Source organism: Aulonocara sp. 'chitande type north' Nkhata Bay, linkage group LG6 (assembly GCF_057382095.1).
Source record: "Aulonocara sp. 'chitande type north' Nkhata Bay isolate Kocher_YH1m ecotype deep benthic linkage group LG6, A_spYH_male_GT1.1, whole genome shotgun sequence".
Lineage (NCBI taxonomy): Eukaryota > Metazoa > Chordata > Actinopteri > Cichliformes > Cichlidae > Aulonocara > Aulonocara sp. 'chitande type north' Nkhata Bay.
In genome coordinates this window covers 34,669,137-34,799,435 of record NC_141349.1, presented here as the reverse complement: position 1 = coordinate 34,799,435, position 130,299 = coordinate 34,669,137, and the positions used below count along the sequence as shown (strand labels likewise).

The window sequence follows — 130,299 nt, the reverse complement described above, 5'->3', positions numbered from 1 at the left end:
CCATCTCTCTGGCTTTCCTGGTGGGGAAGAACCAGGCGCTCTGTGTGGTTCGAAGGGCCTTTTGGGGACCCCTTTTTGCCCTCTGCTTTTCCAGCTTACTGGTGCAGGGTGTGAGGCTCAGGAGGCTGGTAGCTGGAAAGGCAAGCCCATCTGGCAGCTCCCTTGCAGCACTCGGTCTGGCCTTGGCCTTGGTTCAGGGGATAATCTCTGCCGAATGGGTGCTGCTGACTGTAGTTAGGGAGGGTCACCCAGCCTGTGAATATCCACCTTTAGACTTTGCCCTTACCTGCAGTTACACTTTGGGGCTTCTTCTCATAGCCATGGGTCTCTCTCTTGGGGTGGTGCTGTGTGGTGGAGAGCTGGCAGTAGATGGAGGAAGTGGCAATGACGAAGACAGAGAAGGAGATAGTGAAAGACGGAAATGGAAGTGTAACGCAATCTGGCTCGTCCTGTCCAGTCTCGCATCAGCATTACTATGGGTGGCCTGGCTGGGGTTTTACCTTTACGGCAGCCAGACGTTAAGGGGAAGGGGGAACAGAGAGAAGGGAGGGGGGAATAAGGATGCAAAAGTGTTCGATGAGCCTGCACTGGCTGTCGCCCTGGTTATTCAGGGATGGCTTCTGCTCCTGTTCCACGCTGTCCCAGAGACTCACCTGTGTCTCCTGAAAACTTCACAATCCGACACGCAAGACTTCTTTGACACCAGTCACACGTCTCCTCCTTCACATTACGGAGATGAGCTCCCTGCACATTCGCACCGATCCTTCCAAGAGAACCAGGCCTTTTCAATGGAGGAACACAGTGCAAGTAAGCCTATGTGACGTGTGTGCATGTCTATACCTGAGTGACAGAGATAACTAATCTAACAAAAAAGGGAACTTATTAGGTCATAGTTTCAATATGTTAGGTTGAGAGCAAAATACGTTTAGCATTTGAGTGTTTTACAGTAAATTATGAGACCACTGTTGCTAGGCAACTGGCAACAAAAATGGGGACCGTGACAACCTTATGAAGAGAAATGAAAAAGGAGAAAACAACAAAAGTAATTCATGTGGTTTGTCTTTTTAAAATCTCAGACATGTTACATAAAATTGAAATAAATCGTTTTAATTGATTGAATACATTTAATGTTACAGTTCCAAATTAGTTTTATTAATAATTTATAAAAGAATATTAATTAAAATAAAATTATGTTAGATCAATCTGAATATCAATTAGATATAAAAATTGGTATCTTACAACCACATTTACATTTTTCCCATTAAAACTCTTTGAGCCTCTCACGAGTTCATGAAAACACAAGGTTAACCAAAATATTTCAAGTCAAGCGGAGACTGAAAATGAAAAATCTGATGGGTACATGGTTATGGTGCATGACACACTACTGCCTTCTTTGCTGCTTGTCAATCCTCTGCTTTTAATCACCTTCTTTTTTTTTTACAGTAATAACTGAACTAATCCTACTTTGAATTGCAGGCCAGTTTTCCATTCATCATACATGAAAAAAACTACATCACCATCCAACCATGAATGGCAAGTAGTCTTATTTACAGACAGGGAAGCTCATTTCTAGGTACTGTATGGGAAGAATCCAATTAAACCTCAGAAAATGTCTGATTTTTCAACAGGCTTTTACTGCAGTACAGTTATGAGTCATCTCACTTTGATTGCTCGCTATATTTATTTGAAGCGAGATGCACAGATGAAGAGCTAAGCCTCGATAAGCCAGGATAAACAAAGAGTGAAGGGAATAGAAAGGCACATGCAGTCTCCAGCATGATGATGATATTTGGTGATCCTTTTAGACTTCTTAATAGGCAGTCAGATCTAGAAGAAAGAGAAATTTAAAAGAGAATTTAATTTGTGGTTGAAAGTAAAAGGTAAAGGTTTCTCTTAGTTATATAACTGATAATGTAGTCTAAGCTATGTTTTAAAAACCGTGAGTTTGTAAGGGCAGCTGGTGAGTGTGTGTAATACCTAAAAATTATCCACTTCTCAGTTTATGAAAAAAAAAACAACAGAAACCCCATACAAACAAAAGAACCAAACAACAATAAAAATACTGCTTGTGTCTCATTCCCATTCGCTGCTCCATATTAAGTCATGTTATGTAGACGAGTGTGAACTGAGCTCAGTCGCAAAATGGAAAAAAGAAAAACACCACCAACAGCAAACACTCTTGGACACTAATGGTGTGACTTTCTAAGTGCCAATTTATTGCATAATTGCTAATGCATCATTTAAATGAAAGATCAAAATCAGCAAAATAAATAAATACTGCTAAGCATTTTTGTGATTAAGACATAATATACTGAGCAATACTAACAAATCCTTTCAAGACAGTTTAAGTTACAGCACTGCTCTCATTTTTCTTTTGATGCAGTATTTGATAGTATGCGAGGGCTGGATGGTGACCTTCCGTTGTACAGTTTCTTGTGAGGCACTGTGGGATACGTGTACCTTTGAACTGGGGCACATGGGAAATACAGTTCAGAAGAATTTTGCTAAAAAAAAATCTCAGTCAAATGAGAAGTTTGAGTCTCATTCTATTGTTACATGTTTTATCATTCACTATTAAGGTTAGTATATGTAGTGAATCATTCTGGAATTTCTGACACAGTCATAACATTTATTAAAAAATGATTCACAGTTTAGCAGGTCTTTACTCTCCATCCAGGTCTCCATAGACAAACTCTGTGCACCTACACATGTAACCAAATGACTTTTCAAAGTAGTATTACTAAATCTCTAGGTTAAACTATTGGTTTTGAGTTTAATTTATTTCCCCTAACATAAATGAAACAAATAAAAAACAAAAGACAATTCAAACGTGTAAAAATGGAACATACTGTAGACTAAGAAAAACTTAGATTCTTCTTGAATTGTTGCACTTAAATAAACAGTAAATACAACATAGCACAGATATTTAACACAAACAAGTTGTGCATTATCTTATTGTGCCATAAAAATGATAACACAGATCTTACATTGCTGGGAAATGGGAAATGTTTTGTCATCTTTTTGTTTCAGTGTCTGTAATGTGGAATGTATTCATGAAGAGAGAAAAACATGGGATTCCACTTACTCTCTACAAACCCAACCAAAATGCAGATCTGCACATTTTATGGCTTATAAATAATACATAAGGACTAAACTAATGAGGTCACATTCCATGAGGAAAAGCTAAGTAGGAAGTGATTCAGTCATAACCATACAGGTGTTTTTATATACTCCAATCAGACCACTGCTCAGGTGAAACTGTAAAAATGAATGCAGACAGTCTAAACAATGGAAATAAAGAAAGAATGCAATGTTTGCAAAACATGCTGAAACTGAGAATTTAAAAAAAGTACATGCTCATTTTTGATTTGATATTAGCTACGCCTTTCAAAAACACTGGAAAGGGGCTTGTTTATCAAACCGTTCTTCATCAAGCACATGTCTTTTAAGTCGATACACGATACAGACACAAGACAGTGCAGACACAACACTGTATCTCCAAAAGTTGATTCTGTTCATCTGGACGTAGCGTTTTGTGGGAGAAACGCTTCGTCACTCATCCAAATGACTTCTTCAGTCTCAGCTGACTGCAGGTTTCCCCAATCTTATAACCAGTACATTTGCATAATGACTGAAACCAGCCCAGTGAAGGAACAATGGGCTGGGAGGTCAGTTCCTTAATCTTAATTGTGCAAATTCTCATGACCATTGATCAACAGCCACTGACCAAAGCCCACTGACCAAAGCCCACTGATCAATGGCCATGAGTACCATTCACACAGAGTTGGGGAATGGCTGCAATCACAGCATTGTAAGGTGGTGACAGATGTACCCTTAGGCCCCTCCTCGATTCAGAGATGGTCTTTCCCTTTTCACGTAAATGGCCTCCTTGACTCCGCGCTCAAACCAGCGTTCCTCCCTGTCCAGGATGTGTACATCCTCATCCTTGAAAGAGTGTCCACTGGCTGTAGGTGTAAATAGACTGCAGAGTCCTGGCCTGATGAGGTAGAGCCACCTCGTCAGGCCAGGACTCCGCAGTGAAAAGGGAAAGACCATCTCTGAATCGAGGAGGGGCCTAAGGGTACATCTGTCACCACCTTACAATGCTGTGATTGCAGCCATTCCCCAACTCTGTGTGAATGGTCCTCATGGCCATTGATCAGTGGGCTTTGATCAGTGGCTGTTGATCAATGGTCATGAGAATTTGCACAATTAAGATTAAATTAAATTAATTTAAATTAATTAAATTAAGAAGTCACTTGGATGAGTGACGAAGCGTTTCTCCCACAAAACGCTACGTCCAGATGAACAGAACCAACTTTTGGAGATTTACTTACCTGGATGACTGAGCATGCATCAAGACACAACACTGTACTTGTAGTGACTTCAGAAAGTTGCTAAGAGACTGAGGTTGGGCTGCTAACATGTCTGACTTACTAAAAAAATTCAAAACATGAGATCCTGCATTGCACAGTGAGAGATGTTAAAGTTGGCTGTTGTAATGGTCTCGCAACCAAAGATAGCCTGGGACAAAATTCTGACAGTGTTAGAAATCAAGGATAACTATCTCACAATTTCACGGTAGCTGTGACCTACTTCAATTAAATAACCAGCCAACCAGGAATGCAGCTGAAATGACGCACTAATCAACTCAACACCAGCAGTACCTTTTTTTTTAAATACAGCATGTCAACAGCTGCCTTTGTGAAAGCAACTAAGGGAATGTAGTGGAAACAAATAGCAAAGCGTCATAGCTCGTGACAGAGCAGTTTTCATTAAGCACAGAGTCTACATGAACCAAACTTGATTTCCAGCCCAGGTATATTAAATCCATGTCACATAGTGCGGCATGAAATGAACTTATACAAATCAGAACGCCAGCAAATTTAAAGTGTTCAGTCTTTGCAGGAGACTTAATATGAACGCTAACAAGAAGAAACCTTGGACGTCACTAGACTGAGTATGAGCAGTCATCTGCCTCAATCTGTCTATAAAAGCAGAGTGAAACAAAGGGCACTGAGCAACAGCAACAGTATGTACTGAGCAGGTTTGTAAGTTACTGCAAATCAGAAACATGCAGGAAACAGAGATGCCTGTAGAAAAGAACAGAGGCAGAAAGGACAAAGACAGAATCAGTAGGCATGAAGTAACTGAGAAAACAAGTGTGGGAAATAAATGCATGACATGAAAAGAGAACAGAACAAAGAAGGCAACAAAACAAGTGTTCAATTAATTCAAATGAGTCAAAATGTAGAACTGAATTCATCTTCACTTTAATTTTGTCTGTCCGAACGATATTATTCTGACAGCCCTTCTAAACAAGCCATACTTCTTGTCTTTTTTAACTGTGCTGTCAAGAATTTAAATATTTTGCAAGTTAACTGAGTGTTGTAGAGTCTGAGATGCAGCTGTTTGTTATTTTTTCCTCTAAGCACTACACGGCCTTACCTTGGGGTGAATTTACTGGGATGTTTGCTGGGAAGATTGTGGCACCTGAATGCTTCAGATCAACAAACCACCAACCCATGTGGTTGGTGCCACACGAACCAGTGATCAACAAATCAAGTGCATTTGATTAGCAGCAACTGGATGCCACTTACCCTTTTAATTCTTATGGAAGCAGTAAGGGTGTACTTAGTGGCTGACACAATGCAGAGCCCTCTGACAAGTTTCTCTTTCACATGGCTGTAGTTTATTCATCCAAATAAAGATCACAAAAAGGTATATGATCAGTATGAAAGTTATACTTAAAGTCAGCTGCTTGGACTTTCAAGGTTATGTAATAATTATAATCAGATGACACATTGGTTATTCTTAGTACCAAATGCATCTTTTGTGTGTGTGCGTGCCAGCTCTCCGAAGCGGAACATACCACGGTAGCCATGGAAGTATGCGTCCTGGTATCGCCTTCAGAGGGCATGTCTACCAACCTACCGAGATGGCTCTAGTGATGAACGGTGGTACAGTAAGTATGCCATAAACACAAACTGCGTTTTTGCCTCTAAATCACTCTGGAATAACATGACTGTACAGTAGATTAGATACAGTAGAATGCTGTACTTTCTCACTACTTGTTCGTGTCTTATAGATGCCCACAGCCCCAGTTAACTACACTGGACGACGGTTATGGTAATATACGGGGCAAATGTTGAAGAGGACACACTTCAGTCACATTTTTGAGGGAAGAAGTATTAAAGACGGTACATATCACAAAGAAGCGACTTCATAAGAGATAGCTATGTTTACTGTGTTTGTGTTTTTTGCCACACATGTGCAGATTTGGCATTTTAAAAAGAAACTAGTGGTATTTTTGCCTACATTTTCCCGAAGGCTTTTTTGATGGATGTAAAGGAACAAGAGAGGGAAGAGAAAGCGACATCTCTCAGTAAAGTGATATTTTTCGATGATGCATTTTTCGATGAACACGTGTAATCTGAATTATAATACATACACACAAGAACAAGAAGTCTATTAGCACAACTAAATGTTATATTTAAAGTGTTTTTTTTAAATTATATTATATTAAAAGAGACATATTGAATGACCTGTTGTTAAACCATGACAGAGTTGAGCTTAGAGGAAGACTTGAATGTGTTGAGGTAAACTCTTTTGCCTGAGCAGCACCAAACCAGTGCTGCAACATTCTAACTTTTGTTTATCAACCATGCTTACTTCATAAAAATGCACTTTGTATGTCATTTATTATTATTATTATTTTTTTGTTTGCATTCAAGCTACAACTACAAATAAGCTGTTAGGATAGGTATGTAAAATACCTGCTTACACCCACAATGCTTGCACAGCCTCTGTTTTTCATCCTGGAAAGTCCCAAAGGATTCGCATAGTGATTTTCTCTCTATCCCTCGCCTTTCCAATATAAGTACTGTTGGGCAGTTTGCCACATTCACAGTGTTTACTCATAAAGGCTTTGTATTCAGCAGATCTCGTGCAGGGCTGTGGAGGACTATCAAATAGATTTTAAAAGGTGAATAAAAACTCTACAGCTTGTGGATTGTTTTTTTTTAAACAAGGTTAATTTTTAATAAGCCTATGATAAAAAGCCATTTAATACTGCAGCACTAATCCTGCAGTATTAGTAAATAGGGTTTACTGTTAGTGGCTGTAATTTTGCACTTTATCAGCACTGATTACATCTGGGAATTGTGATATTTGACATTACTGGACATGCATGTAAAAGCACAGTTTAAAGGTAATGTATTTTGTCAAAACATAAGTGTTTTGTTTTCTAGAATTTTAATAACTGTATACTAAAGAAAATGACCAGTTGTTTGTGTTTCTAATAAATTGGCATTGGAGAGATCATTGACAAAACAGTCTCACCCCTCTAAGCCAATAAGTCAGAAAATTTACATTTAAAAATAAAACAATTTCTGGACAATCAAGCAAATCCCGTTGCTGAGGAAGGCCAGGTATGTGTAAACCTAAAAGAAACAGGTAACCGTTTCTGTGGTCAGACTGTTTTGTCTTGCAGAGTTTATTGTGCATTATCAACATTTTTTAGATGTATGATAAAATCTTAAAAATGGCAGAAAAAGTAAACCCTTTGGAATTAAAAATCTAAATTTTTTTATTGGGTTTTTATCCATTAACTGGTGGTGAGAAATAAACAGCTGTCATTAGTCTTCATTAAACATAGTGAATATATATATTGACAAAGGAAAAATGATGAACCTTGGATCTTATACCTCCCTAAACTGTCATATAACGATGCTCCTGGGTTCATTTTAGGATTATATTTCACTGAAATCATTCTGTAGTACACTGGTTAATAAATTCATTCCAGAAAGCCATAAAATGTATATAAAAGATGGCTGTAGCTTCTGAGTCTGATAAGTAAAGCTAGTGCCAAAGTGCCTTAAACATGGGTTCTTTCTAACGGTCAGCAGGGGCCCTTGATGTTGCAAAAAGAAGTCAAAATTTATAAAAGTCTGGGCTCCCTTGATTCCCACCTTTGTAAGAACTTCCCCTATGAGTTTAAGGTCTTAATCGGTTGTTTCACATTTTTTGACTACAACAAAACATTAATTTTGTGTATTATGGTCCCACCTCAGTCAAAATGACAACAAAGCAGGCTTTATGGTATGTTGGCAAGACAGAGATGATGATTTTACTTCAGGTTAGGCTTATTGTTCTCATTATTACCTTCTTACCTAACCTCTACTAGACTTCAGGTTAATACCACCCATCCTTACATTATACTGAAGCTTAATGGTGGTGATCACTTGGTGGAGTCCCAGGCGCAACAGAAACAAAAGTGGCCCAAAATGATAACACTATGTGGGATATCACATGTAAGTTTACATGTAGGGTTATTTTGATAATTCCAAAGGGTTTTCTTGCATTTTCTTCCCACTTTACAGTTAAACTTTAAATTCCATGAAACAAAATGAAAAGATTTGGCATAACTGTAAATTTAACTGGAAACCTTTGATATTTTGGGCCAGATTTGCTGACGTATTGCACAAGCAGAAATTGGGTTTTGGTGTGAAAAAAAAGTAACATCAGTATTAACAAAGACATTGCAGTAACAAGATTGCATGTCAGAGGTGGGATTTCAGAGATTTTTGTGACCGATCTAGTCGTGATATTTTACACTGAAAAACAGCATATCACATTTTTTGCAATTGATATTATAATGAACTGAAAGTGGGTGTGTTTAGATAACTAACCACACCTGTAAGTGCTATTTGGGGATCGTGCTCACGCACTATTTTGTCCTGTTTAGTAAATCAAGCCCATTTAATTACAATGCTGAAAAGTTTGTGTTGAATTTAACCTATTAAGACTCAGTTAACTTTGAGACTGAATTCTGAATCCAATCCTGAACAAGTTAGTAAAATGAGGTTGAAAAGCAGGTCTCACAATGTTCTTCTCTAATCTTGAGACCATTTCTTCTTACTATAACACTAAACAACTAAACTGTGAGTGATTTTACTTTTGTGTAAAGCCTTGTGTTCTAATATAGTACAATGAAAATATGATCATTGTAGGATTTTTTTTAATGTATTAAGCCTATATAACTGATTTTTAAACATGTACTGTAGTTGTTCCAAATGTGAAAAAGCACTGGTATTTCTTTTTTGAGATCCTCTTATAATGATAGCTCTGTCACTGTTTTATGGCAGCATAACATGAATGTCTGTAATGTGATTTGCACAAAGTGACTAATACATCAGTGCACCTATTCTGTTAAATATACCCTGGTGTTGTTGTTTTTATTGTTGGGATAACTATAAAGTCAGGTACTACTACATCTAGTTCAGATGTATCGTCGTCAAGTGTTCAGTGCACTGTAACTGAATCACAAATAAAGAAAGAAATGGTGCAACTGTTTTAACACCAAACTGGTTTCCAAGCAACACTTCAAGCATATAAATGTATGTTTCCTGAAAAGATTATCCTTAAAATTGGTCCACATATTAGTCCACACATTCTCCTTAACAATCCTGATCTAGAGTGTATTTTAAAACTTAATATATATGCAAATCTGCTTATGATACTTAAGCTATATCATTAGCTTTGAGTGTTATTTAGTAGGACTGAAACTACTGATATGAAGGCACACACATCCCCCTTCTCTGTGTTATGTTAAATCACGAGCCAAGTCATATCACATAAATAGCCAAAAATCCTCACTGCATGTGGGAGTCTTCTAAAAATAAGTAAGCTTTCAGTAGTAAGAACGTCAGGGACCTGCAAAAGCATGGCCTGCTGGATGATGGAGATGGAGGAGGATTGCAGCTAGCTACTAGGAGCAGAGCTGGATTCGGATGCGGCTTCTTAAACGTCCATTTCCAAAATGAAAGCTGGGTGACAGAAAACTGTATGCTTGGTCAAAATGACTGTCATGCACATGGAAGAGTATAAAGCTAATGGCTGGATCTGCAATGGCTGGCTACAAGAGGTTGCAGGGGGAGGGTTACATGTTAATAAAGGCATCGGAGACCTGTCGCTGGCTTCTGGCTTTGTTTAGACTAAAGGGGATGTCGGGGGGGGGGGGGGGGGGGGGGGTGAGCCTATGTTTAGAAAGGCTTGTAAGAATGCTGGACACAAAACATGAATAATTAAGTGGCTTGATTTTATCATGCGTTAAAGAGATGTAAATTACTAATTTACTTAAGGTGCCACATCATTTCAGACCATTTTAATCCCTGGTTGTAACAGAAGTCAGCAGGGTGAATTCACTGTTAAAGTAACAGGGATTTCGCTGCCAAACTCCCAAAATTTCTCCTCAAACTATGTGTTTAAGTTGTGGATCCTGCTTTGAAAGATACCTGTTTTTTCGACACAAACCCAGCCTCAGGGATCACAAGCCTGAATAAATGGGAGGGTTACATTAGGAAGGACATCTGGTGTAAAATGCATCCTTCCCCTGTGGTAAGTAAGTGGCTTGGAATAATTGAGCTGTTATTTGTGTCATGAACAAAGTGCATTTGAAGCTCAATGATATTATCTGCTGTCACAAGTGTATTGTCAATACTGGAATGTCACCCAAAAAGGGGGAAGTACAACTTTGACAGGGGCACATTAGGCTCATCTCACTCCCCTTGCCATTTCATAAGAAATTCTGCCACCTGCACAAGAAATTCAGCACACACAACCATATCTAAAATCCCACTATAAAAAGTATGCATAATAACCTTAAATACACAGCATTGTTATTTATTTTGCAAGTTTCAAGTGAGATCATGCTTTAAAGTCAGCCTCAAATCACAAGACATGTTTCAAAGAGACGTCTGTTAGGCGTTGCTGACTTGCATCGTCACTTTTCCTCAATGACACTGACAGTAATAACTTGAGGGTATTTAACATTATCATAAGCAAATCATACATCTAACTACATACGTCTGTTTAAATAAAGACAAAGTAATTATGAGTTCTGAATTTGGTCCTACTTGGGTTACAATTGAAAATTGTGCATATTTTAGTTAATATTTTTTAATCGTTTTAATGTTGATGGTTAACACAAACAAAAACAGTGAAAATTAAAAATTAAACAACTGTCAAACTGTTTAGCAGCTCACTTACGTGCACGCTCGCCTCCGTTGCTACGGACTCCTTTCTCGTCTCTAGCAGGAAGAGAAAAATCTACTTCCGGGTCGCGAACGTAAAACGCTACCCACGTGAATTGTAAAAGTGTGCAAAGTAAGTAAATCGCTTTTGAAGTTTGTATTTTACAATATCCGATGCGCTTGTGCCAAAATAGTGTAATTGTCTGACTAATTAAACTGTTCAGTTCTGGATCGGATTAACTTTTTTTTTACTGTAAGCTCCCGTTGGCTAATAAGCTAGCGTGGCCAGTTACCTGTAGCGTTTTGTGCATAAACCTGGTCTTCTTATCTTGAATCAAATCGCTTAGTTTTGTTATATATTATATATATTATTTTGCCTTTAACGTGCATATTCAAACACAACACCTGGTGTTTTAGTAAAGCTTTAACTTCATTTTTTTTCTAAATATTTGAGACCATGGACCGGTTAGCTTAGAGATGTGTCTGAATGGATGCTGATATTTCCCTTTTATGTTTCAGACGGATTCCGATGAGGACGTAGTTTTTGTTTCTGAAAGGTCCTGTCACAAGCCCATTGAAATCACAATTGATCAGGTACTGATTATCCAACCTAATCGGAATATCTTATTCTGACTTCTTAACGCTACAAGGCGACAAAGTAATCCAGACTTGCTAACCAATACACAAAACAGTGTTGCGGTGGGGTTGTCCATTTTTATTACAAATATTTATGTCCAGTTCTGATTGGTTCTCTTCAGGCAAAGCGACTGGCCCTCCAAAGAGAAATTGATCAGCAGTCCCGACCCAAAGAGCCAGCCAAACCTTTGGTTAGTGTTTACTGCTCTGTCATTCACTGTTCCACAAACACAGAATAGAAACTTGAAGTAACAGTGAACTTTCTCTCACCAGTCAAGCAAGAGACCTGTAGCTGAGGAGAGGCACTCAGAAATCATGAAAATGAAGATGGAGGAAGAGAAGAGTGAGGAAAATAATATAAAGAAAGAGAAGAAACACAAAAAAGGAAAAGCTGATGATTCCAGCCTAAAAGAGGTGAGAAAAGAACAGAAGAAAGGCAAAATGGCTGATGCTGTGGGGATCGAAGACGGGTCTTGGGACGGAAATGGTGAGAAGGAAAAAAATAAGAAAAAGAAGGAGAGGAAAACAGATTCTCTGGATGATGTCAATGACTCTGAGGTCACTGATGGACAAGATGTCACCAAAAAGAAGAAGAGGCTGCTGGCAGATGGTGAGAGTCTAGGAGAAATTACACAGAGTTTAGTAAAAGAGAAGGAAGTGGAAAAGAAAGAGAAGAAGACAAAAGGAAAAAATAAGTCTACACAAATTAAACAAGAAAACATGGTGAAAGAGGAAGAGGAGCAAGTGGGAAAAGATAATCTGCCCAAAAAAGTCAAGAAAGGGAAAAAACAGGTTTTAGATATGAGCACAGAGGAGACTGAGGTGAAAAGCAAAGAAAAGAAGAAGAAAAATAAGGTGTTGGCTGATGGCGAGGCTTATGTAGAAACTGCAGATACTTTAGTAAAAGAGCAGGAAGTGGATAAGAAACAGAAGAAGAACGTAAAGAATAAGTCTACACAAATAAAACGAGAAAATATGGTAAAAGAAGAGGAGGAAGAAAAGCAAGTGGAACAAGACAGTCTGCCCAAGAAAGTGAAAGATAAGCAACATGCTTTAGATATGAGCACAGAGGCGACCGAAGGGCAAAGAAAAGAAAAGAAGAAAAAACAAAAATGCCCTTTAACTGTGGAAGGAGCAACAATAAAGAAAGCTAAAGCAGCTGAAAATGGCATAAAGTTAGAAAAAATCGAACACGAGGACGTAAAAATAAAAAAGAAGAAAAAGAAAGAAACTGAGACTAAAGAAGAAAATGGAGTAGAAACAACAGAGGTTAAAGGCAAAAACAAAAAGAGCAACGCAGCATCAGACAAAGTTAGAAAAAGTGAAAAGCAAGAGAAATCAACAAACAGTGTTATTGTTACTACTGATGATGAAGTAACGACAGAATTTAAGAAAAAGGTAAAAAAGGGTAAATGTAAAATAGCTACTGTGGAGTCTACCAATGCAGAGGAAGAAGAGCCAAAGAAGAAGAAAAGAAAAAAGGTAAAATGTGAAGAGGAAGAAGACAAACAGGAGGTTCAGGGGGATGAGCAGAGTGGCGAAGCTGGTGACAAGAAGAAGAGCAAAAAGAAAAAGAGCTCTGCTAAGGTGCAACGCACGAGCAACTCTGGAGTTGAACCTGTTGCTAAAAAGAAGAAAAACATCAAACAAGAACGGGAAGACCCAGAGGTGAGTGCGCTTCTCTCAGGTTGTTAGCCGTGTGCCTGGATGCTTTTTATTTGGTATGAACAGTGTATGAGCTTTTTATGAACTGTAGTTTCAGGAGTCTCCCCAAGTCGACGTGGTTTTCCTGTCAGAGAGGAGTGGAAACACTGATGAGATCACCATCAATCAGGTCAACAGAGCTCTCGTTATCTCTCCGTAGATTGATGTGTGAAACTTATTGCCATAATCAGGAATTGGCATGTTTCAAAATGCACGTAGTCCTTCAGAAATTTAGGAAACACTGTTCTTCTACAGGCCACTTTTATATTAGCAGCCCTTGTCACATCAACCATTCCCTGAGGGACATTATTATGTACTATGAGCAAGATGTGACATATATCACGTAAGGTCCAAGGAAACACATTCATTCAAGTTGTTAAACTGTAGTTTCTGTCTGACGTCACTGACCACTGAGTCAGTGGGTCATTACTTTCGCGTCAGCTGCACCCCTGTCCTGGCCTCGCTGCACAGGCTGCCTGTGTCTTTTAGAGTTCATTTTAAAATTCTTACGTTTGTTTTTAAATCCTTTCACAATCTTGCCCCACCTTCCCTCTCTGCACTTCCTGATCCCTGCACACCCTGTCAGTGTCTCAGGTCAGCTGACCAAGATCCAGTAGGAAGCGCAGAAGCGACTAGGCTTTTTCTATCGTGCCCAGTCGCCTCTGCAGGTGGAGAGGCCCCTTCACTGTCTACTTTTAAAACTCGTTTTAAAACACTTTTTCCTTTTTTTTCTTTTCTTTTTTTAGCTTTTGTTTTAGTTATTTGAGCTTTTTTAAATGTGTTTTTTATTTAAATCTTATGTATTTTTATTATTTATTTCCAATGTACAGCTATAGGTGTCTGTTTTTAAGCGTGTCCACAGTAAAAATAAATTACAAAAATAGGAAGTTTTCTGGGAATCAACAAAAAAAAAAATCCACTTTATAATTACAGGAGCAGCATTTTTTTTATCATCTTGAAAAGCGGAGACAATGTTTAAATTACTCTTCTTCCTCATATATTGAGATATCTCAGAGATTAAATGTGCAGTTAAATACCTTTACACTGTCAGAAAGGGTATTTTAACTTAAGCTCAAAGTGGGTTGTATGTGGCCCACGATGTAAAATGAGTTTACCAGAGCTAAGCAAATCAGAATGCTTTTTGTGTTTTATGCAGTGTAGTTTGATGATTGTTTTGTTTTGTTTGTTTTTGTCTTAAAGGAAAGAAGACAGGCTTTACAAATGGAGATCGACAAGGCCTCTCAACCTGACAAAACAGTCAAACCTACAGTCGGTATTAGTGTTGTTTGTTTGTTTTGTTTTTACAAAGAATACCACTATGCAAACTCCCCGTGTCTTAAATGCCTTTAAATGAAGGAGCACTTGTTTGTCACAGCACGTAGCTCAGCATGTTTGATCTGGCAGAGTTTTTATGTCAGATGCCCTTCCTTGTGCAACACCAATGCATTTTAATGAATTAACATGGCAGATAGACTCAAAAAAAGGGAATGGTAAACAGAGATGAGACATACGGGGTTATCTAAGGAAGACACTGTTGTGGGTGAAGATAAAAATAAAACAAAAAACTTCTCACAATGCTCACATACGTCTTTAAGATCAGTTCTACCTGCCAAATGCCCCCATCTTTTAAAACAAATAATCCCAAGTTTCTAAGGCTACGTCCACACTAGCCCGGATAGATTTGAAAACGGCGTTTTCGTCTGAAAACCCTGCGCGTCCACACTGGCGTTTTTAGCCGTTTTCACAGAGTTGTGCATCCACATTGAAACGGCTGAAAACGGTTATGTTCCGGTACTGCGCATGCGTGAAACGCAAGACGATTCGACCTGCCTCATTTCTGTCTGCCGCTTATTTACTTTCCAGCTCTTTGAAACGTGGCGGCAAAATGTTGAGGAAAAGCACTGAGTTTTTTAAATGGACTAACAATGAGGTGGAGTTGTTGCTGCGAGTAACACAAAAGTACAAAGTTGCAAAAGCGAGAGAGAGTTAAAGAATTTGAAGAAAAGCTATCTGGAGCATGCACAGACTGATATTAATCTTTAATAGGGCTGTCAAAACTGAGAGCAAACAAAACAACTGCTGTATAATGCCCTCCGCTGTCTTTGTTTAATTGGTCACATGACTGCATCACATGACTAACATGCGTCATCGTTTTAGAAAGTCTCCGCTTTTGCTGTCCACACTGCGACGTGAAAGCACCTTTATCAGATGCATGCGTTTTTAAAATGTTGCGTTTTCCATCAGCGAAAACGCCGTCTCGGTGTGGACGGGAGAGAAAACGATGCGTTTAGTGTGGCTGTAGCTACAGAATTATAGTCTTCAAGCAGAAGAAGGTTCTTAAATGTGGAAACTTTACTCCTGAATGCATTTCTAATGTTTATGAACTTTTGTTTCTGTTCTGCAGGGTTTGGGCCAGTGGAGCACGGCGCAGTTCAACAGCTCTGAACAACAGCAGAAGTTCCTCCGGTTGATGGGGGGCTTTAAAAAGGGTTTCCAGCCGGCGGCGACGAGCACTGGTGGAGCAAATATGGCACTAGGGAAGGACGCGCAGCAGCAGTTGCAGCAAGGCCTTCTGGGGGAGTTTGAACGAGCCCACTCGCGCAGAATGGACTTTAATAACAGGGGGGCGGGACTTGGGTTTACTGCACCGTCCAATAAGAAATTTTCAATTGATATCAATACATGTCGATCAGTTCGCTTTGATGATTGACGAGTGAAGATTTGGTTTTACAAAGCTTTTGTACATAGTGTTTTAATTGGCACACTTTTTTGTTTAATCAGCTTTACTGTAGAATTGATCCTGCAGAAAGTCAAATGTACACTGGTGAAAAAAAGAAAAACACATCGTTAGTTGTATATACTGTATATTAAACATTTCTCCAACAGCTGGAAAACAAGCGGCTGGTTTAATGTGTGGGCAGCTCATTATTTTATAACAGTTTGTGGGATTTTATATAGATTAAGGATTACTGTTTACTTTGTAAAATAGTGAAACATATACGTTTGGGGAAAGATCACAATGAGACATCTACACTTACTGATTACTTTGTTAGATACACTTGACTGTTAATGCAACTATATCTAATCAGCAGATCACATGGAAACGACTCAACGCATTTATGCATGTAAACATGGTCAAGGCACCTGCTGAAGTTCAAACAGCGCATCAGAATGAGGAAGGAGGGTGATTCAAGTGATGTTGAGTGACGTGATTGTTTATGGGAATTTTCCTGCATAACATTTCCTGCATCTCTTCAGATTTACAGAGAATGGTGCAGAAAAACAGAAGTATTCAGTGAGTGGCAGATCTAGGTGAAAATGTTTTGTTGGTTCTTGCTGCAGGCAGCAGTAACTCAAATAACCAATTGTTACAACTGAGGTATATATAAGAGCATTTAAATCCACAAGATGTTGAATCCTACCCAGGCAGTCAGTCACTACCAGGTCAGAATCTGGAGTAAACCACATGAAAGCAGAGATCCATCCTCTTGTATCAGTGGCTCAGGTTGAATGTGACGGTGAAACAGTGTGGGGAAATAATTTCTTGGCACATTTTGGGCCTCTTAGTACCAACTGAGTATTGTTGAACATGTCCAACCCTTTATGATCAGAGTGTACAAAGATAACAGCAGGCTAACACACCATTTCCAGAACTCAATCCAAAAGAGCACCTTTGGGATGACACGGAATACGGGATTCACCATCATGGATGTGCAGCAGAGAAATCTGAAGAAATTTCGTGATGATGTCATGTTAACATTAACCAAACTCTGAGGAACGGTTTGAACACCTTGTAGATTCTATGTGAAAAGGAATTAAAGCACTTGAGAAGCCAAAAGGGTTGATGAACCCAGTGCCAGCATGGTGCACCTGAGAAAGAGTTCGGTTAGAATATATTGAGTTAAATGTGTTAACGGTCTGTTTACAAAAGCATGGGCCACAAAATTGTAAAACACAGAATATAATAATTGTCAAATGATTTTAATTTGCAAAGCAATGTGGAAGTAATCAAAATTCTCATTGTGATCTTATGAATGTGTGTAAAGAGGAAACCTTGCACAGATGGTTTGGATAGTCGTTTTATTTCATTCTTGCACATCTTCTGTACAGTAAAGAAAGAATAAGAGAAGTCCAGTATATATCAAAGAAAATGTTAGTATTACTGCTTTCTTGTATTTCGCTTATAATCTTTGAGTTAATATGCTGGAAATCAAAAATATCTGACTATCGTATGCAGTACTTCAGTATTCCATTCTTTTAATCACATTTATTTTACTAGAAACTGAAAAGTTTTAAAGGAACAAAAAAAAAAAAAAAAAAAAAAAAAAAAGAGCTCAGTCTTTTCAGCTCAAAGTCTTTCACTTTTATGAACGTGGCCAATCAGGTTAGTTGCATGGATATCTCAGCAGAAAAACTACATTGCTACCTATGTAGTATTTCTGGTTGGATCAGGGTCACTTTTCTCACCTCTCCAGATATAAAATGGATATAAAAGAGTCCAGTTTTGTCTTTATGTCAAAGATCCATCCATTTATCGACTAACCAACCCGATGACCTGCCACATTTCTAACTGTAATACTTAACAGTAAAACTAAGTGACTCCTGCATTTGGCTAGTTGCTCAATTTTCAGTTTTCAGGTTTGTGACAGTTTGGCAGCTGCAATGCAACACGTTGAGTGAACTGATACAGTTCTAATATGATTGCTGTCAGAAAATTTAAAGGCAATTTTTCACACCCACATTTCTGGCATGTGGATTTAACAACACCTGCTATTGTTTGGAATTTAACCACTTTTTTCTAAATTGTTCTGTTCAGTGGTTTTAATCCAACACAATGAAAAGATGACTAAATAAACAGCATGGACAGATGAAAGACAGCTTTCTGCAAAACACTTAAGACACGCGAAACCAGAAGTAATCTGTGAATCATTACTCAGATAGCATCGAAAAACAGAGCTGGGAAGCTACTTGACAGGAGTGACTGAAGGACAGACGGGCGGGGTTGTGCGTTCCTTGTGATAGGAAGGAATTTCCAGACTCATGCTTGTAGGTACTCGGGTTGCACTCGCGCTACTTTACGGAACTCTTTGGCGTGCGTAAGTGGGCACTGCATCTCACACCAGCTGATGGGAACCATCTGAGCACCTGGGATACAGAAAAACAGAGTGAAAAAAAAAAAAATACATCAAGATTACATTATTAACCAACAATAAATTACTTCACAGCTAACAGATTAGTGAATCAGACATTTTGATACTTAGGCACAATTATAATTCTGCAAAAAGCAGTGGTAGTTTAAAAGAAGACTGATACATGTTTCTCACATGTGTTGTCACAGTCTTCAAGTGGCAATAACAAACCTAACAAATGCTTTTCTGTAGAAAGATAATCCATCAGATAGCACCACCTTGTGGTCCAACAGGGTGCTAGTATTCTGTGCAGCACGGTGCTGGAATTCTCCAGCGCTTCAAGGCCAATGGCCATATTATGCATTTGATATTTACCTGCTTCACTGTGTGCAACGACCACTCCCAGTTCATTTTCTGCTGTTGTCAACAGGTAGTTAGACTGAACATCACCAAGAGAAATCTGACACAGTCACGTCAAGGTTTATCAATGGATACAAATCAGGATTTAAAAAATTCTTATTCCAGAAATGGAAAGGTGAATTTGTAAAGGCAGATGATGAAACGTTTACATGTTACACATCACGTTTTGTTTTTGTTTTTTAAGCCGTGTCTTGGTGACCTGATGTGTTTCCAGGAAGAAATAAAAGTTACATATGACCTGCATACTTTCCAGTCATTCATCGTTCACTCTTATTAACATTTTTGGCACAGGGGTTATTTTGACTGTGACAAATATTCTCCCTCAAGCACATTTTGAAATGAAAAAAGGAAAACTTGTTGTTGACAGTCTCAGCCTGGGGAATGAATTCAGAGTCCACAATTATGTAAATGTTGAAAAAAAGAAAAAGAAATGACAAGCATGCGCTGGTTCAAAACCACCAGTGACGGCATAATAATGTGAAGGATACAACTTTTGCCAAGACGATGTCACCGGGTCTGAAGCTTTTGTATGTCTCTACCTGTAACAAGGAAGAAAAACGGTTACAAATAAACATGTCACCTTATTTTAATAAAAATTATTATATGCAGAAGAAACTAATGAAAGATGTGAGTGGAAAACAGGAATTCAAACAGACCTTGTCTTTTTCTGTTGCACGCACATCTTCTTTTCTGTAGAGAAACAGAGAGTGAGTTTGTGTTTAGGCCAGAATATTATGTCCATAAAACCCTGCCTCACGCTGGAGTTAGATCTGTACGGTAGCGGCTATGAGCATTTTCTACAACCACCTCCTTAACCCTCTCGAGGCAGGCGTTGCCGATTTGCAACAGTTAAAAACTAACAACCTGATTACCCCACATACATATTTTATGAGTTTTTTTTACTCAGAAGTACCACTGCAGGACTTGGTTGTGCATTAGCAACAAAAAGTTTAATTTGAGCCTGAGAGGGTTAAAACAGGTCCTGCTTTTGGCCGCCTCAGGCCCATCTCACATGATTAGCAGTCTGAAAGTTTGGCATACATATATTGGAGTTTAAGTAGAGACTTTAATGAGTTTATTTCGTTGTTTTTAAATCAACTCATCGGTTTGAATTTGAATAAGACTAGCTGGGCAAGTACTGGTGAGAATTACAATGAGATGAATTTTTATTTTGGAAAAAAAAAAAACAGTAGAAAAAAATGTGTTTTTGAATTCATCTTAAAATCTGGAGGCAGTAATTACTATTTTTATGTATGTTTAAGTCCAATCATAGGATAGCAGCAACTTTAAAAAGGCTTCTTCATTCTTACCTACCTGGTATTTCTAACAGTTTCTTTACAGAATTAGCTTTAGTGAAGGTTACAATTGAGCTTCTTATGGCCTCTGACAGTGGACACATCTCTGTGACCACAACATTTTTTACAGCAGTTAGAGCATGCTGTAGGTATTAAAGGTCCTGCGCTGCAGCGGTTTGAATCGTATCTAAAAGACTGCAATTTGTTCATGTAAATGAGAGTCCTCTTCAGATAGGAAGAATAACTATGGCGTTCCACAGGGTTCCATTCTAGAATTCTGTTCACATTATACATGCTTCCCGTAGGCAGTATCATTAGAAGACATAGCATACATTTCCGCTGTTATACAGATGACACTAGACTTTATCTATTCATTCATTTATCTATTAAGCCAGATAGCGCACACCAATTTGTTAAACTATGAGAATGTCTTAAAGACGTCATTTTTGACCAGGATATGTCCTTCAATGAACATATTAAACAAAAATGTAAGATGTCTTTCTTCCATTTCCAAAATGAGAAAGATCCTGTTTCAGACTGATGCTGAAAAACTAGTTCATGCATTTATTACTTCTAGGCTGGACGACTGTAATTCATGATTATCAGGATTTCCTAAAAACTTACTGAAAAGCCTTCAGTTAATACAAAATGCTGCAGCAAGAGTACTGGCACGGACTAGAAAGAGAGATCAGATTTCTCGTATATTGGCTTCTCTTCATTGGCTCCTTGTTAAATCCAGAATTGAATTCAAAATCCTGCTCCTCACATACAAGGTCTGGAATAATCAGTCCCCATCTTATCCTATTGGCCACCCTTCCTGAGCCTAGTTTTGCTGGAGGTTTCTTCCTGTTAAAGGGGAGTTTTTCTTTCCCCACTATCGCTAACGTGCTTGCTCATAGGGAATCATATGATTGTTGGGTTTTCTCTGTTTTCTTTGTGTTATTGTAGGGTCTTTACCTTACAATATAAAGTACCTTGAGGCAACTGTTATTGTGATTTGACTCTGTATAAATAAAACTGAATTGTACTGAACAGTCTCCAGTATAATATTAGACAAAAACTGGCTCAGTTTTTGTGGTTACCTGATAGTGCCTCTAAAGCGGTCCTTCAGCGGTGTGGAACCTACATAAAGGATGTGGACTTTGGCAAATCTGGGATTGATGCTGGTTACCTGTTAAATGAAAAATAAATAAAACAGATTGTAAACTGTGCACGAATATTTACTCAGAACATCCAGCGGTAGTAACAGTTTCTTATTCTATTGCATACCTTACAGGTGACTATTGCGCCTACATCTGGCAGCAGTTGTGTTTCTGTTTCCCTCACGACTGAAATCACTGGTAACTAAGGAGACAAAATAATCCCAGTAGAAGTTATCCATATGATGTACAAATCACTTAAGACATTAACAAAACTAGTTCAGCTCACTCACGTCAACAGACATTGCAAAAATACCTTTAGTCTGGCATTTGTACTTGTCTCACTGCTGAACAAACTTTCCCCTCCCCTGTCTTACCCACACCCCTTACCTCCTCTCCCTCATTCTTCCTGAGCACATAGCCTGCTAGTGACGAGTATATGTAGCCATGTCGCAGGTATACTCCTGTGCCAGGAATACAGTCTTCCGCGCTGCATAGTTTGTCACCTAAGTACAAACAAAAAGACATAGATGTTGTGTTAGTGTTTGGGTTCTGGAGATGCACTGTTCCTTCTAAAAAAATGAATTAAAATAAAAACATTGTTGCATGAGTCATCACCAAAAATAATCTTTATCTTATGCTTGGCTCCATATCTGAACCCAGCCTTTTCACATCTCCATCAACCATCTTTATCTGACATCTTTATCAGACAGATTGAACATCCTCCCTCTCTTGAGGACAAAACAAAGATCCAGAAGTACCGTAGAATAAAAACTGAAAATGAGCTACTGGCTTACAGGGATGATCTGTACATATCATTATTTAAAACTTTGTCCATGTTTAATATAAGCATCCAGCATTGTAACAGAATATTTTGTTACAATTGTCAACATAGACTATATAATATATAACTAAAGAATAATAACAATAATAATAGTTTCCCTTATTTTGGTTATCATCTGCTAACTGAAACTGAGAGGCTAACTGAGGATGCTTTGATGTAACAGCATTGTGGGACTAACAATGTATCTGCAACCCTTAAGCACAAAACACATCATGGACAATAAGATTAAAACACAAAACATAATTTATGTCATGTGACACATTACTACCCTTCATTTTTCTTGCACTACAATTAATTATCTTGCTACTTTGCGCTTTTTCAACCGTAATTAGAATGAAATTAAATGCTACTCCTGCTGACAACTCATTTAAGGTTCACTACTGCCATGCGCCGGATAGACATGCAGCTTTCCCACGGGTGTGACAAAACAAAGCTTAGGAATGCGTTATCTTGCCCGAGGAGATGGGCAGGGCTGCGGATCGGGTCTCATCAGCAGTGGAAAGCCAAAGTCAATAACTCACAGCCCTGCAAATACGGTAAAAGACCATGATACGGTAGAGCTGAAAACCCCGACTCCATCTGACAGTCAGCTGATCCAACAGGTGATTGATTATAAAATAAGTTACTACAGCGTTACAAGTACGGGAAGCCAAAGCCTACTCCACGCATGGCAGCTGGAAATAATGACCAGGGTTTCACACGCTCGGAATGCCGTTTAACTTCCTTTTCTAATAGAAAATGACGCTAAAGCTGTTAAATCTGTTTACATATCCCAAAATACAATCTACACACCGGTATATTTAGTTTTTAAGCGCTTTTAGAGACAAAATTACGGGACTTACCGGGAACGCACAGCTTCATCGGCGACATGTTTTCGAGAGGTGAACGTAGGCAGCCTATTGGTTAGGACGAAGGGCTTGGGAAGATTTTGATTGGTCAGAGTCACTAGCGTCAGCGGAACAAAATGCGTTGATCCGCCATGATTGTTGAGCCACACATGGGCGGGTACATGATTGAAATACGTCAGTGAGATACTGCAGATTTTGGTAGCAATCTGATGCTAAAGTATCTGACACCAGTACCAGCATTCTTATTGATACGATCGATATTGGTATCAATCTACCCACCTCTATTATGAAAGTTAGCTACTTACAGTATTGGGATGTACTAGGTTTATTACTTCCCTACAATGTAAATTTAATTGTAGATTATTTTATTGAAAATCTCTTTATCTGAGCATGGTTTTAAAAACATCATATAATCGGAAAATTGCCACCAAGGAGCCATTTCTTCAAAATAATCATGTTTATGATAGTCCTCTGTTACGGTGCATCTCAAACCTTCGAGAAAAAAAAAAACTTGCCCCCCCAATCCCACAAACTAAAACAATCTCTCACATTTTCGATTGGTTGCAGTTTACAAAACTCGTTATCAGAGTCTCGTGTGAAACGTGTTGATCTATGGATGCATACAAGAAATACAAATGTGTTTAACCAACAGAACAGCTGCTGAAGTAGCAGTTACTGTGACAGAAAAGTGTGAATACAAGGACTATCACATAAGGCAATTAAAACAAACTTTTCATTTCTGCTAATTGCATTTACTTAGTGAGGGAACTGGATAAAGTGCATTTGAATATTTGCCTTTTACTGAGACAAATTTCTCAGTTACCATATAAAAAAAAAAAAAAGGTGCAGTTGTCCTGGAAAAAAAAAAAGACATCACACACAGTACACTGCATAATGACTCACAACATTTATTAATTTTTAAGCACAATGCCACAGCAAACAATATTCAGCAGTCTAGAGCAAGTCTGCTCACACTTTAACATAGCCAGTGTAACTGTAGGTTTTTCCGCTGCGCTTCATCTACATGGATTGTAAATTGGAAAGAATACTTGGAACTCTGCTGGGGTAGTGCGTTTGCTGGTCCCTAATTTATATTTGGTCAGTGCTTAAACCACATTACAACTTATATCCACAGTCTAATAATGAAATGTGTGTTTCAGTATGTAACAAAGTAAAGAGCAGTCAAATTAAACATCAGATTGTACATTTTTGTGAAAAATGGGTGGTATTAAGATAAAGTGCACATTGTGTGTCTACCTGTGCTCAAGTCTGCGATGACATAAACAGTAAATGACCCTTTCAAAACTGGATGGGGAAAGAAAAAGAAAAAAAAAGCAGATGATTGATCTTTACTCCCAAAGGAAGGACAAGTCTATTTCTTGGCTTTGCCCTGAGCAGCTACAGCTTCCATGGCTTTCTTTACAGTCTCCTCATCTCCCAGGAACTGCATGGGTCCAATAGGCTTCAGGTTCTTGTCCAGCTCATACACGATGGGGATGCCTGTTGGCAGGTTCAGCTCCATGATGGCCTCCTCTGACATACCTATGAAACAATGACAGACACAAAGCTGTAACTCATTTCAATTTTTAGTAGATGCCTCTATGGTATAATTTCAAAAAACAACACTGTGTAACTCTCAAGTTATCACAGTCATAAACTTGGGTGTCTGCACTATTAGGAATGTGGCCACCTAGACCAATAACAATCTGCTAGTTAACCCACTGCAACAGCTAATAACTCTACACTCTTGTCTATAAGTTAATTTCTGACTTCCCTAAAACCCAAATGGATGGATCAAATATTGGCCTTTATGAAGGTTTAGCAGGTAACTCAATTCATTGTTGACTCATAGTAAGTGAAATAACACTGAAAGGTGTTTTTAGTGCTGAGAAATGTTTCACAAGTTTCTCCTCTACTCCTTACCCTCCAGGTGCTTGACAATGCCACGGAGACTGTTGCCATGGGCAGCAATCAGCACCCTCTTTCCTTCTTTGATCTGTGGCACGATCTCCTCGTTCCAGAAAGGAAGTGCCCGAGCAATGGTGTCCTTAAGACTCTCACAGCTAGGGAGCTGGTCCTCTGTCAGGTCAGCATAACGTCGGTCCTACAGGGAAAAAGAAGAAGTCGGTGTTGTCAAAATAGTTTCAGCAACGCAGGGTTACATTGAAGCAATAACGAAAAGAGTCAACTTGTCATAATTTCCCCGAGCGGTTACCTTGCTTATGGTCTGATAATAGTCATGTCCCTCATCCATAGGTGGGGGAGGAATGTCAAAAGAACGCCTCCAGATCTTGACCTGGGCTTCCCCGTGTTTGGCTGCCGTTTCAGCCTTGTTCAGCCCAGTCAGACCACCATAGTGACGCTCGTTGAGGCGCCAGGTCCGGTGGACGGGCAGCCACATCTGGTCGATGCTATCCAGGACAAACCACAGAGTGCGGATGGCCCTCTTTAGGACAGATGTGTAGCAAATGTCAAACTCATAGCCAGCATCTGAGGGGAAATAGAGATGACATTTTGAGACGTGTATTTCAAAACAGTTTGTCATATTTTTCATGAAGGAATACTACTGCAGCTACCATTCACAGGATCAAATAATAGATACCTTCATGTTTTATTGCCCTTCTTTTATCAGTTGCATGTGATTTTTCTTGGTCAGGGGCCGCAAGGCACTGGCAGACTTAACACTGCAAGATGTGCCTGTTTGGGATTTTTAGGTCATAAAAAAAACAGCAGGAGTGTGTGTGTGTGTGTGTGTGTGTGTGTGTGTGTGTGTGTGTGTGTGTGTGTGAATCCAGCATGATGACTCAGCAAACAGTAATATTCTGCCCTCTGGAAACAAAAGCATCTTTGGCCTGGTTATATGCTCCAGTTTTAATTCATATGCTCATTTCTAAAAGCTATGGATTTTTATTATTATTTTTGATAAATACAAATACACTTAAGATCGTCAAAGACTAAATTAATTATATTATGACTCTCCAAAATACTTCTGTGGTTAAAGAACACCACAAATAAGAATTGCTTTCTTTGAATGAAAATTAGAGGCTATGTTGCTGCACCAGGAGGCGCCAAACCGTCTGCCCCGGTGGGAGAGAAGCTAATGGAAAAAAACTCCAGTAGCATTTAATTTGAAGCAGTGACCGTGTGGCCCAGCAGACTGCGGGACAACCCGTGAAATGACTCCATCCCTTCTGCCGCACTGGGCCTACCACCGGTTTCCCCATTCAACAAAGTTGCGTAAGCACCGGCTTGCTGTGGCTTAATCCAGTGACCGAGAGAAAGCCCGATTAGGCCTTGACATTTTCTGATACCGTACCTTTCAAGGCCTGTCCTCCCCTCTTTGCCTCCTGCTCCCCGGTCTCGCTCAGGTCCGCGTCGAACCAGCCGCAGAAGCGGTTCTCCTGGTTCCAGCAGCTCTCTCCATGGCGGATCAGGACAATCTTGTACGCAGCCATCCTCACACCAATGTCCTCTACGCTGTATTTCCGGGAACTTCGGGGAAAGTGACTCCTCCTAAAAGGCAGCAGAAGCAACGGTCTCAGATTTAGCCGGGCTTCACCGAAACCCCAAACGTTCCTACAAAGCAACAGGCGGGTGATTGCTAAATGTGAGCTCGTGTGATGGAAGGTTAGCGAGTAGCCCAGTTTGACAGCTCTCAAGATTTGAGTCCTCTTCCTCTCTTCCTGCTAGTTTCCACCAATCAGAAGGCGTGCTGCGTTCAATGGAGGAGGGGAGGCAGGAAGATGCGCACAGCGGCACGTCCACACCGATGTTTGTGCATCATGTTAGCACGTGCCTGTAAAAAAATCACGAATGATCATTTTAATCGTTGAAAAAAAAAAGTCATATATCGCATATCCTCACTAAGTTAGAAACATATATTCAATTCAGTTTAATGAGTGGCAAGAGAAGAGAGCAGAGGGAGACACATGGGAGAGAGACGAAGTTTCAAATTTGTTACTGTTGATTAAATCCAGTTACTGGTTATTGAATTTACTACTCTGTGGTGTATAAATACACGGAGAGCGAAAGATTGATCATATTTAAGATAGAACCATTAGTCAATGGTAGCATCTGTGAAACATGATCCAAACATAAGACTGTGCCATAATCTCAAAGCTAGTCTACATAGTTTCTGTTGCCACTGTCAAAAATGCGATAATCGGTTACTTTCATAATTCTTTAGGTCACTGTAGACAATTTACTTAAATGCATTATATTCAAAGATGTTATAGATATTTGTGCACTTTATTAACATGAAGGAGACAATTTTAGAAACACCACTAAAGCACCACTAGTATCATATTAATAATAAACACTATAGCCTCATCACATATTTAGACACATATAGATTACCAGTAAAAGTAAAAAATGACAGCAGAACTATTGTGTAAAATCTAAAACACCTGTTGGGTTATAAAAACCAATCACTGATACAAAAGGTGAGTCAGTTTTGTCACTTTTTTTTTTCTCTTTTAACTCCCAGACTCCCATTTGACAAATAAATTATTTATATGTGATTACATGATTTATTATTTATCATTAATATTTTAAAATTAATATAAAATCGTTTTAAACTGAGTATATTTAAATAAGGAATCCTTTATGGTTAGAAACCCTGAGATGTGAGTTGGGTTTTCCTGTTACTCATTGGAATTTTCAGACATTCATCACACTGAGACGTGGTAGTCGTGTGATGAGTATGCACTTAGCGTACCCGCATTTAAACCACACTTTGTCTTCAAATGTTCAGTGTGACTCTAAATTCAGAAAGGTTCAGATTTTAACACCCCCTACTCAAGATATTAAGCCTTCTTCTTATAATGGATAGCATCCATTCTAACAACAGGAGCAAAGGGTGAGAAGTGGCAAATGAGTGCACATATACCAGCAGATTCACATCACTTTTAATGGAAACTATACCATCTACAGGTAAAAGACATCCCCCACTAAAAATTTAGAGCATATACATTTGTCTTTTCCAATAAAGCACGGAGAAGGCATCTCCCTGTCACCCCTGTAGGGGGTGCTATGTGTCTCTTTCTCAAGCCTCTTGGCCTGAGCGTTTGAAGACTGTTGTATCTCAGCAGTTCTGAGACAGGACAGAGACCTCTGATAGAATCTGTTAGAGATGCTCTTCCAGCTTGGAGTTTGCTCCAAATGCCTTTATTCTATTCTATCACTCGAACCACTTTGGACTTCCACGTCTGTTCTAGTTTTCCTTTAGCCCATGGTGCTTCTTTCTTTTCTTGTGCTCCTTTTTCTTGATGTTACTTTCAACCGAGATTGCCACATCTGTCACAGCTGCAGTCTTCTGTTCCTTGTCAACCATCACTATGTGTGTTTGGTTGACCAGCAGCTGTTTATTTGTCTGGAACTTGAAGTCCTACAGTACCTTAGCGCTGGTGTCCCCAACCACCTTCAGTGTCATCTCCCATCAGGAGTTGAAGACTTCTAATTCACATGTTTCACACATTTTCCTGTACACTATCCGTCTCAGTGTATACCATCTCAGCTTGCACATTACATCGTGCTATATGCTGTTGGATAGTCTCCAGGGCACCTTTGCACAGGCTAAAACTTGGGTCTTCTTGGCTGTGGTAGACTCCTGCTTCCATGGATCTTGGTTCTGATGATGGCATGATCAGACCCTCTGTGCTGTCCTTTAAGTCAGCCTTTAAGCCACTGGTAGGATTTCATGATGTTACCAACTTCCTCTATCTGTCCATGGTACATCCCACAAAGAGGTTGGTCATCCATGATAGTTCCTCATCACCATTTATCATCCGCTGCCTAAGGCATTCTGATGTTATATGACTCAACAAGGACTGAGAACACTCCTACACACATGTTCTCAGTATAGATATGATGGCTAACCAACCAGACAGAGTAGCGGTGGCACAGTGATAAATGTAGCTATACCAAAGGAATCCCAGATCTTAGTCCAGGAAGGTGCAGTCCTAGGAAAAGCAAAGATACTGCACGGGACCCTCAAAGACCACCTGCAGGGTGAATGGGGAATCTGTGTTTGTGCATGCATGTTTAATTGACTGGGGACAGGGCATTCTTTTTAGTTTTTTTTAATATACCACAAGTATGAAAATAATTTATTTTATCATTGATGGGAACGGGAAACATGTCTACATGTAAAAGCTAGGTACGTCAGCCCGATGTCACCCAGAAATGTCTCTAAGTGTAAACCAGAAAAAAATACAAAATAATGATAATGATGCTTTGTATAGCTGAATCCTTAATTGCAAGAGGTTGCACAGGATATGGAACTGTATATTCTCATTTGAAACAGATTTTTCCTCCGGATGCCCTGCCATCGGGTCTTCTGTGTGTTAGGTGAAGATGTTAACGAACTCTAGACAAACAAGACAGTAAATCATACATGTGCATGATAGTATAAAATAAAAAGAATTAAGAATAAATTGTTTTAAAATAGTTTTAAAAATTCAATAGAGTCTAGTTTTGTTATGTTTCAGTATCTTGAACTGTGACCCATTGCCTGATTGTTAAATGTTTTTTTTTTTTTACATTTAAAAATATCACCAGAAATCATTAGAAATGACACGTCCAATTCCAACTTTCCATGACTCAACTTCAGTTTCCATAATTATATTATGACACTGATTTATCTAATTCTCCTAATTAAATTGAAAGCGCTTTCATGCAGTACTTGAATCTAAATATAAGTCCTTTTTTATCAGCCTGGCAGAATTTACCGACATCTACAAGTAAAACTGTTATAACCCAGTCTGATAACATCCTAAAAAGGCCCCGTGATAAAAACACAGGACGTGTTTATCAAAGGCTTTTTTGTGGGGTTAATTGATTGGGTTAACTTTTCTCTCACGTGCTTTCCGTGGGCGGAACTATTCTGTCCAATCACTGCAACAGATTAGCTTGCTGAAGTGGCTATTTGCACGCTGATTGGTTACAGATCAAAACACTTCACGGGTCCCGCCTCTTCCCGGAAGCTGACGGTCATCTGATTTTTTTTTTTCTTGTTCCTTGTTAGCAAGCGTCAGTGCTAGCTAACAAAACATCGATTCCACTTTCTTTTCGGTCTTCTATTTCCTCTCTGCATCCATTATTAGGAGTTAAAGGAACTTCTCGTCTACCTCCCAAGTCATGGACGAGACGAGTCCGCTTGTCTCTCCGCTCCGGGACTCGGGTGATTTCACCTACTGCCCCACGGAGCCCACCAGCCCCCGGGGCGCGTTTGGAAGCACGCCGGGCTCCGTGGTGCGCATCACGGCCGGCAGTCCGGGGCGCAATCGAGAGAGACAGCCGCTTCTGGATCGAGACCGTGGAAACACGCCACGGGAGGCGCACAGGAATGAATTCCCAGAAGATCCCGAGTTCAGGGAGATCATCCGAAAGGCCGAACGAGCTATAGAGGAGGGGATCTACCCCGAGAGGATCTATCAGGGTTCCAGTGGGAGCTATTTTGTCAAAGATTCACAGGGGGTAAGAAGACTTGCTAACTTAAATCTGCCTCTTAACTGACCGGTCATTTGAGGGATTTGTGAAACCCGAGAGGTTGTTGGTGTTGTCTGAAAACACTTAAGGGTGTTTTGAGAAGTGTTACTTGGTCCCAGGAAAGGCCTCGTGATGACTTTGCAGATACACTGTAAGTCTAGATAAACTAATTATCATCCAATCGAATAGCCAGATACTGAAGAGAATTGGAGGTTGGTATATGAATAATACAATGCAACAGAGAAAGTTTAAATAAAACATAGCCCGAGATTCCATAAGAGGGGCTTTAGGGTTTTTTCCTTCCTTCTCAGCTCAGGTTTTCTTCTCAGATATTTATTTTCTCTAAGTACTTTACCTCTATTTCACCTCCACTACCAATTTGTAATCACCTAATGTGCTGTGACAGAAGGGTGAGGTGTCCACAGGAAACCCAGGCACAGTGACAACATGCGAACATGCAACCCCAGCTGAAGTTGGAACTTTGAATTGGTAACCAGTGCACCACTGTCCGTGCCAGTGTAGACTTAGTTCTGACTTAATTACTCATAATCACAGATGTCAGTGGTTCCAACACTAGGTCCAGTAATGCCAGGACTCTTTATGCACCAAATCAGTGAAAAATAGGTTAATTAAAAAACACACACAGACACAACCCAAATGGACCTGGGGTATTCTTTTTATTTTACTGGCCACACTGATGCTGTTTTTTAGCTTATGCATTGCACATCAGCGCACCCTAAATAAGACACACACTGCAGGCCGCTTCCAACAAATATATCTGTCTTCAACCAAAATTATGAATGTTATATACCAATTGCAAAACTCCTATAACAAATTACTTGCTTTCTTCTAAAATGCTTTCATCACCATTGTTACTGTAAGTGTGTTGACACATGTTCATTATCTACATCCCAGCTAGTGTAAGTAATCTGTTAGCGACTCTGTATCTGACCAGCTGTCCCGGTGACAGCAACACATATTCAAATAACATACATGATTTTTAGGCTTCTTTTTTTTTTTCAGATGATACTCTAAAGTTTCATGATTGGAGCCAGCTTGAGCAGCTCACTGACACCTTCCTCCCAGTTTCTCCCAGTGTGTTAAGTTGTTTAAGAAAAGAGAAGTGTGCCTCAAGGCATCTGAGATGGATCCACACAAATGCATTTTCCGTCTAATCACACCAGCTTTATTGTGCTGCTTGTTAAGGCTGAATGTGTGAGGTTTTTATCCAGTGACCTGCTGCTCCCATTCACCTCCCATTCTCCACCTCTCCAGTTTCCTTAGTCACTACCGTGATTAGTAGTCATGTGCTTGCTCCCTGTGAGGATATAACTCTTCAGTGACCAAGGTTTATGTTGTAATTGCCGCATGAGATACACTATACGCACCATGTAATGTAACATGTGACTTCTATAAAGAATTATAACCACCATACCAAAAATCTGCCTTTTGCCTATCCTGTGAAACTGTCATCCTGTGTAGCTTTTAAAATAAGTTTAAAGGTTCTAGTTTCATTTCAGCCATAATATGGTTTCAGTATACAATTTCAGTTCATGTTGTTAATGGCTTTTATTATTTAAACTACAGGATAATTCTGCTTTCTGTTATTCTCTATTCTGTGTTGGTGTCAGATTTAAAAAACAAAACAAAAAAGAAACACATTGTCTTTGAATTTTACTGTTTGTCTCATACATATATGTAAACCTGCCCTTCTTACTCTATCTTCTCTGCATGGGCCACTTTATCTGCAATTTATTTTATTTTTCTTCCATTCTGTCTCCCTTTGCAGAAGATAATTGGTGTGTTCAAACCTAAAAATGAAGAGCCCTATGGGCAGCTGAATCCCAAGTGGACCAAGTGGCTCCAGAAACTGTGTTGTCCGTGCTGTTTTGGCCGTGACTGTTTGGTCCTGAACCAGGGCTACCTCTCAGAAGCTGGGGCCAGTCTGGTTGATCAGAAACTGGAGCTCAATATTGTTCCCAGGACCAAGGTATAAACTCTCAGGGCAGTGTCTTCACATTACAAAGGTCAGTAAAGAAAAAATTTCCCTCTTTTTAATCAGAATTTCTACTTTTAGGTGGTGTATTTGGCAAGTGAAACATTCAACTATAGTGCCATAGACAGGGTCAAGTCTCGAGGAAAAAGGCTAGCTTTGGAGAAGGTGCCTAAAGTGGGCCAGCGCTTTCACAGGATTGGACTGCCACCCAAGGTAATCTGGTACATTGGTTTTATGCAAGTCATTTTATTCAGTTATTAATTTGTTTATTATTCTACAAATATTCTTAAATGTATTCTTACATTTCTATGAAATGTTCAGTTTCTCTCATCAAGAGATTTAAGCTTGTTTCTCATGAAATAATCATGTTCATCATTATTGATTAGCTTATAAAATCAAATGCCGTTTTAGCTGTAGTGGACACAATATCTATGTTTGGTCATCAACCCACATAAATATTAAAAAAAACTCCCAGGGATAAAATACCATTTTAGGTCATTTCAGATGAAGAGTTGTAGGCTTTTTAACTTTCTTGGGAAAATGATTTCGAAATCTATCAGAAAATCTCTAATTTGCAGTACTTTTTCTGCTTCAACAGGTCGGTTCTTTTCAGCTCTTTGTTGAGGGATACAAGGATGCAGATTTCTGGCTGCGAAGGTTTGAAGCAGAGCCTTTGCCCGAAAACACCAACCGGCAGCTCCAGCTGCAGTTTGAGCGGCTCGTAGTCCTCGATTATATTATCAGGAATACAGGTACGTACTCACAACCGTAAGTAAACGAAGCAGAGTGAACTCATTTATGACTGTTGAAAACATTTATTGTGCTCATTGCAGAGCGTGTAGTGCTGCTTTGGTTAGGATTGGGTTTATCTGAATTTGAATATTTTTTGCATCCCAGACCGGGGAAATGACAACTGGTTGCTGAAGTACGACTGTCCCATGGACACTGTTGGAAACCGGGTGAGAAACACACACACGAAAGCTTAAGTGCAAATACATTTAGAGTTGTAATATTAATTTTCAGAAATGCTAATTAAAATATAACTGTCAGGAAAAGCACAGGTAGCGATTTACATTTTTCCTGTAGGCAAAACATGTTTCCCACACAAACATCAACCAACCAGCTGATCTGAGCATCTTTTTATTCTTTTTATAAAATAAAAGACAATAACCTACTGCTCAGTCTAAACTACAGTGAGGCTGAGAACATGAATGTAGTAGTACAGGATGTGGTCTTAGTATTGTTTCATGTTGTAGCATGCAGATGGAGAAAGGCAGATGTCTCTTAAAGTGCTGTTTGATTATTGCAGTTGGATGCTACAACATTGTTGTAGTCAGGCAGACTTGCTGCTAACCTAAAAACAATATTATTTTTTAACTGCAGTTTCATTATCTTAGTAAGGACACATAAATAACTAAACATAACAGATTTTATGGAAATCTGTCTATGTTTCATGTATCTGAAAGGAAATAAAAATTATCGATGTTGATATAGATTACCGATCTATCCGATTTTTAAATCACCAAAAATCAGTATCAGTATTAGCAGATGAGCTAGCATTAGCTTACATTAGCAAGAAAAAAGACGTCTCACTTTTGAGCAACAAAATCAAGTGAAGGTCCCTCAGTGAATCAACCCTGTTAGAATTAAATGAGAATCTGTTCATATATTTGCAATAAATAAATGAATCGTTAACATATGAAGAATGAGAGTGGCATGCTGTTGCCTCACAGTAATAAGGTCCTGGGTTCCAAACCATTAACCAGCTGTGGACCAGCCTGTTTATTGTCCCCGTGCCTGCTTTAATCTTCTTGGGTTCTCTGGCTACGGTCCAAAGATGTTTATGTCAGGTTAAGTGGTTATCCTAAATCAGCCGTAGGTGTTAATGCAACAGTCAGTGGTTGCCCCTCTCTTTTAGCCCTGCAATAGACTGGCGATGCATTCGGGCTGTACTTTGCCTTGTGCCCAGTGACAGCTGGAAGAGTTACAACCCATGTCTCAACAGTGAATTAGATAAGTGGATGAAAATGGATGGATGGATACGTGAAAAATGCTAAACATTGCAATTTTAATATTGTTAATTTTTTTTTTTGTTATTGTTTTTGCTCATTCTGCATTGTGAAGGCCAAATGCTTTCTCCCGAAAAGGTCAGTAGTTAAATATGTATTTGTTATATTTATGTTTTTATCTGTCCAGGACACAGACTGGGTGGTAGTAAAGGATCCTATCATCAAGTTGGCAGCCATAGACAACGGCCTAGCATTCCCCCTGAAACACCCTGACTCCTGGAGAGCTTGTAAGCACCGTTTAAACCACTCATTGTTCAACTTAAGAACATTATTCTTCCCTTGAGAAAAAGAAAGAGCTTTTTATTTTTCCTTTTTATAAGTACGTACATTTCATATACATTGACTGTATCTTTGCTTGTTTCATTAGGTTTTAATTAATTTTCTCTTCGTTTTGATTTCACAAATAATTGCTGAGCTCTTTACAAGCAATATATTCAATTAGAATGTTTCCTTGTCCAATCACAGACCCCTTTTACTGGGCGTGGCTTCCCCAGGCCAAAGTTCCTTTCTCTCAGGAAATCAGAGAGATAGTGCTTCCTAAACTCAGTGACCCAAATTTCATCAAAGACCTAGAAGAGGACCTCTATGAACTCTTTAAGGCAAGTCATCATTAATTTTTGTGGCATAGACTGATGTAAGTGAGAGAAGTTTGAAGTGAAAACAAGGATGGAGAGGATGGCTATGGTATATACATGTTATCTAATGTGCCTCACAGAAAGATCCTGGTTTTGACAGAGGACAGTTTCACAGACAAGTAGCTGTTATGAGGGGACAGGTGAGTTGTCGTTTCTGAAATTGTCTGTCTAGACAGCAAAACCTAATGGTGAGGACAAAAAGTGGGAAATGATTCTTAATATATGTATGAGTTTAAGATGTGACAAACCTCTCAATTTGCATCCCAAGATCTTGAACCTGTGCCAAGCCCTGAAAGATGGTAAAACACCCCTCCAGTTGGTCCAGATGCCTCCAGTAATTGTTGAAACAGCCAGAGCTCCTCAGAGAGCAAACAGTGAGTCTTACACGCAGAGTTTCCAGAGCAGGAGACCCTTCTTCACCTGGTGGTAGAAAAGAAGCAGAAGAAGAGAAACAACAAGGAGCTGGAGCGAGAAAAGCAATTGAGAACATTAGTGTTTGGATGAAGGACACTACAGAACCTGAGGGCACAGGTTTTAATTTTTTTTTTTTTTTTCCTTGAAATGGAATTAGTCCTCACATCTCCCATCCTTTCCTTATGGATAATTCAGTAGCAGAGTGTGAGTTGGTGAATGTTAAGAAGAGGCCAAAAGAGGAAGAATTTCATAACGTATCTTCCCTGTTTTACTTATGTGCCTTTTGTGGAGGTCAGCTTAAAAACTGATGATGTGATGAAGATTTTGTACCTTCTTGTGAAAGATTTCAGTGAGGTGACTGTTCTGTTGGAATCCTGGGTGCACACAATGTTTGTTCACGCACACTCGTCAGAAGCCTCTCATGTTGTTGTTTTTTTATGGGAAGTGTTGAAGTCCATGTTTTGTTTTGTTTGCTTTTTTCCATATCTCTCATCCTTCAATATCCACATGCATATTCCCTCCCACAAAGTTCAAAACCCCGGGTTGGTGAAAGCAGTTGTGCCACTAAATCGTTATTTTATTTTACTTTATTTTTTAACAAATAAGAGAAGTGTTCATTGTGACCAAGTATGACAGATTCAGGAAACAGGCACTCAGTGGTGTGCATGCCTTTACACAATGAACATCGACCATGTGAACTGGTTTCACATGGTTCCTCCTAAGATCAGGATCTGCAAGTCATCTTGGTTGATGTAGAAAAGCTGAGGTACTTTTGGTTTAAGAACTTAACTGTTTGTTAAGTTAAGGTAAGTGTGAGTTTGAGTGGCTCGTCTAATGTGTCTACTCCCTCTGAGGAATTGAGTCTTTGGTGAAGAAAACAAAATTACTGCATCTGCAACTAAACAAAGGGGAGTGGTGGTTGCTCGTCCATCAGCTCCTTTTGTTTTGGACTCTTGGTTTGAGTTGATTTTCTGTCTCCAAGGTGGACCTAAGTAAACAAAGAAGTAACTTTCTGCTGTATTGAACTGACATGAAATGTAATGCACTGTATAATTTGTATGTAATATTTAATGACAGATTATAATTAAAACATATTCCATTAATACAGGCGATTTGTGCGTTTGTGACTGTTGATTATAATTGATTTTATTACAATACAAAAGAATAGAACAGCCCTTTATTGTCATTGTACATGTACAATCAAAAAATAAGAAGTGCAAGAATAATTTGCTCATGTTCAAGCAGAACTAAAGTTTGTTAGTTTTTCAAAACTATACTTTCAGTTTATGGCTTTTTTTCTTTCTTTTTTTTTTAATGGATAGAAAATTTTTTTTAATCATGACTGAGTCATGAACAAATAATAAACTTTATTATTCTGTTGGATTTGCACTGAATTTTTTAACTGAACAACCTTTAACACCGGACTAGCACACTTTAATCTGACAACAGTTATTCATGCGTATCGAGTTGCATGGAGAGGGAACCACAGGCAGCACTTTTGAAGTCTATTTTGCATTTTGGCCTTGTCTTTAAAATTGTTCCACTCTTAATTAAGACTCAGTGCTATGCTCAGTATCCTTTTCTGTTGACAGTTGATATAAAATCAGGACCACTTCACTGTTGAACTGTTTTTTAATGCAAATAACTAATTATCCAATCGCAGGCAAGCAACTCATCGTGCATGTAAACATAGAACAGACGACCTGCTGAAGTCCAAACTGAGCATCAGAATGGGGGATAAAGGTTATTTTAAGTAATTTTGAACGTAGCATGGTTGTTGGTGCCAGATTTTTTTTTTTCCACACAATCATCTGGGTTTACAGAGCATGGCAGTGAGCGGCATTTCTCTGGGCGAAAATGCCTTGCTGGTGCCAGAGGTCAGAGGAGAATGGCCAGACTGCTGACTGCTGAATCTTGAAGCCGATGGGCTAGAGCAGCAGAAGACCGAACCACATGCCACTGCTTCAAAGAAGAGGAAACTGAGAGAGACAGGAGAAGATTGGAAAAGTATTGCCTGGTTTGATGAGTTGCTTTTTCTGATGCAACATTTGGATAGTGGGGTCAGAATTTGGCGACTCAAACTTGGTGGTGTAATGGAGTGGGGGATCTTTTGGGGAATCAGCCTACCTGAGTAGTGTACCCATCTTCTGTTGGCTGCTTCCAGCAAGACAACATCCCATGTAATGAAGTTAAGATAATCTCAAACAGGTTTATTGAACATGCCAATGAATTCACTGTACTCTAATATCCTCCACGGTCACCAGTTCTCCAACAAGCAACCTCTGCATTGCAGTAGAATGGAAAATTCACATTATGAATGTGCATGCAAAGCCACAGCAACTGTGTGATGCTATCATGTCAATACTGACCAAAATCTCTGAGGAATATTTCCAGCACCTTGTTGAATCTATTTCACGAAGAATTAAAGCAGTTCTGTAATCAGGTTCCAACCCTGGTGTGCATCGTGGGTTTGTCACACGTAGTGACAAACCCACAGTAACCACCCAACTTTCTTCAGCTTGTTGATTTATTCATTGTTTTCACTGCCAGTTTTAATGATTTGGTTCATTCTCCTTTGTCCCCTTATTCTCTGGGTTAGCATCGCACTTGTTTGCAGAAAAGAGCACTGATCAACCCACAGTACACTCTCTCCACCACCCATCGACAAACACAATTAGCACCCAGCTGGTAAATATATTGGGGAATTTAGCAACTAAGATTTAGCAACCAGATAGAGAATGTTGTATTTAAATTTACCAGATGGCTAGAACTAACTGTAAATTCATGCTAGTGTGTTGTAAATAGGCAACTTTACAATATGGTACCTTTTTTTTCTGTTGCTGAAAAGCTAATCCAGGGTTTGAAATGAATGTGAGTGAATTGTTTTATTATTTATATGTACATTTCAGACATGCAGTTTGTGGGGGTAGGTTAATTGATCAATCTAAATTGCCCATAGGTGTGAATGCAGGAGTGAATGTGAGTGCGAATGGTTGTCTGTCCCTGTGTGTTGGCCCTGTGACAGACTGGCGACCTGTCCAGGGTGTACCCCACCTCTCACCCTATGACAGCTGGGATAGGCCCCAGCGCCCCCCACGACCCTGAAAAGGATACGTGGAAGCGAATGGATGGATGTACATTTCACCGCTAACTATTTATTTTAAATTTATGATTGCTTTGATATTCTGTGACACATTGAAATATCCATATAAAAGTATTTCCCTCTGTTTATTCAAAAATATTTCACTCTGTGTATAAGAATTGTAGTGTACAGAACAGCTCATTAAAAAACCACAACAACAACAATAAAACTGTTCATTCTAGCCTCTTTCCAACAACTCTCTTTGTGAGTAGACACACATTTGAATTTCCTATAATAGATTGTCCTTTAATTTGCATGCAGATTTACCACAGTTCATAAAGTTGTGCTAGTGTCTAACACGTATAGTGCATGATAGCAGAAGCGCGTACTTCTAAACAAAATCAGCCTTCAGTTTTGTTGCATCTTCATCCAAAATCTAGTTTTTAATAGAGGATGCGATGAAGGTAACGTTCAGAGTCTCTGGCGTCCTCAAGCCTTGTCACCCCCAACCTCCATGATGAAGGTTTGAAGGGATTTTGACTATCTGAGATGTCTTCCTCAGTTGGCAACAGAAATTCTCCTGCACTTGGAGCTTTAGTGGTTTCTTCATCATCAGCACTAAAGTCAGATAATGGCTCCTTAATCCTGGAACAAAGATAAATAACTCTTGGTTAGGCAGTTAAATACACTGTCACAAAGACACATTATAATTTGAGGATCTGAACATTTCATTTGCTGTTTATATTCTAAAATTCTAATTCCTTTGCAGTTGGCCTGATGGTTTGATACTAATGTGTATGGTACTCTAAAGCAGAAATATAGCCACAGACGAGCTACAATGAGAGAACAGCCATAAAGAAAATTTGTAGGTTGCCACATGGAAAAGAAGTTAAATTACAACGTAACAAGTAAAAATGTTATTGACAATTACTTTTACTTTATGGTTGTAGAACAGAATAAAGTTACAATGTCTCTTTATTTCTCCAGAAATAGAAAAAAAGCCTTTCAGCAAGTGAAATGAATATGTCATTTGTGGCATACAAAAAAGTGTCAAAAATAAATTGTCACATTAGACATTTAGCATGAGAAAACAAGCTGAACTATACAGTCAAACAGAGTCTCACAACTTTAGCTCACAGCGTTGTCAAAGAAGTAACACTGAGTAATTCTGTTAATACTGCACCACTCTGTCGCCGACCTTCACCACGCTGTGAGACTTTATTATTACTCTAAGAACTCTTATTTCATCTCAGTGAGGAATGTAGAAACAGATGTATGACTGTGTGTGTGTGTGTGTGACAGAATGCAGGGGAACACACAGTCATGTGAGGTTAAAATGAGTTTGTTAGACACATGACAATTGTTTGCTGCATTTAGGCAGGAGCTTGTGTAACCCAAAGTTTAACTGGTGACAGTATTACTGATACGAGGGGGAAACAATTTTCTACAAATAAAATCTAAAATCATTATCTTCACACATCCTGTCTTTTCTTATTTTGTGTAGGAAAAGACAAAACAGACACAAACCTGAGATATCCCAGTGCTCTGTTCCACTTGTGATCTTTCCGTCCCTCGACTCTGATTCCTGCTTTATTCCTTGCTCGGACTCTCAGTCCTACCAAGGCCTCGGCCAGCCCTGTTTCTTCCCCTTCTTTCTCATCCTTTTCTTCATTTGCTCCTGGCATATCGTCATCTATCCCCTGCCACACCAGCTTCGCCCGATGCTCAGCATTTCTCTCCCCTGACATTCTGAACAGCCTGTGTAGCTGATGCATGTTCAAGCCTGTAAAAATGTTAGAGCATCCAGATTTTCGGCTGCGTCGACTGGAAATGTTCCACTGCATAAGGAGACTTTCCTCACTGGAGCTGGATTCCAGGGAATCTGCCATGTCACACGGTTGGAGAATTTCTGGGTTGTTATATAAGGGCACGAGGATGATGATGTGAACCCAATGTACGGGCACTGCTGAGAGTCTGGAAGATAAGGTAAAAGAGAGAGAATTAAAAGGAGAGAGACTAACCTGGTCAAACTAAGGATAAGGATAAGGATAAAGAGATCACGACCACAAGCTTTTATCCAGCAGACAATTTCCATGACTGGAGCCAAAAAAACTATTTACCAACACCATCCTTGTCTGACAAACTCTTATCTCATTACTCATGGGTATTGGGTTAAGTACAGTATGTAGGGAGTTTGTTGGGCACATTACAACTTACACATTGTACAAACTCATGTACTTGCACACATCCATGTGAAAACACTTATGTGGGACTGCAAATAAGCAAATTTCTCTTACCAATATATTTTTTCAGTGACTTAACTGGGCCATAAAAAGTCAGATTTTCTAATTGTTTAATTGTATTAAGTAAAACCTGAAAAAGAATAAATCTGAGAAGACGAAAACGACAGAATTTTGTATTTTTTGCTAAATCATGACAACATGTGTTCAAGCCCCCTGTAGGCTTTCAAAAAACATGCATGTGTATCTTTAAAAAAAAAACATTAACAAAACACCACCTCATGTTTGAAGTGGGTGACTTCAGGTCTTTTTGCTGTTTCAGGAGAAACTGGTATTTTTAAGATTAGGCTAGCTTTTTGCTTTTTTGCTTTTGTTTTGGCTGATGAGAACTGATAAGGAAATTGGAAGTTTCATAGGCTATTCACAGCCTAATAGTTCTATGCGTCACATTGTTGTGACAGCCAGTCTCCATGTCATATCTAAAGCATCAAAAGCCCCAAATCTACATCAAATAATTCTCCATTATCATCTTGACAGTGTATCCCAAATATAACTGTAAACTACAAATGCAATAATAAGGGTGCTTACCTTCAGTCTGAGTGAGACAACTGTATGCACTAGGCCAGTAGACAGACAACCTGATTAATGAACCGGCATCCAAAGTGTAACCTTCACACCGGCTAATGCCCAGCCGACCCACTTCACAGGCGCGCGTCAGTGGCACGCGGTGTCACGAGGAACGTAAAGGAATAATCAAAGAGTAGGCTAATCCATTAGTGACGTTAGTGTTTGTGCGCTCACCTCACAGCAAGAGTCCGCCTGTAGCATTCAAAAAGAAAAACAATAACCAACAGAGCAAACATTAACCCCACCACATGGATTTGTGCTTTTAATCTCGCACAAATCCATGTGGCGAGATTAAAAGCGGGGTTATTTTGTCTTAAAATTCTAAATAGCCGTCTAATTAACCTTACAGGTATCTATGCATGAGAGCTGAACATGAGTGCATTGCTTGAGCATGAGCTTCAGGATCTCCTGAAGAATATTGAATAGATCAAAATGGTCTGAGGCATCATAACTGTCTTATTTGATAAGTTTATTTCAAGCCTCTTTTATGCATTTCTCCCATTTCTTCCGTCAACGAAATTTCAGTGGTACTTCTATCTATACCTTCCTGTTATTAATGAGATTAATAAAGTGAAGTCGTTAATAAAACCCACGCAAAGCAATTTTACCTGTAAAAAAAGTGAGTGCGCCATTATTAACTTATTTTAGACAAGCTGAACTAAAGCTAATACCTCCTACGATTAAAGCCACTGAAATTACTGCCGTTATCCAGTCTCTGTTCAGACGTTCAACATCATTTAATAGCACATACCACGTGACCCATTGTTCCTACCATTCGGCAAGAAGCCTGGTGGAAAGGTAGCAATTAGCAATGGCTGGTTTAGAGGTAATGTAAAGTTTTTTATTCATATACTCTCATACGGCCCTGACTTATATAAACTCATAACGCTCCATCTTTTTATTTATTTATTTATTTATTTTTTTTTACCGTGTAGGAGGTTGATTGTAATTTAAATAAAACAGAAGTACATCAAACTGTATATGCTTATAAACACTGATAAAAGGAAGCACTGTGACTGTGGAAGACCCAAACCCTGAATTTAGAGTTTAATGTGATTGTCAACAGGAAAAGGACAGATTTTAAAAGTTAACCATTTACTTAAGATAACGAGCATTTAGTAGATCCAAGATTCTAGCTTAACTTGCTCGAAATACCTTAACTATTTACTTTCAGGATGTCGCTGACGTTAAAAAACAAAGCTCGTTTTCTACAGCAGGTGTAGAGCACCTAATTAAGACCAATTAGCAGGCGTGTGAGGAGATCTCTTTAAAAACTCATAAAACGCCTGGTGGTTATTTCTCTTGCGTGTGACCAGCGTTTCCTTTCAAGACCAAACATGCGTGGGCTTTTTGCTGGATTAAAAGCTGGCCGGGTTCTTATACCCGGGTCAGGTATTCAACAAAGAGCAACTTACATCCATGGCAAACCGCCCAAAGATAAAATAGGCGCTGTCGTAAGTAGACGCTAATTCCATGTCTGTTGAATATGTTACAAATTTTGACTGGTGGTAACAGAAGTAACATGTTGTTGTTCTGCAGCAATCTGCCTTTGTCTTGATGGTGATGTCTCTGGCCATCCTAGGGCCTTCTGGTTGGATTCTTTCCCGCCTAGACCATTACAAAACCCGTGACTGATGGAAGACGTCCCAGGAGCAGTCGTTACACCTGTGCTTGCCCTTAAAAGAGCATAATTTCAGATATTTCAGTCGTTGCTGAGATAATAAATTTAGGTTTCTCAGTTGTACTTTGTCCTTTTTTTCTTTTTTACCAACAAAGTGATGCACTTCGCCGTTTGGACCACTAGTTGGCACATAAGCAATTGTTGGCGGAAGTAAAACCTCTCACTTTGCTTATAAACGAGCTCCATCAGCACAAGGGGTCCATTATTGGGGAAATCACGTGCTCATCAGGGGTTTTAATATTAAGTCATTGCACAGCGTTAGTGGGTCGTTAAACGCACCATGAAGCCGCAGCTGTTTGGGACCAAAGAGCGACCGTGCGTAACAAACAAAACCAGCGCGGACGCTGCGCTGTCCTTTCAAGAGGAGCTTGTAGCTGCCATACACGGAGCATTTGAAGTGGCCGTGGAGATCGCGGTTCGCGAGGTGAAAAAGCTTGTGGCAGGTCAGGTGACGAGCGACATCTATGAAGAGATACGACGAGAAAACGAGTCCCTCAAACAAAGGCTGCAGAGAGCCGAAGCTAAGCTGGACTCTGCGCGCAGAGAGGAGAACTGTGGAAGCCCTCTTACTACAAATCAGCTCTTCGGTGCCATAAAATACACCGATCAACCGCCACACCCCAACTGCAGTCAAATAAGCACAAGTGCTGTGGGCAGTGTGCTCAGCCGCACAGAGGTCAGAGGTGACACTACCCCTGCGGGTCACAGCGGAGCGCATCAGCCTCGTGACACCCACGATCTACATTTGAGAAGACCCGACGAGCGCAGATCGCGCGAGGAAGAGAGAATAAATGACGCAGCTTCAGATCCAGAAAATGAGGCGAACGATGGATGCACTAGAGGTACTTGTGAGACTTGTTCTCTTTCATTACTGCCCCAGTAGATCACGATGTGTGCACAGAAACTAACAGCTAAACTGTTAATGCATGGGGATGGACATTTTTCACACGTTTTGTAGACAAGTGTGAAACCAGTGATGCACAGTTGCCAGTTTTAACAACAGAATGTTTTACTAGCAGGATTGCTGAAGTGCAAACAGTCACCTTTTTGCTATTTTAATTTTTATTTATTTATTTTAACACAGTTAAGATTGCGGCCAATGCAAAGACTTAAACAATATACCTGTTGGTTTGTGTGTGAATCCACCAAGTGCAAAGATCAAAAATACACAACACATCATCCAAGAATCATTAAAAGGTCTTTAGCTTGTCTTGATGCGCTCATATAACTTACAAGTGTTTCAAAAATAAAAATGGTGACGTATGCCACCCAGGTTATGCATTGATGGGGTTGCAATATCTTGTTCCAAAAAGTGTATATTCAGCATTAATGGTGTCTTCACAGATTTGCAGGTTACCCATGCTTTGTGCACCAATTTGTTGCCACACCAGATGTTTGTGCACAGCAAAATCTCCAGTGCTGATTTTCTAACACTGGGATATTTTCCAGTGTTAGAAAATCAGCACTGCTCAGTGTTAGCCATTGTTAATCTTCAAAACTGACTAGGTTACTTTTAAACATATAACACTGTCAAAAGTGTTAATTTAACACTCAACAGTGTTGTATTTAACACTCAGAGGTGTGGACCCATATAGACACTCTCTAGCGTTAATTTAACACTGGAGATTTTGCTGTGTGGGATTATGATACGAAGGGCACCTCGGTGTGAACCATATATATATTTAATTTTGTGTAATATACTGGGATAATTATAATAAGAGCTATGTTGTTATATTTGTAACATATGGTATTATTTCATTTAGTAAGAACAGTAACAAAATAAACTATCTTGGAGCAACTGTGACCACATAATTTCCTCTGGGATTAAAGTATTCTGATTCTGGCTTTTGACCTGTGCCCTGATTACATGCCTGATGGTTTCAGACTAGAGAGAAAAGAGGCTAACGCTGTAATGATTTCCAAACATAAAGTTCTGGATCCTCACATCTGTTTTGAGTTCTGTTTTTAAAGTAACTGTTTTTGGAAACAGTTGCAAAGGTACTGTGCTCAAGCTCCATAGAAGGCTGACTTTAAATTTATTTTATAATGTATGGAAAAATTGTCTTAGTTTTCTAATTTAAAAGAAATCATTAAATGCTTGCATCTCTTTATTTGCAGAGGTAACTGAAGAGATTTCTCGCGTTTGTATGGTGAAGATCGAACGTATGAACCCAGTATGTCCAAACCAAGCAGCTCAAGATGGCATCTCACCACCACTTCCCAGCGTTCTTGGCAAATCCACTCGAGAGCTGGTTACTCAGGTTACTGTAAAGCAGGAGAAGCCAGAAGAGGAAACGCATGGTTCCTCTTGCTGTTTGGATTCCTTTAAAGTGGAGGATTTTAGCCTGGAGAGTATATCTGGAGTCCAGTCCAAAATGTTGGAGGAGTGGAAACCAGAAGTGCAGGATATTCAGAGCCAAGATTCAAACTCTCAGCTGTCCAGCGATGGGCTCGATCAGGGTAAGAGCGAAAACTGCCACAAAGTATTCCCTCTGTTACAACAAATAAGGTTGAAATTAAGATCAGATTTGCAATATCTAACAATGACATACTCACCTAAAGTGGAAAAGTCTTTGAAACTGCATTTACCTCATGGGAGGGTAAAATGTTTGAGATTCAAGAGGGCTTAAAAAAACCCAGGCCTGTAAACACAGTTAACACATTGCAGAGCCTTCTCTCATGAATTGTTTAGTTTTACAAATGTACTGCACTGACATTTCCAATATTCAGATTTAGAAATGTGGAATCAACAAGAGTAAATAGACATTTTTCCTTGTGATCAAGTTGCTGAAAGATCATCCAGGGAAATTTTTGTCATTTTTGGAGCTGCAGGCCAGTCACATTTGCAGCTAGATTTGATCATTATGGGAAATTATTGTCTGTTTCCGAAATTACTATTAAAACTGGTAGATGGACTATATGCCAACTCACCATGTGCTATTTCACTGGGTGCAAAATGATTAGCTGTTCATTTTACTTAGCATTAACAAGCATTAAAGTTGTGCTTAAATTATATGTGTAAGTCCACTTACGATGTAATTAAAATAGTTTAATCTCAAATGAAGCAATTGTAATGCAAATTAGATGGTAAATGGCCTGTATTTATATAGCACTTTACTAGTCCCTAAAGCGCTTTACATATCCAGTCATCCACCCATTCACACACAGGTGATGGCAAGCTACATTGTAGCCACAGCCACCCTGGGGCGCACTGACAGAGGCGATGCTGCCGGACACTGGCGCCACCGGGCCCTCTGACCACCACCAGTAGGTAACGGGTGAAGTGTCTTGCCCAAGGACACAACGACCAAGACTGTCCAAGCCGGGGCTCGAACCGGCAACCTTCCGATTACAAGGCGAACTCCCAACTCTTGAGCCACGATCGCCCCTAAGGTTAATTAATGTGGTATGTTTGAGCCATAGATGCAATTATGCCATCACTGAGCCAATCTATAGTATTTCTGAGTACTTGTGTACACATATTTTGTTAAATCCACAGCATAGAAAAATGTTGTTAAAGGTCTTTGACAGTAAATATCTTACATTGCTATTGTCTTTTCTGTTTATTCATTTGAATAGGCTGTGAATAACTAAAATACAGACAGACTTGCTGAGGATTTGGTAGAGCTGTGTGATCACACCTCTCTATGTTAGTATCCAGCAGACAAACACAACTATATCTCTGTGCAAGAGACTGGATCAAGGTGACAAGGAAAAGTTGGTTTAAGCTCTAAACAAATGGCAGGTGCAGAGAGCATGACTTGTAGTGTGAGTTTGGGACCTGTAGTGTCCTGGCTACTTCCAGATAGTGGAAAACATATAAGACTCTTTTCTTCCCACCGCCACAAAAAGGAGGATTGAACCAAGTTGGTCCTAAATTCTGAGGGATTGTTGTGAGATTTAGCATTTGGAACTCTTAGGTGATGAAGGGAGCAGACATTCAGCTGATGGAAATAAACCAGAACATGCTTGTCTAATGGTATAACATGTAGAAGAGGCAGGAACTCTTAGTGCTGCTTCAGAGTCCTGTGCTGCTTGCAGCTTGCCCCGAGTCTGACAAGCATCTACAGGAGTAAGCAGTGCTCAAGCCATGCCAGCACAACAGGAGCATCACTGGCAGCTGCTAGAGATGACAGCAGATCAGACGCAACAGAGGGAGATGACTTCTAGTCACCTCCCACATCCCATCATGTCAAAGCAATCAGTGAAGAGAAAGACCTACCAGCATTCTTTCTGACACCTCAGATCATCGCACCAGCAGGACAAGCAGTACTTTCTGTGCCAGCAGTTAACTTCACCAGCCCACAGTCCATTCTGACTGCCACCATAGTGGAAGCTGGACAAGCTCCAAGGAAGCTGTATAGGGAATTGTGAAAGTGAGAACAAATGTTTGGCCAGTTCTGCCCTTCTGGGACTGAGCACAGCCAACACGATGACAGAATACGGGCTTAGTGAAAGATTATTTTTTATAATTTTATCTCCTGAGTTTGTATAATTAAATTAGACATCATAGTCATACAAGAACAACAGCAGTTTCCTGTTTGTGTTCAGGTAGATAGAAATACTTTCATTCATGACCCAGAGTAGTTTTTGTTTTTCGGTTGGCATTGTTACTTTACATTACAAAGATTCTGGGTTTGAAATTTTTGGGATGTTTTTAGTGTTCTGGCACCGATACAGCAGTTTCTTCACGTGGTTCAAATACATACATGTTCAGTTAACTAGCGATGCTGGATTGAGTTTATCTGTGCATGTGAGATAAACAAAAAGTTGGCGGTGCAGGGAAATGAATGGGTTTATTGGCTTGCAATGTAAAATGATCTAAGTTGCTAGTGGGACAAAAGTTCTATATAAGTAACAGACAATTTCTCATTATCAATAATATTGATTGGTTGTACACCCAGTATGCAATAGAAAATTTGCCTCATACCCATGTGCCAGTCAAACAGCACAACATTTATGCTTTCCTACTGTCTAGTGATGCAAAATTTTAACATCTGGACTTCCAGTCAGGCAGCTAAATGTCAGATTATTCCTCAGATTATTCTAAAGGATTCAAAAAATGTTTGCTCTATATAAAAACAATGGTCAATCTACTGACTTAAAACACTTATTTGTTTACATGTATTATGTATGTACTACATGAATTCTGATCTTTAAGGCTAATGAAGGTTGTGTAATTGAAAAATATATTTTTTAAATAATTATTCTACAGTGTAATTAACTCTGCATGTTATGTCTTTCAGCAGCTCATCCTTCAAACCCAGCCTCCACCCTTCAACCGCCCACAGATCTTCCATCCCTCCCTGCAGAGTTCTCCAGTATCTTCCAGCTGTCCGAACCAGCTCCTGTGTCAGAGGCCGCTCCACAGGTTTACCCAGTCAATGTTCGAACCAGTCATAAACTCAACCACCCCGTAGCTACCCTCTATGCCTGTAAGTCCTGTGGTCAGACTTTCCATCTGCCCAGCTTGTTGCGCCGACACACTGGCCAGTGCCAGCTAAGGTTCCAGCAACGCTGTCAGCAACCTGTGGCAGGAAGCAAGAGGGCCAGATTGCAGCTTTACCCACCGGGTTGCAGCCCCTTCCGCTGCACAGTGTGCAACCGAGAGTTCAATCGCATGGAGAATCTCAAGACCCACCTTCGAATCCACACAGGAGAGAGGCCATATACCTGCTCAGTCTGCTCAAAGTGTTTCCGTCATTCTGGTGCTTTAACCAGGCACTTCCGCATCCACACTGGAGAGAAGCCTTACATCTGTGGACAGTGTGGAAAGTCTTTTAGAAACTGTGGTGGGCTCAAATTCCACCAGCGCTCTCATAGCAAGCAGCTACAGTAGTGTGGTTCTTGAGATTGGAATTTTGTTATGCAATATGCATAAAAGTTGATTTTATGCAAGGCTTAATATGTTTAAATTTTATTTTTATGTTAGCAGCCACCTATCAGTCCTGCCTCTGCTGAGTAAAATGTCAAAGAAAGACGTTTAATATTTTCCCATGCACACGTGATATACAGGCACAGCACGCTCAGAAGAGTCATGTCTAAAAACAAGCAACATTCACAATACAGGACGCAAATATTTACGTTTCTGAGGTGCGCCATGCTCAGTGGCCATAATCAGTCCCTACTGTATATTGATATAACCCGAAATGACTCACCAGTATGAGGTCTCTCTGTGCAATCCACTTTTTTTTTTTTTTTTTTTTTTTTAAGACCAGGTTTTCCCTTTGAGACTGTGTTGTTTCAAAAGAAATCTTACAAAGCAGTATCTCAAGTTATAGATACTGCAACGAGCATCTTAGGTCACCTGTCAAAAACTAAAACTATCTAACTCTCAGACAAATTTAAATACTTTTATGATTACATGGTGAAAAGAAAATAAGCTCCAGGAACTGTAGCTCAGTGATCACTGAGGTCAACATTTAAATGCATACGGTATATGTCAGGTCAGTAGTAAGTGCTGAAAACTAAGTGTGTGGAGCCTTTCAGTGTAATTCCAAGTGCCATTTTAATTATGTTCGTGGTATTGAAGAAACTACTGGTTGAGCCAGTATGTGTTTATGCCAATCCCGTTTTTATAATTGTCTGTGACTCACATATGTACTACTGTATGTCTCTTATTTCGACTACACTATGTAAAATAATGTATATGGACTAATAAAAGTAGTATTTAAAAGTAGAAAGTCACAAAGTGGATCCTTTTTTTTTTTTTTTTTTTTTTTTTTTTTTTTTTTTAAATCAGTCACCTGATCTTAACCCAGTAGAGGAGTTTTTCAGTTAACAACGGGGAACTGTACGAAAACAATTTCCTAAACAATGAATGAATTAAAGTTGAAACTTGTTATTTATTTATCATCTATTTTTTTTTTTTTTTTTTTTTTTTTTTTTTTTTTTTTTTTTTTTTTTTTTTTTTAAGCTAAGGTAACTAATGTTTAAGGTTAACAAAAGAAATAATGTGTCATTCAAGTCTCTCCCAGACTAAACTAGCAGCATTCAGTTATTCACCGGTTAGGTCGCCGGTTCGATCCCTGGGCTCTCTGTCCTGGTCGTTGTGTCCTTGGGCAAGACACTTTACCCTACTTGCCTACTGGTGTTGGCCAGAGGGGCCGATGGCGCGATATGGCAGCCTCGCTTCTGTCAGTCTGCCCCAGGGCAGCTGTGGCTACAACTGTAGCTGCCTCCACCAGTGTGTGAATGTGAGAGTGAATGAATAGTGGTATTGTAAAGCGCTTTGAGGGTCTCGAAAAGCGCTATATAAATCCAATCCATTATTATTATTATTATTATTATTATTATTATTATTATTTAGTGTTTCATTTGATTGTTATTAACTGCTCCACTTGTCTTGCTGACACTTTTATATCATCTTCCTCTTTTTTCTTCTTTCTTTGCTCATTTGCAGAAGGATACTCCTTCATTTTTGCTGAATAGCTTTGCAAAATTGCAAAACCTTAACTTAAGCTTCCTCTGTTATTTCTATTACATTCTGCCTGTGTGTTGGGATTTAAAGCAACAGTCTAAATTCCACAGCTGCTATTTAATCTTCATCAACTGCTGTACAGTAAATGTGTGGTCAAGGACTGACTGAAGCTCTTTAAACCAGGTGAGTTTTACTTTGTCATGACTTCAACTTCAACATGACTTCAACTTGTGTAGTTCCATCAGTGTATTTTGTTTAACTGTTTTACTTTCACTAATAATCAACAAAAACCTATTTCCACATCTACTGGAGCCCCCCCCTTCCAAAAACAAAAAAGCAAAATCATCCTTTAATTAGATGTTTTGGTATGAAAACTATTCTGATAAATCATAACAGTCAAAACTCTGACAGTCTGAATAATTTCTGCTTTAAAGGTCACAAAGAGACATTATTATTATCATCATTACTCACAAAATTACTTTCAATATAAAATTGAAATGTATGGAAAGATTGTCCAAGAGCGCAGATGGTGGTAAAATTAACAAATATAATTGTTTTTTTAAAAAAAAAAAAACCCTAATAAAAGAATGTTTATTATGTTCTTGTTTTACAAAGGAGTATTCTTAATTTAAAAAAAAAAAAAAGTGGGGGGGGGGACTTGACTGATCAGTCTCTCTGCGATCGACTGGTTTGGACACCTGCCATTGACCATTTTCTGTTATCAATTATCAGGCCTGGATTAAACGAGGAAGCAGACGCTCTCGCAGCTGAACAGAGCTAGCAAGGCAAAGGTAGCAGGTCCAAAAAAGCAAAATAGCGGGTTGACTCTCTATGCCGACACGCTGACAGTTTCAGAAATCGCCTCGTTGTTCCAGGTTTGTGCTCATGCAGGAGGACAACCGGAGCCATGTTGACTGAGCTGCTTGAATTTGGAGGCTCTTTCTTCCTCCAGGCTGAAGATGATGGTATCGGTGGGACTCGCTAGTTTCGCCTGAGCTCCTTTCAGCACCGCCGCCGCCTCATAAGTTGGTTGTTGTTGGAAACCGAGCTCGAGGTAAATGATCTCCTTCGTATTTAGTAGCTAGTGTTAGCAAGGCTGACATGCCGGTGTCGTGCTGCTATTGTACAGCACAGCGCTCTCCCACCGGCACAGGACTTGAGTTAACTTTCCGGTTTGACCGCATCTCGCAGGCCACAGCAGTTAGCCCGGATTTCCCTCCTTATGGTCACGATAAAGAAATCGATTTTAATAGATTAATCAGAAATAAGTAGTCCTCATGAAAGCTACCAACATATCGTAACCCTTGGAAGGAATCCACCTGAACGCTAGGTTTGTTCATTCATCAACTCGCATAAAGGAGTTGAGACTGTAAGCGTGGGTTATGGGAGATCCTCCATATAACTAAAGCGCACAAGAATAGGTTAGTGGAGAAATTCGCTCTTTCCAATAACGCTTGGATGATGGGTTTCTCTCACAGGTCTCAGGAACAGACCCCGGAAAAGCCAACAAAAGCGTCTCTGAAAACGTGGTTGGTCATAACGAGGCAGACTATCTACAAATTGAACAAATCAAGCACTGGTGTTAATCTCACTAAAGCAGTTAATTTTCTCAAGGGGGTCATAGAAGAAACAGGGACTGCTGTGGAGGGTTACACTAATACGCTTATTGAGAGATACAATTAATATTGCGCAAAACTGAGTTCAGCTTGATGAACTCAACAAAGAGTAAAAATCTCTCCAAGTATCAGAATTTTTGTTCATTCAAAACACCAAATAAGAGTAGTATTAATGGAAGGAAGCATTTTAGTGTGTTTCAGGTTTGCAATGACTTCTGAGATTATGTTTTGTGGACAGATGACAAAGAAGTCCATTTTTCTATTTAAAACACACAACTCTGTATTTGTGAATTTTAGAACAGTACTGTCTACCAGCTCTAAAACTGAAAGAGTGGTGGACGGATTGTGGTTTGGGGCTGCTTTGCTATCTCAGGAGTAGAGTGCCACAACTACAAAGTGACCAAAGTGCACAAGTAAATCGACAACACGATAGTTTAAAAAGAAAAAAAATTCATGTTTTTGGAATAGTCATGTCAGAGTCCTAACCTTAACACAACTGCTTAAGGTTGATGCATGATGGAAAATGTTGAAAATCCTCTATAAAGCCTAAAAAGATCTGATGTACGTTTTTGCTAAAAGAGATTCTAAGATATAGGAAACTCGAGGCCTGTTACTTTTCTCAGCTTGGACTTTTTGTAAGATGTTTTTTTTTTTTTTGTGTTATCAGTTTATGTTTGTCTTTATTTGTAAGAAGATGAAATTTCAGTAATTCAAAAGGGTTTACAAACTTTCTGTTGCTGAAGCTCTAGACAGTTGGTAATATTATCACAGCAGATGCATTTTTGCTTTCGAAGTTACTCAACACCTGAATCCTGCTTGTCGTCTGTCCCTCATTCTGTCCAGGGATGGCTTTGCACAGTACTGGATCATTCCAAGACCCCTCACAGGGCACAGGGGATCGGGGGGAGCTGGTGCACACATTGTCTAAAGAAGCCCCTGGGTCTTCAGATGCCTCTGAGTTGGGAAGCCCTCGCAGTACACCAAACTTTGACCTCCTCAACATGGTTTTGTCCTATAAGAGGATGGCTCTATATCTAGAACCGGTTACAGATACAGTGGAGCTCATTCGCTTCCTGCTCGGGTGTGTATTTGTGCTTTCTGTACCCTGTATGAATATCACATAACTGCTTTTTCATAGTAATCACAGAGCTACATATTTATATTGCAGTATTCATTATGATCTTTTTTTTAATCTCTCAGGTGGAAGATGCCACTGTGTTCTCTGCTTGTTTGTATTTTCCTCAATGTCTTCTTCTGCACAGTTAATGAAGGTAGGAGGAACCATTACACAGCCTTATTCAGCCTTATTGTTGCCCTTTGAATAATTTACTATGTTGTTTTTTTCTGTCTCCCTCTTCTGACATCAGTTGGTTGGTTCACTGTGAGTTTAGCAGCAGTATCTTTGCCGGCTGCCCTGGGTTACCTGCAGGACAGGTGTAGGGGCAGAGCCTCAGACGATGAGCTTCAGAAGCGTCGCTTTCATGCTGTGTATCGCAGAGACTTGCAGATCATTCATCTCACCAAACAGGAGGCCATGTTGGAAGTCAAAGACCTGTAAGGCAAATTATGCATTTAATGTCTTAAACTATTAGCATGTAGCGTCCAATCTAAAAAATGAAGTCAGTGTGGAGCTGCTTTAAACCTGCTTTCGTTTAAAAGGCCAGCAGAGACAACCTGTGGTTGTCAAAAACAAAGTCCAGAGCCCTCAGCTCACTTGATCCATGCCCATAGTATACTTGTTACTAGTATGTTTAGAGTCTGAGACACTTCTTTCAGGTTTTACTGAATCCAACATTATGTTCATTTTGTAAATTATGGTCCCCCGTAATGTGCAGAAAGAAGTTAAGCAGAGTATGCTTTCAATGTTTGATGCACTCTATACTTATAAACTCTGGTTTCAAAAAGCTAAGGTCCCAATTGGAAGGTTTAGAGACCTTTAGGTGACCCCCTGGCAACCACTGGTCGCTAGGGGGGAAAAAAAGTATATTCCCTTGCTGATTTGTGAGCAATTGCTTGAGGTTGCTGGCAGTCACTAGGTGAAATTGGTTGTAGAGAGGTTTACAGCGATGCATCAAAAACCTCTTTTCAATTGCTTTGGTTATTAGCAGGTTGCCATGGTTGCCTGTAGTTGACATGGAAGATGTCAGCAAACACTTGGCTCGTGTTTGGAGGAAAAACCTTTGAGGAAATGCTTAGTTGTCCTGTAGAGTTGTTAACTTTACATTTATAAAATGTAATGCATCCCACAATTGTTGATCGGAGTGAAACTGTCATTATTTCCAAACTATTATAAACTTGAATGTGTCTCTCATCACACAATATTGACTTAGAGTCCTACCTGCTACCGGCATATTCATTGTTTCATACGATTTTAAAATATCCAATTTAAAGATTAAGTTTCAGGCAAACACTGATAAAGAAGATGGAGGAAGTCAGTTTCTTCTTCCTTTTTTATTTTTATTTTTTAAGCAGTTTATAAACTGTAGCTATCGGTGCATTTCTGAGTATTTGTTCATGGTATGTATTTGCAAATCGATTGAAATGTATTTGTTCACCCTTTATTTGTGGGTCTCATTTGCCTTCACCAGGTTGAAGCAGCTGGATGACATGCTGTCCTCTGCCTGTCAGTCAGCAGAAGCTGCTTATAAAGTCTTGTACTGGGATAATCACACCAAGTCATCAAGGTCTGCATCTGTGGTCTCTCTCTTTTACACACACGCACATTCTTTTTGCTTATAGCTGAGTCATTATTGCTCAACAGCCGGCGCTCATGATAACATCAGTTCAGCTCATGCATGTGAATGAAATGTATATGTTTTAACAAGCTCTACTGTACTGATCTCTTCTGTTGTTGCCGATAGTAACAAGATATTCAGATGTGTGTCAGTAGTCACGGTTTAAAATGTCAAATGTGAACTTAACAAAGAATTCTGTTGCTGATCAATCGCTCACATAGTTTTAATGTGACTTCTCAAAATGTTCCACCTCCAGGTTCTATGGAGGGATATTAATCGTGGTGTGTCTACTCTATGTTGCTCCGGTGGCCTGGGTGCTAGCTGGACTCAACAGTGTCATGTTTCTGTGGAACAGAGACTTCTGCAGAGGTTAGTTTGGAAAAGGCTGAAAAATAAAACTAACACTGAAGCGTTAAAAACTGCAGATCTTCAAACGGCCTCTAGAGCCTGGCTCTAAAAACAGTAATAAAATACAATAGTAGTACATGGTCATTCCATACAATACATTCTCATTTAATTATGGTTAAAAAGTAAGATGGTGACTGAATTTGAGACTTTAAAAAGGGTAGTCCACAATCCAGTGAACGACCTTTAGGTGGCTACATCCATCTTTATAAATGCAGTCGATGGTCTGTTAATCTGTTTCAGTTTTATTGGAGCTTAAGAAACTGTTCCACATGAGCAAGACACAGACTTCAGAAGGGGCGTGTGAAGAACAAGAACAAGGCAATTTATTGGAGAGGACCCCCACACCAACCAGTCTAGAGGTGAGAGACAGAAGCACGGAGGACAAAAGTTTATACGGTCTGATACGACTTACACTGAAGGATTATTTGCTGTGATTTATACTAAAACCAAATACAGCTGAAAGCTTCTTACACTGAGAGCATGGGATAAACAGTCCATCCATCATTTTCCTTTCATGCCCTCTGTGTCTTTCTGTGTTAGGATTTTTACTCCAGCAAAGTCACGGACTGGGGATCACATTGATCTGTGGAATTCCAGAGTGAAAACTTCACCCGTTACATTCATGTGTGATCCCGATTTCAGATCTCTTGACCATACCACAGTTTAACAGCTGTCCTGGGTGCTCACTCTGGGATCAGCTGTGTTTCAGGAGTTAAGTAAACAAGTGCTCAGATGTTGTTTTGTGTTTTGTCACAACAGGATCTGTCCCCTGGCAGTGTAGAAGAAGCTGAGGAAGCTGAGCCTGATGATGAATTTAAAGATGCCATTGAGGTAAACGGAACACTTACACTTTAGGATGTTCTTTTAAATTACATTTGTATGTTACTTCTATGCAGTTGTAATTCTCAGATGTCTGCAGTATTATAACTTCTTCCTTATAATGTCTAATGTGATGTCCAATTTCATAAATCTTTCTAGTTTAAGTAATCATAAAATATGTTTCTGTAGTATTTTAATTTGTTTTCTTGCCAAAGTTATACTAGAAAAAATGGTTACTGCCATTTATTGTCTGGCCAAGTTGGAAGCAGTGAATTTATGGTAAATGGCCTGTATTTATATAGCGCTTTACTAGTCCCTAAGGACCCCAAAGCGCTTTACATATCCAGTCATCCACCCATTCACGCACACATTCACACACTGGTGATGGCAAGCTACATTGTAGCCACAGCCACCCTGGGGCGCACTGACAGAGGCGAGGCTGCCGGACACTGGCGCCACCGGGCCCTCTGACCACCACCAGTAAGCAACGGGTGAAGTGTCTTGCCCAAGGACACAACGACCAAGACTGTCCAAGCCGGGGCTCGAACCGGCAACCTTCCGATTACAAGGCGAACTCCCAATTCTTGTAGCTGATTTGACCCAGATTTACACTCATAGGTGGAGCAAAAAGGCCAAGTGTGTTCCACTTGGTTCACCCTGACAGCAACAGAAATGGTGTAAAGAATGGGAGAAGTTTTATCTTTCATTCCTTTCTTCTTTTGCTGAGATAAGTAATTTCTACTGAAATCTTCAGTAAACTGGAGTCATTCATTAGCTTAACTTTTCATGTAATATATAGATGTAGGGGGAAACAAATTTGCATGGTGAATTCTATAAATTTTTGTCTTGCAAAATAATAAAAAAATTAAGAAGTTCAGTTTGAGCTTGCCGGTAACTGTTAGGGAGGAGGAAGCCTTTGTTGCTGACATACCTCCTGTATTTATTAGTTTTTTTTCCCTCTGCTATCCTCCTAACTCAGGAAAATTCCGTTTCAACACAGGTAAGTGTTCTCTCCTTTGTTGAGAGGAGGCTAGTTCGTCATGGCTTTTTCTTTAGTTCTTGCTTTGCTTTTTGAAGTGCAGTTTTAGGTGTGGTCACGGATAGTAACACTGAATATTAGTACTTTTAGGTAACGTTTTTCTCATCTCTTGTTTTGTTGCCTGACAAGGAAACCCCATTGGTTTTGGTGGTAAGTGATTTCACTGTTCATCCCTACTGCCAGTCCATCCATCCATCCATCCATTCACCTTGGCAGGAGTTGTGTGGCAGCAATAATGCTATAAATAACATGCCCATAATTGTTGCCTCCAGTGGTTCCATTACACAGAATATTTGTATCATTATTATTCAGCATGATCACCATCATGCTTTACGCAACAAACAAATCTTTACTATATTAAATCCCCAGACTGAACGAATTCTATCAACAGAATGTGAATAATTGCCTGTGACTTTCTGTCCAAAATATTTTAAGAGAAATCAGCTGAACACTAGCTCCAGGGTGTTCTTTTGTGTAACACCAGTCTGCACGACAAGACTCAGTCAAGAATGAGTAGCGACGAACCTTTTATTTTAAAAACACACATTGTTATTCATAATAGGGGAAATGGGGTTAGAGCTAAAAAGAAATGTCTTTTAAAACGTTTAAAGAACAGAAGCAAAGACCCAAAAACGTTTCAGGACTGGTAAAATGCTGCCCCCTTGTGGTGAGGGATTTAGTTAAACACCAAAAGTGCGTTTAAAATCTATTAGCTCTTGTGACATAAAACTTTAAATAAAAAAAATATGTTGTCAAATTTAGTGGCCAATATTAGTCAACAAGGTCCATTACACCTGACTTATCTGTACATGAATTTGTTCATCAAATAAATGGATACACTTATTTGCTAAAATCCTAAACTGTTCCATTAACTGCAGGGAAGAAAGAAGTTATCCTCCTCTCTCCAAGTCTTTATTTTTTGCTGAAGTTGGATACGTGTTATTCTTATTAAAGAATAGTTTTATATTCTTTAACAAGAAAAGCTTTTAACACATGACAACTAATATCTTCATTCTGTTTGTCCTCCTACACTCTGTTCATTTGGTTCTGTGTCATTGCTGTCACTCAGTGTAGTGGATCACATTTGTAGTGGAGTAGGTTGTGCTAACCTTACTTGGTAGCCCTTGGTTCACAGACAGTTGGTACCTTTATCACATCCTAGTTATATTGAATATTAAGAGTTAAGAGAGATTAACAACATTTAATTTCTTTAATATTTCTGCTTTTGCTCTTATGGAGGTTGCGGTCCTCATGTTTGGCAGATAAATTAAGTACAGCAAGTGCGTGAATGCATGTTCTTTGAAATGTATTCTCCACCTTCATAATCATCCTAGTAGTCGTAGTTGTTGTGATCATCATGCTTAGCTTATTCATCAAACAGCTATTAGTCAGACTACCTGATTTATTTTTAATTCTAGTTTCTCCTCTGTTAATGTTTAATTTGTTTCCTGGCTTCTTTACACTTCAAAAGCTTAGACGTTATATTAAAAAAAACTATTTGTTTTTTCTATGTATCTCACTCCTCTTCGTCTCCCTAAGGAGGATGATGATGGATCCCTTGGAGCTCCCGAGTATGACACTATCTCTGAAAATGGTCTTCTAAGCCGAAATGAACCAATACGCAGCAAAGTGTCTAAACTGACAGAGAAACTGCGTAAACGCTATCCCGCAACCGTCACAGGTCAGCGAATCCTCCACTGATTTCAACCCTCTTATTTATAGCTCGGTGATGACACGGTAGATTTTCTAAGACTTACAGCTCTATTCTTGGCTGTTTCTTTCTGTCTCCAAAGGCAACTGTTCGAGCTGCAATGCCGTCTTCTCAGTTCTGAAGAAAAGGGTGAGACTGAAACCTTGTGGCAAGAATTTGGGATATATTTAGGCATCACGTCGTCATCATGGTTAATTTTATCCTATTTTTCTGTTGGGATGAGCTCTAACCCACTGTCTGTTTTTATTGCAGAGAAACTGCAGTAACTGTGGCAACAGCTTCTGCTCTCGATGCTGTTCCTTTAAGGTGCTGAAATCTGTTATGGGGGCAACAGGTGAGAAGTAGTATCGTTAAAATATTTGCATCATATCACACAATTCTGTTTCTGTTAGTTTTATTCATCTGTTCTTTGAGTTAAAGCCGCTGTCTTTTATTATTTCATCCTCAGCTCCAGAAGCACAGAGAGAGACAGTGTTTGTTTGTGCTGCCTGTAATTCCACTCTCATCAAACCACAGTGAGATGGCATGTTGGTTATATCTCCCAACGGTCAGCAAGTGTTCTCTCACTGTTTGGCCCTGAGCCCTATATTGGACCCTGACGTACATGCCTTTGTGTTCATGTTAAGGCTCTTCTGTCAAGAAACATCCCATGTGGAGCTCCTACACTCCTTTGCCTTTATCAGTTCCTCGTTAGCTTCTCTTGTTGCTTATGGGATTTCTACTATTCCTGTTGTTGGATTTTTCTTTTTTTGTGCTATCAGTGAAGGACTGGATCTTATCACTCAATGAGACTCAGCACAGTACACAGTGGCTCTAAAATCAAAGGACCTATTTACAGTCTTTCTGAGAAGGACCAATATATGCACAGTGATAACCACGACTCAGCTAGTAGTGATTGGTGGTTAAAATAAGTGAACAGGGTTACAGCGGTTTTGCTTTACAATCTTTGCCTCACAATAACGGTGATGGCTCGTGAATTTTGATATCTTAAGGACTGTTTGGCAGATTAATGACAATGTAATGCTGAAGGACCTTTCTGTAAGAACATAAGGCATCAAATCTGCCGTTCAGACTGATGAATATGATGTGGGAAAATGCTTAAGTTGTGCTTAAGCTTGTTCAAAAGTACAAGATAATGCTGAAGGACCTTGACATCCATCTGTCACCAATATGATATGATGAATTGTGGGTTTGTCCGAGATTCTGAAGGGAAGTTTGAGTTCTGAGTCACACCGGGCCACAGCCACAGTAAGCCACCTCTGGCCCCAAGAGAATGTGCGTTCCCCGACTGTTTGTGAAGAGTTGCTGGAGGTTTCTGGCTCTTGTTAAGTAAAGTTGCAAAGAGAGCATTGCAAAAAAAACTTGTGATTGCTTCTGTTGCGGGCAGATTGCTGCGGGCACTAGTAGTGTGCGAGGAAGATGCCAACTTGTTTGGAGACATTTATCATTTTAGTCTCTGAGCTGTAGTAAAAGTTGAAAAAGAACAGTGCAAACTGGAAAAAGAGAACATTTGCCTTCATAGTACAAGTTGTGCCTTACTGGAACAAACACATTTTAAAAGGGTCACCTTTCACTTTGAAGCCGAATGTTCTCCATCTCCGGTTTCTGTCACACCTTTACAGTTTTGCTGCTGTTGGCGAGTAGTTTGCGATTGTTTTCACTCCAGTCTCCTATCAACCAGTCATCTCACAGAGCTTTGACTGTTCATCATGTCTGAGTGAATAGGGCTTTAGCAGTCAATATCAGAGTGTCTGCCAGCACCTGCTTACTAACTGATTGGCACATGCACGACAGATAGTTTGCTCACATAAGATCATTTTTGAGCAAATGCTATCCTGGTAATCCTGGTCTGGAAAACTCACTGTGATTAGATTTGTCTTTTTCAGTTGATTTTCCTACCAGAGGAAGCAGATGCAGAAAAGCATAAAAAACTGAAAATGCAAAGCAAAGTCTCACACAGCGTGGTTTTGTTGAAGGCAGGGTCTGAGCCGTTTTCGAAGTTGAGCAGACCAGTTCACTCTTGTAATAATCTAATTGCTGCTGCATTTCAGTTGTCATGGTTTCCTACGTGGGCGTGTCAAACAAGCTTTATTGTATTACAGCAGCACGTCCAAAGGTCCTTTGAGTCCATGTTTTTCGTCTGACTGGATCGAGTCGACCCAACTGGATAAAAATAATTTGAGTGGACCGAAGAACCCACTAAAACTGTTACCAGAACTTCACACTCTTGCAAGCAGGACTTGACTTGAAGAACTCATGTGAGGCACTGAAACCCAATATGTGGATCCTGGTGGCAACATTGTTTTAATCATGTTTCAGACACAGATGATTGTAACTGTTTGCTTTGCTTTTACTGTAATCATATATAAGCGTACTGTAAATAGTTCTAATTGTTCTATGTATGATATATTTAATTTAAAACTCCTGAAAGTGCGAGTTATTATTTGACCGAATGATTAATTATGTATATACTGCCCAGGATTTTAAAGATTAAATTATGCCGTTATTAAAATAAACAATGTAAAGATTTACAGCTGTGGTCAGTTTACATACACTCATTGTGAGCTTGCATGTCATAGTAACTTTTGAATTTTCACAATTTCTTTGAACTGTTCTTATCCCTTTTCTGACACGTTTAATTTTATTTTGAATTTTCTCTAATCCACACAGGGTCAAAATTTTATGCAAGGGCTCAAATATATGCACACGCTCCGTTAAATGTTTCAATAAATGGTGCTGAAGGTTCTACAGTGTGGTGGCGAGGCCAAGGTCTCTTAATTTCTCAAGAGTGATTGTGAATGACTACAGCTGCTAGCTTCTCTTTGCTGCCATGGTGGAGTGACCAATACTGCAATTGGAAAGTGCAAGAAACTCAGTGAAGCCTTAAATTAGAACTGGAGATTTACACAAACTGGAAAGGCCTCTTGGAGCCGTTTCTAAACAGCTGTATTCAAAGATAATCAGTTCAAACAAACTTAACAATTGGACGTATCACTACTTTTCCAAGGTCTACAAGAGACCAAAATAGTCACCCTCAGGTGAGAGAAAATTGGTTAGAATTGCTGTTAACTGGAAACTGGTGGAACACCAGAGCCACTGTCCACAGTGAAGCAACTTCTACAATGGACTGAGAATGTACCAAAAGCCCTGGTCTAAAATTATAACTTTTAAGCTCGACTGGAATTTTCACCTGCCCACAGTGACAAGCCAGATGCCTTCTGGAGAAAAGTAATATGATCAGATGAGACAAAGATTGAGGTATTTGCTTATTTATAAGGGGCATGTTTAAAGGAGCAGAAAGGTGAGGCTTTCATCCCAAAGAACACAATGCCACCTCTCAAGCACGCTTGTGGAAGCATCATTGTCTGTTTTGATGCTAATGGCATTGATGCATTGCACAAGATTGATGGAGTAATGAAAGAGAAGGACTACCTCCAAATTCTTCAACTTGACCTCACATCAACAGCTAAAGGGTTGAAAATTGTACACAGTCAAATATTCCAACAGGACAATGATCCCAATCAAAGCCCTGAACTCAACCTTACTGAAAATATGTAGACTATGCTTAAAAGCCGAGTTGGTGCCAGAAAATCAACCAATTTAAATGATCTCTACCAATTCTGCCAAGAACTATCCAGCCAAGATTATGCCAGAAGAATAAAAGCACCTTCTCGAGGTGCAACTTGCTAAGAGACATTTAGCCAAATAAAAATGTGGGTCTATGTGTATATTTGTGGCTACATGTATCACTTTGACCCTGTGCAGATGAGAGAAAATCAAAAATAAATTAGGACTTGTTTTTACAAGTTGTTGAAGATGTATGCTGTATGATCATTCCACTCTGGAAAAAAGAATAGTTCGGTCATTGAAATCAATTAAAAGCTCAAAATGAGCATGGCACTCGTGGCCATGATGAGCGTAACCACAGCAGCAATTAAAGTGACAGGTGGTAAGTATGTTCCTTTTGGCATGGGAATCATTTTATTAGCAACTAAAAGGCATTGTCATTTCAAAGCACAGTTGTACCACACTTTAAAAAAAGCATCAGAAATTTTTTTTTTTTTTCAAAACAGCTTCATTTGATTGATTTATTCCATTTAGAAATAAAAGTTTGAATTCCTTCATTTAAAATTTGGTGTTTAACTTTTAACTAATTTATTCAAGTATCAACATTTTCAGTGATATGCTGGTGATAGATCCTCAAAGTTGGTTTTACAAATATTTGTCTGAACTAGTGGATTAAATTATGATGTGTAAAGTGAAATGGGTCACTCCCACTGATAAACTCATAATGTTTATGCCAGAGGAAGGTTAAACAAGAAAGCTCTACTGTAAAGGGTGCAGATATGGGAAAGAAAATACAAATAACGACACTTCAAGTAAGACCTTGAAGTGACATTTGAAGTTTTAAAAACTAATTGCCATTTAGACTCATTTCGATTGTTTTTAAAGGAGAGAAAAATTAGTTGTTAAATCACAAAATGGAGCTGTAATAAATTTTATTTGAAAATTTAGGATGAATGATGCTGCTTTCTTTAACATATAGCTTATAGTATAGGCTACTACTAATAATCAAGACTGCAATCTGTTTCAAACAAGCTCTCATTTCCTGAACATAAAACCAAAAAGCTCTTGTCACAGAAATTTATATTTTAGATATAGTTTTGTAAGGAAAAACTTATTTCATGAAGCCTTTTTAACACATATTATGAAATTTACATGGAGATTTTGTAAAACAAATAAAATAAAAGCAAACACCTAATTATCAATAAATGCAGTTCCTCTAATAGCCTCTTGAGGTTGCTTCCAAAGGCAAAAGCAGGCTAGAAAAGACCAAACCCAGCAATCAAAACAACATGTTTACAGTTTGTTTGAGTTTTTTTTAATTCACCTTTTTGGATTGTGTTATGCTTTAAAGTAGTTTCGACCTTCCAGAAATACGGTGGTGGCCACAATTCTAACTCTAAGGGTTCTGGATGTGGAGATGGTTGCCAGATGTCCTCTAAACTTGTATGATTGCTGTCTTATTGATTTGACTCTATATTATCATATGTCCAAAATGGCAGACAAGTTAATGTCACTTGGTTAACAGTCACATGGCTTCAAAACCTCAATTTCACTCCAAATAGTGGATGAGGACCTGCAGCATCCTATGTCAGAACACCTGTCAATCAAGCAGCCACGCCCCTGATTCAATTATCAGGTGAATGAGTTATAAAAACTTTGAACTGCTGTGAGGAGGGACACTATTGCCTCTATCCCAATGCTGGTATAAGTATCGCAATACTAGCGCAATAGTATTGATATTTCTAATTCTATCCTCCAACTTCAGTATTTAGACCTCAAACATACACTGTGAAAAATGTCTGAACCTTTTTGTGTTAAATGTACATGTACAAGCTGACCCAAAGTGTATTAAAGACAGGCACATTGACATTCCAGGTCTCCAAAAAAGAAACCTAACCCCTTAAACCCTTTATAAGTTGCCTTTATAGGTTAAACATATCAGTATCGGTATTAGTATCGGCAATATTTAGTTCATATCTGATCGATACCAAAATGTGCAGCATGGCAGATAACTAGCTGACTCCCTTTCAGAGACCGCCTCAAGTGGCCAGCAGAGGAACTGCAGTTTTTGACACTTCCACATTCTCCGCTCTGGCTGCATTTTTCAGGTTTGGAGGTCGTCTCCCCCACCCCGACGTCCTGCAAAGTCAAGTTGAGACTGAAGAAAAAGCCGAACACTCTACTACATTAAGCCCCGCCCCCTCAGGATTACAAGCCTCTCCTCCTCTCCCCACCCTCCCCCCTTCCGTGTCCCACTAAGCGGTTTCAGAGCGTGAAGGGACTCGTCCCTACAGCCACGGATGCACGGTGCAACATGGCGACAGAGGTAAGACACTCGCTCGGTTTAATTTCCAGCTCGGGTCCGGTTACCGGCACGAACAGTGACATGAAGGTTTAAACGAAACAGGCGCGGCTCCAGTTAACACGGACGTTGAGGGCATGGAGGCTGCACACGGTTAACCTGTGCGGATCACTTGTATCTGGAGTGACCACTGTGTCCTACATTATCACGCCAGTTTCGCCAGAGGATTTGGTCGTTTTCATTTCTGTCTTTTTTTTTTTTTTTTTTTACCACATAAACGCGTTCTAGTATTTTGTTTAAAGAGAAAAAAAAAGGGAGGGAGGCATTTTTGAAAGTCAGCTGAGCTATAAGAAAAAAGGATCAGTGCAGCCCCCTCCGTCCCTGCCATGTTAAGCTGTTTTGGTGAAAGCAGATCTGTTTTTGTGTATTGAGAAGCCACGTTAATCCGGTGACAAGCAACTGTGTTTGACTACACACACATACCCACTCACACACACACGGAGGACAGCCGTTCAGCACCATGGACAGAAGCCACTCCACCCCGACCTTCCTCCGTGCTTTGCCTGACTCCCTTTTCCTCCATCTGTGCTTTCATGTAACCAAAAATAATGGTGACGCACAAAACTGATTATATCAAGCATAAACAAGCTTGTATGTAATACTTGTTTGGCCTCTAAAAGTCTGCTTCAGCTTGTTCCGTGTAATCGATCCGTGTTTAGCCGTAGTGAAATGTTGTCCCGTCTCCCTGCTTTCCTGAAAGACCAAGAGAAAGTGTGTGTGTGTGTGTGTGTGTGTGTGTAAAAGATCGTATGTCTGATGCTGGGCTTTGCTCCAGCAGTCAACAAGGCAGAAAAGCGTGCAGACACTGAGCCAACGAGTGATCGATCACATCTACTCCATCACCCTGTTCCTCTAAATCAGCTGCTGTTTGTACACATTACAGGTGAACAGGTGCTCAGGGATGCACATAGAGGGATACATAGCTCTCTTTTGGGACTCATTAAAGAGATACTATATTAACCCTTACTGTATTACTCTCTCTCTCTGTGTTATTTGATTCCCACAGTTTCATAACCTGCAGGAGTTGAGGCACAGTGCATCTCTGGCCAACAAAGTATTCATTCAGAGAGACTACAGTGAAGGAACCACCTGCAAGTTTCAGACCAAGTTCCCCTCTGAGTTGGAGAGCAGGGTAAGGAAACTGGAGGAGTTACAGTGTAATGTGATTTAATTCTAGGTTTTATATTGTGTTTTAATAGGTGCAGATCATACAAGCATTTAGATCTTTGTTAGCATCATGGTCTGAAAAGAAAAAGTCTGTTAAAAGGCATTATCATGACATTCATATGCTTGATAATAATAAAAATAATATAAATAATATAATAAATATAAACGCATATACAGTAACAAAGTTTCATTTCAGTACCGAGTAAAGCAAAACACACAAATCACTCCACATTCTCTGTTGTTCACTGGTTTCAGCGTATTTGAATGCTTCTTCCCACTTCTTTTTAAACATGTTATTTATTGAGGATCATGTTCCCTATTTTTGGCATCATTTTAACACGTATAGAATAAAGCCTTATGTCATCATATCATATGTGTGTAGAGTTCATTTGGGGTGGACAAAAAGTGAATCTTTCAGCATCAGACACTTAATTCCCTTTATTTTATTGATTTTTAATGTAGCAATATAAGGGTTTCATGACTCAGATCGGTTCTTTCACATGTAGATAAAGCAAACAAAATTCCTGATTGCTAGATAAAATTGTTATGCTGTGTAGAATGATATACGCACAAAGCTCTGTGATTTGGTCAGTCATTACCTCGCTAGCTTTTATCACTGTGGAGTAAAAAGTATGAGGTGTAAGTCGTCCATTAAGAGGGTTGCTGACCCACTATTGATTATGTGCCTCATCACATGAGCCAAGGTGGGAAAAAGGGTGTGGGTCATTATAACCAGAGGTGTGGGTGAAACCATTGTGAGACCTTGCCTCACCCTATTATATGACCTATTGAGATCAACTGACGCATGATGTGAGTGGGCGTTAAGGCATCTGTGCAGGGATTTCAAAACTGCACTGTAGGTGGCAGACAGTTGGTGTTGTAAGCCACACCCTCTGTTCAGAGTGGACATAGATGGCCTCTTAGACTCGTCTTTCAAGACGAGTGACCTTTGTCCTTTAGATGCAGATGTACAGCTGAGTCTTGTCCTGTCAAGGTGGCTCTTTTATGTTGTGCCAAGTGTTTACGGAGTGGCTGCTTGGTTTCTCCAATGGAGCCCTCCTCGCTGCACTGTACTGCATACACTACATTGTTTAGTTTGTGTTTGGAGGTTTTTTCCTTGGGATCAACCAGCTTTTGTCTAAATGTGTGTGGCTGTGTCTGAACTACACTGGGATGTCCTGCTTGGAGAAGACTCTCCTGAGTTTCTTTGATAAACTGGCTACATAAGATATGACGTTTGTCCTTCTGATTCTCCCTAGTTGGTGTCTGACCTTATTTTCTGTGCATCCTTGCTGATTTGATGAAAGCTCAATTGGGAAATCCACATGTTTTAAGAGCTTTATTTACATGTGTGTGTTCCCTTTCTTTTCCTTCTGGCTTAAAGGGAACAGTTTCTGTGTTGTAGGGTCCTGATTACTCCAAGTTTGTGTTCCAGAGGGTGGTGGGAGTCAAAGAGTAGGTACTGGTCTGTGTGTGTAGGCTTCCAGAAATGACAAACTGTTATACTTTGTATCTTTCCTGGTAAACTATCATTCTATCCACTGAGTCGATGTGAACAGTGAAGGCTTCTACTTCTTGGGTTTTGATTTCAGAGTTTAGATGTGATGATGTGTGTTCCCCACAAGGGAGCTAGGATGGTTGCAAGGTGCTTGGAAATTTTGTAGGTGGCTGAGTTGATACTGCTTGGGACTCCTTTGTGGATCTTTGGAAGTCCATATATACAGGGTATAGCATTTCCTGGGTACAGGAAGTGTAGTCAGTGGCTTCATCCATTTCAAGTTGTTGTAGGCAACTGATGACTTTCTTTTCATAGTTGCTTGTGGGGTCTCGTCTTAAAGCTTCATAGGTATTGTTGTAAATGTGGAGGAATAAACACAGCTGGTCACTGGGTCATAGCTGGAGTCCCAGGTCTCATCAGCACTGACGATTCTTGAAATGAAGGTCAGTTTCACACGTTAGCTGATGTTTGAGGTTTGTGCTGAAATCTCGCAAGTGCATGGGCAATAAAACACTCGCAGCGTCTTCCATGGAAGTGACTTCAAAGGGGAAATTAAAATCATGCAATATTTTTTCCCTTCTCCAGCTCAGTAAGTTACTTTATTAAACATAGTATTTGCTGTTGCTACTCACTGACCCCATTTCTGCTCTTTTGTCTGTCTCCAGATCGAGCGAACACTGTTTGAGGACACTGTGAAGACGCTGAATAACTATTATGCAGAGGCGGAAAAGATTGGAGGACAGTCCTACTTGGAAGGGTGTCTGGCCTGCGCTACAGCATATCTCATTTTCCTCTGCATGGAGACACGTTATGAGAAGGTCAGAATCCAATACATTTTGATGTTCTGGGACAAATTAACATGTAGTTTGGATTTTATATTGCTTCTCATTTTTCCTCTTCCGTCTGTGTGTCAGGTGCTGAAGAAGATTGCCAAGTACATTCAGGAGCAGAATGAGAAGATTTATGCTCCCAGAGGTCTCCTTATCACAGATCCCATAGAAAGGGGAATGCGTGTTGTATCCTTATTCTGAATTTTGGGTGTATTGCAAAAAAAAGCAAAACAAAACCACATTTCTGTAAAATATTTGTGCAATTTATTATAAACCACAGATCATTTTTGTTCCTTAACAACTTTTAACAGATAGAGATCTCCATCTATGAAGATCGGGGCTCCAGTGGCTCCAGCTCAGGGAGCAGCTCTGTGTCCGGCAGCACTGCTCGATGACTGGATGCTTCCTAAACCTGCGTCCACCTGATCACTCACAACCATGAAGGAAAACCTAGGATGTAATACGACTCCTCTTCCAACACCAACCACCCCCTCAGCTACGCTCACACAAAGTATTCACCAGTTTTTTTCCCCATCATGTCCCTAACTTGTTCAGAGTAGACACTTGAAACACGCACTTTAGTGGTTTATTACGAAAGAAATGTGCAGGTGCTGATGCACTTTTGCTAAGATGTAATGTCTCAATGAAAAGGATGAAAAGATGCAGCTAGTGATGCTTTGTGTGATCCCACCATTTCTCTCCTTCCTGTCTGATTTCAAGATAAAAGGGACGAAGTGCCTCATCTGCTGTCATTGTACCACGTAGGCCAGATCAACCTGGGCTGCACCCCAAACACTGGACCAAACACAAGACTAGACCCCAAATTCAGCACCTCTTCCAAATCGGCTCTAAATCATGCTGTCTGGCAGCAGATGAATGCCATTTAAGTCATCCATAATGTAGCAGATCCTCCATATTTATGATGAAGCTTGTATTTCCTTTTTTAAAGTCATAGCCACAAATCCAAGTACTAACCTCTTGGTTTCATTGAGCGAGAGCAACTCTTCCTAAATTTAGATTATGCAAAGACTCGTTGTGCGTGAAGCGCAGCAGTAAGTAAAGAAGGGATGGGTCAGAAATGTCTTCCTAAATTATACCTGTAAGTGTTTATGAAAATACACCAACCCTTCCCTGCTTTATGAACAGACTTCCAAAGAAAAATAACTGCCAAAAAACAAACTGGCTCACAAATGTGAATGTTTCTTTTATTTTGGTGACATTTTGTGCAAGAACAAGTTTTCATACTGCTTATTGTTTTAATACACATGGTAGAAATGACTGGCGTCAAATAAACAGTTTCATCACAGCCCCATCGAGCTCATTGTTCTTGTATTATACAAATATATGAAATCAGTGTTACTCATATTAAGCATTTTAAATGATTACAAACATAAGAAAAGGCTCAGTACTCAATCTGAGCTGCTTGTTGGACATAAACCAGAAACCAAGTTTCATGTAAACAAGCAAGTGCAACGCTATAAATACCTCCCAGGCATCCATATTTCCCTCCCTTTATCTGTTGTTGCCAATTTTTCTCTCTGCCTTAGAGTGTCATCATTTAGATTGGGTATAAAAATCTTTCTAGTTGAACCTGCCCCATTCAGACAACACTACCATCCTCGGCATCAAATCAAATGTGATGGAAGGAAGGACACAGATTATCTAAGCAGGAATATAGAAGAGCAGCTGCTAAATGGAAGTTTGCAAATATCAAAAGCAGCACTGGTTAACATTTCTGCATTAATACTCTCAGCATGGAAGGTGAAGAGGATTGCTCATAGCAACGCCTACGGATGACATACTGGTCGTGTAGTTCCTCTGAGCTCCACAGTTTTCAGTACTTGATCAAATTGTTAGTCTAAAATCCAAGTGCTTTGTTTCAGTGTCAAAGCTCTCACTGAGTTATCAATAATGCATTAAAGATACAGTAAGCAAACAGCCCAAATCAGTGATAATGTAGCTGCTGGATTTGTCACTTAAACTCAAAGGCAATGTTGTGTACACTTTGTTTGACATGTCAGTAAGCTTAGAGTTTATTACCAAAATATTTGGTTTAATTCTTTAGCTTGACAGTAACATGATCCGTAAATCAGTGTAAAAGACAACAATATTAAACATCATTAAATCTTAAATTTACTGGAGACGGACACCATTTCCAAAAAAACCAAAGATGTATAATTTTATGCAGCCCTTTTTTTCTAAAGGCATTTTGTCTTCACAGCAGACAAAGCTGACAAAGTGGTAAAGAAATTAACAAATTGATAATGTCCACTCAGGGCCGTGGTATTGTGGACACTGCTAGCAGTCACCGATACCTAAGTAGCACAGAGGTAACAAAAAAAACCTGCCTTAAAAAATTACTTAACAATTTAAGCGTATTGCTTATTTTGTTACAAATTCCTCATGCCTGCATGCACTAACTGGTTATTTGGCACTACAGCTTCCACATGCAGCCAGCTCATCAAAACAAACAAGCAAAGTTCAGGATGGACATGCTCCATGCATGTCACAGTAATTTGTTCTAGCAGGTGTTAGATCCAGGTGACCAGCGCTGGATAGAGGTTGTCTTTTCCCTGAAGACTAGTCTCACTTCATTTCTGATACTGCAGACAGGAATAAAACACACTGTAATAAAACTGTCTTAAACCAGGAGGCTTCAAACATGGAGACCGAAGATCGAACACCATCATAAAATGGAGCCAATGCTGCATGGGTGGAGAGAACAGAGGAGAGTAACAGTGAGGGAGGACGAGACAGACAAGCAGACATCAGATTAATACTAAACAAACAGAATGACTAAAAATGAAGACTTGGTCATCCACGTGTGAAGACGAGGACAGGTACAAGTGGGGAAAATTGGGGAACTCAGGGTAACCTTTGTGGTTTGCACTAAATACTTTCAGTTACTCTGTGTCAGCCACAGTTCGTGTGTCTTGTTCTGTTTCAGCACGTTTTTAGTGCAAATTCAGCATCTCTTAAGTCACGCAGGAAACACTTCCTTGCATTTGTTACTCTCAGGGTAGCAGGGGTAATGCTGAGACTGGAGGATTAAAATGTGAGTACTAGAACAGTTAAGACTGACTTTTGAGCTATGAAATAATTTGAAAGAGCCGGTGTATTGATAGGAACAAGTTTATTCACTTCATTTAAAGCCATAAAAGAGAAAAGAAATCTTAAAAAAAGGAAAATGAAATAAATCTGCTCACAGAGTAAAGAAAAACAACCAGCTCTCCCTTTTAAAAACCAAAGCAAAAGACATTTTTTTTCTGTAACATTATTGTAAACCACAAAAATCCTTTATTGCATTTCATGTGATTCTCTTTAAAGACCTGTAGAAAAATAAACATTCAATTAAAAATAAAATAATATCTGGTTTTGGATTATTTTATGAATCTTTAAGACTTGCTCACCTGCACAGTGTCCATTCCTGACAGTAAAGCCGTTACCACACTAAAAAGAAAAGAAAAAAAATAGAGGAAAAGGTTTTTATCCAAACCAAATAAGCTGATTCTGAGACGTTTTAAAAACAATTTACTTTTATTTTTTGAAAGGTAGGAGTAAAATATCTTATAATTAAACTAACCAGAGAGAGAGAGAGATTAAGGCTTTGGTGTTGTTCAATTCACTGCTCCACTAACAGAAAAAAAGGCGTGTTCATAATTCATGCTGGGAATTCGAGCTGTGTACCTGCGTGTCATTGGCAAGCTCAGTGGTTTCCCCTTCTTTGGGATAGGTGACTTCCAACACAGAGTTCATTTCACCAGCCTGAAGAGCTCGAGTAAAACTAGTGCTGTCTGGCCAGGAGACCTCGAGCACCTTCACCTCATCATTTCCTGGGAGTCATGAGTACAAGACACAATACTACGTTACATTTTACAAGTACAAATTTGTATTTTGGGATTAGATTTAAAAATATCTGCTGGGATGCTACCTGCCTCCTGACTATCAAACTATGTTTTACAGACTGATGTGAGAGCATCTCATCTTAATTTTAGCAAGAAAGGACATTAGCTTATATCCCAAAATTTGTAAACTTTTACCAGCCATTAGTTATAACACCAGTATCTGGTTTAAAGTAAAAAAATATCAGGGATACTATTGTTTAGCTGAGATGTCTAAAAACACCAATGACAAAGGCACACATACTGAGTTCTAGTGTTTGACAGGATAGATGCACGATCACAAAAAAAAAAAGCTGTTTGGCCAACAATCTGCTCTAGTGTTTACTTGTGAGGTGTCTGCTGTTTTTTCAGTGTCTACAACATTTAAAAGGAAATCACCTAAACCAAAGTGGGCGACTGGCTCCATCTCACATAGATATCCAGAGCCTCCATCAATGATGCGCGTGTGAGCTCCACTCTGACTGGTGAAGACTGTCACCTTGGCACCCCGGGCGAAAGAACCAAACTGGGTGCGAGGAATGACCCGCAGCCAGTTATTGGATGATCCCTAGCAACAAGGATGTTCATGGATTATTATTCGCTAACTAATAATAAGAAGACCAGTTAGTAGGTATATCATTAGGCTGTTAGTAAAAAGAAAAACAAACAAACTCCACCCGACAAATACACACACGCACACCCACCTGCGTGACCTTAAAGACAGAGATTGGCTGCTGGGCGCTCTCCCCGTGTGCCAACAGCAGGTCCAGCTGTCCATCCCCATCCAAGTCAGTCACAGTACCACCTGTCCAGAACACACAGAGTGCTTTCACTGAACTGACCTACACATCAATGTCAATGGGGAGTCTCCCTGACAGTTATATTTCTGAGGCTCATCCAAACACAGAGGCAGTTCAGGCAACCTCAATATATTTTAACCGGCTAGGATGTTCTCTAATATTTTCACATATTGATTATTGTTTTGTTACCAGGTGAAACAACACTTCAATAGAGTCACTTTTCAAGAAAGCCATAAAAATCATTCTCAATTGATTGTAATATTTTAGAAAAAAAACATCTGTATATCACTATTTTGTGTCTGTATTGCCTGGGACTACACATCTAAAAGAATTGGCAACTTAATATATGTTAGATTTTTAAACGGATATCCATTAAGATGTACCGTGCCGGTTAAATGCATAGGAAAAACAGCACAAAATGTGCTCTGATATTAAGAGTTTACAGACCTGTTCCTCTCCCTTGTGGCTCTTCAGCATCTCCCACATTAAGTTCCTGGATCAAAGGGTCTGCATTAGTCCTCCTTGAGACCCTGCAAAAAAGGAAACAGCCAAAAAAATAAATAAATCTAGTAACAGTTATTTTTTAATTAACAAAGACATTTCATTGGAAATTTAACAAATACATGAAATCTAACCTGAACAGCCTATTGGGAGCATTTCCTCTGTAGGCAATATTGTTAAAGAACACCTCCAACTCCTTGTCATTATCAAAGTCAGCAGCAATGACTGTGCGAATAGGTGAGGCTTCAGCAAATCTTCCAGTAGCAATATTCTGCAAAGAAAATTGTACTTCTCTCAAGATACACTTTATTAAAACCTTTTGTTTTTGCCAATTTTGTCACTCCTCTCTTACCTGGAAACTGGAATCGCTGCGCTGCAGGAAAAGTCTGTGTGGGCCGTTCCAGTTGCCATAAACAATGTCTGTCTTTCCATCTCCATTGAAGTCAGCCAGTGCTACTCCTCTGCCATGCTGGTATTGGTCCTCCACACCTGTTTGCATGGGCACAGTGTTAAAAGCAACTAATCCAATTTTGTACAATAAAACAAACTAAGTAAAAGTGATCAGAGGACCTTCATATGTCTCTTATATTTAGTGCTACATCCAGGAGACTGCTAGATTAGTTTAGCATAAGGACTGGATTCTGGGGGGATAAATCAGCCTGGCTCAATAACAGTAAGACGCTCCACATACCTGAATGTCTTAAACTCACCAGTTAGCATTTTCACTTGTGTTTGATTAATATTCACATGACAGGCTGTGTTACTTCATGAGGTGTTATCCTTATGAGCCTACCAGACAGCCAGCAAATGTTATACTAAGCTAAGCAAATAGACTGATTAAAATCAAACAGGACATCACCTGCTACAACCTGTTGTGGTAAGGAGAGAGCTGAGTGTAAAAGCGAAGCTGTCAATTTACCAGTCAATCTAAATTTCTACATACCTGGTAGAAGTGGCCAGGTGGAAATCTGGGCTTCTCTACTTAGACTGCTACCCCTATGACCCAAACCCAGATAAGCAGTAGAGGATTGATGGATAAATAAACAGTCAAACATAAAAGCCTCCAAATATTTCTAATCTCTTGGTAACTCTACAAATCATATATAAATCACATCATATCAATAAAGATGTAGTTTGATGACTATATCGATTGTGGTTGGCAGTTCGTCTTGTAACCGGAAGGTTGCCGGTTCGAGCCCCGGCTTGGACAGTCTCGGTCGTTGTGTCCTTGGGCAAGACACTTCACCTGCTGCCTACTGGTAATGGTCAGAGGGGCCGATGGCGCAATATGGCAGCCTCGCTTCTGTCAGTCTGCCCCAGGGCAGCTGTGGCTACAACTGTAGCTTGCCTCCACCAGTGTGTGAATGTGAGAGTGAATGAATAGTGGAATTGTAAAGCGCTTTGAGGGCCCCGAAAAGCGCTAAATAAATGCAATCCATTATTATTATTATTATTATTATAATTTCTGGTTTTTTCCAAAGGTTGCTGCATAAACAGAGACCACCCCCACTAACTTCTGATGCACACTCAGGCATTTTGTTCTATAAGCTGGCCTGAAATATGACACAAGCCATTCAGTTCAGAAAAGCGAAACAAAGGTTCCTCCTAGCTGGCATTCACAGGGTAAATGAATAATATAATATATAATAATAATATAATAATAAAAAAGTAAATAAATTTAAAATTAGAAACCAAATAATGGAAGAGTGAGATGAGACAAAGAATACCTGATATGAAACCATAAGTTGAAGGACAGACTGCAGAAAGTACTACTGAGTTAGGCTTCATGTTCCCTTACCACTTCATTCTCACCTGCCTGTGTTGCCATGTCAACAAAAGCCCCATTTCCATTATTCTTGAACAGGAAGTTAGGTCCATTTTCATTGTCACAGAACACATCAGACCTCGACTCGCTCAGGATTGGTCCAACGACCACACCGCGACCACCTGACCAACGAGCCAACAGTGAAGCTTTCAGTTGTTTTTGACAACTTCAAAAAAAAAAATCAAAAAAAAAAAATCCCATGTTTCAGGTAAACACTGTGACATCTCACCTGTGTACCTGTTGACTCCGGCCTCAGCAGCTACGTCAGACAGCGCGATGATGCCCTTGCTCACATCACTGGCAGCCTCGTCCATTTCTAAGAGAGCGTGGGGGCCAACATTTCCACTGGCGTAGTTCGCCACGTAGACTGAGTAACGGCCTGTTCCCTGCACAGAAACATCGGTAACTTAGAATAACGTATAATGTACTCAAATGCAATGAGATAGAAGAAATAGGTGGGTTCACTCACCTTTCTATCAACACATGCGACTGAACGTCCCGCCATCCGATTAGCAACACCACGACGTACATTCAGCTCATCGTTGAGCAGATCTTCAAAGCGGCCATTACGAAACTTGAAGAGCTTGTCAGTGTATGTTGCTCGTCCTTGACAGAGAAAGAAAAATTATTTGGTTCCCTCAAATTACTTTGATGACACTTTAATTTCAGGATGACTTTGCAATATCATATTTACCAGAGTAGGCATTGTTTGTATTAAGAAAATAGATTTCTTCTCGTCCATCTCCATCCACATCGCAGGCAGCAACTCCAATAGCATTTCCTGCCTGGTCTCTCAGAGCATAGTATGGAGAGTTACTGTCATCAACAGCAATGTTTACCAGCTTTTTCTGAGTCCTGTCATACTTCAGCACCAGGTTGGGCCCATTGTACCTGAGAGAAAACGTGATTTTGATTTATTTTTTTTATCACAAATTTCTGCATAAAAATCCTCACACATGGTAATACACTAACACTCACACTTACCCTGCCACCACCACTTCCAGGTCACCATCACCATCCACATCTGTCACAGCCATCCCATAGTTGAGTTGTGTGGGATTGTGCAGATTGTCAGGGGGAAGCATGGTCTGTGTAACAACCTGAAGCATGGGATTCAGGTTTTGGGCATGGGAGTGATGCCAGAGTGTCACTAGTAGGAGCAGCAGACCCGAACCCCACATTATTCCAACCTGGCGAGACACGGAAGTCAGGAAGATATCTTGTTTTGAACAAAACTTGCAAGAAACATCTGAAACTGAGAATTATAATACAAAACAAAACAACATTTCTTAACAATTGAAACTAAATATGAAAATAGAATTATCCGAATTGATCGAAAGCGATCAAATAAGTACGTTAAAAGAAAGAAGAAAAACAAAAACATAACCACCAGACATTGTTTTAAACGTGGAGTGTTTCTGTCTAAATCTACCAACCAAAAGCCTTTAAATCCTTTAAGAAAGCTATAAAATTTCAAGACGTTAAAAAACACAAAACGCAAAAACTACTAATATGTTATTAATGCTCTCCAGCAAATACATTTTCTGTATTTCTGACTTGTTTTTCCTCCAGCGTAATGACATGCAATTCACTGATTTTAATAAAAACATGGATGAAGCCTTTTCCCCATTTTGTGCAAAGCAGAGGCGTGAGCAAGAATTCATTCCCTTCATTATGGCAATACCGTCTTACCGTATCAAGGTGTGGAGGAGAAAATGCGTCTCCTGCAGTGAAGATGATGTGTTTATAGTTGTGAAGCGAGCTTGTCAACGCCTCTATTACACAAATAAGTTTCATAAATTACAAATTTACGAAACACCTTGTGTAACGCGGAGAATACTGTCCAATCAGCGAAGAACTATCTGACCGATGAAGATGGTGACCAATGGCTGAGCTGAATTTCTGTGCACGTGTCTCTTGCACCCAAGGGTTTGGTTTGTTTGTAGTTTATGTTAAACGATGGCACAGAAAAGATGGATTCGGTAGATAGTATATTTACCATTTCTTTTGGGGAAACTCGTTGAACTACAAAGGAAAAGAAAATTCGTTGGGAAAAGGAACTAATAACCTGGCAGTTATTCCGGATTTCGGAGCGGCAGTGCTGTAGAAGAACACAATTTCCCACTACGCTTTGCGCTAGGATTTGCTTGCGTCAAGTGTGCGACGAAAGTCTGTTGTTAAACAAATCATAAACGGGTAAGCCGACAGAGTAAATTTATTTGATTTAATTACAGATTAAATATTCTGAGTGAAAATAAATGAACATGAATGAATGTAACATTAACCGCTATTTATTTTATATTTATTTCTTCATTTAAAAATATCTTTACAAGCTACACGGGAGGAAGTTTAGTTAGCTAACTGAAGCTAGTTATTCAAATCCTGTTTATTTAGAACAGTTTGCCGCGTACCTGGCTGCTTCATTCCTTAATAAAGTCTTTAAAGTAAATTTAGAGTGTTTTGAAAATCTGCGAAGGTCTGACAATGTTCATGTTCTCGTTCCTCCGTGATCCAGATACTTTAACATCATTTAACCATGGAGGATGTGCAGCTTAAAGAAGACTGTGGTCCAACTCAACCAACACCTACACCTCCCTCTCAATCAAAGAGGCCAAGTCAGCCTCTGTACGTCCCCAAACAACGACTTCATGCCTCGAAAGAGAAAGCTCAGACTCAGGGAGAAGTTAAACCAAAAACCAGGCCTCGCTACACAGACAAAGCACGAAAGAACGCCAAGAACAAGAAGGACAAAGCTGGAGGAGCGAATAAACCATCGCCCGCTGGGGGAGAAGGAGATGGAGGTGAAGCGCAAAACAACGACGTTAAGCCAGATGTGAAGGAGGACCGATTACAGGGTTTAGATGCTGAGGCTAATGGGGAGTCTTCCGCCAAAGTGGAGGCAGGCGATACTGCAGAGCAGGAAGAGGAGAGCTGGGACACCTTGTTCAACGATGATGGAGACTGTCTGGATCCACATCTGCTTGAAGAGGTGAGAGCTTGATTTAGGTTTTGATAATCAAAACCCAAGACAGTCCAATCCAACTTTATTTATACAGCACTTTAAAAACAACAAAGTTGACCAAAGTGCTTTCCAATAATAAAACAGAGATAACAGTTAAAAACCATACATTAAGCAGACAAAGAAATAAATATAAATACCAATAAAATAAATAAATGGAAAAAGAAGATAAAAAAATCAGTATATTAAATATTAAAACATGAGTAAAATAGACAATAAAATATACAATGAATAAAATTAACAAAATATAAAAGATTAAGAGTGACCAACAGCTGACTAAAACTGACTACAAGCAGACTCTGGTACTACTCCTAAAAAGCCTTCGAAAAAAAGTGTGTTTTTAAAAGTGACAAGCAGAATAATGTCCACCCAGATTCACATACACATTGCTGATAATTAACCTAAAAAATCCTATTTAATATGATGCAAAACAGATCTTTTTCTCTTCTCATCATTGTCTTCTCTCCTGCCTGCCTTGAATGCACAGCTGGCTTTGAAGGAAGGAAAAAAGAAGGAGTCAATCCAAGAGCCTAGGTTTGATTACTACAACATGGACAGAGCCAGTTATGATGATGATGATGATGATGATGACATTGACCTCACAGAGGATGAACTATCTCATATTGTAGAGATCTACGATTTCCCTACAGAGTTCAAAACAGAAGACCTTCTTAAGCTGTTTCAGTGCTACCAGTAAGTCTCTAACCATGTTAGAATTGTACAAACTTTGTTTTTGCCTTATATACTGTATGTCCTTTTATATTTGCAGAGATGTCAGTAAACCTCTGCATCTATTTGCATGATTCACAGTTTGAAATAATCCTTTTTTTTATCGTATACTGAGCCTTGGTGCAGCCCTGAGTTCAGCATTGTCTGAAACCAGCTGCTGCAGCTCTTTTTTTTTGTCTTGGTGCTAGCTGTGTTCTTCTAATTGGGTGGGACTGCAGGTGAGAGGGGCTTCTGTGCTCACTCCAAGATCACTGTTCCACCAGGCTGTTCTTGACATCATGCAGATGAAGTAGAAGAAACTTTTTTAATAGAGCATTTGGATGAGTACCATTGTAACAGTATATGTTAGAAAATAAGGAAAGGATAATAGGTTTACTTTAAGACAAAAAAAGTTGTGAAATCTATGAAAGAGCACAAGTATATGATTTTTACATCTTTAGGGAGCACTGTCTTCCTTTTAGAGCTAATGCTCTGAGGGCATGTTGTGAAATATTCTTACTACCTTGTGTGATTTCTGACTGTCTTTTCAGAAAGAGAGGATTTGACATTAAATGGATTGATGACACACATGCCCTCGGCCTTTTCTCAAGCCCCATAGCAGGTAAGTAAAGCTCTGCCTCACATTTAAGGCAATTACAGTTCATTATGCTGTTCATTAAGTGTCATTGCTATGACTCATCATCTTGCTACGATGTTGTAAGTAGAATTGTTTTAGTAAAGAAAATCCTGTCCAACAATCTTAATGCTGTTTGCTCCTGAGCTTTTTGAGATTGTGTCTCTGTTACTTGGGCCATCGTTTTTCTGACTTCAGGTTAGAAAAACACATTTTTCAGTTGTAAGGAGATATTAAACTCACCGACTATTACATTTTGTTCATTTTCCCTTTTAAGCTCGTGAAGCTCTGAGATCCAAGAATCCACTGATGAAGTTGCGACCACTTTCCAAATCTTCCTCTGCAACAAAGGCCAAAGCCCGTAGCTGCTCAGGTGCGATTGCACATATCTGTGTTTGTCATTTTTCATAATTTTGTGTTTGTATAATAATAAAGCAAATCCATATTTGTTGAGAAAACCCTTTAGCTTCATATCCAATTCTCCAGTACACTACCATTTAGTCTTTCAAGATCCTCTGCATTCTTGACTGTGGGTTTGGTTTGTGTCTGTCGCTTCCTCAAACTGAAACTGAATTTCTACTTTGAATTGAATCTCACCTATGGTGCAGCCTACACAAATAGCTGATGTTGTTGCCAGCGTTTATACTTATGCCTGGTTTGCCTGCTTTACTCCTCAGTTTCTCCACTGAAATACCAATTGGTGGTCCAGTTTCTCTCTTTGAGATGATCCGTACTCTTCCAGTCAGCTAAAGAAAATGACAGCAGAAGAAGAAATGAATGGAAATATGTAGAATGAGCCAGTTACATATGTTACAGGCTTAATTAAGATGACGTGGTTTTGGGGTTATTGTGATGTTTGTAAAGTGTATTTTGGTGCCATCCAGGTTGTATTACACCACAAATTAAACATTTAAAGCGCTTAAAAACTGTTCTGTATCTCCCACATTTATATGTATCCTCCTTTCCTCTTGCCCCCAGACTACCTCCTGCCTGCTAAAGAGAGACCTCAGACGAGTGCAGCACTGGCTCGGAAGCTTGTGATCGGTGCCCTCGGTGTAAAGAGCAACCTCACAAAGGAGCAGCGTGAGGCAGAGAGGAAGAAACTCCAGGAAGCAAGAGGTACGTTGTACTTCTTTAGGTCTCCACTTACTCTTTGGGCTGAAGTCTCATCTTGGATGGGCGGTTGCTAAACTAATTATGGATTCGGTAGCTTATGTGTGAGGGTCATACAGGGTGCTCAGTTAAACTGAGACGTAAGTACAAATAATTACTGTCCCAATAGTTGTATCACAAAGTTACCACCACAAGTGGGAGCTGTTTTCATACTTAACTGAAGAAAGTGGAAAGTTTCAAATGTAGTGCCAAAAGAAGTCCGTCCATTGCTGTGTAGGTTACAGTAAATCTATAATCAGTAAAGCAACCATTTCCTTTCACAGATGGAAAATAAGTATATAGGGCCAGAAAACAACCGCTGGCCATCCAATGACAGTCAGTCCAGGAAGTCAGGAAGTAAAGCACACTAAAAAAAAAGCTCCTTTGTTCTCAGTTTAGGCTCACTGCTGCACTACCATCAGTGAACAAATACTAAACTTGGTGTTGGAACAGATGCCATGTATGGTTCTATGTGAAGATTAATATGCAATCATCTTCAGCTCTTTACTGCTCTTCATGCGGCAAAGACAGTGATATAAATATAAGACTTTTGTTTGTCGTGTGATTTATCTTTCAGAACAAAAGCGCCTGGCAGCCAAGCAGAGGGAAGACGCTTGGGAGGGAAAGTAACTGGACAAACCTCTATTTTTTTTTTCCCTTTAAATTCCTTGAGTCAGCAGAGGCTTAAATCATTTCTGTTTCATGTAATGCTCTGGTTTTTTAGCTGGCCACTCCTTCGTACAGGCATATTTCCGAGAAATGATTTTTTTTTTTTCAAACTGTTTCCTGAGAGGCTTTTACCGTTTCCTTTGTCATTCAGTGTCTGACATCATAAAATGTTACATGATCAGATCACCTTCAATTATCTGTGAACTCACCGACTCACCTGGACTCTATGTATTGTAAGCACAGTCTGTAGTCAAGCACTGAAGCTAATGGTTCAGTTAACAAGTAACGAACGCGTTAACTGAAATACTTATCTGTACACATCCCCGTGTTTGGGTTTTTAAATGTTTTAAGATATAAAAGTGACGTGACGCTTTCAGTTACATGTCACTGAAGTTCAGTCATGTTGATTCGTTAAATTTTTATGTGTCACAACATTGTTGATTTTATCCAGTTTGAGTGATTAAATTGAAGGTGGTGTCATTAAAAATTAATGCTGCATTGTTTGCAGTTTAAGTTTTATCAAAGTATTAACTTACTTTTAAGCCATCGTGTCAGGTGGTTTCCGGTGTTTGAACTGATACCCGATATTATGTATAATGTTTTGCTCAATGCAGCTGCTGTTATGTATGTCCAGTAAAAAAACAAACAAAAAAAAAACTGCTCGACTTCGTCTGTTAAAATCTGAGCGTGTGCTTAAAGACACGAGTCTAGACATTTCACGATGACAAGCAAAACTGTCATCAAAGATTTTCCTTGACATTGAAGCACCTCACTATTTTTGTGCATCACTTAAACAAATCTACCAAGATTTTCAGTTCAGCTCCTGTTTTTAGCTCCATCCATTCTTGCTCTGTTTGTTGACAAAATGTAATGACAGTACGAAGAAAAACGTGTCTCTTTATTCCTGACAAGCTTCTTTTTTTTTTTTTTTAAACTTTACAAAGGTAATCACTAAAGAGAGACAGTATTTATTCTAACTGTCATCAAACAGGGTTTCCCAAGAGTCAGCTTTCATAATTCAGCTTCCTCAGACACATATCTCAGGCTCCAGAGCCCTTTTTTGACAGCTGCAGGCAGACGCCTCTTCTGAGGCTTTACCCAGCAGACCACAGACCATGTGGCACTGCAGCTCATTCAGTTCCTCAGTGAATAATTACACCACTTTCAGCCAATGTGGAGAAGGCGTTTTAAATTTGTTCTTCAAGAGATTTGTAACAAAAATCAAATTTGCTGCTAAATTAAGTTTTTTTTTTATTTTTAATTATTTTTTACATTTTTTTTTTTAGCCCTTTCAGCCAGTCGAAATGTTCATGCACTAACAGAGCAGATTGCTGTGTACTTAAATGTTTAAAATGATTATTCCTTAAATTTAAGTAGTCCTGCAGATGACTGTGATTTATAGTTCCCCTCCTTTTAAACATCCAAATCGACCCTGTATTGCTCTAAGAGAGTTAGTTTTGTAACTGTTTAGCTCACTGGCTGTGGATGAATGAGGCACTGCCACGTGGCTCACAGTGGGCTAATTAAAGTGCTGCAGCATGAGAAAAAGTCTCATTACATATTTGTTTCCTTTCACATCAGTTCTTCTGAATGTGTATTGACACATTTATATCCATGCAGATAATGTGAAAGACGTTTTTGTAAAGCAGGTTTGAGAATTCAGTATTAGGAAGAATTTCCTTTTACAGTGTATCATTTGGTGTTTACGATGTGCTCTTTTAGAAGGTGATAAAAAATATCTGAAAGCATGTAATAGTTTTTTCTATATAATCATGAATACCAAGGCAGGATGAAAAAGGATAAAAAAAAAAAGCTTTTATTTAATGGGTGACTCATTAGTGTAAAAGTGGTTATATGATAAGTGATTCCATTCTCTATAATACACAATTTGATAACCTTGCAGCCTTAGAAGTACTTTAATGGTTCCCTTTTCTAGGTATCAGCGTTCAAACCATAGACTGTGTAACTGCTGCCACTTTGTGAAACATGTGCTCGAGGTGTTTTGCCAAGCCCAGCACTGGGTACACATATTATGTATTAAAAGCTATTTGTCCATTATATGAACATAAGCACAAAATTATGGAAATGCTAATTTGAAGAGTTATAAGTGGCTTGGCTTAACTTTTAAAGTACTGAAATGTTCAAATAAATGCATGAGCCATGCCAGTCTAAGTATATGCAGCTGGTACGGTGAAACTGCTCATTAAATCAGTTATTTCAGTCACTCTCTTCGCTAGCTAAGAATCTCTTCTGCAGGAACTTGTTCTTTTGTAGTGGTTGGTGATTTTTGAGCTGCTGGTAGTGAGACAACCATAGACTGCATATAAAAGATGAACATAGATGGGTGCTACTTCACAGCAGACTGTATCATATGTCATATAATTGTAGTAAAAATGCTCCAAGAGGAACCAACAACACAAACACATTAAAGATGTAAAGTCTATACAGAGATCGGCTACAGTGAGCGGCGAGGTCAATCAAAGCATACATTTCTCGAATTTAAAAAAATATAGTGAAAATGAGTGAAAACCAGAAAAAGTTTTAGAAAATTCGGGGAGCAATAAGGTACAATGATTGAAACAATTTTTTGATTTAGGCTTTGAAAAAGTTGTTTTTATGACTTAACTTGGTAAATCTAACAGGGCAGTCTACAGGGATCGATTAGCTTCTGCAACCAGCCTCAAGTGGCCATCAATGGGACTGCAGTTTTTGGCACTATAACTGATGTGAAATGTAAAAAAAAAAGAAAGAATAGCAAATATTATTTTATGTTGATATGTCATCTATTAATTGTTAGACTTTATGCACTCATTGTTGGTTATAGACAGGTGTTTCTTGATCGTAGTGCACAGATGGCTCTTCTTGATGCCAAGTGCAAATGTGGACACATTTTCATAACAGACCTCCGTGTGTGCTGTTGTTCTTGCAGCTGGACTACATATAGAGTCTGTAGCTGCTCTTTACCATCATCGTGTGAGATCTGAACCCTGCCCATAATCTCATGTTTTACTGTGGCTTCACGAGGGGGTGATGTACCACAGAGCAGCCAACTGGATACCTCACACACAATCATTAGATTAACTACACAAACACAAGCCACAACTGAGAAAGAAGTGGTTTCAAGTGCCAACTCTACACAGAAATGCTACATGTTATGTCATGGAGCAAGTGAAGTGTGAGACATGGTCCAAATTAAGAAGTAATCTAATCTCCCACCACAGCAAAGGACCCTGGTGGTGAAGGGTTTCCTAGCACCAAACACTGTCAGCAAACATACCTTACATCACTTGCTTCCCTTTGTTAAAATTTGGCTTAGCAATGACACGTTTTCATTAACACCTGAAAAATCATTGTTTTTGATTTATTTCAGTAATGTTTTTAAGGTGCCATTTTGAAACAACAGGCAGCTTAGGGGCTTTTTACCTGAGGTGTCTTATGTGTAATAAGGAGGAAATAGCATTGCAAAAAGCAAAAATGCCTATTTCTCTATAATAACATATGAATAACCTATTAAAGCTAACTTAAGGAAGTGTGATTATTACCTGGAAATATCTCGGGTAATTTCTGTGGTGATAATTACCACATTATTACCCTCTTGTTTCCCCCTTGTTATCCTACTATTACTGCTTTATTACCGAGCTGTAATAGAAAGTGCTACCATTGTTTCTATTGAACAACTACACTGATCTGGATGCATCAGAGAGCAACTTGCAGTTAATATCTTACCCAGGGATAGTTGGTTACAGACTGGAGCAGACAGGGCTCAAACTACCAACCTTTTGATTAGTAGATGACCTGCTCTACCTCATGAGCTATAGCCATATGAAGGCAGTAGAAATAAGCAGGCATTAAATAAAATAATACAATGATAACAGAATGGTAATTTGCTTTGATGTCAAGAACCACATACATTGAAAAAGTCAAAGTAGTGTCTTGGTTTCATGGAACAAATGGGTTGTATGATAATAAACACGTGAAGGTCTTAATAACAGGTCCAGACATTGGAGCCACAGACACTGAAATGACTTGTTCAGGGAGTTATTTTTTGTTTTCAAATTTTCTAAAACTTACAGATCTAATTTACCTGGATTCAGACCTTTATCAGACCTTTACCAATCCCCCCACTCCACTGTGCTGACTCACTGAATTGATTGAAAATGACAAATGCCGGCAACACAGTCGTGTTAGCACTATTGCTTCAGTGTGTTAAGGAAGCGGTCCTCAACCCCCAGGCCATGGACCGGTACTGGGTCGTGAGTTGTTTGGTACCGGGCCGCGAGAGTTGAGCTTGGGTGTGAAATAAATGGTTTAAGGGTTTTTATCGGTTTTAACAGGGTTTTTTTTTATCGGTTTTTACACGTGGGGAAACAAATTTCCCACGTGTGGGATTAATAAAGGTTATCTTATTATCTTATCTTTAGCGTTATTTTTTTCATTAACTTGGTTTCCTGGGTCTCTTTCCGTGTGTTATGAATAAATCTTCTTTTTTTGATACCGGTTGTATTTTGTTGTATTTATCCGCAACACCTTAAAGCCCAGTCTGTGAAAATGTTGTCGGACACAAACTGGTCCGTGGCGCAAAAAAGGTTGGGGACCGCTGTGTTAAGGCTCTAGGTTTGAATCTACTGGCTGGCTGGGGTCCTTATGTGTGGAGTTTGTATGTTCTCCCTGTGCCTGTGTAGGTTCTCTCTTGGTCTCCTGGCTTCCTCCCACAGTTTAAAGACGTTATGTTATTTTCTAATAACCTTATTTCATAATAACAAATTCTAAATTAGACATAAGTGCAAATGGTTGTCTGTCTCTCTGTGATCCCTGCAACACATTGGGTTTGCCCTACTTGGCCCCCCCCCTATGACGGCTGGGATATGCTCCAGCCCCCCGTGACCCTGAATCGGATAAGTTGAAGAAAATGAATAAATGGAAGGAGTGTCTACAGCCTGCTGATGCACTACCACCCCAGATGCAGTCACAATCTGCAATGCAGATTTGCATCATGTTTATGTCACCTTTATTTGATTTTAATTTACCACTTTATTTATATAGTTTTATATGGCACCAGCTCATAAAATGGAAAGAAAAAAGGCCAAAGTGAGTCATTTATTTAAAGCATAGCCTATGTAATGTGACAGAGGGTAACTGTGAGAATTTCCAGTGTTTCAATGTATTCCTCAGTGGAAATATGGTGGAAACAACAATAAAATGCCGCTTAGCTCACGCTCCCAGGAAAAGGATGGGAAACCCAGCAACTTTAATCATCTTAGATCTTTTTAAAATCTGCTGAAGAAGCTGAAGCAACTTGGTTAGACTCGCATAAGGCACTGCATGAACTTCAAGAATCTCTTTTAGCCTATTAGGCAATTCTCCAAACCTTCTACAGAAACTGTAACATCAACTCTGCTTAATTATTATTATATCCTTAAACACGGCCTAATTATTCTCTGCTTTCTGCATTATAAATGTCTGCGGTCAAATAATAATGCCTCAAATGACAGTTTTCAATCTGACATTTATTCTTTCACTACCATTACCAAGTACTGACGCAATACTGTGGTACAACCAGATCTCGTCTGTTGTTCCCAATGTTAAACAGGTAAAGAACAAACAAAGTGGAGATAGTTATCATAATAAAATTAACAATACAAACAGCTTTCAACTCAAAAGTACATTAAAATTCTGCATAAATTAGAGACCTTAAGAACATTATTCCAGAGAGGTAATATAAAACTGTACATGACAATACATTTGCAATACATTACAATATTTATTCAAAACAGGCAAAATAGCACCATGAAAAATAAATCTCATTTAAAACCAAAAACCACACAGCTGTAACAATAAATGCTACATTTTGCAGTGTGATGATGGAAAGCACAGTAAGCAGGTACAGAGATTTATGGACTACAGTCTGGTGATGTACTGCAAAGTTGTTCTCATATGCCTTCATGTTACTTTTTAGTCAAGGTAAGTGTTAAAACATCAAGTTCTGAAAATTGTAAACTATTGTATGTCTATTATGGTGTCATGATGCTTATGATATCTGACTTTAATGTGTTTTTTTTCTTGTTTAAACATTTTTTTCCTTTAATCTCTTTGACTTTCTAACAACAAAACTCATTGCTGATCATAATCAGTCACAGGATACTGTTTTTCATTTTTAATAAAGTCACTCCATCCCTCCCAAATCATTCCTGTGTACAGACCCTCCTCTCTCTGATCCCCACCTCTTTGTTTACTGGCAAGTAATTATCATTCACCCTCCCTCCCCATATATGTTGAGGTGTGATGAGGAGTTCTACAGTTGTTCTGTTAACAAATTTGGGTCTCCCATAATTCACAGGAAGTTGTTGGAGATCTGACGCTGGTGGTCGAACAAGTCCTCCGCCTCAGCGCTGTAAGCGTCGCCTGATAAAAACACAACAAAGAAGATAAGAGTCTTACACAGAATCAGTCAGGAAAGTATTGAAACAGAGAGAATTTAGTAAAAGACATGTTACCTGCATGGCATCCGAACATGTAAACCCGAGCTCCATCGTACTTGCAGCGGCAGCGCATCACATTGTTCTGGAAATCAGACTCAGCCATGTCTAAAGACGGGTTGACATCCACCTGAGTAAGAAACAGGACAGATGATTAGACTGAAGGTCAGTCATCTTCATAACAAATAGAGTTTCATTTTGAAACAGAAGAATTATTAAAAAAAGATAAAAAGCACAATGTAATCCTTTTGCTAGATGGAGAAAACGGCATCGCTATAATTCACCAGCAACCCCTGTTCTTGCTTTAGATGCTCTAGATTTGATTACCACCACCACCACCACCACAAACAACAACAACAAATAACCCACTTCTGTATACTGTGATGGCTTGTACATAACTACAACCTTCCCTATGTCTTTTTCAAAGATTGTACTGCAATTTGTGGCTGCATTGTACATAGTGTCTGGACAGTTTTTGAACCACTGCAAGCATTTAGAGTATCCCAGGTTATCACTGCGATACACGGAACATTATATATCCACCATCAAAGCTCGAAATCTGCATTAAACACACAGTTAGGAGGGGTTTAGTTACACATATGATAACGAGGATGTTTTACCACGTTTTCATTTAATATTTATTATTGCAGCAACATTGACTAAACTTATTTAAGTAGCACCAATTAAATTTAAATCAAAGAATTTCATGCATCGAGCTGTCTTACACATTTCTGATAATGCTCTGCTATGTTAACATTTTAAACAACTACTTTATGTATTGGTAAGACTGTATACTTCATGTGCACAATTTACTCAGGCCATCTTTTTCTTCTTCTTTGTATTGTTATTATTTAATGCATGTATATTAATCATGTAGCTAGAGTTGGGCAGCTGTTAGTTCAGTTTATACTGGAAATACGGGTGGGTGTTTGCATGGGATTGATAGTAAAAGCAACATTCTGTCTAGACTTGAAATGCTGCAAAGGGTGTCTTTTAATAAAGTAAGGGAGTGAGTGTGAAAGTAGCAGTTCTCCTCAGATAATTTTGAAACAACAGGTTTTCATGGGGCCCAACTGAGAAGCCACAGGATTATTGTTTTCACCTTTTCTATATGACCAGTGATCTTATATATTTTGGGTTCAAGCGATGCATGGCATCACTTTCCACTGCTATCTCTGTAGAGGACAAAAGACCCAGAAAGGCAGATGATAGTGTTGGGTTTGGATTCAAGTCGCAGCCTACCATTAGACCGTAACCATGGTTGGTTGCCATGGTTTGTTGTTTTCCACCCTGTCTGTCTGCCATATATAAGGAAAGCACACAAATGAATTTTCCTGGTGCACACATCAAACAGATAACGTGACCACATATTCAATAAAGTAACCCACTTTCATTTTTTACATACTGTATAAATGTTGTGGTTACAATTATATTCACAGACAAAGATTTAAGATGCAGAATTTTCATAATTATGAATTTATAATGTGCAGTATTACATGTATATATATATATATTACAACTGGTCCTAAAAGCACATTGGGACCAGCCAATGATGTCAGCACATATTTTGTAAAACACCACGTTAACTTAGTGGCAGCTGATATCCCATTAAATGCTCTTGTAATAATGTGAAACAAAGGACTCTTAGCCTGTTTTACAGAACAATGAAAGGCTGTCACAGTCATGTAAAAGACTATGAGGTTGTGTCGCTGATTTTTAAATAACAACCCAATAAGGAGTAATCAGGCTGAGGTGGACGTGACTCATCAGCTTAATGTATGGTCTTAAAAATGGCTGCCACGCTGTGAATCACGGTGAAGGCTGCACAAGAAAAAGCAAGGCTCTACGCCCTTCCTTAATCTCTCACTTCTTACACAAATTTATGAGCAGCTCAACTACTGTTACGCCACAATCTCGACCACAAAGTGCTGCATCGTGGCAGCACTGCATCTGTGCTTTATGTGGGTTTATCTCTCAAGAAGTGGCTCGTCACATGTGCGCAGGCTCATGTGGACACAGAAGGACCACTCCTGCGTGTAGTTTACATAAAGTCCACGTAGGCACATGCAAGTCTAACTCTGGCATCTTGATTTCATGTAAACACTCCGAAAATGATTAGAAACTGTAAACATCGTTGCTTTTCTGCCACTAAAATGTCCAGAAAAAAATAGAACAAATGACAGAGAGAACAAGAGGACAGATGAGAAGGTCGCCACACAGCGGCACACGGCATGTCTAGAAACAGACGTGATAGAGCACTAAAACTTGTACAAATGCAAAGTGCTGACAGAGCTTTTCTACTGCCAATAAGTCCGTACCTTCTAAGAGGGTGGACTAATAGCAGGTCTACTTTCTATATAAATCCAGACTAAATTCACTTTCTCTAAATACACACACACCCTTGAAACTACATATATACTGTACACCTGAATGGCTGGAAACACAGCCAAGAGCCACTTAGCTAAAATTATAGTGTTTTATCTGTGCTTTTATCTCATGTGTGCCTTCAGATGTTGAAACACAAACGTCTGTGTTTGCTCTGCTCTCTACTTTGCTTTCATGCCTGATCTGAGAAGTTGTGTAAGCTACTGAGATCACTGATGCTATTTCAGCATGAAGATTAAGTGTGGATTACTTTTTGTTCTGCACTTTCACTGGACTAACAGTTTCACCATGAGCTCAGCACGAAGTAAACAAATTAGTAAAGCGATAATATATTTAATATATTTTTGTGTCTTAAAACAAACTGACCTGAAAGATGTATTCACCAGGTCGTATGTCTGTGATGTCCACCCACTGACAGTCAATGTCATGCCGGTAGGTGTCCCAGCAGCCAACTGAGATTCCCTGTTGTCCCATGTTATAACAGGAATATCGCTTATGGAGACCTAGAGGGACAAAAAAATAGTTGGAGAGACTTTAAACGTAAATTTTCTTTGCTGTCAGTCGCTGTGGATTTGAGGTCTGAAGTTAAAATAACATGATTTATAAAACAAGTCTTTTCTGGCGTTTCCTCTAAATGAATAGAAAGGATCTGCATAAAGCTGTCTGGCCTCTCTGAAACCAAGATCTATTTAGGCTTGGCTTCTGATCTTACAGCCTGACTTTGAGCACTCATTATAGGATTTCAGCTTTGCATTTTTATGTATTCTTGATTCTTTCTTGTCTGTCACGATTCTGCTCTTTTTTGTTTTCACATTTCCACACAAAGAACAAATGAATGTATTAGTAATCTCTATTAATATCTTACCATCAGGACAGTAGGTGTCCTCCAGACAGAAGCTGGCTTTGTGACCTTCAGCTACCTTTGTCCCATTGAGTGTGAGCAGATCATAGTGGGTAAACACCTCAATGCTGTGGTAGTGTCTGAAAGAAGGCAAATAAACAATGAAATACATAAAAAAGAGAGAGAACAAAGCTAAGAAAGACTTGCTGCTGTTTTATTTTCCAACTACACAATCTATGGACAAGAATCCTAGCGTCAACTTGAAATTCAGCAGCTATAAATCCTGTTATGTTGTTCTTAAGGTGTCAGACGAACACAGGAAAAAGTTGTAAAAAAGCAAAAGAGAACAGACAAATATCAGTTTGGTGTCCTCTCATTACAGAACCATTCCCAGAGCAAATCCTATCAAAACTCAAAGTCAAACCATGTGTTCTCTGGTCGGGGAGGTAGTGATTGGGTTGTGGCTGGGAGACACAACGAGCTGTGCCTCTCGTTTTGGGACACACAACCACAACCGCCAAGATAAGAAGCCAGGCTGCTCTGAGTGCAGTCATGGCTCTGACTCTAACAATTGGGTGACCAGTGAGAAGGATGTTTATTGTAAACAGTATTTTGGAGGATAAAACATTATGTTCATTGTGCTAAATAACAGACTTTTATACATGTTTCGCTATTTATAGTGCAAAACCCAGTGATCCAGTTTCACTTACTAAATCTTAATGTCCCATTTATCTTTCCCTGCTGACATTTAATTTTTTGACCTCTGCTAGCTGTGTTTACTATAAAATGCTTTTGTTTTGCATCACCTCATAATACCCTGTGCTGCACCATAGAGGAGGTTATGGTACTTTTCTTTTCCAGCCAAAGACTGCAGCACATAGTTACTCCCTATCTGCTTGGAGGCATAAAATAAGCAGCTACAGTTTTAAATTAAAACCTTGAAGCTCAGTTAAATGGCACATTGGCTTCTAAATGCCTGCTTTAGTTCTTACCTGTGGCACTGGTGCCATACCCAACTTTCTCTTGGGGCTCGTGGTCGGAAGTCGGCACGACCCATGTTCATAATGCGGGAGGAGAAGCGTAGCAGGCGGCGGTGTCCGTAGGGCCAGTTCATTCTGGCGGCAGAGGAGGACAGGCAGTTTTCCTCGTTAGCACAAGTCAGAAGGTGAAGAGGCCGATCCTCGATGTAAGCAGTCTCTTGGACGAGCTGTGCATCCAGTACAAGGTCAGGAGCAGCTGCATGAATCAAAGAGTTTTATTGTTAAGTTTCCCTTCCAATTTGGCACTGTACTGCACTGGAAACATCACTAAAAGTGCAGTTGTGTCCACGTGTTTGCCAGTTCTAGACTTACTTTCTACACATGTGACTCCTGCTGCCCTGCCATCTCCCCCTCTTGGACAGTAGACGTGTGCATTTCTGCGGCACTGCTGAATAGACATCTCAGTGCCAATGCAATGTGTCCCACTGAGCAACACCTCACCAGCATCTGCGGATCCAGGCCAGTACCAAGTCTCCTGCACAGAAGAAAAAATATTCAAAGAAAAATCCCCAGAAGTCATTTGTGCTTTGAAATATTATAACAAGAATTGTGAAAAATGGCACAGCGGAAGGCAAATAGGAGCTTCTGCTGCAAACAGAGAAGCACCATTTTTTATAGGATCTATCAGTACATATTATCACATTTTCCACTCTTTTTCACAATGTTGAAACTGCCTGTTAAATGTTCTCGGTGGCCTTTTCCATGCAAAGTCTATTTTCAGTTTGTTTGCTCTGTGACTTTCTCCCAATCTCTCTTCGGCTTACTTTCCCTCTTTTATTTTCAGTGCGCTGGAAGTGGACGTCTGAGAAGCCTGTAATTACCTCAGGCCTCAGTAATAACACAGCACAGGCACACAAACAGTAGGATGGAGAGAAAGCGGGGAAATGGGAGCACACATAACAAAAGCTTAGAGACAAAAAGGACGGAATCAGAGGAAAACATCAACAAAGGGAATTCTGTTTTTTTCCACCTGATGAGCACTTGAGGCAAAGCCCAAGCCAAGCTGACGACAGACCACCATGGCCTCATTCAGGCCCCAGTTTTCACTGCAGACAGAGCCCCAGCGTTTCACTCCTCCGATTTCCATCAGCACCTCCACACGGCCCTGTGATGGTTCTCTGCCTCCTGCCAGACGCACCTAAAAGTGAAAGGAGCAAGAAAATGTTTCCTGTTGTATGCTTAAATGTTGATATGTGTGTACTTTGTTTGTGTGGGTTTCTCACCGTGGCGTCCATTCCAGTTTTTGGGACGTTGCAGCGGACTGCCACATCCTGGCTGTGTTTGCAGGTGTAAAGAGGCACTGGTCTGGAGTGGCACTCGGTAATTGACTTCTCCCTGCCTGTGCACTGGACGCTGTTCATGTGGATGAGACCAGTACCTACAGCATAACGGAGTAGCAGTTGACTGATTGCAAATTAAAAGAGCGATACAGACATAAAAATCCCTGAAACCTGATGGCTCAAGTGCAGCAGATGAGCAAAGAGAAGGATTAAAAGCCCAGACATGAATGGGACCTGTGATGTGGCTCTGAAAGCCAAATTACTGTACACTCCGTCATGCACGTCGCACACCAGGGCTGCTCTTTATAACTCAAAAATAGATGTCAAAATAGCAAAATGGAGCAAAATCTTTGAACACATCTATGTTTGCGTAGGTGTATGGGGCCCAGGGTAAAGCCCATTAAAGCCCTATAATTTAGTCTTAAATAGCTAATGATGTCATCAAACCTAGTTTTGAGTTGCTGTTCTCTTCTGACTGCAGAACCATGGGACCTCACATGGACTCATGCCTTATATGTTTACACAACTCATAAACTAGCATAAGACGCTAAAAGGCACAATGCCCCATGCTGAAATGTAACCATAGCACCTAGTTTAATAGAGCCTTTAAAGTAACACTCACATGCTTTCCATGAATTACTTAATTAAGTAAAGTAGAGAGAAGGAAATGCTCCCACCATTATAGGACATGCTATGTGCTTATTTGGGCAGAAAGATAATGGGAGGAAATAAATGTGATTACAGAGTTACTGCAGAGGTATGGCAAGAAAAAGTGTCAATAACAAAGTGTGAGAAAGGGCCTATTTTGTTCCCTGGCTGAAAAAAGCATTACTGCCAGACACTTTGGTGGCTATATTTTTACGCCCACAACAAAAGCATTACTATTATAATTACAACTGAGTGTTTGGTCAGGCACTGATTGCCTGACATCCCAGTTTCAAAGCTGCGCTAACTTTTCACATACATATATGTTTATTTTGACAACAACACATGCAGTTTTTTTCATCAGTGGAACTTCATAGCATTGTTTACACTTGTCTAAGTGGTCATGGGTAAAGTTCTTCAACAATCAGCTTCTCTGATAGAAGTGGAAGTGAGGCAGTAAATATTTTCTCTGGGTTTATTTGTCTGCTCAGGTCCACGATTCTTGGAGTGCAGCAACAGACATTTAGATAGAAAAGTGTTTAGTCTAAAGGAATCGCTGAAATAAACTAATCATACTTAGGATGCACTGATTCAAAGTCTGCACCACATCTTTTATGGTTATCATATCAGCAGCTCGTGGCCTTTTTTTAATCCTCTCTGTGATTTCATAAATGAGGTTATCTTTTTACTAATAAAGACAAATAAAACCTGCTTTTGGTTTTGTTCAAACACACAAACATCTCCCACAGTGACCTTCCAGGTCATGGTGAATAAAGTTCACTGCACCAGAAAGACATCAAAGTACTGCTTGACTGTATGCAAACTATGTGTGTGGCTATGTATCTTACCCTGTCCCAGCTGAGCCTGGGTCAGTGCCTCTTTGGCAGTCCCAAAACCCAGCTCTCTGCAGACCACGCTGGCTGCAGGTAAGTCCCACAGATGGTCACATATGGTGCCCCACTTGCCTTCTTTCAGCACCTCAACGCGGCCCTCCCCGAGACGGGGCCCGGCCTTCAGACGCACAACAGGCTGGAAGAAAAAAGTGCAAGTTTTAGTGAGGTGTTTCTGAATCAATTTGGAAATTTTACACTTAAAGCATGTTCACATTTGGATGCTACATTTTCTCATTTCTCATTAAACTCAGTTTCTTGCTGAAAAGCAAAGGGAAAGTTAGCATAAAAACAGGAAACAGGAGTAAACTACAAACTAAAAAAACTTAAAAAAAAAGAAGCAAAATATGTTTTTTGGACTCAAAGGCATACAGTGCTTTGAACAAAATCTTTGCTCCCTTCCTGGTTTCTTAGATTTTAAAAAACTGGTCAAATAAATGTTCAAATCATGAACACGTTATTTTAGACAAAGTTAACTCGAGTAAAAACAAAATGCTTTTTTAAAACGATGCTTTCATTTATTAAGGGAAAAAAAGCTCTTTAAACCTACCTAGACTTCTATGAAAAAGTGACTGCTCCCTCTTATTAAATCATAAACTAACTGTGATTAACCATATTTTTTTAAAGCCGAGTTGAATCATGAATTGTCTTAAATATAACCTGTCTGACAACGCATCGTGCCAGGAGCTAAAGAAACTTAAAAACAGCAGAGAAACATATTCAGTTAGTCTCTTAGTCTGCAAGGGTCACAAAGTCATTTCTAAGGCTTTGGGACTCCAGTCAACCATAGAGAGAGTCATTATCCACAAATGGAGAAAACGTGAAACAGAAACCTTCCCAGGACTGGCCGGCCTCAAAGAAATGAGTCTTTGCATCAATGACTTATTCAGGAGGTCACAAAAGAACTCGCAACAACATTATTCACATAGGGTGAGCTGGGTTTGGATAGTTTTTCCCCTTCATCGTTGAAATACTGCATTTGTATTCACTCATGTTTGTCTAATATTAAAATTTGTTTAGTGTTAAGTGTGACAAATATATAAAAAAATAACAAGAAAAAACCAACTAAGAAATCAGCAAGAGGGCAAATACTTTTCACACCTATAAGAAGACTTTTGCGTAAAGGTATGTGCTCAAAGTATCAGACTGTGACCCCTGTGATTTTGTACAGATAAAGAAATACCTACAATATGTACAAGGTCAACTGGCAGGGAAAATTAAGCAGGACAATATTAGTCATAGTAACCCAGTAATTGTATACAAAAGTGTCTCTTGCCACCAAGGAAGACGGGGCAGTGGGGGGGCCTCTGAGGCCAAAAGCTGATTCATACACACAGAGTATACCATAGAGTATACTATAGGCCCTTTATATAGAACTTCCTTGTTACCACTACATGGAGACCATACTGTATGTAATGTGATAAAAATCTTCTCATTTACCACTTAAAAAGAAAACCACTGAGCATTTTTCCCAAAAGACTTAAGCTGCGTCCACACTGGAAGTGACTCACTTGGGACGTGTTACTTTGAAGCTAATGTTTGAAGTGCTGGGTGCCTAGGTGAATCTGGCCTGGGTGTATTTCATATATCAGTCTGCAGCATCTTGTGACATTGAGAAAAGTAGATCACTCGTAGTTTTTTACAGTAATTCGCCTTCTGTGGTCTCTGGTCACCAAGTCACTGAAAAGTGGTTCCACTGTAGACACAGCTTAAGGTTTTAATTTGAACACTTCCAGTCTGTATTTGTCATATTCCACCCCGACACTAACCGGCACTGCAGGCGGTGCAGGTGCTCTGCCGTTACGCGCGAACTGGGATCCGGGTACACAACGGACCACGGCGTGCATGCCCCCTCTGCATGGGACATCGCTCCTGGCCAGGGACAGCAGGGCCTGACACTGTGACAAAGATGTTTCCACACCCTGACACTGCACCTTCTCCACCCAGTAACCCTTCTTACTGATCTGTGTCCTCAGCCTGAGTGATTCAAAGAAGAAATGGAATGAGACGACACATTATAACTATGATTTTGTGCTCGAGTTGTATCCTTTAAAAAGCAGATGCTGATTTTACCTGGAGGAAGGATCAGCCAGCTTGGAGTCCCACAGTTTCCTAAAACACAGAGAACATTATAGTCATGAATGTTCAGTCATGTGCATCTTTACATCGAGTAGACTAAACAATCTGCTGTCCTACATACTCCCACAGTCTACCCCTGTGCTTCTCCTGTACAGTCTCCTTTTCAGTCACCTTCTTGTTTCTTCCCTGAAATCCCCACTTCTTCCATTCTGTTCATCAAAGGTTAAGTAAACCAGCTGAAACTATAAATATGAAGGAGACACAACATCCTTGACAGGGCATTTGTTCCCTAGTTAAACATATGTCAGAAAGACAGAGAGGAGGAGATTTAGAATAACGGATAACAAAGTTTCCTCTTTCTTTCATTTTTCCTCTAAAATCATCCCCTCCTTCTTGTGTCTTTTTTAGAGCTTCTATTCCTACGTTCATGGGTATTTCAGTTTCAGTGTTTGCCTATATGTCTAGTGTGGACGTCTGGTTTGAGGAGTCCACGTGGAAAAGAAACTAAACATATGAATAGTCCACTATATATTAATCCCAGCGGGAATCCTTATTGAGGTCTGCCAACTTCAACAGGCTTTCCAAACTCTGTCTAGTTTTATGGGTATTACCTTAAACTAGAATCCAAAGAGGAAATATTGTCTATGCACAAAATGGGCTCCCTTAAATCTGGAAACAGACACATTAGCGCTGACCACTTGTATTAGACAGTGTGACCACAGACAGGTGCAGCGCGACTGACGCCCTTCATGAATGTGCCTGAATTAAATGACTCAAAACCAAGTATAACCAGGAGGAGTTTACACTAAAACCAGATTTGTGATGCAATTAAATATTTGGCATACTGGAAAAGGGAGATGTTTCCTCTCCGGGAGAACCTCGGTATCCTGCTTTTCTGAGTGCTTTCATGCACAGTCCCAATATTAGAAGAGAAATGTCTTTGATGCTGGAAGCACTTATAATGAAAACTAATAGAAATCCTGAGCCAGAAAACTACTGTGTGGAACATTTGCACCACAAGTCATTTACAGTCTAACAAAAGGCAGTCTGTGGAGGGAAAATGGTGTATATTTAAGCTCTTTTACAATAAAAGACATTTTCCATGCTCAGATAAGCATAAACTGTTGCATATTTTTTTTCTGATTTCCGCTGCAGTCCAGTGGTTATGAAATGTAATTTAGTCTGCAAGTTTGGTCACTAATGCTGGCCTTCTCTGGTAATAAATCCCTACAAACAACAGAAATGAGACACAAATCCTAAGTTGTTATGAGTTTTATCTGCAATGGAAACAAAAAATTGATGTAGCATTTTTGGCGTCATTCAGCAGTTAAGAAAACTGTTTTCGACTTAGAGCTCTGTTTCTGTCGAACTGAAGAATGTACAGTATTCACTTGGTTGGCTGCTAATTGTGTCTGTTTCCTTTCTGCACTGAGCAGGTATATAGCTTTATCAGGGGTCGTTTTTGTTCAAATAGCTGCAGACTGAAGCTGAAAACGGATACAATAAAAGCAGTGAAAGCATAGTGGGAGGTAAAAATGGCAAAAACCAACACATCCTCAGACTGAAACAGCAGAATAGGTTGATTGTCAAGTGTCTACAGAAATAAAATATATGAGTGCTTTCACATTTCCCACAGCAGCAGCACCTGCGAGGAAGTATAAAGACCAATAAAATCTATATCTGGAGATGGAGGATAGGACTGTGGTTTGACTCAGACACAAGACATTTAATCAGGGGACCTGAGATCTAACACTGTGTTTACCGTTTATTTGTTTGCAGGCACTATTTGGTCAAGTTTAGTCCCCTAAACTACTTGGTTGGGTTAACTAGAATTAAATGGTCTAGTAAACAATAACAATTAAATAACCACATCTTAGAAAACAAACTCGTTGCCCCAGATTTTAATGACAGAAGTAGTGACCACTTCTGTGACAAGCCTGAACATTTTACATGCACTTAGTCACACAACCAAGAGGTCCCCCCCCCCCCCCCCCCCGCCTATAAACAGTGGCTGCTGAATGCTTTCAAAAAATGACCATGCTTGTAATTTCTCTGATCAGGTAGAAAACCACCTGCTGCCCATCACTGTGAGGAAATATTATTATATACGGTATGAAAATGTATTTTGTGACTTTATAGAGGCTTCTATTTTATTTCCTTGGCTTTATCTCCCTGTGTGCTTGTGTAAGCCTATCTGTCTGTGTTTGCACCTTATAAAATGTGTCACAACTCCGTGGTAAATCAAAATGGGAGAGACAGACTGCATGGGGGTGTTGGTTCATGGTCTGGAGGAGGCGGGGGTGAGAGTACTTCCCATATAATTGCCTGCTCTGCTTGGCAGTGTCTGCTTTGTGGTGAGCAGTAGCATGTTGGTTCACACACAGCAGACATGGAAATATGCACGTACATATAGACTTTCCCAGCCTCTGTAAAAGCAAAGATCTTTAATATTCTGTAAAACTGCAGTTACGACTGCATGCTGGGAAACATGGAACGAGTGATGTAAGAGTAAAGTATCCATGAGCCGGGCAACTTTTAGGGGCATCTCTTCACTTAACAGGAAGAGGAAATGCATGTTCTCTTCGATAGGTCTCAGCTGAGAGCTAAAAATGCAATGTGTGATGCTCTTTGTTGGATTGAAAACAGGTTGGAACTGAGTTAAGGCTTTAGTGGCGGATAAGTGAACCACAGCAACGTGCCTCAACGCAGCATACCAATTCTGATTGCTGTAGTACTGCTGAAGTCTTTTACTCAGGAGAAAATATTCTCCTCCGGATCCTCAGCTTAATGCTATTTTTTAAATGAAACTCTGACCACACAATACCATAAGCCACAGCGGAGAGAGGAGCTGACTCTCAGGAAAACTGAGATAACATGTTATTATACTGCATGAATGCAAAGCTGCCTGACTGGAACAATTGGCTCACTGAAGAGGCAGCAGGTTGCCACACTGACTCCACAACAGCCCCTAATGAGTCCCGTCAACCTCCATGGAAAAAAAAACTCAAAGGGGTCATAATGATGTACTTTCCATGAAAAGCGGGGTTTAGCATAATTGCCTCCAAGGCATTAAACATGGTCTTTTAATAAACTGAAGCTGAGGATGGGAGAAAAAGGAGCAGGGGGTGAAAGTAAATTAGAAGAACTGAAGAAGTTAGTGTCAGCCTCAAAGAGAGTGTGGATGTTAGAAAAGAAGGGAGCTGGAAAATGGATTTAACACTTGCCTTTTGTAAGCACAGCAAAGTGGGGGAGTCTTTAAACATCTGTAAAAATGTGCTGAGCAACTTAACAGGCAGAGACAAAGGCAGTCACACCAAAAAAACAACCGCATGGTAAGAGGGGGATGTGCTGACACAGCAAAGGGTGTGCAGCAGGTTCTGCTGAGAGAATATTCTAGATTAGAGGATCGCGCAGACCATAATTACAGCTGCTCAAGTGGACACCAATCCCCAAAAAAGACTAGTCGTGGAAAACTGCCAGTGTAGTGTGTAGCACCAGAAAGAGGCGATGTGACTGCTGTCATGTCTGGATAAGCAATAAGAAAAGCTTGGTGGTGCGCACAGAAACTCAAGGAATTATATTTATAATATATTTGTATTTGTTCAATGCAAATTTCATGATAATCCACTCAGTGGCGGTCAACACATATCACTAAAACATAAAATAATGACTTAAAATTAAAGCCACGTAAACCCCAAAACCCTTTGGGTCTTTATAAAAAGTGACAGGAATCAATTTATAGTCACTAAAACAATATTTTAGTCTGGACCAAAGGTACCGAGCAGCGCTGCCATCCCCATAGATCTTCTCTGCTAACATGGCTAAAATAGGCTCCTGCCATTAAGGAGAGACATAACACATCTACTTCTACCTCACTTAAAAAACATTCATCTACAAAATATCTGTTAAAACAGACGCTAATGCTCAACCTGATGCCACCTCCAACTGTTTACTGTTGGACAAAAATGTCTGCTCTATTCATCTCCCACGTAGCGGGGTGGAGGTTGACAAAAACAAACAATCTTTACACAAGCTGCTGCTCAGGCTCTTGGCACAGACACAAGATTCTTCTCCAGACAACTTTGAGATGTGTTTTTTTTTCAGTGTTGTCCAGATTAGATTCAACATTAGATTCCAAAAGTTGGACAACCAGACTTGTTTATGCTTTTTGACATTTGGTCACGTTTGGGTTCCAAATGTGACCAAATGTATCTAATTACGTAAAAGTGAAGACAAACTTCTGAAGCACTGGAGACAAGTCAGAAAGAAGACAGAGCGCCAGTGTTAGGCTGCTGGAGCTGCAGTGAATGGGGCAGATGAGGTGAATAAGCCTGTGTCCTGCTGCTGAGCAGAGAGTAGCAAGACACATGGAGTAATTATTGGTGAAATGGAGAGAAGAGACAGATGGTGTAGAACAGGCCAGCGGTCAGTACAGTCGTCCTGTTAGCCAAGACGTAAAAAGACCTCTGTGGGCAGCCAGAGGGACATATGGAGAGTTGTGTTTGCATGTGCGCAAGTGTATGTGCGCGCGTGTGTGTACTCTGTTTGCATGTTTATTTGTGTGAGCACGTGGATTTCGGACAAAGTTTATGCAAGGTCTGTGTGTGCGGAGGGCAGAATGTTTAAGCATGCGCAAGTGTGTGTAAAGGCTTTGAAGGCTGCTGTAGGTGTTTTAGTGGGTATTTACAGCCAAAGTTAGACGAGACACTTGGATTTATGGGTATAAAATCAACAATTCAGCCTGGTATTATTTGTAGAGCAAAGAGTTTATGTTTAGGGAACAATTAAATAGTTATAAAAACACGCAGTTTGAAAAAAAAGTGAGATCTTTCACTTTTCTTAGTCATTATTGTATACGTACTGGATCATTATTCCGGCGTTCCAAAAACCCGAGACATGTTTTAGTTGTGTTTCTCTGTATGTTTATTTAAATGCGCAATTGTGGAGAGGTGACATGTGTTCCCTGAGCCTGGGATCCCCACCAGGTGTGCTGTTTTCCTCCCACATTCAAATAATATGCATGTTAGGTTAACTGGTAATTCTAAATTGGCCTGCATGTTTGCCCTGACTAGAATGAACCAAATAAAAAAGGAGGAGGGGGTCAAAGTATATTAACCACCTGGGAGAGCCTCCAAAACCTCTAAAACCTCTGCTCTCATAGTTACAGAAGCTGTTAAGTAAGTGTATGGCTGAAAAAAGTCATAATTACTAATGAATTCAGTAAGTGTGAGCTCTTAGTTCTTGTAAACATGTCACCTGGCATTCGCAGATGCTGCTGCACACAGTTTTCACTGGATGATTCTTAATTGTATGAGATTAGAAACCATGTAAGGGAAGGTTTTAAGTAGAGAGACACACAAGATGAGGATGACGGTAATCTTGTTGTCTGGATCTGACATTAATAACATACTTTCTAGGACTATTTTAAAAGTCTGTGCTGAGACCAACTCAGCCAGTGGGGAAGACAGCCCTGGTGGACAGCCAGGCTTGGCTAATACCACTATGGACCTGTCATGCCAAGTGTGGTTATACTAATGACAGCGGTTGTGGTTAACCTCTACTACAGGGGGGTTGGAACAGCAATCCAGGCATGGGGCTGCCTAATCACTCACACACACACACACACACACACACACACACACATCCATTTCTATGTCTCTTTCCACCTCTGGTACTCTGCCTGGCCCACGGTAACATACTTACCGGTAGGCGTTTTGCTCAAACGCTTCTGCTGCAGGGAATCCTAACATGCCACAGACAACACGGCTGCTGCTCAGGTCCCATCCACGATTACATACATGACGCCACTTCCCAGCATGCTTCACTTCCAGCACTCCCTCTGTGACCAGACCGCCGTGGCTGCTGGACAACACTGGCCGCAGACGAGCCTCCTCTAAGTGAACTCTCTCAGATCCCTGTTGACAGGAAAAAACAGAACGGGCACTGATTTATCCCAAATAAATAATCATTGTTGTCTTTTTAGCTTCGCATCAACAATTCATTTAAAGGTTGACACATTGTCCTACTGTTTAAATAAGCATAAGCAGATAGCACACAATCAAGACAAGAATAACACGAGGAGATTCCTATGCGTTGTCTCTAATCATCCACATTAAATACTGTTGGCAGCAGGAAAGAAACTAACAGAGGTCGACAGAGTTTGTTTAACGTGTTGGGATATGTGTCATCGTGATTACAAAATGGTCAAGAAGTGTAAACTCGGCAAGTTGAAAAGAAGAAAAAATAAAGTCAAACAGCAGGGATAAATAGCAGAGTTTCCTCTGATCTAAAGTTTTTCCTTCAGAGGAAGAGCTATTGGTGGTTAAACTAAACTTCAGGCCATGGTAATTCATAAGAACTGGTTCTGGGGAAGGTCTGGTTTTAGGTTTGTCTCTAATTATACATGTCCACTGGCCTGTGGTTCCACAAATGACATTTCTGCAGAAGTCTGGCTAAAACTAGACTGGGTTGCTTCTTTGGTGTGCACTAGAGGCTGTGTGTATTGTGTGTGTGTGTGTGTGTGTGTTTACCTGTGTGTAGTATGCACCATTCTCCGCTCCTATGTCTGGATAAAGAGTTTCTGGTTCAACATGGTTCCCACTGAGCTGCTGATTCCTGTCACTCCTCCTCCCAGAGGGGATCTGGGATTCAGGTTGATATTGGGACTGCCTGTTCACCCTCTCCTCTTCCTGTTGTCTCCCTGCCTGTGGACTGCTCCGTGCCGTTTCCTGTCTTTGCCTGTAAGTTTCACCATTTGCCAGACGTGAAAGTAGCTGGTGCCCTTGTGGAGCAGCTGGGCTGACTTGGTTGTTATCTCTTGAACCACCTCGATTTCGTCGCAAGATCTGGATCTCATGACCATTTTCTTGCGGGGAGATGTTGCTACGGCGGGAAGAGACTGGGTTGCGATGGAGAGCAATCTCATGGCCTCTTTGAGAGGCAGATGAGATGTGTGCTGGGCCTGGAGGTGGAGCTGGGGGCGACAGAGACTGTCTTGGTGACTGGTTTCTCTGTCTTTGCTGGTTGGAAGATGAAGGACTCTCTTCTACAGTCACAGCAGGGAAACCGGGTCTCCTTTCTGGGCTGCAAACAACTCCTAGATCCTCAGCATGGCTACAGTCATTGACCCCCCAACCATTGGAACGACATTCTGCAATAGAGGCCTCTGTGCCCCTGCAGCGCACATTGTCTAACCAGATCACACCTAACACAAGAAAGAGTGGCAAGTCATCAAATAAAGGGAAATCAATCAAGAGACTTGTATTTTAAAGCTTCACATTTTTGGCTGGACCTACCTTGTCCTTGGCCAAACCTGGCACTGTGTGCCCAGGTCAAGCTGCGCTGGAAGCCCAACTGCCGGCATATCACATTGGCCAGGTTAAGATCTACCTCATCATCACACACAGTGCCCCATGCGCCATTGTAGAGCACCTCCACACGTCCTTCGTTTGTACTGCGGCGGTTTAAGCCTGCAAGGCGTACATGGACCTCCTGTGCATAAAACGAGGGGGGGCAGAGGAGAAGCAGGACAAGGAGCGTAGACAAGGAGCTGAGCCACCGCATCCTGGTAGGGGGGAGAACAAAGAGTGAAACACAGGCTGATAGAAACATCAGCCTGACATCAGCTCAAAAGAGCAAAGCAGACAAGATGCTTGCAGCTCCCAAAATAAATGTGTATGTTACCACAAAAATCTTCAAAAAAACACAAAGCCATGGAAGTCACATTCCATAGTCTAACAGAACGTATAATTAGAAACCTTTTCTTCAACCCTAATGGGACATTCCACAGTAAAATGAAAGATTGATAGATGTTTTTATCCTTTAAAATAATCAGAGTCATTTAAAGTACAGCGGGAGGTTTGAGAAACAGCCTGAACCAGTCAAGGCACAGGGAGTAATAACCGGAGCTAAAAGTAGCTTCTGCATCCAGCCAACGGAAATTCTGGCTTTCCGCAAACCCTCAAGTTTAGTTGCACGTATTAGGCCAACAGACACATAAGCAAATAAACATTGTCATAAAAATGCTCTCACACATAAATAGAGCAGCAGGTCTCCATCTGTGCGAGATGCTGTAGTTAATGAGCAATAATTACAACCTCTAAAATGTTTGTCTTCTAGCAGAGTAGCTAACTAGTGGTGAGTAGCAAGCTGTGAGGAGAAGGTCTAGAGGATGATAGAAACACTTTATGGATTTAGGAGTCAGACAAATTCTGCTTTGTGTATGGATCATGGGCCCTCATACAAATGTTGACTGAGGATGACTTCAATTAGTTACAGAGATGAAATTTTTAGTTATTGAGGAAAAACACAACAAGAAAAAATGAAATAAAAAATAAACAGAAGGAGAGGAGAACAAAATAAAAATGCTGGAGAAAACTTACCTATCTGTTGATCTCAGCCTTGAGCTTCTGGAGGAAAGAAAGGAGAGCACTGGGGCAGTGAGCTTGGTCCTGCTGTCTCTATTCTCCTCTTTCCCTCCCTCTTTCTTCTTCTGTCACTCCCTCAGGTTGGCTCTCCATCCCTCCCATTTTATTCATTTAAGGAGTTTTTCCTTCCTCTGGTCACGTTTCTCCTTTCCAACACATACTGCCCGTCAAAGGAAATCTGGAAAAGGGAAACTGACCATGGAAATCAATGAAAACATAAACAAATCAATGACTTTTATTCTCTCCTATCTCCCAGTGCATACATATGAATCAGAATACTTTATTAATCTCAGAGAAAATTATGTGGTCACAGTTGCTCCAAATTGAATATATGCTATATATTGCAGCAGGTGGGTAAACTCCCTGGTCTGGTCACATGTTTGGCTGACTTGACACGTGAGCTTGAATTATAAAAGCCTGTAATTTTTATAAGAATCTCTAATCTTCCCCCCCCCCCGGCAAACATATATTCCAGTCAATGGACGCTTGTTTTATTGTGTGTCCAATCTTACACAATTCTAAGTTTCAATCTCATTACTTTTACTCTTACTTGTTTGCTTTGTGAAGTCTTTTATTCCATGCAATGATAAAATCACATGCTCTCTCTCTCTCACACACAAGCCTGGCACCCTGCCCTGCCCACAGTTGGTGGTGTCATAAAACAAATACTATGTGCTCTGCAGTGCGAGTGAAACTGCATGTCTGAACTCTTTGCATGAACTTGAAGTTTCATAACATCCTCAGTCGTGGCACCTCATTACGTGAAGAAAGTTATCTCTAAGAATAGAGTCAAATGGCAGCCCTGTGATTTTATATAAAAAAAGAGCAGATAATCCCAAAGAGGCTTTAGTGCTTAAACACTTATGAAGCAGCAACTTCAAATCTTTGCATTAACTACGTAACAATCCATAGAAACCTTTTCCTTTTATGGAAATGGCAAATGTTATTAAGTATGGATTAATTCTTTTCTGGTTTATTAAGGGCTGTGTTTTAATCCCCCTCTTTGTTGAAATAACAATGAACGGCTAGTCTTTATAACACATTTCATATAAATATCAACAGCATCAGACATTTCTATATAATCTGGAATGCTTGCTGAAGTTCATTATTTTTAATTGTTGATAAATGTAAATGGAAGACTAGAAAAAAACAGCAGCTACTTGTATCTGTATTTAGCATGTAGTTTATTTAACATTGAGTTCCTGCCCAACAACTGTTGATGGAATTTAGTTAGTAGCTAAATCTGCTCTTATGAGATCAATGTTTGTTGTCCCTGAAAATAAAGAATAAAAACTAAACTTTGTGTAACTCCACATCTAAGACTATGTGTGAAGCCTCTGTGACTGCAGATATAATCCCCCCCCAACATCTTTTCCTGCCGATTCACCATCGGTTTGTGCGGGGAGGCCACAGTTTAATCTGTGGTTAGCATGGCCTCCCTGACCACCATTTGACTCTGTTTCTCCATAAATCACAAATATAAGACTTACCGAAACGTTTTAATGTGTGAGTCATTTTTATTTTTAGAAGTCGCCCCAGGCCTTGATGTTGTCCTTGAGGCAGAAACCAGGTCGCTGTGAAGCAACGTGAGGAGAGGGGAGACAATGAAGCTCAAGAGCTCTCTCTAGTGGAGGCAATGATTGATAGGAAGATTTTGCTGTAACTCAGACTGTTTCTGCGGCTGGAAACTGATGAATATGGCAAAAAGTTCCAACAATAAGTGTTCAAATAAAGTAAGACCGCAATGAAAATGTGATTATGCTTTCAAGCTATTGTGTGAAACAATATTCATTCTTTTTTGTCCTGGTTATGCACATTCTTCGGGGGTTTTTTGTGTTCATTTGGTTATTGTCAAAATCCTGGGTCACAATATACCTAGGTCATATCAAATATTTTGGTATTGGCATAATTGAAGGCATATTTGTAAGGCCATCATGAACAGATGGTATAGGCAGAACTCCCTCACATAGGACAAATGCAGAAATTAGTGAGAAAATAAAGGTTCGGGAGCAGCTGGCTCATAACATAACAAACCAAGGCAAACAATGTTAAAAGAAATTAAAGAAAAGTACCATGTTTATGAGTGAAAGACAGAGTGAAACACTTATGTCACAGGAGCAAACTGTAGTGATTAGTCAATCCAGATTGCTCATGGGTTGATATGTGCTTTGACAAAGTAATCAAATTTAAGGTGTTATAGAAACTTTAATGCATATGAACTATGCTTTTTTATACTGACTTCTCTTTTTCAATGGTTGAACTTTTAACTGGAAAGTTCACAAGGCAGTAAATGGCACCAGAAAGGGGATTTGAATGGGGAACTGAGAGATTTTAATATTTGCTGGCACCTATGATTAGATTTACAACCACATTAGTACATGAAGATGTGGCGCACTCAGTACCTGTTATTCATCCACTGCAGTAAGTACATTTATTTATTAACAGCAGTCCATTTAATTTATGTAAACAACTTTCTTATATTGAGACTATTGCTGAAAAATGTAACACTTAAGAATAGATTTGTCTGGTTTTATGGATATAATTGTCTACAGGCTTGCCTGTCGCTATGTGCAAACTAATCTAAACAAGTCTTCTGTTTTGAATGAAGAGATGCTGGATTAAACTCACTTTAAACCACATCCACACACCTTATGTTTTATTTTCATAAATATTTGCTCACTCAGTGCTGTGGGTGTACTCAGAATGTATCTCCTTAGCACTACTAAAAATGAGGCACTGAATGACTGTTGTTCACTTCTCATTATAAATACAACATGAGGAGTGCCTCATGTTTCATTTTGCACTGAGAATTTTCTTTAGATATCACAAAGTCTAAGCAATGGGATAATTTCAGTCAGGGATGTAAAGCCTGTGTGATGTTATTTGGCCATTATAGACATTAGCAAACAGGGAACATACAAACACACAATCATACATATACCGCGATCTTTATAGTATGATGCTGTGATGGTGTTTCATTCTATGCTATGCATAAATTCCATTCAGTGCACATCTGAACTGTCAGATGTACATATGTATACAATTTTGGGATTTGTATACACTCTACAGATGTTGGCATTACACTGTCCTAATCAAGTTTCATAACATCTCATTAAGATTGTTTCACTTGTCTAGGAGGAGATAGGGAACATATATACAGTACAGTCATTATAGCATGCTTCTGCAGGGAATAGAGAACCAAAATTCATCTGCAGCGATGTGAAAGATTCATTATGCAAATACTTGATTCCAGTTTTTGGTCACCACTTACAAATATGTCCAAACCAATCACAATCATTCATCAAATATAATTTGCTCAAAAAGAAGAAATTCCATCCATTTTCTTAGCCAAAAGACACACAATAATTGTATTTTGTGTTTAGCTTGTGCCCCTGAGATCACAGAATAGCACATAGCACAGAGATGAGGCAGACAGAAAAAGAGGTGAGGGACAGCTGCTCCCAGGGTGAGAGAAGATCGCTCGCAGAGTCCTTTGGCGCTGTGGGCAGACACTATCCAGGTACAGAGAGAGAATGTGGAGTTGTTGGTGACGTGTAACACTGCTGCTGAATTTTAGAAAGTTTTTTGTGTTTATTTAAAAAAAAAGGGAATTACCCTGCTTCCTTAAAACCCATTTTTAAGATTTTAAGGAACCATTAATTTCCCTGCTGTATATCTCACTAGGATATACAGCATATCCTGGTGGGATATACAGCAAGGACATTGGAATGTCCCTCGGACTGGAGAATTGTATTTGGATGATAACAAAGAAAGGGAAGGTAGTCAGAACAGAGGGGAATGAACTACCAGAAGGCAATATTGCAGACCTAGAGGACAGCTACGAGCACCTGGGGATCCCAAAGGCAAATGGGAACCATGACGAGGCTGCTAGGAAAGCTGTAACCACCAAGTACCTGCAGAGGGTCAGGCAAGTCCTGAGGAGTCAAATGAATGGTAAGAACAAGATCTGGCCTATCAACACCTACGCCCTGCCCATGATCAGGTAACTTGCTGGGATAATCAGTCGGCCAAAGGAGGGGATAGAAGCCACTGACATAAAGACCAGGAAGCTCCTTTCCATGCATGGAGGGTTTCACCCCATCCAGCAACCTGAGGCTGTGTGCTGAGCAGAAGGAAGGAGGCCGGGGACTGGTGAGTGTCAGCCCCACAGTCCAGGATGAGGCAAATACCTCAGGCAGCAGAACCCAAGATATAGGAGGAGGAACCGTCATGGAAGAACAAGCCCCTGCACAGTATGTACCACCGGCAGATAGAGGAAGTGGCTGACATCCAGAAGTCTTACCAGTGGCTGGACAAAGGTGGACTGAAAGACAGCATAGAGGCTGTAATCATGGCAGCACAGGAACAAGCTCTGAGCACAAGATCCATAGAGGCTGGGGTCTATCACACCAGGCAAGACCCCAGGTGCAGGCTGTGTAAAGATGCCCCAGAGACAATCCAACACATAACAGCAGGGTGCAAGATGCTAGCAGGCAGGGCATAACTGGAACACCATAACCAAGTGGCTGGCATAGTATACAGAAACATCTGTGCCCAGTATGGCCTGGAAGTCCCGAGGTCCAAATGAGAAACGCTCTGTAGGGTGGTGGAGAATGACCGAGCTAAGATCCTGTGGTACTTCCAGGTACAGACAGACCAAATGGTGGTGGCTAACCAGCTGGACATCATGGTCGTAGACAAGCAGAGGAAGATGGCTGTAGTGATAGATGTAGCGATACTGAATGACAGCAACACCAGGAAGAAGGAGCACAAGAAGCTGGAGAAGTACCAAGGGCTCAGAAAGGAGCTTGAGAAGATGCGGAGAGTGACGGTAACAGTAGTCCCAGTTGTAATCGGAGCACTGGGTAGGGTGACTCCCAAGCTAGGCGAGTGGCTCCAGCAGATCCCGGGAACAACATCGGAGATCTCTGTCTAGAAGAGCGCAGTCCTAGGAACAGGTAAGACACTGCGCAGGACCCTCAACCCCAGGGCTCTGGTTGAGGATCCGAGCTTGAAGGATAGATTGCCCGCAGGGGTGAGAGGGGAATTTTATATAATTTCTTATAATTTTTTCTTGAAAAGCCAAGGGAGGGCCTAGCCCTGTCAGCCCATTCATACCAGCTGTCCCTGTCTGTACCTAACACTGTTTTCTTCTGTTTACAGTTTCTCTGAGCTGTGTCACCAGCACAGCAGGGGTGATCCGTGTGTCTGGATATGAGGGGGCAGATGTTAATGTTTCTTGTTCCTATAAGACGGGATTTCAATCTTCCGAGAAGTACCTGTGCAAGTCAAACTGTGGCAAGAGTGATGTTCTTATCATGACGACACAACCGAAAAACAAAAAATACTCCATCTACGATGACACAAAGGCTCAAATCTTCACTGTGACGATCTTCAACTTGCAGAAAAGGGATGCAGGGAAATACTGGTGTGGCATCTCCTTATTTGGAAATGACATCTACGCTGAAGTCACAGTGGATGTTGGGCAAGGTAAATAAAATGACCTTATATAGTTATTTAGTATGTTGTAGTTTTGGGGCGCGGGGTTCTCTGACAACAGATGGATTTGTCAAAAGTAGCTAGAGCACACTGGAGAAGGTTTTCAAAACAAAGCATTGACAATTTTTTTTGCACTTACATTAGTGACACTCGTCAGCATGAACAACATTTGAGCAACATTTGACCTTTCTGCACTCCATGTGTCACGATGAAACAGAGGTTTCTCTTTCATCGTGAAACATGGAAGGAAGCAAAGGATACACACAAAAATAAAAAGTAATACAGTACAGATATAAGCATGTTGCTTAGATAAGAGTCAGCACACATTTTTGGATGACAGGATAAAATTAAATGTGAAACTTATTTTAGTTTTTTGACATCTTTTTCTTTGCATTTACTTAGTCTCTATTTTAGCTTGTGACAATTTTTGATGTTTATCTTTCTGACAGACAGCTGCTGTAACAGTGTGACCAAAATAAAAAGCTATAAAGAAGATTCCGTGACCATCAGTTGTCCTTATGAGTCTGAGTACCAGAACAGCCTGAAGTACATCTGCAGAGGAACACGGCCCTCCACATGTCTGCAGCAGGCACTGATCACCTCTGACAACAAAGAAAATGGACGATTCAGACTTGATGATGACAAAGTGTTAGGAAAATTTACAGTGAGCATTACCAGACTGACCCGAAGGGATTCTGGTTTATACCTTTGTGGTGTCCAAAGAAATAGTGGACGAGATGTTTTCTCTGCTGTTGAGCTTCAAGTCAAAGGTGAGAGTTTATAGTTATGTCTCTTATGAAAGCTAATACAGAAAGTATTTATTATATATAATGTATTTTATTATTTCAGAAACAGGAAGCAAAAAATATTGCTGTACAGTAAGATTTATGTTCTCCTAGATAGCTCTTTTTCTTTTGGGTTAAAGGGACTTAAATGTGATGTAAATCCTCATGCATTCAAAATTTCAATGATTTGTGATTCTAAAATAGGAGTGCTCATTTAGCTATTAATGAAATAAGGAACACAAGGTACCAAATGCTGATCAGTCTAGAGATTTGGTGCTATTTCTGCTGTTTAGACAGACTGGAACATATGATATGTGGATATTATGATACCTCTGTGCAGATTTTATTCTCTTAAATATTTCTTTTCCTGCAGCAATTCACATTCTGGTTTACTTTCTGCCCGCACCTCTGGTTATAATGCTGATACCGACAGTGGCTTGGATCAAGGTTTATAAATGCACCAAAGTGAGAGGTAATACACACATATGCACACAAACACATATATAGATTTGTCCACACACAAGCACTTTAATTTATTGTTTTCTGTGTTGCTCCAGCAGCTGACATCGCCATGAACAGAATCACGATAAACACTGAAGAAGCAGGAGAAGTAAAGCTTAAGGATCATGTGAGAGGAAAATACATGAGACAGTATCAGAAGCATTTCGAAAGTGCAATGTTTGCTGCACCGTACTGGCGATTTAGCTTGCTTTGACAGTGGTCCTGTAAACGTTACGTTTATTCTCAGGAACATCTTCCCACCATGTCCTCTAAAATGTATACATTATTTCAATATTACATTTCTGTAGACTCCTATTTACTCAGTTTAGGCTAAAAAAATCAGAGAAATAGATGCACCTGGTGCTAGTGGGCCAAAGAAATATGTTATCATCAAGAAATTGTTATGCCATGTGTCCATCTTATTGTGACCTCTGAATTTCACTGTGAGTTTCCTTCGTCATTGTAATCTTTCCTTCTATTTGTTTTTTAGACTTATGAAAACCAAGCTGTTGAGGCGTGTTTCAATTTGGGTTCTTCTGAGGAGCGGAACAACTGGCACATCTATGATAATGATGATGGTGATCATGTGTATGAAGATATCCCTGAGACAGAAGATATGTGTTTTACTTATGAACGCTAAAAGGACAGAACCAAAACAAACCGAACAGTATACAAAACTGTGATCAAATATGTGGTCATATTAATGCCTTTAGTACTAAATGTAAAAAGTCATCTTTATATCGGTCATAACCATTTACTAATTACAGCAACACAAAAAAGAGCCAAACAAAGACGTGTTGAACCTTTCAGTATCCTGACAGTGCTGAAGTGGTCGGGTATCGTTTACGGTGAGTCATGCACTTTTCCCTCTCGATGAACAGTGAGTGGGTTTTGCAGTTGATGTCTTTCTCCAACGCCATGCGTGACTCCTCCAGACGAGACAGGGACTCTCTGGCTTTGCTCAGCTTCTGCTGTAGAGATGCCAGAGTGGCATCAATCTGCTTCACCTCCCCTTCCAAACTACAGACAGAAGCAAAAAATCAGAGCAGCGAGAAAGACAAAGCAGTTTATTGTTTTGTGCATGCATACCTGAGTTGGGGTTCATCTCTGCACAGTTCCATGTTGGGTCTGAGGGAGCGAAGGTAAAGTCTGGACTGAGCTACTCGCAGTGGAGCTTCTTTGTTGTGAATGGCCTGCTGCAGAGCCACAATGTTTTTCTCCTGGGCACCAATTTGCTCCAAGATCTACACATGAGATAATACAATCAATCATCAACTAATAACCAGTCATTTACTCTGTCTGTCAGTTCATCCACCTGTTTGAGCTGCATATTGAGCTGTGTCTTGGCCTCATTCAGCTCCACACAGCGTTCGCTAAAGGCTCGGTCAACACTGGAGCACTGGACTCTCAGATCCTCAGCCGTGTCCTGCAGCACCTGCTCTACCAGCAATCTAACACACAAGGATTCCATTTGTTTAAAGCAAATAATAAATAATGAACCAGGATCAGTTTCAGATTCTGCTGCAGTATATGAACTAGTATGTGCTCTAACCTGAGACTGTTGGTAGCCTGTTCCTCCTGCACGGCCTTGAACAGGTTGTCTTGTGTAAACTTCGTCCATGATGGGTGGCTGGACACCCTGCAGCAAGTGAAAAAAGTTATCAGGACTGTTTCTCGTTTTTTTAGGTTTATGTAATATCTCCAGCTGCTCAAACTCACTGTTCTTGCATGGCAGCTGAGCTGGGATGGTGCTGCGTATCTGAACTCATGTTACTGTGTCTTCCGCTGTGGTCATCAAAATGGTAGGCCTGGTACTTATCAGACCAGTCCATCTCTAAAGTGTGCTTGGCTTCTCTGTTCAACCTGATGCATAGACACACATGAAATAAAAGTTTCTGTTTATAGTTATATAAATATTTCATGTTATGAAATTCTACATGTTATGCAGTTTTAAACAGAGTTTCAAACTTACTTGATTTGACTGACAACCTGAGCTGTAGTTCTCTTCAGAAGAGCCTGGACACTCCTGATCAAGTCCACTTCCTGCAAAAGACGGAGTCATCTTACTGGTTAATGTGTTACTGCCATCTGCTGGATCTCATTATTAAACGTTTTACTCTGAAAATATGACAGTAAGAGCTAAGATCAGTTCAAATATGTTTAAATATCACTGAAGACAAGAAAAAACAGACATTCTTAGTTTGTTGAGGTGAAATCTGCCACTGCCAGTTGATCAGATCACACTAGTTCACATTTGCCATTAACTTAGGTGCGATTCTTTCCCTTTAATTTGAAAAGCATTATTCCAAAAGAAAATATCAATGTGTCTAAAATATCCCATAAGCAGTAATTGGTCAAATATCAAATTAAATACACTTTTGAGAAAATGTATCCAAATACAAATTTCACTTTAATTATAATTATACGTTCAGATTTTTGCAAGCCCACACTTAGGCGATATTATTTTGGATCATGAAATATTGTCTATCACCTTGAACAACTCTTCCTCCACAGTGTCTCTGACCAGGTCAGCTCCCAGCCTTCTCGCCCTGCAGTTCAGGTTGTCTGTGGCGATAGCATAGGGAATCTCGGTGGCATCCAGCGCCTTCTCCAGCCGCATCTTCAGCGCCACCAGTGACTCCGTGTCGGCCAGCAGCTGCTCGATGTGCCGCTGCAGCTCAGACTTCCAGTAGTGGATCTCTTGTAGTCTCTCTCCCAGACGACGTGTTCCCTCGGCCTGTGTCTTAAAAGTGGATGCATCGGTGTCTTGGTACAAAGTTCTGGACTCTCGCTGAAGGCTCGTAGCTTCGTGGCAGTCGGTACCGGCTTGCTGAAGTAAGTTTTGGTAGTTGGAGAACCATTCAGTCGGGGTGTATTTAGCCGAGCGGTACCCTGCTGTGGCTAAGCCCGAGGACGGCTGTGGGGCCGCTACAAGGTGATCTTTCTCCGGGACCCCCTGAGCTACAGCTCTGCTGTCATAGCGAGGTCGTGATACTACAACATCCGAGCACATTTTTTTTAACAATTCAAATGGCCTGCAAGAAAAAAGACGCGATTTATTTGGACTGATTAAAGCAGATTTAGTCCCAAATAAAAAGTAGCAGCACTAACATTAACAGTCCGGACCAAGCTGTAGGTTTGTTTGTTTGGTGTTGCCTAGTTACGCATGTTGGCTCAGATGACACGGCTAATCATCAAATGCTAATATCAGTCAAACAACAAACCTAAGTATATAATAATACGATAAATAATAATAGAACTCTGGGACCAATTCAGCGTATACCAGAAGAGAACCATTTTAAATCTCTGTAGCATAGTATACAGAATTTGTTGTTTAGATGCTAAATATAATATAATATAATATAATATAATATAATATAATATAATATAATATAATATAATATAATAACCTTTTATTGTCATTGTACATTTACAACAAAATTATGGGTGCTCCAGGCTGGGTGCAGGAATAAAGTATAAATAGTAAGACAACAGGAATAAATAACAAACTGGTGAAATATATGCAATATATGCAATCAAGAGGAGTGCTTGGAAGTATTGCAAAGGATTTGATCTGAGTATAGAGTCATATGAGTGGCCTGAGTGATGAGGATTATTCAGACCATTGCTGCGGTAGTGAGTGGGAAGGGGTGGTATGTGGGGGGACTTTCTGATTCAGGACGGTGGTGAGGAAGCCTTTGATCCAGGAGCAGGTGGTCCAGTTTGGTGTCGAGGATGTCTGGGGTTATGGTGTTGAGCTTGAGCTGTGGTCCACGAAGGGCATCCTTGGCTCTTCCTGTTCTCAAGATGATGATTATTTGTGAAATTATTACGTTAAAACTAGAGATGGACCGATCCGATATTAGGTATCGGTATCGGCCCGATACTGACATAAATTACTGGATCGGATATCGGAGAGAAATAAAAAATGTAATCCGATCCATTAAATATCAAAAAAGCACCTCACAAAACTTGCAACACCGCATAACTCGGCTCATAACAGTAGCACCTCGGAGCAGTGTGCTCACGTGAATGAGCGGCTGTGTGTAGCCTCCCTACCAATCCAGCGTTTCATCTCTGAGAAAGCTATCCCAGAGAGAAGTAAAGCAAGTGTGTAAGTTCATCTCTGAATGTTAGTAAAACATTCCCACGTTAAGCTTAACAACCAATATATGGAGTGACTGCCTCTTCTCTCTCCCTCCCTCTCTTGCTGCTACTTCAATCATGAAACTGCTTAATGATCAGCTGATCGGCTATTTTGTTGCGAGTCCATCTCTCTTCTTTGTTTTGGGCAAATGATAATTAAATCATTTTCTTGGTAGAGGGAGACTTTTGGTACTTTATTTTAAAACAACAACTCCAAAGTTTTAGGCAGGTTATATGCAGCACATCTTTAGAAATTCTAAATCTAAATACACAACAAACAAACAAACAAACAAACAAAAAAACTTTCAGTGGCAATTTTGACAAAATCTCCAACACCACTGCTGAAATAAGGCCCCAAACCATGATAGCACATCCAACAATACACTGATGAGTTGCTTTGTACGCATAGTTTACATATAAATTCGTGGCTGTGCAACAGGGGCGTTGTTAGGATTTTGAAACATTGAAGACTTAGCCCAGCTCTAAAATCTTTCGATTTTCATCCAACAGTTGACCTGTTATAACAGTACAGACGTTCACTAATATATATGTAAACACAAGGTGTATAATATGACGTATTGCCTCCTGTGGAGGTGTAATTTATCTGCCCTTGGACTGCACATGTATCTGGATCTGTTGTTGCCTTGTCTCCTGGATGAGAGCCACCTGCAGTTGTGCAGTAGCTTCTGGCTGCATCTGCCTTTGATGAAAACGCGGAATCAGCATGTCCCCGGCATGTACAATATGAGACATATCAGGATGAAATTCTGGTGAAGGCAGTATTTGGATATACTCCTCATCCAAAAGCTATTGGCCTAATGAAACAGTCCCAGGACAGCAAGAATAGCACAGATACAGATGAAATTATTATTATTTTTTTGGCCTGTCCCGTTTGGCTCTTTTGCCATCAGAATTGTTGTCTAAAGGCAAAGAAAGATGCCCAGCGGATTTACTTTACCAAATTGACCATCCCAGCCTTGCCGTAATGGTCCATTTGATTCACCTTTTATTGTTTATTTTATTTTCACTTACTGAATACGGGACAGACTTGACTGGGGGAAAGAAGGGGAGAAAGAAAGAGGAAAAGAGAAACAGCTGAGAAGAGGGACGGGGGAGAAGGGCAAAAGACAAAAACCAACAGAACGGGCAGAGAAAAAAAAATGCATATATCAATCACCTGGATCACCTGCTGAGAAAGAAAAAAGATGTAATTATTGACTTTTGTAGATAATTTACAATTTGGGTTTTTTAAAGTGTCACAGGTATGTGAAAATGTCACATGTAGGGCACATCATTTAAGTTATATCAAATAATACAAATGAAGACAAACGTATCAGAAAAAATAGGAGATGAACATTAAATAAATCAAGAGCAACCATTTCACAACAATAAAACTAGTGGGGATTACAAACGATTTCAGTAATTGTATATTAAATTCTGCTGCTATTGTCAAACAGAATAATCTAGTACTGGCACTGTTTAACTGTTTTTCTTATTAGAAAATTTTATTTCAACAGTATCTTCTGTTGTGTTGTGATTTTTTCCAGTTTGACCCATCTCTTCCTCACTGTGCTAAAAGGCACAATGCTGTTTTAAGGTCTGCCTTCTCGTGCGCACCAAAAATTCATGATTTCCAGAAATTTAAAGAAGAACCAACAAAGAGCAAACAGCAGATCGCCCCGTGCAAGGGCTGCAGGGTGTTAACGTGTTAGAGCAGTTAGCTCGCTAACGCGTTAGCGCCGTGCAGCCCCTCGCACGCGGCGATCAGTGTGCGAGGGGCTAACAGAGATTTACCGTGTTAATGCTGTTATGGTGTTAACCTCATTTTAATGAGATTAACGCTGACAGCACTAATTTCAAGTATAACGTAAATTGTTTTCTGTGCAATACATTTGTATCCCTTGTTTGGACGCTTTTAATGCACAAATATATTTGATACCCAGCTTATCTGTCCTTGAAGCTGTATGATACACATCTATTAGTTAAACTGCAGGAATTTCTTAATGGCATACAGGCCTGGATGACCTCTTATTTCCTGCTTCTAAATTCAGATAAAACCGAGTTTATTGTACTCTAAGGCCTGAAAATAATAGAAACATGGTGTCTAACCAGATACTACCTCTTGCCCAGTGTTGGCTGGGTTGGCTCCAGCACTGATGAGGCAAGCTCAGACATGAGTGGTCATCTGATGGGACTAGTTGGTTAGTGAGGGAAAAGAAAAAAGAAGAAAGAAAACACTGTTAAGCAAAGAATAGTGGAGGGCATTTGTAATAGGGTTTATGACAGACGATGGACTTTATCTTTTGTACATCTGCTGCACTCAGTTCCTCTTCCTCTGCTGCCTTGGGTGGATGTCTGCTTATGGGGACTTCAGCTTCTGAATACACATGTCATAAGAAAGTTTTATGCCTTTTTTGCATGAAAATTTCAGTGCATTGGTCTGTTGTGAATGCTATGGGTATGTTATGATTAAAAAAATACCTTTCAATTTGTAATATTTGTACTTGTGAACTATAACCAGGGCACACAGCAGTAGCAGTAGCAGCACAGAGCGTGCAGCAAAAACCACATAGACTGTGGCATCTGAAAAACAGAAGCCAAAACAGAACAGAGTAAAAAAATACATCAATTTCAGGACCAATACCAAATGTTTACCATAATGTGGAAACATAGTTTACCTTTAATAGACTTACCGGGGACATCTGTTGAATTTAGTCCTACGATTTCCAATATAGTGGTAAAATTTTCAGTGGTGGTGTGCTGCAGAAAGACTGCCAGAGGAAAAATACTTAGCTAATTTAGTTTAAGTCCACATAGCAACAGGCCTCTGTGCTTGGTAGCATTCATATGTCAGTTGACCGTTTCAAAGTTTTGAATCACACTGACGCTATTCATTCAATTTACTTCAGATTTATAGCTACTTACTTCTTATAACAAAATATCCAACAGATTGTACAACATTGTACTATAACATGGTATATTAAGTCACTGAGATATGCTGTTTGACTGGAGTTAAATAGAAGAGAAGAAGAGAATAGAGGAGAGGAACTGCTGATGTAAATGTTGATGTTGAAGGACAGGTATTAGTGACTAGATTAAGCAGCCCTTATGATCACCAGCACCAGTTCAAAGACTTCATGCTCAGTTGCAAACAGGACTCTAAGCAATGCTGTGAAAAGCTAAGTATATGGCTTGATTATATAGCTTCTAGAACAAACCTGAGCAGCAAGAACTTGGAAGTAATTGTTTTCTGTATGACTGATGATTGTGGAGAAATATTGGCCCACTCTTCTTTTGCTTCAGTTCATTCAGGTTTGCAGGGATTTATTTATGCACAGCTCTCAGATCCCACCATGACATTTCAATTGGATTAAGGATTAGACTATCTGTTGCAATTACTGACTTTAATGTGCTGCAAGTGGTGAAATGATAATTTCATGATTTTTAAAACTGTTTTGTTTAAACAACTTTTCTCTATTTAGTTTTTGCATACAGTGTACAGTAGTGGTATGGATAATGATTTGATAAGATGAGCTAAAACAAGGTGTAAGAATATCTCCCCCCAACGCTGCCAGGAGCGGCTCACCAGGTAGAAGCTGTAAGTAAGAAAGTTATCGGCTGTTGAAAACAGTTTGTAATATATATTCAAAATATTCAGAGCTGTGTGAAACCATACACTATACTTTACAAGCTGCTGGCTTGTGGTTTTCAAGCTTATGTTTTCTGCCTATGTGACGAACAAGCAGTTGCAGGGTTTATGACAACAATCCTCCATGATACCCATGAGCCTTGGGGGAGGGGGCGGCTACATGCAGATATCGTGCTAAGAAGTCTGTGAACCTTTTTTAGCACATAAACCTAGATAATTTAACAAGCAGATAGGTTCAATATCTGATAAGCTTTGCATGAAAAAAAGGGTTGGCTTTATTATTTGGGCAAGAAGATGTTATCTCTGTGTCAAAGGCAGCAACACATTTTGTTTTCGGCACTTCTATTTTAGCAGAGGTTTGTTTCGTGTGAATGCTATGCAACTATTTTTCACATGTCAGATAAGAGAACATAGAAATGGTGCTAGTATAGCTGTAAATATGTTGTTTTATTCATATTTTACATCTTATGCCTGTTATGCCTGCTTATCTAGCAGATAGATATTTTAACAAAGGCAAAATAGCCACAGATTACAGTTCTATAGAAGTTTGATTAGTTTAACTAATCAAAGAAAGAGATCAATAACTAGTCAGGAAACCAACAGGGCCCAACATTTCTTGCTCTGTGTAGTATTGTTTTGTCACTATTCTGTGCACCTATTCTATTCGTAGCGTGAAACCCATTATAATAGTTTTTTTTATTTTCTAATGACATTAGAACTGCCAACAACAGCCCGTGTTTGTACAGAGGGGACCAAAAGGAGGAATTTACAGCTCAATTCACTTTGTCCACATCTACACATGTTCATCTTACCCACTGACAGTTGAATCTTTGTGTAGTTTCCAACTCTCCACTGTGAGTCTGATCCACACCAGTATGTCCCAGCATCAGCTGCTTCCAGCTCTGTAATCCTCACCAAGAAAGAGTTGGAATAAGCATCATCTTGCAATGTGAACCTCCTTTGACTGGTTACGTTTGTGCAATTGTTGCGATGGTCTCCCTTACAGAAAAGCTTCTTGTAATCCCAGTTTTGTGCAGGATAAGGACACCGCAGAGTTAGTGGATGTCCTACTGTGCCATTTATTTTAATTGAGTTGAGACAGCAGCACTCTGTCAGATTGAAAAACAAAAGATATTCAATACTCAAAAAATATTAAACTTTCTTGGAGAATGTTTGACAGAAACCAGTGCCATCTTAGGGCTGATGTAATGAGGTATAACTAAGACCTCTCACCTTGGACTTCCAGCTCAACCTAAGTGAAAATGTCCAGCTCAGAGTTTCTGTGGACACCACAGAGGTATGACCGTGAATCATTTTGAGTCAAATTGTTAATGGTCACTGTGAATGTTCCTAACACTTTGTCATCATCAAGTGTGAATCGTCCATTTGATTTGGTGTCAGAGGTGATCAGTGCCTGCTGCAGACATGTGGAGGGCCGTGTTCCTCTGCAGATGTACTTCAGGCTGTTCTGGTACTGAGACTCATACGGACAACTGATGGACTCATGACCCTCATAACTTTGGATTTTGGTCACAGTGTCACAGCAGCTGTCTGTCGAGAAAGTAAAGAATATCAGAAGATGTGCTACTGCTACAGAATAGCTAGAAGAGACAGGTTTGTATTTTCACGTCATTCAGACTCTTTTTACATATAGGTATGCTCTCAGCCATCACCCTTTCTATCCTGAATTTACAGTTTTCAGACTTTAAATTCTTAAATCATTTTCAGTGCAATCACATTATAAAACTTTGTAAGATGTTTTATAAAGTTGCATTTTTTTCCCCCAACAGTTACTATGCTTCTATGACAGTTTAAATTTATTTGTATTTGTAAATGTATTTGTATGTATATGTCGTGTAGGCGTATTTACAGTGTTGTTACTGTTCTTCAGAGGTGGTAAAAGTAAAGAGTGTCAACTAGTGTTGAAAAATACTCCAGTAAAAGTTGAAGTGCAGATTCAACTTATTTAAGTGCACCTTATTGTACTTAAGTACAGCTACTTCCCACCTCTGCTGTTCTGACATTGACATTTGACCCCCCCTCCCAATGATGTCAACGGTCACATTTCTATTTAAGACTTCTTTATCTACTAATACTATTATCTTGAAACTGTTGTCATTACTTTCAACTTCATTCATTATGAATTGTATTCACATTCAATGTACAATTAAATTTTGTCAAGCCTTTATTTACCTCGGACTAATTCCAGCTTGACTTCAGTGTAGATATCGCTTCCAGTTCTGGTCACCCCACACCAGTATTGCCCAGCATCCACAGAATGAAGATCAGAGATGGTTGCTGTGAAGATTCGTGTGGTTTTGTCATCATGGATCCTGTATTTGTTTATCACTGGATTTGATGTTGTAATAAGAACATCATAACTGCCACAGTCATTCTTGCACAGGTACTTTTCATATGATTCATAACCCTCATCATAGGAGCAGAAAACTTTAACCATACTGCCCAAATATCCAGTCACATGGATCACCTCCACTGCGGTGGTCACACATCTCAGAGCAACTGTAGAAATAATGTGAAAACATTATGCTTTGTCAGCTTTCATACGAGTAAAGTAAGTGCTTTTTTATAAGAAATAAACAAACCCAACAGAGTGTGTGGCGGAGTGTGCTCCATAATTCTAAAACAGATAAATGTACTATTTAATCTACACCTGCCTTTAATCTTTGTATGTTCACTTATCTAGTCATTTAAACAACTTACTGCAGAGGGTAAACAGCAGGTTATGAAGGCTCCACATCTTTCCTTTGGCTCATCTAAATAGAATTATGCGCACACAGTGGTCATTTCAGGCAGAACTAGACTGTCAGCACATAGGGGATGGAACATTTTAGATGGCCCTTCCTTTAAAGGCGTTTCAATTATTTGTCTAATAGCTGACATATGCCATCTAGTGGTGAAAGTATTTAGAAGTATTACATAAACACCACAATGAAAAATTCACAAAAATTATTTAAGTATATTTTGGAAACTATACTTAAAGAATTGAAAATCCAACACCTTCAGTACAGAAAAATGACCCATTTGAGGTTTATAATTTCTTTTTATTATTACTCATACCGAATTTCCTAGAGGAACCCACCTGAGGAATTAATAAAGTTTTATCTTATCTTATCATGTATTAATACGAAAGCAATATTAATCTGCTAATTGTGCTTTGGAAATGTTTTAATAATTGATCACCATATTGGTTTATTCTCCCTTACAGAAGCCTGTTTAAAGCAGGAGGACTATATTAGATTGAAAGAACAGCCATGAGTCGCACTAATTTTCAGAATCGTTGAAGCACAGGGCTGGGGAGGTGGTGTAACAATTTTAAAATAAACTACAAACACCTGGTGAGGGTATTTTTTGAATGGGTTTAATCACACGTTGCAACATGGAGATTGCACTCTGGTCAAATGCCAAAGTGGTCTCTGAAAATGGATGCCACACTGATCTCTTATGTACAACACACAGAAAAAGATATTCCACAACTCTTACATGTTGCCATCACATTATCTCACATGCATATACGTTTAGCTCAGTTCATCCTTGAAACCAGGAGAATTACGACCATGCTGTCACCTCCCTACCTCACAGAGACGAACACCAGGCACCCAATGCCTATCTATCCAACACCCTGGATGTCTCTGGCCTACTCACACTGTGTGTGGAAGGTCTCACTGTGTGTGGAAACACAGATGTGAAGCTTTCCTATATGTATATAACTATGTGACAAGGTGATACTACTATTACTAAGGGATGAAAGGCTGACACTTAGCCTTGTACGCTCTAACTGAAAACTCAAAAATCAGCTTTATGTTTAGAATCTATCATTCTCGTGGCTTTTACTTAAATGTTCTATCTGAATAGTTATTCTTTTATCTGATTTTGTGTGGACGTCAAGTAAATGCATCACTTTGTAAAACTCTGGATACTGTGGCTCCTCTACACATCTTCAAAGCTTCAAAACAGAAGACTCTCTGGTGTTTAATGCCTAAAATGTTAGCAAAAAGTTTAGCACTATGGCTAGTGTGAAATATCTGCTACGTAATTTTTTATATTTTACAGTTACATGCTGTGCTACAGTCATTTCACAATTTCACAGAAAGATTCTAAATCATCTTTTGTCAAAATGAAAAGTTTAATTTTCTTTCTTTTCTTTTTTCCCCCCGCCTGTCCCGTTTGGAGCTCCTCTCTGCCTATGCTCCAGGAAAAACCACGAGGTCTAGCTCAAAACTAATGCTGTCCATCCCACGGACTAATCTCAAATGCCGTGGTGATATTTCCTTCTCTGTGGCAGGTCCCAGACTTTGGAATAGTCTGGGATCTGCACAAACACTTGAGCAATTTAAATCATTACTAAAGACACATTTCTATGCCCTGGCTTTTAACACACTATGACCCAAGCATTTTGGTCTTATTTGAATTAGTTTAGTTATTGTTTTAATTATTTTATTGTCCTATTATTGTTTTTTATTGTTATTATTGTATTACACTGTTGCTTTTAAATGCCATTTTTATATTGTTAAGAACTTTGTGCAGCATCGGCTGTTTGAAATGTGCTATATAAATAAATTTGACCTTGACCTTGGATCTTTTGCCATCAGAATTATTGTCTAAAGGCCAAGAAAGATGCCCAAAGGATTCACTTTACCAAGTGGACCTTGCTATATTGGCCCATTTGATTGACCTTTGTTTTTATTGTTTATTTTATTTTATTTTCAGTTGTTACATAGGGCAGAGGTCCCAAACCTTTTTTGCGCCACGGACCGGTTTATGCTCGACAATATTTTCACGGACCGGCCTTTAAGGTGTCGTGGATAAATACAACAAAATAAAACTAGTACCGGTACTGAAAAAAAGAAGATTTATTCATAACACACGTGAAAAGACCCAGGAAAACCGAGTTAACGATAAAAACGATAACAAAATAACCCTGAAAACCGATAAAAACCCTCAAAACCATACACACCTGAGCCTCAACTCTCGCGGTCCGGTACCAAACGACTCACGGACCGGTACCAGTCCGAGGCCCAGGGGTTGGGGACCGCTGACATAGGGGACAGACATGGAGGAAAGGGAAGGGAGAAAGAAAGAGAGGGAGGTAAAGAAAAACAGCGGGGAAGAGGAACGGTGATAGAGAGCACAAAACAAAAAAGAGGTGGGGGGACAAAAAATATGTGTGTGTGTGTGTATATATATATATGGTAAAATGGTAAATGGCCTGTATTTATATAGCGCCTTACTAGTCCCTAAGGACCCCAAAGCGCTTTACATATCCAGTCATCCACCCATTCACACACACATTCACACACTGGTGATGGCAAGCTACATTGTAGCCACAGCCACCCTGGGGCGCACTGACAGAGGCGAGGCTGCCGGACACTGGCGCCACCGGGCCCTCTGACCACCACCAGTAGGCAACGGGTGAAGTGTCTTGCCCAAGGACACAACGACCGAGACTGTCCAAGCCGGGGCTCGAACCGGCAACCTTCCGATTACAAGACAAACTCCCAACTCTTGAGCCACGATCGCCCCATATATATATATATATATATATATATATATATATATATATATATATATATATATATATATATATATATATATATATATATATATATATATATATATATCAATCACCTGCTGAGAGAGAAAAAAAAGAAGAGAAAACAAGCAAAAAAGAGAGCAATATAATAAACAGCATCATCATGACAATCTATTTGAATATAACAGTAAATACTTAATATTGAATATTATTGTGCAGCCTGTAAGATCGACAGCGCACAGTGTGCTTTGAGGTAGGAGCCAAAAAGGGTGTAATTTGTATCTGTGAGCACCCATGTGTACACCTGTGAGCATGAGTGCGCTTGTATTCAAAAGGTTCCTTCATGTAACGATCCGCTAGAGGGTGTGGGGAGCCATAGCCCCGTCCTCCAGAGCATGAAGCAGGTATGGAGGAGATCCAGACATCCAGAGACCCTCAGAGCACAAGAGACCAAGAAAGACCAATGGAGGGGCAACCGTGCCACTATCCCGGAAAGAGCTGAGGAGAGCCCCAGATGAGGGGTCACCCAGCAGCTGTGGAGCAGAAGCCAGAGGGGGTTGCAGTGTCGTGCACATGAGCTCCAATGGCAGCCTGGTGTGCCAGAGTGGACCGAGCCCCAGGCCCAGAGGCCAAGGGCACCACCCGAAGGGGCCTGACCGAGCCACAGGCGCCAGGCCCTGACAAGCAGCCACCGGGAGTGAACCAGTGCATACCTGAGCACGCAGCCCCGGATACCAGGAACCACTAATGCACCGATGTCTAAGGGCGTCAGCCACTGGCAGGGGGAGTGGTCAAGGGAAATAGGCCTCCATACCATGGAGGGCCTGAGATGTCCCTAGAGAGGTGGTGTCTAATACCCGACCTGACATATTGACACAGACAAACGGGCACACACAGATACAAACATCCATCTGCCCTGCCATGCAACATATGCAAGTACTCAGCACTCACCCAACGTGGAGACAGACATAAGTAGACACTGTACACACAATCACCCTCCCCAAACGTACTCTATATCCCCGGTCTAGGTACCCTTGCCCCTAGAGGAGGAAACTGCACCCAGACCCAGGAGGTGTCACCCTTTTCCCTGGGGTGGAGACAAGCAGACAGCAGGGAGGCCCCACATTTCAGATCCCAATCGGACGGCCAACTGAGACCATAAGTTTTGGTCTAAGTTGATAAATCCACTTCCCATTTTGCAATAGGAAGTGATATTGATTCATCTGTTTTAGAAAGCATTCAGTATATTTTGGAAAATAATACAATAAATAATTAAATTTTCTTTCTAAACAACAAATTATGTGGTATATTCGCTCTCTAATACATCTATAACTTTGGTATACGCCGACCTGTATTTCGTGTTGCACTAACTCACCAGCAGGGGGCTCACTGTGACACTTAAAGTGTGACCTTGAAGGAAGTTGATTATTTTGGCTCTTCTGAAGAAGATTAAAGAATATTAAAGCTCATGATATTGGTCTGCTAACAAACAAAGAAACAAACAAAGAAACAAACAAAGAAACAAACAAAGAAACGAACAAAGACTGTTTGACTGTTAAACTAATTATTTGCCCACATATCTTGCTTAATTTTGCTTTGCTTATTTATACACTTTATATAATTTATACACTTTACACTCACTCACTTACACTGTTGATAATTTGCATTTATGATTTTCCTGAATTTTATCATAGCAGAGTAGATTTTGAAAGCTTGGACCACAGTTGCAAACTCTATTCATCTTCTATTGGTTTCATGTAAATTTTCATCACAGTAGATTTCTTCTGTTGTGGTCATGTCTTCATAGATGTTACAGGAACTTTGTTGTTTGTAGCTCAACACAGTGGTTTGCTTTCCATAGGTCTGAAGAAGAATAAACACAAAAAACAGAACAGTAAAACATATGTGTTGCAGAGAGATGGGTTGTTAAGTTTTTTTAGTTGCAATATATATATATATATTTCTGTCCAGAATTATTGAACAATAATAATTCATAACAGTGTCATGAAAACTTTTACTGATTAACCTCACAATTAAGGGTAATAAATAGAACAGTACATAAATTCTTTATTCAAGGTTTTTCTAAATACACCCTGTGGGACAATTTCCACAATGAAAGAATACACTATGATACACTGATTCTTCAACATGTCCACTTTGATAGAGAAGTGAAAACAGGCCAAGTGAGCACTTCTCTTTTCACTCTTCTGCTCCAAGTCATCAGATCACACATTTCAAGCTATTTATATCACTAAGTGTTTGATGTGTGAAACATCTGCATAGTTTCAATACTTGAAATGTGCAATTCACTTGTATTTTTATTTTTTATTTTTTATTCCTATTTATTCTATTTATCCCCTTCGTATATTTTATTTATATTGTCTCTGTATTTATATATATGTGTGTGTGTGTGTGTGTATATATATATATATATATATATATATATATAATATTCTGCAACTCTGTAACTTCTGTCGGTGCTGTGCTTTTTTGGAAATCGAATTTCCCAGAGGAACCCACCCGAGGGATTAATAAAGTTCTATCTAATCTAATCTAATCTAATCTAATCTAATCTAATCTAATCTAATCTAATCTAATCTAGTTCTCAATCATTTGCATAATAAGCACCCAATACTTTGACAACTCTTCAGACCAACAGTTTCCTCTGTTGTTGATTTGTTTTCTGTTACAAATATGATTTAACCGGTGCCGTAATTAGTGTATAAATTCTTGAATGTAACTATCTATCTATCTTGTCTATCTATCTACATGGTAGTTTGTGTTATAGACACGTCACTCTGTTAAGACGTTGCACTCTCCGCAGCACCCATCACATCGTCTGAGCTCCTTGCATTGGATGTAATTCTACTCATGGTGGCATCAGTTTCTGAAAACACACAGCGTTAGATGTGTTTATGCTGTTTTTGCTTTCACATTTGAGCGTAAGGGTTTGTGTCTGCATTTGACTGTAAAAGATACCTTCAACCCTGCAACATCTGTACTTATAAACAATAACTAGGACACATGTCAGTAGCAGCACAGGGAGTAGCATAGAGTGCTGCATCTGAAAAACAGAAACCACAACATAACACAGTAAAAGCAAACACTTTCCCCCCCAAAAAACCTGCCCTGGACTTATCATAACTGAACTATGGGCTGACATGAAAGTGTTATTACTTCTTATGTGTACCTTAACTTAAACACTGGAAACAACATACTGGCTAGACGTACATTCATTTACTGCAACCGTGAAGCCATTACCAGAATCACAGCCAAAACCAAGTGTACAGCATGAAAACACCATAACTTATAGTATGGAAATGTACTTGTCACAACACTCAGAAAAAGTAAACACTATCAGACACTTATATATACATACATATATATGTATATAATAGCTTTGACAGGGATGCAAAGAACTCTTGGTGCTCTGAGCAACTTTATTTTATGACATTATTTTTTACAAATTTGCAGGTGCCCATCATCTATAGCTTGTTAGTTCAAAAAGTTGAAAAACTATCATTTTTTAACTGTTTTTGTTTTCCCTTTTTTCCCCTAAAGGTGAACACTTACAACACAGTTTAACCTGAAGTGTGAGGCAACAAGGTTTTGGTGATGAAGTATGAACAGTGTGAACACTGTGCTGATAGTTTGGTTATTATTTGTTCACACAACGGAGCTTGAACAAGCACACCGCATCACACAAATCTACTCTTTGTATTATCATATTCTATACAAAAGTGTTCAGCATACCTGACTGCTCAATCTTGATGTAATTTCCAACTCTCCACAGTGAGTCTGACCCACACCAGTATATCCCAGTATCAGCTGCTTTCAGCTCTGTGATCCTCACCTAGAAAGAGTTGATGGGAGCATCATCTTGCAATGTGAGCGCTTCACCGAAACACTTCAACCTTACGGTAGCATCTAAATGCAAAACTTGTTGCAGCGAGCACAGAAACTGTGGGAGCTGTTAGTGCTAGCAGTTTGAGTACCAACAAATGTGTCAGCAGCCCAAACTTGATAAAATGACTGGCTTCAGGACCAAAATGGATTGCTCTGGACCAGTGGTAGACGATAGCGCGTTAGAAAATGGGCTACAGTTAGCGTCAGATGATTCAACTTTCCAACTGCTATGCTGAAAGCTTATTTCAAGTAAAATTCATTTTCAATTTATGAAACTGAAAAGCAAGCAAAATTAGATGCATTACTGACAGCCCTGCTAATATGGAGGAGCTACACCAGGAGCAAACAAGACTGGGGCAACAGAAAGAGCCACTCATACAGAATGTTTCCATACAGTGGAATTCAACACTGGATATGGTTTCTCATCTACTAATGAATCAAGAGGCTGTTTTTGCTCCTTTAGACAAATAAAATCCACCTAGCAAGCTAGCCCTTTTAACTCCATCAGAGCTGGTAAAACTCCAACAGCTGGCGATTGTCCTTGATCCATGCAGGTAAA

The 130,299-nt window shown here is 39.8% G+C and overlaps 14 protein-coding genes and 2 pseudogenes across 26 annotated transcripts in view; 9 read left to right on the top strand and 7 right to left on the bottom strand.

The window, feature by feature from the left end:
- gprc5bb (G protein-coupled receptor, class C, group 5, member Bb) overlaps positions 1–9,365 on the top strand; it is an 11,230-nt gene extending 1,865 nt beyond the window's left edge. For 2 of the 3 annotated variants that reach the window (XM_086296546.1, XM_086296547.1), the window contains 3 exons: positions 1–807; positions 5,853–5,965; positions 6,089–9,365. The exon at positions 1–807 is cut by the window's left edge and continues 304 nt beyond it. In XM_086296546.1, the coding sequence (XP_086152672.1) occupies positions 1–807; positions 5,853–5,965; positions 6,089–6,133 (965 nt within the window). In that variant the 3' untranslated portion in view covers positions 6,134–9,365. Of the gene's footprint in view, positions 808–1,476; positions 3,961–5,852; positions 5,966–6,088 lie in introns of those variants that run through there. The other variant, XM_086296548.1, reaches the window with a different exon arrangement.
- Positions 9,366–11,061: 1,696 nt separating this feature from the next.
- knop1 (lysine-rich nucleolar protein 1) lies at positions 11,062–16,685 on the top strand. Of its 2 annotated transcripts, XM_086296545.1 has the most exons (7): positions 11,062–11,166; positions 11,553–11,627; positions 11,792–11,860; positions 11,943–13,337; positions 13,426–13,503; positions 14,574–14,642; positions 15,778–16,685. In XM_086296545.1, exons 4-7 carry the CDS (start codon positions 11,985–11,987, stop codon positions 16,081–16,083), a joined length of 1,806 nt encoding a protein of 601 aa, XP_086152671.1. In that variant the 5' UTR covers positions 11,062–11,166; positions 11,553–11,627; positions 11,792–11,860; positions 11,943–11,984; the 3' UTR covers positions 16,084–16,685. The 2 variants fall into 2 exon arrangements, with proteins under 2 accessions (XP_086152671.1, XP_086152670.1); XM_086296544.1 differs by lacking the exon at positions 11,062–11,166 and having other exon boundaries at positions 11,544–11,627.
- A 753-nt stretch (positions 16,686–17,438) lies between these two features.
- On the bottom strand, positions 17,439–23,082 carry exosc1 (exosome component 1). The gene is made up of 8 exons (XM_086296542.1): positions 23,043–23,082; positions 21,747–21,862; positions 21,487–21,561; positions 21,300–21,388; positions 19,579–19,612; positions 19,411–19,461; positions 18,878–18,962; positions 17,439–18,518 (listed from the first exon to the last, which is right to left on the bottom strand). The coding sequence occupies exons 1-8, from the start codon at positions 23,068–23,070 to the stop codon at positions 18,412–18,414; spliced, it is 585 nt and encodes a 194-aa protein (XP_086152668.1). The 5' UTR covers positions 23,071–23,082; the 3' UTR covers positions 17,439–18,411.
- Positions 23,083–23,936: 854 nt separating this feature from the next.
- pgam1b (phosphoglycerate mutase 1b) lies at positions 23,937–26,754 on the bottom strand. Its single transcript, XM_086296541.1, has 4 exons — positions 26,365–26,754; positions 25,264–25,538; positions 24,972–25,152; positions 23,937–24,590 (listed from the first exon to the last, which is right to left on the bottom strand). The coding sequence occupies exons 1-4, from the start codon at positions 26,501–26,503 to the stop codon at positions 24,421–24,423; spliced, it is 765 nt and encodes a 254-aa protein (XP_086152667.1). The 5' UTR covers positions 26,504–26,754; the 3' UTR covers positions 23,937–24,420.
- A 3,267-nt stretch (positions 26,755–30,021) lies between these two features.
- Positions 30,022–36,956, top strand: pi4k2a (phosphatidylinositol 4-kinase type 2 alpha). Its single transcript, XM_086296539.1, has 9 exons — positions 30,022–30,524; positions 32,326–32,526; positions 32,614–32,745; positions 33,131–33,284; positions 33,430–33,491; positions 34,729–34,828; positions 35,067–35,200; positions 35,317–35,376; positions 35,505–36,956. The coding sequence occupies exons 1-9, from the start codon at positions 30,186–30,188 to the stop codon at positions 35,664–35,666; spliced, it is 1,344 nt and encodes a 447-aa protein (XP_086152665.1). The 5' UTR covers positions 30,022–30,185; the 3' UTR covers positions 35,667–36,956.
- Positions 36,957–38,859: 1,903 nt separating this feature from the next.
- Positions 38,860–41,717, bottom strand: avpi1 (arginine vasopressin induced 1). Its single transcript, XM_086296540.1, has 3 exons — positions 41,561–41,717; positions 40,260–40,706; positions 38,860–39,377 (listed from the first exon to the last, which is right to left on the bottom strand). The coding sequence occupies exons 2-3, from the start codon at positions 40,619–40,621 to the stop codon at positions 39,176–39,178; spliced, it is 564 nt and encodes a 187-aa protein (XP_086152666.1). The 5' UTR covers positions 40,622–40,706; positions 41,561–41,717; the 3' UTR covers positions 38,860–39,175.
- A 1,524-nt stretch (positions 41,718–43,241) lies between these two features.
- On the top strand, positions 43,242–49,969 carry LOC147328293 (uncharacterized). Of its 2 annotated transcripts, none has more exons than XM_086296538.1 (3): positions 43,242–44,122; positions 45,399–45,740; positions 48,530–49,969. In XM_086296538.1, exons 1-3 carry the CDS (start codon positions 43,561–43,563, stop codon positions 49,117–49,119), a joined length of 1,494 nt encoding a protein of 497 aa, XP_086152664.1. In that variant the 5' UTR covers positions 43,242–43,560; the 3' UTR covers positions 49,120–49,969. The 2 variants fall into 2 exon arrangements, with proteins under 2 accessions (XP_086152664.1, XP_086152663.1); XM_086296537.1 differs by having other exon boundaries at positions 48,527–49,969.
- Positions 49,970–51,379: 1,410 nt separating this feature from the next.
- On the top strand, positions 51,380–61,778 carry zfyve27 (zinc finger, FYVE domain containing 27). 5 transcript variants are annotated; one of them, XM_086296531.1, is made up of 15 exons: positions 51,380–51,491; positions 51,576–51,754; positions 53,160–53,397; positions 53,517–53,587; positions 53,684–53,870; positions 54,905–55,000; positions 55,308–55,420; positions 55,700–55,818; positions 56,219–56,290; positions 57,258–57,278; positions 57,447–57,467; positions 58,857–58,998; positions 59,111–59,157; positions 59,281–59,362; positions 59,477–61,778. In XM_086296531.1, the coding sequence occupies exons 3-15, from the start codon at positions 53,162–53,164 to the stop codon at positions 59,545–59,547; spliced, it is 1,278 nt and encodes a 425-aa protein (XP_086152657.1). In that variant the 5' UTR covers positions 51,380–51,491; positions 51,576–51,754; positions 53,160–53,161; the 3' UTR covers positions 59,548–61,778. The 5 variants fall into 5 exon arrangements, with proteins under 5 accessions (XP_086152657.1, XP_086152659.1, XP_086152658.1 ...); XM_086296533.1 differs by lacking the exon at positions 57,258–57,278 and having other exon boundaries at positions 51,421–51,754; positions 58,860–58,998; XM_086296532.1 differs by lacking the exon at positions 57,258–57,278 and having other exon boundaries at positions 51,421–51,754.
- A 3,024-nt stretch (positions 61,779–64,802) lies between these two features.
- On the top strand, positions 64,803–69,758 carry golga7ba (golgin A7 family, member Ba). Of its 2 annotated transcripts, XM_086296530.1 has the most exons (5): positions 64,803–64,921; positions 65,964–66,089; positions 68,288–68,440; positions 68,537–68,638; positions 68,764–69,758. In XM_086296530.1, the coding sequence occupies exons 1-5, from the start codon at positions 64,910–64,912 to the stop codon at positions 68,845–68,847; spliced, it is 477 nt and encodes a 158-aa protein (XP_086152656.1). In that variant the 5' UTR covers positions 64,803–64,909; the 3' UTR covers positions 68,848–69,758. The 2 variants fall into 2 exon arrangements, with proteins under 2 accessions (XP_086152656.1, XP_086152655.1); XM_086296529.1 differs by having other exon boundaries at positions 68,288–68,638.
- On the bottom strand, positions 69,643–77,356 carry crtac1a (cartilage acidic protein 1a). Of its 2 annotated transcripts, none has more exons than XM_086296526.1 (14): positions 77,152–77,356; positions 76,444–76,649; positions 76,154–76,350; positions 75,929–76,065; positions 75,689–75,845; positions 75,447–75,581; positions 73,987–74,123; positions 73,769–73,905; positions 73,581–73,663; positions 73,038–73,138; positions 72,733–72,901; positions 72,140–72,285; positions 71,863–71,902; positions 69,643–71,055 (listed from the first exon to the last, which is right to left on the bottom strand). In XM_086296526.1, the coding sequence occupies exons 1-14, from the start codon at positions 77,254–77,256 to the stop codon at positions 71,039–71,041; spliced, it is 1,767 nt and encodes a 588-aa protein (XP_086152652.1). In that variant the 5' UTR covers positions 77,257–77,356; the 3' UTR covers positions 69,643–71,038. The 2 variants fall into 2 exon arrangements, with proteins under 2 accessions (XP_086152652.1, XP_086152653.1); XM_086296527.1 differs by lacking the exon at positions 69,643–71,055 and adding an exon at positions 71,086–71,781 and having other exon boundaries at positions 77,152–77,354.
- A 73-nt stretch (positions 77,357–77,429) lies between these two features.
- r3hcc1l (R3H domain and coiled-coil containing 1-like) lies at positions 77,430–83,170 on the top strand. The gene is made up of 7 exons (XM_086296528.1): positions 77,430–77,655; positions 77,975–78,448; positions 78,966–79,171; positions 79,738–79,808; positions 80,098–80,193; positions 80,799–80,939; positions 81,550–83,170. Exons 2-7 carry the CDS (start codon positions 77,996–77,998, stop codon positions 81,600–81,602), a joined length of 1,020 nt encoding a protein of 339 aa, XP_086152654.1. The 5' UTR covers positions 77,430–77,655; positions 77,975–77,995; the 3' UTR covers positions 81,603–83,170.
- A 3,585-nt stretch (positions 83,171–86,755) lies between these two features.
- Positions 86,756–105,798, bottom strand: LOC147328288 (lysyl oxidase homolog 4-like). Its single transcript, XM_086296525.1, has 15 exons — positions 105,659–105,798; positions 104,573–104,841; positions 103,808–104,481; positions 102,981–103,192; positions 97,272–97,310; positions 96,968–97,175; positions 95,157–95,337; positions 93,607–93,761; positions 93,354–93,521; positions 92,696–92,858; positions 92,336–92,579; positions 91,368–91,483; positions 90,869–91,005; positions 88,136–88,247; positions 86,756–88,043 (listed from the first exon to the last, which is right to left on the bottom strand). Exons 2-15 carry the CDS (start codon positions 104,838–104,840, stop codon positions 87,973–87,975), a joined length of 2,748 nt encoding a protein of 915 aa, XP_086152651.1. The 5' UTR covers position 104,841; positions 105,659–105,798; the 3' UTR covers positions 86,756–87,972.
- A 2,289-nt stretch (positions 105,799–108,087) lies between these two features.
- On the top strand, positions 108,088–113,128 carry LOC147328286 (polymeric immunoglobulin receptor-like). The gene is made up of 6 exons (XM_086297432.1): positions 108,088–108,124; positions 110,867–111,193; positions 111,652–111,972; positions 112,361–112,459; positions 112,545–112,615; positions 112,979–113,128. Exons 1-6 carry the CDS (start codon positions 108,088–108,090, stop codon positions 113,126–113,128), a joined length of 1,005 nt encoding a protein of 334 aa, XP_086153558.1.
- Positions 109,127–110,718, top strand: LOC147328287 (uncharacterized; annotated as a pseudogene).
- Positions 112,492–115,651, bottom strand: tekt4 (tektin 4). 3 transcript variants are annotated; one of them, XM_086296523.1, is made up of 8 exons: positions 114,980–115,651; positions 114,461–114,531; positions 114,208–114,351; positions 114,041–114,127; positions 113,804–113,939; positions 113,578–113,732; positions 113,292–113,508; positions 112,492–112,580 (listed from the first exon to the last, which is right to left on the bottom strand). In XM_086296523.1, the coding sequence occupies exons 1-7, from the start codon at positions 115,499–115,501 to the stop codon at positions 113,295–113,297; spliced, it is 1,329 nt and encodes a 442-aa protein (XP_086152649.1). In that variant the 5' UTR covers positions 115,502–115,651; the 3' UTR covers positions 112,492–112,580; positions 113,292–113,294. The 3 variants fall into 3 exon arrangements, with proteins under 3 accessions (XP_086152649.1, XP_086152650.1, XP_086152648.1); XM_086296524.1 differs by lacking the exon at positions 112,492–112,580 and adding an exon at positions 112,588–113,090; XM_086296522.1 differs by lacking the exon at positions 112,492–112,580 and having other exon boundaries at positions 112,588–113,508.
- A 3,223-nt stretch (positions 115,652–118,874) lies between these two features.
- LOC147328284 (polymeric immunoglobulin receptor-like) lies at positions 118,875–123,041 on the bottom strand (annotated as a pseudogene).
- Positions 123,042–130,299: the final 7,258 nt, after the last annotated feature.

Coding starts and splice junctions, on each gene's coding strand:
- knop1 (XM_086296544.1), top strand. CDS start 11,544: ATGTTTCAGACGGATTCCGATGAGGACGTAGTTTTTGTTTCTGAAAGG. Junction 13,338..13,425: donor AAGAACGGGAAGACCCAGAG/GTGAGTGCGCTT, acceptor TATGAACTGTAG/TTTCAGGAGTCTCCCCAAGT. Junction 14,643..15,777: donor ACAAAACAGTCAAACCTACA/GTCGGTATTAGT, acceptor TCTGTTCTGCAG/GGTTTGGGCCAGTGGAGCAC.
- exosc1 (XM_086296542.1), bottom strand. CDS start 23,070: ATGTCGCCGATGAAGCTGTGCGTTCCCG. Junction 21,562..21,746: donor GGAAGAATGAGGGAGAGGAG/GTAAGGGGTGTG, acceptor TTGTCTCCTTAG/TTACCAGTGATTTCAGTCGT. Junction 19,613..21,299: donor CGCTTTAGAGGCACTATCAG/GTAACCACAAAA, acceptor GTTTCTCTACAG/AAAAGAAGATGTGCGTGCAA.
- pgam1b (XM_086296541.1), bottom strand. CDS start 26,503: ATGGCTGCGTACAAGATTGTCCTGATCCGCCATGGAGAGAGCTGCTGG. Junction 25,539..26,364: donor GGGAGGACAGGCCTTGAAAG/GTACGGTATCAG, acceptor ATTTCCCCTCAG/ATGCTGGCTATGAGTTTGAC. Junction 24,591..24,971: donor CATTGTCAAGCACCTGGAGG/GTAAGGAGTAGA, acceptor ATTGTTTCATAG/GTATGTCAGAGGAGGCCATC.
- pi4k2a (XM_086296539.1), top strand. CDS start 30,186: ATGGACGAGACGAGTCCGCTTGTCTCTCCGCTCCGGGACTCGGGTGAT. Junction 32,746..33,130: donor GGATTGGACTGCCACCCAAG/GTAATCTGGTAC, acceptor CTGCTTCAACAG/GTCGGTTCTTTTCAGCTCTT. Junction 35,201..35,316: donor ACCTCTATGAACTCTTTAAG/GCAAGTCATCAT, acceptor TGTGCCTCACAG/AAAGATCCTGGTTTTGACAG.
- avpi1 (XM_086296540.1), bottom strand. CDS start 40,621: ATGGCAGATTCCCTGGAATCCAGCTCCAGTGAGGAAAGTCTCCTTATG. Junction 39,378..40,259: donor AGAGCACTGGGATATCTCAG/GTTTGTGTCTGT, acceptor TCTTTGTTCCAG/GATTAAGGAGCCATTATCTG.
- LOC147328293 (XM_086296537.1), top strand. CDS start 43,561: ATGAAGCCGCAGCTGTTTGGGACCAAAGAGCGACCGTGCGTAACAAAC. Junction 44,123..45,398: donor GAACGATGGATGCACTAGAG/GTACTTGTGAGA, acceptor CTTTATTTGCAG/AGGTAACTGAAGAGATTTCT. Junction 45,741..48,526: donor CAGCGATGGGCTCGATCAGG/GTAAGAGCGAAA, acceptor TATGTCTTTCAG/CAGCTCATCCTTCAAACCCA.
- zfyve27 (XM_086296531.1), top strand. CDS start 53,162: ATGGCTTTGCACAGTACTGGATCATTCCAAGACCCCTCACAGGGCACA. Junction 53,398..53,516: donor CTCATTCGCTTCCTGCTCGG/GTGTGTATTTGT, acceptor TTAATCTCTCAG/GTGGAAGATGCCACTGTGTT. Junction 55,421..55,699: donor GAACAGAGACTTCTGCAGAG/GTTAGTTTGGAA, acceptor AATCTGTTTCAG/TTTTATTGGAGCTTAAGAAA.
- golga7ba (XM_086296529.1), top strand. Junction 66,090..68,287: donor CCTCTGAGTTGGAGAGCAGG/GTAAGGAAACTG, acceptor GTCTGTCTCCAG/ATCGAGCGAACACTGTTTGA. Junction 68,639..68,763: donor TAGAAAGGGGAATGCGTGTT/GTATCCTTATTC, acceptor AACTTTTAACAG/ATAGAGATCTCCATCTATGA.
- crtac1a (XM_086296526.1), bottom strand. CDS start 77,256: ATGAAACTTATTTGTGTAATAGAGGCGTTGACAAGCTCGCTTCACAAC. Junction 75,846..75,928: donor TCGCATGTGTTGATAGAAAG/GTGAGTGAACCC, acceptor GTTTCTGTGCAG/GGAACAGGCCGTTACTCAGT. Junction 72,286..72,732: donor AGTCGCCCACTTTGGTTTAG/GTGATTTCCTTT, acceptor CATGACTCCCAG/GAAATGATGAGGTGAAGGTG.
- r3hcc1l (XM_086296528.1), top strand. CDS start 77,996: ATGGAGGATGTGCAGCTTAAAGAAGACTGTGGTCCAACTCAACCAACA. Junction 78,449..78,965: donor ATCCACATCTGCTTGAAGAG/GTGAGAGCTTGA, acceptor TTGAATGCACAG/CTGGCTTTGAAGGAAGGAAA. Junction 80,194..80,798: donor CAAAGCCCGTAGCTGCTCAG/GTGCGATTGCAC, acceptor TCTTGCCCCCAG/ACTACCTCCTGCCTGCTAAA.
- LOC147328288 (XM_086296525.1), bottom strand. CDS start 104,840: ATGCGGTGGCTCAGCTCCTTGTCTACGCTCCTTGTCCTGCTTCTCCTC. Junction 103,193..103,807: donor ATGGTGCATACTACACACAG/GTAAACACACAC, acceptor TCCTGTCAACAG/GGATCTGAGAGAGTTCACTT. Junction 91,484..92,335: donor GTATGGCACCAGTGCCACAG/GTAAGAACTAAA, acceptor GCCTTCTTTCAG/ACACTACCACAGCATTGAGG.
- LOC147328286 (XM_086297432.1), top strand. CDS start 108,088: ATGTGGCGCACTCAGTACCTGTTATTCATCCACTGCA. Junction 111,973..112,360: donor TGTTGAGCTTCAAGTCAAAG/GTGAGAGTTTAT, acceptor CTTTTCCTGCAG/CAATTCACATTCTGGTTTAC. Junction 112,460..112,544: donor TAAATGCACCAAAGTGAGAG/GTAATACACACA, acceptor GTGTTGCTCCAG/CAGCTGACATCGCCATGAAC.
- tekt4 (XM_086296523.1), bottom strand. CDS start 115,501: ATGTGCTCGGATGTTGTAGTATCACGACCTCGCTATGACAGCAGAGCT. Junction 113,940..114,040: donor CAGGCTACCAACAGTCTCAG/GTTAGAGCACAT, acceptor CTTGTGTGTTAG/ATTGCTGGTAGAGCAGGTGC. Junction 113,509..113,577: donor AGAGATGAACCCCAACTCAG/GTATGCATGCAC, acceptor TTCTGTCTGTAG/TTTGGAAGGGGAGGTGAAGC.